Below are 143,231 nucleotides of genomic sequence, written 5' to 3'. Positions count from 1 at the left end.
ACTCACTGTGTGTTCTGCAGCAAGTGGCTTAACCTTTCTGGGCCTCAGCTTCCTCGTCTGAGAAGATGAGGATAACATTGTACCTTACCTCATAAGGTTGATCTGAAGGCAAATAGTGATAGCTACCACTTATCAAGCACTTGTTCCACGTGACGCCCCACGCCAAGGGCTTCTCAGGAATTACATGAGGTCATGCGTGAAGCACTGGCCCGCTGCCGCCAAGGAGTGAGGTTGGATAATGGGAGCCTTGGTGTTATCATTTCACAATCGCCCCAGTACTTGGCACAGGTGGGCACATTCAGTAGACAGGAGGGGACTAGCAAGCCCTCGGCATATAGTAAGCACTCAATAAAAGATAGCTTTTATTATTAAGACAGAAGGGACCCTTGTGAAGAGTTCTTGCAGCAAAGGGAAATGTAGGGGGCGTGCCGTGAGGCTGGTACACCCACTGCTCCCCAGAGGGCCAGCCCCGTGCCTAGTTAGCCAGTGCCTGGGCTGCGACGTCAGCTCTTACTCTTCCCAGAGCACAGCTAATTAGCCTCCCCTCAGCCAGGAGCTCCCCAGATGAAAGGTGTCTAATACAAATGCAAGGCGTGACCCTTATATTTGTAACCAAGGTTCCCTTGGGCGAGGAAGGCCTGGGTGGAGAGACAGGCCAGATCAGGGCCTCGCCTTCTTTATGACAGAGGTTCTCAGGAAAGGGAGCTGCGCTGGGGTGCTTGTGAGCCTGAGAAAAAGGCTTCATGGCAGTGGGCGTGGGACCCCCAGCGGGGGGTCCCTAGGCCCTAGGGGCGGGAGGAACTGGGTAGCTGAGGGGGCAGAATGCTCCAGGCCCTAGGCTGCATCTCAGACCAGGAGCTCCGGAGCCAGGAGGCAGCCTAGGGCAGGGTGGGTCCGAGCCACGGCGCTGATGCCAGGCTGCCTGATGGAGATCCCAGCTCCACAGTGGCCCTTCCGTGTCCCAGAGCCTCAGTTTCCTCATCTGCAAAGTGGGGATGGTGATAGCTCTGACCTCACAGCACTTAGTACTGGAGGACCTCGTGCATTTGTTCCTTCAACAGACATTTATTAAGCACCTACTCTGTACCAGGCCCTGGGTGCTGGAAATACCATCATGGACAAATCGGATCAAGCATCTCCCCCCTGTGAACTTGCATTCTGAGTGGAAGATAGACAATAAACACAAGCACCAAGATATTCCTAATACTCTGCCTGGCCGTGGTCTGCACTGTGAAGAAGACAGGGGTCGAGGTACAGGGATATGGCAGGGGTGACATCTCAGACACAGTGGACACATGCACTTTCCAAGGCAGGTGAGAGGCAGGTCTGGGCAGATTAAGAAACAGACCGAGGTTGAAGGCCCAGCCCAAAGCCGCCCAGCAAATCCAAGGCTAGAAGCTGGGTCTGCAGCACAGGACCCTTGACCCACAGCTGGTGGAGCAACCACAGAAGTCCCCCTTACCTCTGGCTAAAGGATGCGCCAGCCCAAGCCGCCCGCCCTCATCTCCGCCTTGGCCTGTGCACTGGACCACAGTCTGGACTGGAGGGAGGAAGGGTTGCGGCTGCCAGGGTCACGCAGCTTCCATCCCTGACATCCGCCAGGGTCTCACATCCACCTCACGTCTCTCTCACCCCTCCCAACCGCCTAGCAAGGTCAGCGGCAGCCCCGTAATTTTCACTGAGGTGAGATTCACGTAACAGAAAACGAACCGCTTTAAAGTGAACAGTTCAGTGGCATTTAGCACACACACAGTGTACACTCCCCACTCCCCCGTACATAGTTGCAAATCATTGTCACCAGCCCAGAAAGAAACTCATATCCGTGAAGCAGTTGCTCCCCTCCCCCCTCCCCCCTCCCCCCAGCCCCTGGAAACCACCAGTCTACTTTCCATCTCTATAGATTTGCATATTCTGGACGCTCCATGTATCCAGACCTTTGTGCCTGGCTTCTGTCACGTAGCCTGTATTCAAGGTTCACCCACATTATAGCATAGATCAGTATTTTGTTTCTTTTTATGGCTGAATACTGTTCCATTGTATGTAAGCATCTCCATCGTACAGACGAGGAAACAGACTCAGGGCAGACAAGCAACACCCAAAGGTCACAGCCTGTCCGTGGCAGATCCAGGACTGGATCCCAGCCTGAGTCCGCACCGTGGAAACCTGGCCACGCGGGCCCTCTCCCCAGAGGGCCCCAGCCCAGCCCTGCGTCCCAGGGTTGGGGAGGGCTGCCCCTGCAGGCGGATGCCGGCTCCCCCCGGTGTGGCCCAGCCTCTTCTCAGCACAGGTTCACAGGTGTGGGCAAGGTGGCCTCCCACTCACCCTGCTCCAGTCTGGGCCAGAGCGTAGCTGAAGAGGCCACCTCCTCAAGTGGAATTCCAGGTCCCGGCCAACCGCAGGTCAGGGCACTCCTGGGCCCCAAACCTTCCTACTCAACTGAGTCATGAGGCTGTGAGGCGCCTCAGCCCTGGGGCAACCTGGTGGGCCAGCCAGGTCAGGAGCGCTGTCCCCAGCCAGCTGATGGTCTTGGGCAGAGCTGCTGGCCCACCCAGCAAGTGGATACCTCAATGCACAAACGTTTGTTAAGCACCCATTCTATACCAGGGACCCCACCTTTAAGGTGCTCCCTCTCTGAGGAAGGCACCAACCCCAGAACAGAAAGCGGGTGCTGGGACCAAGGAATGGGACACAGGGAATCCCTGACCTCAGGGCAGGTGGGGGGCACAGGGCAGCTCGTGCACAGGCCGCTGGGATGCCCACCTGGGCTCTTCAGTGCCCAAGCCGGAAGCAGTATTCACTGTCCACGTACCCTATCCTGACCGCGTGCCCACCTAGCGTCCATTCATTCATCTCATTGAGTCGGTCAGCACCCATCACCCTACTCGGCAACAAGGATACAAAGGTTAAAAAAGACACAAATAGGGGCTTCCCTGGTGGCGCAGTGGTTGAGAGTCCGCCTGCCGATGCAGGGGACACGGGTTCGTGCCCCGGCACGGGAAGATCCCACATGCCGCGGAGCGGCTGGGCCCGTGAGCCATGGGCCGCTGAACCTGCGCGTCCGGAGCCTGTGCTCCGCAACGGGAGAGGCCGCAACGGTGAGAGGCCCGCGTACTATAAAAAACAAAGAAACAAAAAAACACAAATAGTCCCTGTCCTTCAGGAGCTTAAAACTGAGCGGGATTATGCAAAATGTGGCCCGGGGCAAGGAGACCAGAGCCAGGGCCCCAACCCAGCGGGCAGCTGCAGTTGGAGCGTGGGTCCCACACGTCCCACAGCTGGGCCCATTTCTAGACTATAACCCCTCCCCCAACCCATACACCCATTCAGTAAATCAGGCTGAAACATGGGCCTGAGGGCTTTGTGCTCCTTAGCCGCTACCCCTACCTGCACCCCCATCCAGGATGCAGAAGGATTTTCCCCAGCACGAAATGCCCCCACAAAGATCCCCTGAGGAGGGGCAGAGGGAAGGAAAGGACACCCAGAGCCCCAAAAGGGCTCCATCGCATCACTCCTAGAGGCTGCCGTGGGGTGCTGGCCTGACCTGAATGGCCAGGCTGGGCCCCGCCCACAGCAGCACCCCAGCCGCAGGGCACTCACGTGCTCAGCACATCACATGCATTTCTTAAACCAGTAAGATTTTTACCAGTGACTTGCCCAAGGTGCCAGCGCGAGTGGAGAATTTGCCTTCTGGTCTGACCCACTCCGAAGTCCACAGCCACAGTTCTACACATTTTCCCCCAGACAAGGCTGGCACCCAACGCTCCCCCAGGTACCGTGCAGCCTCCTGGCTAAACTGTCTGGGGGAGAGGGAAGAGATCCCCCAATTAACCCAGAGTCCCACCCCAACCATGTTCCTGCCCTCTCCCCTCGCCCGCCCCAGCTGACCCTCTAGCTCGACTAGCCTTTCTGAGGTCAGGAAGCACCTTCCGCCCCCAGGGAGCCCCCAGAGCAGCTGGAGGGAACAGTCCCACTGGGCCTGTGGAAGGAAGGGAATGGGGTGGGGACTGACAGGTCCTGGCCATGTATAGGCCTCCGGTGGGAGGGGAAATGATCCTTCCAGGGGTCAGATGCTCTAGGCCTGTCCCCACCCTCCACAGCTGTCATGGAGACCTTGGCTGCAAAAGGGGAGGGAGCAGGCTGGTTCTCCCAGGTGTCTTGGCTGAACTGATGTAACCCCAGAGTGCCCTGCAGGCCAGAAGCCAGAGGACCGGGTGTGTGGGAAGGTGGTGATTATTGCCCTCCGTTTCAGAGCTGGGTGTGGGGGCCACCTGCCCAGGGAGCACGGCCTGGCCAAGAGGCAGGGGTGAGCCCCTACTTGTCCCAGGTGTATCCTGAGGCAGATGGGGCCACCATGGGGAACAGGCCACGTGATGTCCCCACAGCCAGGACATGGCCACTGAGAGGCCCAGTGACTGCAACTCCCTTCCCTGGGCTCTGGTTAAAGCACTTGAATAAATCCTGAAGCCAATCTTTACACCCAGGCTGGGAGGAGGAAAGTGCACAGGGTCCCCATTTTACAGATCAGGAGACTGAGGCTCAGAGATTTGAGAAACGTGCCCATTTCCATGTGGCCTGGAAACAGTACAGTCAGGATTCACGTCCAGTCCCTCTGACCCCAAAGGCTTTGCCCTGGATCACTTAGAGCTTCCCTGCTGGCTGTGCCCAGCACCAGGACTGGCAACTGAGCTATTCAGACACTCGCTGGATGAGGGGCTGAGCAGACAAGGGAGTGGGCAAGTGGACAGAGGTAGGGATGAGTGAGGGGAGAAGTGCATCTACTTCCATGGCTACCGAGCAGTTGAGCAAGTGGACAGGTGGGCAAGTGGACTAGTACACAAACAGTAGGATGGCTAAGGGGCTCAGGAGGCAAAAGTAATTGCGGCTCCGTCACATGGTCTCTGGAAGACAGGAAGGAACCTGGCTTATGAGAAGCTGGGTGGCCCATCTGGGTGCTGCTTGACCATGAAGAATACCCCCCGGGTCTCCCTCCCTAGACAGCAAGTCTCCAGAACAAGGGGCCCCAGGGCCCCTGCCCACCACATGCACGCACACTCCATGACCAAGTAACTGGCTGGGCTGGTCAGGCATCGACAGGCCATCGAGAGCTTGATTGCTTTAGAGGACCCTGGCCAGGTCTGTGAGCCCACCCCCCGACACCTTCCATGAGGTCCCAAGGGAAAGCAACCGGACCAAGTCAAGGGCAATTCTGTGACCCGGAGGGCTCTCAGAGGAGCTCTCCCCCGCCCTCCCGCCAGCCAGCTCTCTTGGGGGGCTGGCAGGTGGAGGCCCAAGTGTCTCTGGAGAGCAAGCGCAGGTACTGCTCACCTTGGGGACAGAGGAGGCCAGGAGACCCAGGGGCATGCCTGGCCAGGCCCAGCCCTCAGCCCTGAGTTGCTATGCCTCCCCCGGCCAGGGGCAGGCGGGATGAGGGGGAAGACTTGAAGTCCTGTGAAGGGGCGGGGCCAGGGTGCACAGAAAACTGCTCCACAACTTGGCTCCCTCCCCTGCGCCCGCAGCCCTGCGTGAGCCCCCTTCCCCAAGGAAGTCTTTAAGGGGACAGAGACCAGCACTGCCCTCCCTGGCCTTTCCACGTCGGATCCTCCGGCTTGTTAGCCCCCTCTCCCCACATGGGGACCTTCTGGAAACTACACTGCATTGGAAAATGCCGAAGAGGTCAGTGTGGACGCGGGAGCAGAGTGGGGGGCAGGGAACCGCCCGGCCTCAGCACCGGCCCTGGAGAGGAGGCGAGCGCCCCCTGGTGGCCTCTTGTGGCGCAGGCACGTAGAGCCACACTCCCCCGACAGGACTCCTAGGAGGGCAGTCTGTAACGCAGCCTCCTGGAGGCTCCAAGAGCATCTTATAACTCACCCACAATTTCCTAAGGAAAAAACAAAAAAGTGATGTGACTTACATCAAAAGGTCACTGTGAGGACTGCACGTGTGCAGCCCTCTCAGCATGACATTCTGCAAATAATAATGATGACACAGTGACCCTGGGGAGGTAGGTGTTTATTATTTCCAGTTTTCATGAAATGGAGGCTTGCCCAAAAGCACTCAAATAGAACCCGGATTTGAACCGAGGTGTGATGCCAGGCTTGCACTGTGGTTTAGGCACTGTAGTCACTCAGATCTTAACAAGGGAGACTGTTTCCAGCCCAGGGGTAGCTTTTTCTCTCCTGTCTCCTGCTCTCGAGAGACTGCACTACTGGGGATAAGACAGAGAAATGGATCTTCCTCTTCGCATGGTCAAAGGGTCAGTGTTAAATCTTCGCTTATCTTGTACTTTGCAAGGGACTTTCCCCTGTGTTATCTCATTTGCGCTTCACACCAGGCCCGTGAGGGACATGCAGCGTGCAACTCCAAAGTCAGTGGTCCACATAACTTCCAGCCTTGCACCCACATAAGCCCCACCTGGTAGCAAATCCAATACCCAAGATTTCTGTAAAAATCCACTCGCAGAAAATACTTGCAAAACATATCTGACAAGGGACCAGTATCCAGGATATAACTCAGTAGTAAAAAGACAAATAACCCCATCTAAAGATAGACAAAAGATTTGAACAAACACGTCTCAAAAGAAGACATATGAATGGCCAATAAGCACAGCAAAGAAGATAAAACAACATTAGTCATCATCATTAGTCATCATTAGGAAGTATAAAATAACACCTATACACCCACCAGAACGGCGGAAATTGAAAAGCCTGACAAAACCAAATGCTAACTAGAATGTTAACGGGAACACTCATACATTGCTGGTAAATGTATAAAATGGTGCAACCACTCCGGAAAAAAGATCTAGTGGTTTCTTATAAAACCAAACGTACACCTCTTCCATGACCTAGCGATTCCACTCCTTAGGTACTTACCCAAGAGGAATGATGATATACATTCACAAAAAGACTTGTACAGGAATGTTTTTAGCAGCCTTATTCGTAATAAGCAAAAACCCAGAAACAGGCTAGTGCACATACAGACCGCGGCATACCTACACAACAGAATACTGCTCAGTAATAAACAGGGACAAATTACTGACACACACAACACAGGGGCGTATCGAAATCATTAGACTGAGTGAAAAAAGTATTACACAAGATAACCTATCGTCTGATTCTACTTATTTGGAGTTCTAAAACTGGCAAAGTAATCTGTGAAGGGAAAATAATCAGAATGGCGGTTGCCTCTAGGGGCTGGGGCAGGGATTGATTGGAAAGAGGCATGGGGGAACTTTCTAGTTGCTGGTAATGCTTTATACCTTGATTGGAGTCTGGTTTCATTATTAGATGCATTCGTCGAAAATTCAAAGGGACAGTTATTATGAACATTTCATGTTATTTATGTTTTACCTCAAAGGAAAAAAAACTATAAACAAATACTGAATCCTAGCTAGCAACTTGCATGTGGAAACATTTAGGGGGAAGTAGGTCCCAACCCGTCTCTCCAGTCCTCTATCAACTTGCCCCACCAAACTGGTTACTCCCATGAGTTGTGGCTGAGAGCTGGGCTTCTCCAAAGCCAACAAGCAAACAAATTACCAGGAGGCCTTGATAAGATGCTTCTTCTGAGTGAGTAGGCCTGGGCTGGGGCCCAAGTCTGCCTCTCTAACAAGCTCCAGGTGACGTTGAAGCTGGTCCTCGGACCACACTTTGAGTAGCAAGGGCTTTGAATGTTACGTTCTGACAAAGATAATTCATCTGTCAGGATGCACAAAATGGAGGTCGCCCCAGTGGCCTGACCCACGTCACAAATCTAAACCTAAATCAGGCCCCACTTACTGAAACACCTCACTGTCAAAGAAACCTAACACACACCAATGGCAGTCCTCCAACTGAGCTGGAGCTAGCTTACCTGGCCCTAGAAAAGAGGACACGCTGGCCTTACAAGGAAACCCCTGACCTCTTAGCCAATCATGCCCTGTTTCCTCCTCGCCGCTTCTAATGCTCTATGAAACTCTTGCCTCAAATCCCTCAGGAAGGGTGCTCCACCCTTTGTGAGGCCCTGTACTCCCCCAACCCATGGATTGTTTTCCCTTGAATAAAGGACATTAAACTCACTACTAAACTGTGTTATTTTTGTCATCCAACACTTCCTGCCTCTTCTCCTTTGCCCCACTCTTCCCCCCTCCAGCTTGCATTGCCTTGCCCACACCATGACTGGTCTTCTCAGTGCCCATCCATATCCTACCCTTCCCCGCCCCTCCTCTTCCAGCAGATGACAAATAATGATGATGGTGATGATAAATGACAGCAACATCAATCATTTGTGATACTTACTAGGTGCTGGGACTGTGCTACACGCTTTACAGGCATTGTTTTGTGTTTAATCCTTTTAACAGCCCTACAAAGTTGATACTAATATTGTTCCCATTTTACAGATGAGGAAACTGAGGTATAGAGAGGTTATGTATTTGCCCAAGGTCACATAGTCTTGGCCATCTGGATGCCTCCTCTGGTTCCAATTACTGGCAGCCTTATGGTAACAGCTGTTGTGTCTGCATGTGCGCGCACTCACACACTTGTCTTCTCTTTCCACTGACATCACCCTGTCTCTGAGAGCAGGGACAGGGTACTTCCCCATCTCTCTGCTCCCTCCCCAACCCCTCACCCCCCATCAGAGCCTTTGCCAAATCAGGGCTTCTTGTTCAAAGCAGGACATGACACAGTGCCCAAGCATGGCCCAGCCTCATCTGTAGTGGGGGCCATAATGCCCCACTCTTCCTCCTACAGGAGTCTGGTGTGGGTGCCCCCCAGCTCAGAGCTCCTGGCTCCCCCACTGACCCCTGGTAGCCAGCTCTCTCCCCTGCTGAGTGGGCCTCCCAGCCCATCCCCGCTGGTTCGGCTCATCTCTGCTCCCAGATCCTTCCAATCTTCTCTCCCATCCCAGGGTGTCCAGAGTCTAAACCGGTCAGCCTGGGCTCTCCTCCCCCTCACATCTAGAGGAGACCCCACCAAAGGCTCCTTTGCTACCAACCCAAACGCTATCCCCTGCACCGCAGGCTCTGTGAGAGCAGGGACCAGGCCCATCTAGTCACAGCTGTGTCCCCAGTGGCATTTAGTCACAGTAGGTGGATGGGGGAGGGGTCTCTCCAGCTCGCCTGAGGTCCGAGCAGAGCTCAGGTGGGAGGTCACTACCTCCCCCCACCCCCCAATTGATCTTGCACTGCTCGGTGTCTCCACCACCCTCCAGCCTATATGGGAGGCATTTCCCACGCGGAGCCCTAACCGCTGTCCGCAGTTTCCAGCCCTCCCCAGCACCACCTCCCTCCTCCCGCATGGCCTTTGCTGGTTTCCCTCTTTCCCTCGAAGACCACTTCGGGAGGAGATTTTACTTTCCCAGACAAGCTTGGCGATGCAATTTCTCCTCCTAAGAGGTTAGGCCAATCGCTCTTCCCAGAATAAAATCCTCCGAGGTTTTCCTTGCGGTGGGGTAGGAGGTTTGAGAATTATATGTTCAGGGCAACAGCAGGTTACTCTGTTCAGTTCAGTTCACAGCCGGGTGGCCAGTGGGGAGCACAAGCGCCACCTGCTGGCCCAAAGCAGAATTCACGGCAAGGTCCTGGGGAGAGGCCCGCACAGCTACTCCACCGAGAGGCAGCCCAGACCCGGCTCGGCCTTCCCTGATTGTTCTCATTTTAAAAGCCCCATCACAATAGTGATGTCTAAGTTATTGTCCCCCACATATATTAATTGTGTGATTTCCAGGGATGGAGAGATTTGAAAAGTACCAGACACAAACACATCAAGTTGTATACATTAACTATCTACAGTTTTTTATCAACCAGACCTCAATGAAGCAGTTTTTTTTTTAAAGTACCAGACACACTATATACATTAGGCGATGAAAAGACTATGTACTTCTATACACACACGTACGAATACACTGAGACATCTAACTGGTGATGATCTGTGCCACTTCTTGTACCAAATTAGACTAGGCAGCTTTTATCTTATTAGATTGTCTTAAACTCATCTTCAAACAAATAGGCTCTCTCAAAAACATTAAGGTGGGAATGTAAATTAGAAATAATTTTCAGTCTATCAAATGATCAAAGTGCATACCTCTCAGTGCATCAGAGCAGCGATCTTATTACTGGTAATGAACCCTACAGACACATCCACGATCACGGGTGCAAAGAAGAATGCACGGGGATTTCTTCTGCAGCCTCCTTAACACTGGGAACCACCAGGAGGGCACTGGTTAAATAATAAATGATGGCACAGCCATGCGATAGAAAGCTATAGAGCCATCGAAAAGAATGAGGGAGACCATACCTGCTGATACAGAACCATCTCCCAGGTCGTAATATTGAATGACAAAGCCCCAGGCTGAATATCCGGACTGTGGTGATGGTTGCACGACAACATGCATAGAAAAATTCTGGAAGAATATATAAGAAACTTAATAGTGGTTGCTTCTTGGGCAGGGGAAATTTTTATTATATACCCTTTGTACAATATATGTATTTTTACTATGAGCGTGTATGCTCTTTCAGTAAATTGTTAGTTGCATTCATCATTCCATAGTTACCACAGCAGCATCTGACCCAAGAATTTAAATAGAATAAGAAATGATTTCAATGTTTTAATAACCTAAAGAGGGACTTCCCTGGTGGTCCAGTGGTTAAGACTCCGTGCTTCCAAGGCACGGGGCTCAGATTCGATCCCTGGTCAGGGAACTAAGATCCCACATGCCGTGTGGTACGGCGGCCAAAAGATTTTAAAAAAAGATGAATAACTTAAAGAGAGATTTTTTTCCACAAGGCAGGTTTTATACACAGGCACTTACTTTCTCATAAATAGAATTGAAGAAAACTTTTTTTCCAGTGTGATAAGACCCAGATTAAGCACATATACACACACAAACACAAACTCACATAGTTGGGGGGTGGGGGGGGTTCTGAATATTCTGAATTTTCAGAATAATATCTGCCTATTATAGAAATTTTTGAATAAAGAAAAATATAAAAAGAAGGAAATTACAATCACCTATAATCCTACCCTAATATGTTGGTGTATTTTCAGCCTATTCTTAAGTATACATATTTTCTGTTTTACAATGTCATAAACATACTACAGATAATTTTGTGTCCCATTTTTTCCATCAATTCCCTTATCATGAAAAATTTCCCATGTCCTTAAAACATTCTTCAAGAACATGCTTTTTATTTTTATTTTTTATAAGTTTTGCACTTCTTTTTTGGTTCTTTTTTTTTTTTGTACATTTGTTTTGTTTTAATTTTTGGCTGCCTTGGGTCTTCGTTGCTGCACATGGGCTTTCTCTAGCTGCGGCAAGCGGGGCTACTCTTCATTGCGGTGCGTGGGCTTTTCATTGTGGTGGCTTCTCTTGTTGTGGAGCACAGGCTCTAGGCACACAGGCTTCAGTAGTTGTGGTATGCGGGCTCAGTAGTTGTGGCACACGGGCTTAGTTGCTCCGCGGCATGTGGGATCTTCCTGGACCAGGGCTCGAACCCATGTCCCCTGCATTGGCAGGCAGATTCTTAACCACTGTGCCACCACGGAAACCCAGAACATGCTTTTTAGTGAGTGTATGATGTTACATCCTATAGGGATTTTCTAATTTGTTTAACCAATCTCACTTGTTGGACACTTTGACTGCTTCCAGAGTTTGCTTTATAACTAGTACTGCAGTGACCCTCAGGCTGACATATCTTTGCGCCCCTCCTGACAACTTCCCTAGGATTGAATCTTAGAGGTGGAATGTCTAGAATATCAGAGGACACGTTCATCTCAGCACTCTGGAAACAGGTTGCCAAAGTCCCCTCCACAAAGGTCATACCACTTGGGTGAGTGGGGTGGGAGAGGCTTGGCCCCTGGCTGCTTCTCCAGAGGAAAAGCAGTGGTAGCAGCATGGATCGGATGGCTGCTATGTACAGAGCACCGCACCAGACACTTGATACAGATGATTTCACTCCATTTCACAACAAAAGAGGTGTTGTTATTGTCTCTGTTTGACCCACTAGGAAACTGAGACTAAGATTCAGACACTAACCCAAGGTCAGTCTCCCCGTTTGCACCAAAGCCAGGCCCAAACATCAGGTCCATCGAAGTCCAAAACCCACACTCCTCAATTAAAAAAAATTTTTGGTAAATTTTCAAAGAAAACCATTTTTCTAGGTATCCATGTACCTGGGGCCACAGTTAGGGTTTCAGAGCAAATTGAGTAGGCCCATGAATTGGTCAGTAGGTTTTGAAATGCAGATATAAATTCCACACAGACAAAAAACAAACCAAACAAAACCACCGACCATTTAGCCAAGATACTTGAAACGACAACAAAAACTTTTGGGAAACAAATTCGTGATTCATAACCGTCAGCCCTACCTTAAGAGTGTGGCAGGGCTTCCCTGGTGGCACAGTGGTTGACAGTCTGCCTGCCGATGCAGGGGACACGGGTTCGTGCCCCGGTCCGGGAAGATCCCACATGCCGCGGAGCGGCTGGGCCCGTGAGCCATGGCCGCTGAGCCTGCGCGTCCGGAGCCTGTGCTCCGCAACGGGAGAGGCCACAGCAGTGAGAGGCCCACGTACCGCAAAAAGCAAACAAGAGTGTGGCAAAGGGAAGTCAAGTCGTGAGTTGTGGATTGAAAAACGTTGGACAGAACAGAATGATGGTAGAGCCAAATCATGGCCTGTGTCTGGGTGAGGAACAGAGCCTCCCAAGTGCCTCAGTCAGGCCCTGGGGTGCAAGTGGTCAGGGCTGCAGCTCAAGCAGGGCTGAGCGAGCCGGTGGCCTGTTTCACTGGGTCCTAAACCCCTGCATGAAGTAGCCAGGAGAAATCAGACGGGCCTGTCAGCCTCCAAAAGATGGGAGAGCCACTTGGGCCAACATCCATGGCCCAGAGGCAGCAACAGAGCCGGGACACAATATAAGCCACTGTAGACCCTGATTTCCTGGGCCCCTTGGCACAGGGGCCTCTGGGCCGGACACCTGACCCCGAAGGGATATTAGAACCCAGTCAGCAGGCCATTGGTCCACTGTTTAGAGAAGCCCCCACAGAGCCTGGGGATGGCAGGGAAGGCAGTTATCTTTGTCTCTCAGGCCAGTGCGGTCAGGTGGAAATATAACACGAGCCACATACATGGCTTTAATATTTTCCGGGAATAGCTTAAACAAGTAAAAAGAAACAGGTGAAACTAATTTTATCAAATAATTTAATCAACATATTTTATCAAACCCTGTATATCTAAAATAGTATCATTCCAGCATGTATTCAATATAAAAATTACTAAGATATTTTAATAACTTTATTCATATACTTTACATTCTTTTCTTTTCATATTAAGTCTTTGAAATCCAGCATGTATATTACATGGACGGCACAACTCAACCTGAACTCATGACATCATTTCAAGCACTCACTGGACACGCAGGCTGGTGGCTACAAGACTGGACAGCTCAGGCCTCAGCCCTGGTCCCCTGTAGTCTCCATCCCTGATGTGAACAGGCCCACAGTACCATCCCGCGCAGCCTGACATCTCTCCACCCGCGCTCTCCTCACAGTGCTTTGCACCCGGGAGCCCCTTACAGAGCCTTTGTAACAAGGGAAAAGAAGCCACTAGGATTGGCCTGGGATCTAATCAGGCGCTTATGAGACAGTAATGCTATCAAATCACTCCCTAACTCTAGTTCCTCTTGGGGAACATGGGGAGCCCAATGGTTTCCCTGCTTCCTTCATGGGCCTGGGGTGGAGAGGATCCAGTCCCAACGCTTGCCAACCTCATGGCAAGGGCAGGGGTGGGCTCATTTGTCCTCATCCACAGCTCATTACACTTTTACCTCTCATCTTTTGAGAACCTGTGTGCTCAGCTCTGCCCCAGGAACTGCAAAGGGGACCCGAGAGATAGAAAATAGCTTCCCTGGCCTCAGGAGGGCTGCCCAGCCTCCTGGATGTCAAGATGGACATTCAAGGCAGCCAGAAACCACATGCATACCCCAGACCCCCAAGAACAAGCCCTGGAAGGGCAGCACACGTGCACAGTTTGGAACGGAGAGTGTAGAGGTCAGAAATGACCTCTCCAGTGGGGGTACTCAGGCGGGGAGAGGTTATAGCACCCTTCGAATACTCCAGAGGCAGAAAAACCTCAGATGAGAAGCAAAAAAGAACTACTACATTTCATCAATGCTAAGATGTACATTTTTTTCATATTTTATTACCTCTGATATCTGAGTGAATCTCACAATTGCTGGCAGGTCAATTTACCTGGCAGGTTTTTTCTTTCTCTCTTTCTTTCTCTCTTTTTTCTTTCTTTCTTTCCTTCTTTTATTTCTTTCTTTGATGCCTCTTAAAATTTTTTTATTGAGGTATAATTGAAAAATAAAATTATAAGATATTTAAACTGTACAATATGCACACATACATTATGAAAGGATTCCCCTCGAAAGATGCTTCTTAAAATTGATGGCATGTTAGACTCAATGAAATACATTATTTATTGAGCCCTGAATACGTTGCAGGCACCATGTTGATCAATTAGCATTCATTATCATACAACTTATTACAGATGAGGAAAGTGACTCAGAGAAGTTAAGTAACTTTCCCAAGGTCACACAGCTAGTAAGCAGCCAAAGCAGGATTCACATTCAGGTTTGCTGGTCCCCAATGCCCCTGTGGTTCCTACCACATTGTCCTAGCCTCCCTCCTTCTAGATGAAATGAGGGGGACAAGGTCAAATCCAGGCTGTTATTTTTGTCTTGGATCTGTATGTCCTGGATGATTCCCCCCGGGTAGGTTACTCCGTCAGCTCTACTTGGATCCTTACTATTCAGCTCCAAGCTCAGAAGCTTAGGAAGCCCTAGTTCATGGCTCACAGCTCACCTGGCTCTGGGGCAACAGCACAGACATCCCTGGCCTGTCTCCACCTCCCGTCCTCCCCAGCTCTAATTTTGGGTTTCCTGTTGCCTTCCCAGGCTCACTGGGTGCTTTCCTGGCCAAGCCTATCCCCTGCTTCTCCACCCACCCCAGATTCTGGGGAAAGAGGCTAAAGGAGCTCCACAAGGTGGCAGTTTGGGGAAAGACACTATTGCTAGTTGTCTCAGCAGACTGAAACTGACAGGATGACCAGGCCAGGGCTCCCACTTTCACAACAGCCCATGACAGAAGAGGCCACTGGGAAGGCCTGCCTGGGTTCCAGCCCTGGGGGAGCTAGTAGGATTGGAGGTCAAATCAGAGTGAAACGAGGGGACAAGTCCTAAAGAGTCTGCTCCTTTCTCCTCCTCTATGAGGCAGCCACCCACCCCCCAAGGACCTGACATCACCCCCCAGGCCCAGGCCCCACACCTCGGGGCTCCGGCTTTGCCTGTGTGTTCAATTTCCCCCTGCCAGGCCCTGAAGTTTACGTGGACCCGAAGTTGATGCTTTGGGTCTCAAATCTTTGCTGGAAGACTGTTGCCTCTAGGCAGCCTTCAGCCCTCCCAGGCCCACCGGTCCCCTTCCCCTCTGCCAGAACACACGTCCCTGACTAGTTCTCACCTGTACCACCATGTGGCCTTGTTACTCTCCTTGGCTTGTGGACAAAAAAGCTGCCTGCCATTTCAGTAAACAGGCTACAGGCTGCCTGCCACCAAGCCACCAGCCACTGCAGCTGCCCCCAACAGGTGCACCCTGAGGGGAATTCGGGGGTCAGAGAGAAACAGGATACCAGCCCCAGATAGCTGAGGTGCATATCAAAGGAATGATTGCCGTGAGCCCAGACTCTTGCAGCTTCCCCTACAGAGAAAATCTGTAAAATCATTAACTTGAGATATCTGCTTTTGCGATTAGCAGTAATCTTTTGATGTTTGACTACATGTTTGTTTGTTTGTTTTTCAGCAAAAACTGTATATCCCATCTCCTTCCTTACCTGTTTGGAACAGTTCCTCAGAGCGAGCTATCTGAGAGGCTGCATTCCGGGCTATAGACGTCAGTAGGGTCCCCGAATGAAACATAACTCTCAACTTTTAGTTTGTGCATTTTTTTTTAGTCAACAGATGTTTGTACCTACAATAGGTGGCCACTCTCCTAAGTGCTGAGGTGACCACAGAGGGGACGCGGAGCAGAAGCAGACACGGTGGAGGGCTGAACGCGGCAGCAGCGCTGACAGGGAGCGGGCTCACACCGCCCGAGGGCAGCAGTGGGCACCTCCGCTCTACCCTATGGTCTCAGTGCTGTCAGCTTGGTATTGGAACTCAGCCCTGCTGGGAGGATTTACTCCATGGAAATCAGCAAACCAGGACTTTTTTTCCCCCCTAAACAGCAAGTTGTTAAAGATGGACTTAGCAGGCCACTGTGGGAGGAGAATGATGAGGGCCATGGGCCTAGGGTGAGCCACTGGTTTGGGTTCCCCCTAAAAACACACTCTGAGACAAGGATTTAGGAAGAAGTGGTTTATTCCAAAAGTGATCTCAGGGGACAACAGCAGTGAGGCAGGGAAGGGAAGGAACTTATTTAAGGGGGTATTACAAGGCATTTTGCCAACATGGGCAACCAGAGCTCAATCCTGGGGACCACACAGTGAGGAGAGAACTCAGTCCCCCACCACGCCATGATGAAGCTGGGGCGTTTATTCGCCCCGGTGAGTCTTTGGTCGGCACTGACTCCCTGACTCCTTGGACCCAGCCTACTCCTGCCTTCCGGAGACTATAAATCCCCCAAGGCAGAGAATCTTCTATTCCGTCTACTGAGGTTCTTGAGACTCCTTCAAGGAATCCATGAAATCAAAACTATTTCTAGAACAACACTAAGACGTTAGTATTTTGCCTCCTCATTCTCTCATGGGTCTGCGGTAGAATTTTCCAGAGGCTACATGACATGTAATATTGCAGTAGATTGAAAGCAGAAGCAAATGTGAGTGTCCAGCTGTTCTTCTAAGCCAGACATTAAAGAGATTTGTAAAATTGTAGAAAAAAATACTGATCTTCTCACTACTAACATTTTTTGTTTGGGAAGATAAAATTATTTTTCTTAAAAAGTATTTCATAAATATGACAATATTTACATTCTTTGTTATTTTTAATCAATAAATTCTATTTTAAATTTTTCTTAGTTTTCAGTTATAATATGGTAAACACTGTTAAAAGCAACAGAACAGGCCCAAAATGGAGTCACTTATGCTAAGCCACATTTCACCAAATTAAGACTTAAATACTTGGGACTTCCCTGGTGGCACAGTGGTTAAGAATCCGCCTGCCAACGCAGGGGACACGGGTTTGAGCCCTGGCCCGGGAAGACCTCACATGCCGCAGAGCAACTAAACCCGTGCGCCACAGCTACTGAGCCTGTGCTCTAGAGCCTGAGAGCCACAACTTCTGAGCCCACGTGCTGCAACTACTGAAACCTGTGCACCTAGAGCCCGTGCTCCGCAACAAGCAAAGCCACTGCAATGAGAAGCCCACGCACCGCAACGAACAGTAGCCCCTGCTTGCCACAACTAGAGAAGGCCTGCGTGCAGCAACGAAGACCCAAAGCAGCCATAAATAAATAAATAAATTTATAAAATTTTTTTAAAAAGACTTAAATAATTACTCTCCCAGAAATGGAATCTTAAACCAGTCATTCAGGAATCACCTCCTCACCACTAGGGAGGTGAAGTGCCTGGTAGACCCCTGCCATCCCCTAGAGAAAAGTAACCTTGCTACAACCAATCCACTTTTTGCTAGTATAACTCCTTTGTCCTGCTCCCTTCTGCCTATAAAATGTTTCATCTTGTACAGCTCCTGATACGTGGTCTGTTGCCCAATTCATGAATAATAAGATCTTTAAAATTTACTCAGTTGAATTTTGTTTAAACAACATTGGTAGATATAACCCATACAAACAAAAGCATTTGCGGGTTCACAATTCTTTAAGGGTGTAAACGAGCCCTGAGACCAAAAAGCTTGAGAACTGAGGAGTTACTGTCTAATGGATAAAGTTCCAGTTGGGGGAAGATGTAAAATTTCTTGGAGATGGATGATGGTGATGGTTGTGCGATAATGCAAATGTACTTCATGCTACAGCACTTTACACTTACACTTTAGGGCTTCCCTGGTGGTGCAGTGGTTAAGAATCCTCCTGCCAATGCAGGGTACACGGGTTCAAGCCCTGGTCAGGGAAGAGCCCACATGCCGCGGAGCAACTAAGCCCGTGCGCCACAACTACTGAGCCTGTGCTCTACAGCCCGTGCTCCACAATGAGAGAAGCCACCGCAATGAGAAGCCCATGCACTGCAACGAAGAGTCGCCCCCGCTCGCCACAACTAGAGAAAGCCTGCGCACAGCAATAAAGATCCAGCACAGCCAAAAATAAATAAAAATAAATTTATAAACTTACACTTTAATGTAATTTAAATGGTAAATTTTGTTATGTGTATTGAACCGCAATTAAGAGAAAAAAGCGGGGGGAAAGTCTGAGGATCACTATAGGCTCAGCTCAAGGAACAAACTGCAGATGTGTTGCGGTGACCATGCAGAGAAGGTTCTCTGGGGAGAATGAGGCCTGAAGCTTTAAAAACTAGGAACAGGCCAGATGATCGCTTCATGTATCATTATCTCCTCTTTCATCAACCCCATTTTATAGATGAGGAAACTGAGGCTCAGAGAGGTGGAAAGATTTGCCCAGGGTTAGTACCCTCGGGATTTGAGCCCAGGCAGGATGGTCTGACCCTACTGGTTCCTCGGTCCCCCAGGTCACAGTCCACCTAGACCAGGAGCTCAGCTCCAACTGAGCAAGTCTTTGTCATGACAATATGTAATTTAACCCAAGGCAAACAGTCTCTATTTAAAAGGAAATACCCTGGGCTTCCCTGGTGGCGCAGTGGTTGAGAGTCCCCCTGCCGATGCAGGGGACACGGGTTCGGACCTTGGCAAGGTCCAGGAAGATCCCACATGCCGCGGAGCGGCTGGGCCCGTGAGCCACGGCCGCTGAGCCTGTGCGTCCGGAGCCTGTGCTCCGCAACGGGAGAGGCCACAACAGTGAGAGGCCCATGTACGCAAAAAAAAAAAAAAGTAAATACCCCATTCCCACTACAAAGCTGTTTTGCAAGATGCTTTGTCATTTTCCCAGATCTTTGAGCCTTATCTCAAGTGCTTAAGGAAGTCTCAGCAGGGGACCAGATTGGCTGCAATACAAAAACCCCATCACCAAGTTCTGGGGACAGAAGCCAAGCACACAGGTCAACAGAGACACTATGGGGGCCCCTTCTGTTATTGAGTCCAAGCTCACCCTGCTCGTTTCACAACAGACCGATAAATCGGGAGACGAGGTGCTGAGGCAAGGAAGAGCGACTTTATTCAGAAAGCCGGCAGACCGAGAAGATGGCGGACTAGTGTCCCCAGAAAAATATCTTCTTGGGGTCTGGATGCCAATGTCATAAGATAGAGAGGCAGAGGAGGTGAGGAAGTAAAGTAAAAATGGCATTAGTTTTGCCTGGCTTGACCAGCATAGGGAGGGGATATGTTAATTTTTTCTTTTCTGCAGCCATTCACAGGCAGGCAGGGTCAGATTGTCTCCCTGTGAGCTGAACAAAGGTACTTTAGTTAACATTCAGGCACAGGGGCAGGGTTCCCTGAGGCAGGCCATTATGTATGATTATAATAACAAAAGCAACAAAAAGCAAAGTTTAAAGCCAAAGAAACAGATCCAACATGGAGTCAGATTTGCTCTTCCCTGTTGCACGTGTACCTGCAGCTGTCAGCCCAGAGGAGCAAGCCAGGCTGCTGGGACTGTTAGCTGTTGATTCTACTTTAGAGGCAGCAAAAACTAAGAAATGTACACTCTCTACTGCAGCCGTGGTGTCTGTTCCATCTCCACTAGAGGAATGTGACCAGGGCCACGGGCCCAGGGAGACCACAGGGCTATGTGGCCAGGCTGAACTTGGTCCTCATCACTGTGCTTATAGACACTTTGATGAGATTTGAAAGGAAAGTTCATCACACAGTTAAAATCTGAGGCCCGTTATGAGACCATAGAACCTATGATAATTGAATTAAAATGCTAATTAATCCTGCAGCGATTTTGTGATGCATTCATTTGTTAAACGTAAACTCTTAAAATGTGGGCAATTTTGTAACCCCAGTTTCTTTGTCTCCCTCTCTCCATCTCTCTCTCCACATATGCGTGGGGATGTGTTTATAAATACACACATAAGTATACATATATATACACACACATATATGTATATATGTTACGCATTTATATATACGTCATAGCCTTCAGAATCTAGCTGACCCAAGGGGGTGGTCAGGGGAAGGGACAGTCCCAGGTGGCCCACCACCCCAGTGCCTTCTCCAGGCGGAATCCCAGCTTGCCAGCCTGGAGCCCACGGACAGCAGGCCACACAATATACAAGAGCCTGCTAGAGGCCAGTGTTTCTGGTTTCCACCTAGGATTAGTCCTCTGGGGCTGCAAAGTGGGGTGTAAGCCCCCACTCTGCAGATGGGACCACCTCCCAGCCCAGCAGACAGAAACTACCAGGGCCTCTGAGCCCCTGCCTCTGGTCTAATGGAGAAAATTGCAAATAAATAGTGAAAACAGCACCACATACAAGATTGTTTCACATAGGTTATCTCACTTCATCCCCCCAGGAACCCCACTGAAGTATTGTTGAAACTGTGCAACCCAGACTGGGACTTGAACCCACGGTCTTTTAACTGAGATCACACACCAGGTCTCAGGACTCAATGAAGCTCAGGTTCTTGATGTCTCAGCACAGAAAGAATTCAGTGAGGGACAAAGTGATAGGTAAGAAGTGGATTGATTTAGAGAGAAACACACTCGACAGACAGAGTGTAGACCATCTCAGAAGGCCAGAGTGACACCAGGGTATGGGGTTGTCAGTTTTTATAGGGTGGGTAATTTCATAGGCTAATGAGTGGGAGGAGTATTCCAGCTATTTTGGGGAAGGAGCGGGGATTTCCAGAAATTGGGCTACCACTCACTTTTGGACCTTTACATACTTGGCCTTGGAACTGTCATGGCGTCTGTAGGTGTGTCATTTAGCTTGCCGATGTGTTACAATGAAGGTATACTGAGACTCAAGGTCTAGTGGAAGTCAATGCATCCTCCATCTTGGAACTATTTGGTTCTAATGGGTTTATGTCATTCTTTTCAAGGTTGTGCCCTGCCCCCTTCCCTCCTGTTTCACTGTTACACCCACTGTAAAGAGATCAGGAAATGGGAAATTGAGAGAAAGTGTCAGAGCTGGGATTTGAGTCCAGACCGGGATCTAAAACCCTCACCCTTACCTCTGAACCCAGCTGCTGCTCCACGTGGAGAACTGTACAGGTGACCCCTATTTAGGTGGCCTGCAATATTTTCTATTTCTTTCTGTGGAAAAGGCAATTGATTTTTTTCAGTTATTATTTTATTTTATTTTTATTTTTAAAACTGAAATGAATTTTAATACAGAAAATGAAGACAGCGTTTTGCAAAATGATTGCTCACAGGGGTGTCTCTAATTGAGGAAATCAGCGTGTTACACTTTGAGAGATGAAATGTTACAGCTTGCACACCAAAATCAAAAAATGAAATGGTTACCAAGGTAATGCAGGTCAGGGGATCAAAGGTGAAGGGTCACACATTATTAAAAAGAAATCCAAAAGGACGGCTGCATCATGACCCCTCACTAGTGTTCCAACGGTTCCTCTCTTTGGGAAAACCTGAACGTTTCAGCAGACATTCAAGCAGTTTTTTCGGTAAAAAGATTTTTACATGACTACTACTGCTGTTCCCATGGCCATTTTCTATAGGTGGCACGGTGTTGAGGACACAGTAGGCGCTAGTTCCGCAGAATACACTTTGGGAAACGCTCTTCCGGCTTGTTTTCGGCAGCCGTTTCCCCTCAGCCCGCCACATCCTCCTCCTCGCGACCGGGACCCCGAGCGCCCGAGTACCGTTGCTGCCGCCAGCCGGCCAACCTTGCTGCTGCCGCACACCCGCTCAGTTATTATTTTAAAAGGAGCCTTTTCTAATGGAGAAGTTGGAAAAGTATAAATAGTTATAGTCAGCATGATACCAAAACCAAGCAGGACCCTAGGGGGCCTCCCGGATACAAAAGCCTTTCTGGGCCCCCCTTTCTCATTTGCAGAAAAAGGCTTTGGTTTCCTAGACCTTACCTGAGTTCCAAAGAGCAGAATCAACCAGTACTAATTAGGGAAGTGAGGGAATGGAGAAACCAAGGAAAAACAGGCAAGAAACAATAGTGCAGAGATAAAATAGAGTCCTAGTTCCTCCTCAAGGGATGTACATAACAATCTGATACATATCTTTGGGTTGTTCTGCAGGAACTAAGGCCCCCACCCAGGATGAGGATGGTAACTATATGCTGAGACCCCAGACTGGCTGGAACCAGAAGGCTGATGATTGAGATTCCTGGAACACTGCCCTGTTACCTCACCATCAACCAATCAGAAGAAAGTCACACACCTGCAGCCCTCGCCCCAAATGTTGCCTTTAAAAACTCTTCCCTGGGGGAGGGGGGAATGAATTGGGAGATTGGGATTGACATATATACACTATTGATACTATGCATAAAATAGATAACTAATGAGAACCTACTGTGTAGCACAGGGAACTCTACTCAGTGCTCTGTGGTGACCTAAATGAGAAGGAAATCCAAAAAAAGAGGGGATGTATGTATACGTATAGCTGATTCACTTTGCTGTACAGCAGAAACTAACACAATATTATAAAGCAACTATACTCCAATAAAACTTAAAGAAAAAAAAACTTCCCTGAAAACCTTCAGGGAGTTTAGGTCTTTTGAACACAAGCCTCCCATTCTCCTTGCTTGGCCCTTGCAGTAAACATTTCTCTGCTCTAAACTCTGAGTTTTGGTTTGTTTGGCCCCAGTGTGTGTGTTGGGCACAGAAACTTGAGTTCGACAACAATACCACCACTCAGAAATAAACACTGAACATTTGGGGTATGTTTCCTGTATATAGTCATTCACTGATGTATAAGCTCAATATTGGGATAGAATGTATTTGCTCTTGTTAAAAAATGGACTGAGCTATTACAAATTTTATGAGTTTATTTGAGGAAAAATTGATTCAAACTGGGCAGCATCTCATCTAGCAGAGAGAAAGGAGCTCTGAGGAGCTGTACAAAGTGAGAATTCTATAGGCAGAAGGGAGCAGGGACAAGGAAGTTAAACCAGACCAAAAAAGCAGGTTGGCTATTGCAAGGCCTCTTTCCTTTAGGGGATGGCAGGGGTCTACCATGCAGATCACCTCCCTACTGCTGATCAGGTGAGTCCTGATTGACTGGTTTAAAAGTCCATCTCTGGGAGAGTCCAAAACTATAATTAAGTCTCAGTTTGGTGACATGGGGCTTTGAAACAGGAGAGAAGGGGGCAGGGCACAACATTTAAAAGAATGACATAACCATAGGACATGACAAAAACTGGTTAGAACTAACTAGATCCAAGATGGTGGAAGATTTGACTTCCAGTGAACCTTGAGCCTCACTATACACTCACTGTAATGCATTAGCTAAATGACACACCCGCCAGCGCCATGACAGTTCTGAGGCCGACCATCAAAGATCAAAAAGTGGGCAGTGGCCCAATTCCTGGATATCTCTGCCCCCTTCCCCAAAATACTTGGAATAATCCTCTCCCTCATTAGCCTACAAAATTACCCAGCCCGTAAAACCTAACCACGCCATATTTCAGGGCCTCTCAACTTCTGAGATGGCCCACTCTCTGTCTGTGGAGTGTGTTTCTCTCTAAATAAATCCACTTCTTACCTATCACTTTGTCTGTCACTGAATTCTTTCTGCGATGAGACATCAAGAACCTGAGCTTCATTAAGTCCTGAGACCAGGTGTGTGATCTCAATTAAAAGACCGTGAGTTCAAGTCCCAATCTGAGTTGCACCGTTTCAGCTTTGCATAAGTGACTCCACTTTGGGCCTGTTGTCTTGCTTTTAACAAACCCCATGAGGAAACGGAGGTTAAGAGAATTAATTAAGTTGCCCAAAGTCACACAGACAGGAAGGAACAGAGCCTGGGAGTTGAACATAAGCAGCTCGGCTCTGGAGCCTGTGCTTTCAAGTGACAGCGTTCAGGACATGCTACCCTTAAATACGGCACCTGGCATATTGAACATGCCAAGCTGAAGGATTTGAGAAATTGTACGTGCAGGAAGGACTTTCTGACCTTCTCCGGAAGCACATTAAAAAAAAACCCGTGTGAGAGGTGCCCTCCCTATGCCCAGAGGAAAAGAGCACCCTTATCTTTGAAGATGAAGGGACAGAGAGAGGAATCTGAAGGAACAGGCCTTGCTAAGTTTCCCCTAGTTTACTACACTTCCCTCATACTTTCTGTCCTTTCATATATCTCCACAATTTTCCATTCATCAAACCTACTATAAAAGTGTTCAGGTTTAACCATTTCTTTAGGTCGTCATTTTGCTTACGAAGGCTCTCAGGTCACATAAAATGTATATTAAATAAATGCATATACTTTTCTCTGGTTAATCTGTCTTTTGTTACATGGCCCCCAGCTCAGAGTCCAGAATTTAGAGGGGTAGAAGGAAAGATATTTTTCCTCCCTTACATGACTCTACAATTTCCTTTATATCCTATTTTGCGCATTCCTCCATGCCATCACGCATTCTTCTCCTACGTTTGTGTAATACTTTGTATTTCTTAGTGAGCAAGGTTTAACCACACCACCCAAGAAACAAAAACAAACCAAAAAACCTCTCAGCATCAGCCTGACACCTGACTTTAGCCTTTCTCAAATCAGGGTCCTTAGACCTTCCCAAGTTCAGGAATCAAAAATCCTATGAGTATTTTTAAGTTTTGTGTTCGTTGTAATAAATAATCTTAAGATTTTTTTACAGGTTCTAAAGGTGAGGTTTTTATATCGATATTTCACAACTGAAAGACACTTAAAGTTGAATTAGCCCTTACATTTTCAAGTCAGAATTTCTCAAACTGGGTTCTGGGAGGTTTTCTTAAAAATCTGTGAGAACGTGTTCCTTTTAAATGAAATTATTGCTCCCGATGAACTAGCCTGTTTTCCTGAGGATTGCCCAATATGTGCTTTCCCCCAGATGAAAAGTATTTTAACATATGTCATTGTAAAAGTAACACTCGCTTCATGTAAAAAAAAAAAAAAATCAGATAATACACATGGTATAAAGAGGAAGTTGTAAGGGGGGCACACCCTAAAGAAAGGAGAGCTGTGGCGGGCGAGGTGGAGTGAGGGGAGCCCGAGGGGTCCTGGGGGTGGGGAGGAAGTCCTCCTGGTTATGAAAGCGAAGGCGGGGGTGGGGATCCTCTTGCAGGCAAGGCTCCTACTTAGGGACCCAGTGCCTGGGCAGGAAGAGCCGGTTTGGCCACCACCCCCAGCCTTTGGTACACCAGGGCCAGGCGGCCCCAGAATTCACCCTCGGCTCCCAGTGTTACCAAACCAAAAGCGGGTCCCACGTAAATCACATACACATTCTGGCAACTGCCAGAGCCCGGGCATCAGGTGAAGCAGAAGCCGAGAACCTACTGCTCCTGCCTCCAGCTCCGTCCTTCCACAGGCCTCCCCTCCCGGCACGCACAGCTCACAGAAACTCCCGGGCCCTCTCTGGCTGGAGGGCCTGGAGCCCTGGGGCACAGACGAGGGGTGGGCACACATTGCCCCCTCGGGCCCTCAGGGCCCAGCCACGGAGGCAGCCTCTTCCCCACGCAGCCCTGTTCACAGAACCAGGTCGGAGGACTCACAGGCTCTGTCTTCTGCCCAAATAACTGAAGGTCTAGGCAGGGACCCCAAGACCCTTGAGGTCTTGAGCCTGGATGAACATCAGGCCGGTGGCCACAGCCCCAGAGGGCTTTCCCAACTCCCCGGGGCACAAATTGAAAAGCTGGCCTCCCTCCTCCCAGCCTGCCTCAGAGTTTTCCTACTGCTCCTGTGTAAGCCCTGGGTTTACCTGGTGGGAGCTCTTCACTGCAGAGGGCAGTGAAGAGCTGATTTGACGGCACTTGTGGGCTCCCCTGAAAAGCAGCCCCACAGCGACCAGGACTTGGCTCCCAAAACGCTTGTTACAGCACCTCGTCTTCCCCTGTGAGGCCTTTCCCAGGGACTAGCTGCTCCAGATCCCAGGATTGATGCCATCCTAGTGACACCTGGGGTGGCTGCTCGGCAGGCCCACCAAACCCTCACTCAAGCCTGCTCGCGGCAGGTGGGGCGAGACAGCTCAACAACATTGAAAACCCAGTCCCCCAAAGCCGAGTTCCTCTGCTGAGTTTATGATTAACCTCTCTATGCAAAACTTTATTCCCTTTCTTGTCCCACCCCTGTACCCTCAGGATTGAGGAGTATCAGAGAAAAGGGGGATCGAAACTAAGCAGGATCCTGTGAAGCCCTCCCAGGTACAAAACCCTCCATTTCTCATTTGCAGAAAAAGGCTTTAATCTCCTAGACCTTCCCTGAGTTCCAAAGAGCAGATTCAGCCGCTTACTAATTAGGGAAGTGAGGGAATGCAGAAACCAAGGAAAAGCGGGCAAGAAACAATAGTGCAGAGATAAAAGAGTCCTAGTTTCTCCTCAAGGGATGTACATAACAATCTGATATATATCTATGAGTTGTTCTGTGGGAACTAAGGCCCCTACCCATGTGGAGGATGGTAACTACATGCTTAGACCTCACCTGCAGCCCTCACCCCAAACGTCACCTTAAAAAATGCTTCCCTGAAAACCCTCAGAGAGTTTAGGGTCTTTTGAGCATAAGCTACCCATTCACCTTGCCTGGTCCTTGCGATAAACCTTTTTCTGCTCCAAACTCTGACACTTCGGTTTGTTTGGCCTCACTGTGTATCGGGCACACAAACTTGGGTTCAACAATGATGCCATCCTGTGCTTTCTCCGTGCCTCCTGCCAGACAACACAAAGGTCCCCAACAATGCCAAGGTGCTTGATTTCCATGGGGGTGCAGGGGAGGGGAAAAAATCTTTTTTTCCTCTACCCTTCTTAGGTTCATTGTACAGGGGCCCTGTATATTATACTAACAAAGGACAGATTAACAAGAGAAAAATAAACAGAAGTTTCACATGTGCACCCCACTTGCACTTGGAAGCTCTCAGAGTTGAGTAACTCAAAAGAGTGGTTAGAACTTGGGCTTGTGTAGCATCTTAACAAAAGAACAATAAATTTTTAGAGAAGTGACATGCAGCTCGATATCAGAAAAACAACGCAATCCAAAATGGACAGAAGACCTAAACAGACATTTCTCCAAAGAAGATATACAGATGGCCAAGAAACACATGGAAAGATGCTCAACATCACTAATCATTAGAGAAATGCAAATCATAACTACAATGAGGTATCACCTCACATCAGTCAGAATGGCCATCATCAAAAACTCTACGAACAATAAATGCTGGAGAGGGTGTGGAGAAAAGGGAACCCTCTTGCACTGTTGGTGGGAATGTAAATTGATACAGCCACTATGGAGAACAGTATGGAGGTTCCTTAAAAAATTAAAAATAGACCTACCATATGATCCAGCAATCCCACTACTGGGAATATACCCTGAGAAAACCATAATTCAAAAAGAGTCATGTGCCACAATGTTCATTGCAGCACTATTTACAATAGCCAGGACATGGAAGCAACCTAAGTGTCCATCGACAGATGAATGGATAAAGAAGATGTGGCACATATGTACAATGGAATATCACTCAGCCGTAAAAAGAAACAAAACTGAGTTATTTGTAGTGAGGTGGATGGACCTAGAGTCTGTCATACAGAGTGAAGTAAGTCAGAAAGAGAAAAACAAATATCATATGCTAACACATACATATGGAATCTAAAAAAAAAAAAAAGGTTCTGATGAACCTAGGGGCAGGACAGGAATAAAGATGCAGACAAAGAGAATGTACTTGAGGACACGGGGAGGGGTAAGGGTAAGCTGGGACGAAGTGAGAGAGTTGCACTGACGTATATACACTACCAAATGTAAAATAGATAGCTAGTGGGAAGCAGCCACATAGCACAGCGAGATCAGTTCCATGCTTTGTGACCACCTAGAGGGGTGGGTTAGGGAGGGTGGGAGGGAGACGCAAGAGGGAGGGGATATGGGGATATATATATACGTATATCTGATTCACTTTGTTATACAGCAGAAACTACACAACATTTTAAAGCAATTATACTCCAATAAAGATGTTAGGGGGGCTTCCCTGGTGGCGCAGTGGTTAAGAATCCGCCTGCCAATGCAGGGGACATGGGTTTGAGCCCTGGGCTGGGAAGATCCCTCCTGCCGCAGAGCAACTAATCCCGTGCGCCACAACTACTGAGCCTGCGCTCTAGAGCCCATGAGCCACAGCTACTGAAGCCCGCGTGCCTAGAGCCCGTGCTCCGCAACAAGAGAAGCCACCGCAGAGAAGCCCACGCACCGCAACGAAGAGTAGCCCCCGCTCACCACAACTAGAGAAAGCCTGAACGCAGCAACAGAGACCCAGCGCAGCCAAAAATAAATAAATAAATAAATTTATTTTTTTAAAAAAAAGATGTTAAAAAATTTTTTTTTAGAGAAGTGATAAGACACAGGAAAAGGACTGAGTTTCTAGGGTGGAAAATTGTGGGAAGGCAAATATATGGGGAAGCCAATGGTAGCTAAGAGCTAGTTTTAGCAAGGTTTGTGTGTAGACTCCTCTGATGCTATCTCTGGGTTGCTGAGGGTCTAGGGTTGCAGCCAGTGATTAACTTCTGGACTTCCTGGTAGAGAGCAAAATTTACAAATGATACATACATTTACAAATTTATGTCCTGCTTTTAGGCACATAGGAGAAGAGAAGAGAGCTTTTCTTGTATCTTCTTCTCAATTGCCTTCAGTTCAAAATAATCCTTATGTCGAAGTGGCATATTTTGGAGTGGCATCAGGGACTACCCACCATGATGAGTGCCAATGAAAGGAGCCTCAAAATAGAAGAAAGGAGAGGAGGGATTTCTTCTCTCTTGGAGGTTCACACCTTGGCACCCTCATGTGCAAATTGGGGCCATCAACCTCCAAGAGTCACCAAGGACGGGAAAGGAGATTGCATCTGTGAGCACCTACCAAAATGCTTGGCATGTAGACATTAGTTTGAATCAGAATATATGACTATTATAAAGTTTTTTCTTATGTCCTGACAAATTATCCCTCCTATTAATGATGAGATCTTAATCTAATGCTTCCCAAAGTGTGGTCCGTGACCCTGCTCGGACTACTTACTAGATTCTACCCATAATGTCCCGGGGACAGATTCCCAGTTGTCTTTGCTCCTCTTAGACCCACTCAATCACAATCTTAGGGGACAGAGCCCTGGATTCTGCATCTTTGACAAACTCCCTAAACAATTCTTGGGCATAGCAAAGTTTGAGTACCACTGGTAAAGTGAATGAAACATTGCTTCTGGAGACTAGAGAGACCTGGGTTCAAATCTCAGCTTGGCCACTAACTTAAGGTTTCTATGCCTTGGTTTCCTGGTTTTTAAAATGGGATAATAATAGTATGTGTGACGATTAAATGCAGAGAAATCGCTTAAGACTTGGGCCAGCACAAAGTAAGTGTCAACAAGTGTTAGTCATTGTTTTTCTCCTGCTAAATGTTGCTTCTGCTGTCCCTCTGTGGCACAGACCATGGCTCCCAACATCCCAGGAACAGCCCAGCTGGGACCCGCTGGGAGCAGTGCAAAAGAAAGCAAGGAGGATGTGAGGGCGCCTGCTCGGGTCTTGCTCCCTGCTCCTCTCAAACTGGGAAACGCTGTAAGGACACATCTGGCCACTGGAGGGCAGCATCCACCTAGCTAATTTTAAGAACAGCTTTCTCAAAAAGCAGCTTTCTGGTAGCGGTGTGGGGAAGGTGGAAGGAAGCCTTAATGGGGGCTTACTGGACACTGGATTAGTTGCTTCATTCTAGAATTTAGTTTACATCCATCCTACTCTAGGCAACCCTTAGTGAATAGATGTGTTCTAAAATACAACCTATAAAGAGAAGTTTTACGTAAAGAACCCTATTTTCCCATTGCCTTGAACTATAAAATGAGAATTTTGATCCTAACTCTGGGCTCTCCCACAGGTGCCCAGTGACAGTTTTCTGAGTGCCCACATGCCTGACCACCAGGACTCCCCACACCTCCCCAAGGCATGCAGGAATCTCCCTATTTTCCAATCCTGCCAGCTGCTGGCTGCACACGAAGAAACACGTAGGCAGCCCAGAGAGAGGCAGCAGCCCCCTTCCCACACCCTTGGTGTTCCCTTCTCAACGCGGCAGCAAGGACAGTTTCTGCAGCCGGCAGGTCCAAGTGTTCTAGTACTGTGTGAGCACAAGCCATGGGGCCCCTGGGCCCCCATCTCAAGAGTCTCAGGTGAAGTCACTCTCCCAAGCAGTTCCCCAAGAATGGTCTGTGTCTTAGTTTGGGTTACTTACTCCCAAGGAAAGCTCTAGACGATGGTGTGCTGTGAACTCACTGGACTGAAGCAGGACAGCATGTTTGAGAATGAAGTCCATCCAGAGAAACTAGGTCCTGCTGGCAGCATGTAAGCCCCTGCCTCAGGCATTACCTCCGGACACTTCAGTTATCCAGGCCAGTAAATCACCCTCTGGCCTTACCAGCCTGGGTTGGGTTTTGTGGCTCTTGGTCTAGAAGGGTCCTAACCAAATACACAACCTAATATCCTCCTCAAATGACGCTGGGTTGAGTACATGCATGAGATATTACAGCTAATCATCTCAGGCTGATTGTGTATGAGACCAAAATATCTTTTTCTCTCTCTCCATCCCCCCTTTCTCCTCCCACCCACCTTGGCTCCAAGCTTGGCTGTTCTGGACAGAGCAGGAAAAGGAAAATGTGTCACGAGTGCCAGGATCCAGTTCATCTCACTCACAGGCTTGAGCTGACATGGGGCTAGGTCTCTCCCCTACTGCAGCATTGCTTCATTTTGTCTGTTAAAGACCAGCTTTCCATGCTTCTCCTGCAATTGGCAGATAATGTGGGCACAAGCACCTTCTATGTTTCCAAGCTATTGGTCCAGCCCAAGATCAAATTAGCTCTTTGGAGCTGCTTCTCCACACTGTTCACTCGTATTAAGTTTGGGGATATTCTTGGTCTCCTTTCCAGGATATCTCCCACATCCTGTTTATTTTTAGACCCACTTCCAGGGTTTTACATGCATTCCCATGAAATGTAACCTTATAAGATTACTCTCATCATTACTGCCTGTTGAGATCTTTTGAGATCCTAATTCTCTCATTTACCTTATAGGCTTCATAGCACCTGTGGGGTTGATGAGTCCAAGTCAGTAGGACTTAAAACAGAACCAACAATCGGTCCTTACAGCCTATAGCAACCTCCCAGAGGTCATCAGATTCATAAGGCAGCACACTCTGGGCACGCTTTTTGTTTACACAGCCACTTAGCACTGCAGTGGGAATCTCTATCGTCCCCACCAGGAATAGAGGAGACGCTGCTTTTCTGAATTTCAGCAAAGACTGAGACATCTTTTTTTTTTTGCAGTACGCGGGCCTCTCACTGCTGTGGCCTCTCCCGTTGCGGAGCACAGGCTCTGGACGCGCAGGCTCCGCGTCATGTGGGATCTTCCCGGACCGGGGCACGAACCCGTGTCCCCTGCATCGGCAGGCGGACTCTCAACCACTGTGCCACCAGGGAAGCCCAGGACTGAGACATCTTTATATTGCTCTTTCTGAAGGGCCCAGTACCAACCCCAAAAGAAGACAATGTTAGTCAAAAGCGCCTGCTCTTCATGGAACCGGGCTGCACCCAGGGATGACTGCATCCTTTTACAAGTGTTCACAAACCCTCTTTCAAATAGCTTGCTTTCAGAAGCCATCTTCCCAGGTATTAAGAGTTTGCAAAATCTCTCTTGCACTTTCTGTTGGAAAAGTAGGATTCAAGGAGATGTCTAAGAAAAAAAGGATAATTAGAAATGGAAGATGCTAGAGAGGGGCGATTAGAGACCATATGTTAATCTGTGATAAGAATGGAGGTTTTACATTGGCTGAGGATCTCTTAGCTTGCCAAATTACATAGAGTAGGTTTAGGATGAATCTTTCTTTTGTTCTCTCATCAAAAATAGAACCCAGAAGGTTGGGGAGTTGACAGGTAATCTGTTCCGTGGGCCATATTTCATTGAATCTAAAATACGGTCAGATTTAGAAGACGCTCCATTATTTTATAAACCATCAAGAAAGAAAACATGTAACCAACTAAACTGTAATACAATGCTTTCTTATCATTCTTTTATTTTGTACTTATGTGCATTATGTACTTATTGAAAGAGCTCTTTTAGACTTTAAACGTTTTTATCATCTGTCACTCTTGTGCAGAGATAAAAAAGAAAGTATGAGCAAAACAGAGTCCAACTCTTCTGAATCCCTTGTCACCGTCTTTAAGTGCATTTTCCACGTCATTTCGATCCATAGCATTAATAATGCAGCTTTTCATAAGAGAGAGCTCCACTATGACCTCCAGATTGTCTTTCTGTATACCCATTCTGCAGGCTTTGATCCTGGTGCCTGATCTTACTAGAAGGTGTTAATGGAAGTTTGAGACAAAAGCAGGACTCACTTTCCTACTTCAAAAGGGCAGGCAGTGACTCTAGGTCATGACTGCCACCTTGCCAACAGCAATGGTAGGATACCATTAATTCTAACGTGAGATTGGTCATAAGCTACATCCCAATCTCAGGGATGTGAAAATTGATAATGAACTGAGGTAGCTCTTATAAGGCCGCCTTTTGAGTTATCTGTCCCACCCAGCTCCTGACTGATGGCCTCAGCCTCATCCACTGGTAGGCATCACTGTGTCAGACCAGGCCAGGCTGGGCCAAGTGGGTCCTGCAATCTTGGATTTGGGACTAGCTTCTTGTGTAGAGGAAAACACTGGGGTACGTGGGTCAGCCTCTCCCACCACAGGGGTCACGACCAGAGAGAGCTGGGCCCGAGAGAGGAGCGAAGCTCCCACACAGAGAGGGGCCGAGATGAGACGGAGAAATGGCAGGCTCTTGGCTTCCAGAGGGCTTTCTGGGGGCTGTGGCCAGTCCCTACCTGAAGCTGGGCTGCCGCCTAGGCCCTGGAGCACCTTAGCTGTGCCTGCTCAGACAGGGGCTGCCCCACCACTCTTGGGGCTCTGAAAGCCTCCACGGTCAGAGTGGCTTCTAGAACTGTAGTTTAGCTGAAGGACCCTATTCCACCATGTCTGGGTGTCCTGTTATCTCTGGGCCCTCTCTGCCTCGACGTAGGCTTCCAGCTCTGAGGTCCAGGTTTGCCCGGTGCTGGGTGAGAGGGGTGTCTGTCCAGTGCCATCCTCCAGGGCACTGCATGTAGACAAGGTTCTTCAATGGTTTTAGTGGCAGTGCTGGTGCTTAGTTACCTCTCTTCTGTCCCCCTAGGTTTGGCCTGGTCTGGGGGTGAAGGAGCAGCCTATGACCTCGGGGCAGACTTGTCCGTGTGAGGTCATCTACCCCATCAGGGGTTAAGCTCACAGCCTTCAGCCCCTCAGCCAGTGCCACTAACCAGGTGAGCCATCAGCCTACCCACCTCCTGCTGGGCCTAATCGTTCTGGCCCTTTTGGCATTTCAGAGCTTTGAAGCTTCCATCTCCCTCCTCTGCAGACTGGCGATGTTAGGGTTAGGAGTTCTGGTCCAGTAGCTGTGACAGCCTCCCAGGGATGACGTTGCAAGTTCAGGCCTCTGAAGCCGGGGTGGTTTCTCCAAAGCCTCAAGCCTGTAACGTGGGTCAGTGGCGTCAGGGAGGCAGCCAGGCTTCCCAGAGGCCTGGATAATGGAGCAAGTATTAGTGTCGTATTGTTGCTGTAACAAATTACCACAAATGCAGTGGCTGAAAATATGAATTTGTTATCTTACAGTTCAGAAACCCAAAATGGGTCAGCAGGGTTACATCCCCTCTGGAGGCTCTAGGGGAGAGTTCATCTCCTTGCCTGTTCCAGCTTCTAGAGGACAGTGCCTTCCTTAGCTTGTGGCCTCATGTCATTCCAACCTCCACCTCCATCATCACGTCTTCTGACACTGCTGGCCTGGCTCCCTCTTAGTAAGAGCCCACCCAGATAATCCAGAATAACCTCCCCATTGAGTACCGTAACTCAATTACCCTCTGCGAAGTCCCATTTGCCATGTAAAGTAACACGGTCCCAGGTCCCAGGGATTAGGACATGGACATCTTGTGGGGACCATCATTCAGTCCACCACAGAGTTCAAAGACTAGAAGAGGACTCCTCTTTTGTTTAATTTTTTTTCCTTTTTTTTTTTAAGATGTTGGGGGTAGGAGTTTATTAATTATTTATTTTTGCTGTGTTGGGTCTTCGTTTCTGTGCATGGGCTTTCTCTAGTCGTGGCAAGCGGGGGCCACTCTTCATCGCGGTGCACGGGCCTCTCTTGTGGCGGAGCACAGGCTCCAGACGCGCAGGCTCAGTAGTTGTGGCTCACGGGCCTAGTTGCTCCGCGGCATGTGGGATCCTCCCAGACCAGGGCTCGAACCCGTGTCCCCTACATTAGCAGGCAGATTCTCAACCACTGCGCCACCAGGAAAGCCCCTAGAAGAGGACTCCTCTTAATGGTACTTTCCTAGATGTACATGATATGTTATCACCTGAACCTTTGACCCCAAAAGCCAGCAATGAGTAGTAAAGGGACTTGAAATCGCCTATTTAGAAATAAGTAAACAGATGAAGTAAATCAAACTCTTAGGACGAATACTTTGGAGATGTTCAGCGGTTTGTAAGCATCATGGCAACCGGTGGGTTAATTTAAGGTGACTGAACGCGGCAGAGAACCTGGCATATATTAGCTTTGTGGTTTTTCATCTGAAATGTATAATTGAAATGAGACGTGTGATTTTAATTCTGGAGGTGTAAGAGAATTGTTAGTAAACAGCTTTGAACTGCTCCAGAGAACGTGATTTACTACATTTATAATATTTCAATTGCTTTGTGCTGTGAAACTTTGCCGCTTGGATTTGAATCTTCCTGGGTTGGGAGTCTGATGTCCTGGAAAGAATTACTAAAACTTATAAATACATTTAAAATATTTAAAGGAACTGAATGAAGTTTGCAAGTGGGGTTGTTTGGGGGGATTAAATCTGTTAAATGTATGAATGATTAGGACAAGAGCGCTTTTATTTTTACAGAAAAATTACATTATCAATAAAACAAGATGTCCATGATGACCTTAAAAGGTTAAGAAATCAATTTTTAAGATTTTACTTTAACAGATTGAAAATTAATTTAATTATAGTCATTTGCACACATACAAGCACCCTTGAACACTGAGAAACTCAAACTCTTGAAGGCTGTGGAATAAGTCTGTAAACACACTTCATTCAAATGACTCACACATTTTTTTAAAAATGGATCGTATCTCTGGAAATTGAAGCTTTTTAAAAAAATATATATTTTGGCCACGCCACATGGCATGTGGGATTGAACCCACATCCCCTGCAGTGGGAGCATGGAGTCTTAACCAGGAAGTCCCTGGAATTGAAGCTTATTAAAGAACTTACACCCTGAGTTTAGGAAACTTTCTGACTGGAACAGTTTCCCTCTCCTCAACTCCTATACCACCATGCCCTTGGGTAGACTTGCATGTAAATAGCTAAAACAACGTATCCTGCTTACCGGCCTCTCCAAAGACTTTGAGAGCAGGCTCTGGCCTTTTTCCACAGTTTTCCCCTCAGAGCTGCAGTCAGAGCAGACCCACCTTGAGCATTTACTGGCTTACCAGCCAGTGGTAAAACCTATAGGAATGTTTACCAAAACAAAAGCCAACCACTCTCCCCAGGTCTTTTCTCCTGAGCAGCCTTGCCTCTTTTCCAGGGCAGGTGTGTTCCAGAAACTCATAGAACTAATTCCTGAACAAGAGGGCCTCACACTGAAGAACTTATCTTTGGCTCTAGTTCAGTAAGTTCTGATTTAGGCTTAGTCCTCTTATATGAGGGGACGTATCATGTTCAGGGTTCTCTTTTTAAGACATCCTTCAAGCGAATCCCTCGAAACTTAGATTGACAGCTAACATTTATAGGCCCTAATATTTTAGGAGCTCTGTGTATTACAGCATCAACTTTCCAACAGCACTATTATTCCCTGTTAACAAATAAGGGAACTGTAGTGCACAGTTAACCATTTTGTAAATGGCAGTCATGAATTGGAACACTGGCAGTCAGACTCCACAGACCCAACTCCCTGTAACCACTACACCAAACTGTTTTACTCCCAGACACAGCCAGAACTGGAACACAGACCTTTAGCTTCCATTGCTAAGTTACATTTCTGTAAATCACTGCACTGTTACTATTACTGGTAGCATTATTGGCAGTCTTCATTGCCTGATAACCTCGAGGAGGAAACACAGGTAAGGGGAAAAAACAGGAGAAGCTACAGAAGTGCACACAGATGTCTCGGGGACCTTGTAATAAGGCAGATTCTGATTCAAGAAGGTCTGGGGTGGGGCCTGAGAGCCTGCATTTCCAACAAGCTCCAGGTGATGCTGGACAGCGGCCGTCTGCGGAACAGTCTGAATAGCAAGGGACGAGATGCCTCTGAGAATGTGTCCCCTGCGGCAAAAATAAAAGGAAGGGGGGCATATAGATGTTACAGAGCTGTTTGATGCTGTGGGAAACAAATGAAGGTGGAGTCTACTTTTAACTCATGGGAGCCTCGTGAGGAAACGACCTTCTCCTTTTAAAAACGAAACTGAAGTGTAAGAAGATGGAACGTGCCAAGGTCGAGAGCATATTAGGGGTGGTCCAGGTGCCCCCACACCATCGACCCCACACACAATTCTGTAAAACAGTAAGCAAGGAGCAAGCAAAGAGCTGACATGGGAGTGTTGTTGCTTTAATAGGGTGTGTGCCAAGCAGCATCAAAGTGGGCCACGCTTGCCGATTTTCTCCTGACCGTTTTTTTTTTTAGTGTTGCTTTTTTAAAATAATTAATTAATTAATTTTATTTTTGGCTGCGAGGGTCTTGGGTCTTCGTTGCTGCGTGCGGGCTTTCTCTAGTTGCGGCGAGCGGGGGCTACTCTTTGCTGCGGTGCGCGGGCTTCTCATTGCAGCGGCTTCTCTTATTGCAGAGCACGGGCTCTAGGCGCGCAGGCTTCTGTAGTTGTGGCTCGGGGGCTCTAGAGTGCAGGCTCAGTAGTTGTGGCGCACGGGCTTAGCTGCTCTGCGGCCTGTGGGATCTTCCCCAACCAGGGATCGAACCGTGTCCCCTGCATTGGCAGGCGGATTCTTAACCACTGCCCCATCAGGGAAGCCCCTGTCCTGACCAATTTTTTTTTTTTTTTTTTTTGCGGTACGTGGGCCTCTCACTGTTGTGGCCTCTCCCGTTGCGGAGCACAGGCTCCAGACAGGCAGGCTCAGCGGCCATGGCTCACGGGCCTAGCCACGGATCCTCCCGGAGCAGGGCACGAACCCGTGTCCCCTGCATCGGCAGGTGGACTCTCAACCACTGCGCCACCAGGGAAGCCCCTGACCATTTTTAATGAGCAATATTTAAAAAAAAAAAAAAAGGGTGTGCTGATAAATAGGCTAATTACACCTCTGGACTTAAAAATGAGAAGGTAAGCCACATAAATTCTCTTTCTTAAAAAAACAGCCATTTCAAAAGATTTTCTTTAATATCATAAAATATTTTCACGGACAGGTGAGCTAGCAAACACACATGCACCAATGTGCCTTTGACAAGATTATCCCCTACCCTCACCCCCCCACTCCACATCAAGGTGGACATGAGATTGGAGAAATGAATACAGCAGATGGTACAGATAGAAAAAAAAAAAAATCGATAAAAAGGATGGATATAACATTGTGCTTGGTTATTTTCCTATGTCACAACAAAACAAAACATTTCGGTGCAAATAGTTAATTTTTCCTCTTTTCCATTTAAGTCTGGTGGAGAAAAAAATACTTTTTCTATAATAAAATATGTGGTTTTTTACTTTTTCTAACGTAACTTTTTTTCTTTTTTGCAGAAAATAATTTTGTAAACTGTCACTTCGCGGTCTGGGAGGCTCGATGCCACTTGGGTCCAGCTCGCCCCTTTGGAGGTGGAGCGCGAACTAAACCCGGGCGGGAGAGGGGGGACAGCTGAGGCGCAGGGCTGGGCGCGCATGGCGGACGGGGGCAAGGGCGTGGGCCGGCGGGAGGGGGTTAGAGGTCACTCTCGCCGTACAGCGCCGTGGAGAAGGACATGTAGTCCAGAGCACCTGGCACGGCGTCGGGGCCGGTGTAGGGGGCCATTCGCGCGATGCAGTACTCAGCCTGGTCTGGCGGCAGCTCACGGCGCAGCTCGTCCACAGTGATGTAGTTCTGCGGAGAGAGCGCGGTCAAGACGGCGGGTCAGGGCGGCCATAAAGCAAAGCGGCCACAAAGGCCAGAGGCCGTAAACCTCACTTCATGACATTAGGTACCCTGTTCCATCCCCGTTCTGGCCCTGTCCTCATACTTCTGGATATAGAAATACGTGTGTGTGTTGTGTACATACACACACGCACACGTATATTACACATTCATATGTACATATATATGTATGTGTATGTATATAAATATATACGATACATATACATATACACAAATATAACCATATCCACGTGTATATACGATATATATGCATATACACATATACAGCCATATACATGTGTATATAAATATGTACTATATGCATATACACATATATAACCATATACATGTGTGTATATAAATACGTATGCTATATATACATATACACATATAAACGTATACATGTGTGTATATAAATATATGATACATATACACACATACAACCATATACATGCGTGTATAAATATACATATACGACCATATACATGCGTGTATAAACATGTACGATACATACGTGTAACATGTGTGCACACACGCACATGTATATCGCACATACATATATGTATGCGTATGTATATAAATACATACGATATATATACATATACACATATATAATCATATACGTGTGTGTGTGTGTGTGTGTGTGTGTGTTTAAGTCCCCTTATAAGTTTTCCACTTCTATAACTACTTGAGGCGGTTTCCAAGCTAACTGGAAGTGCTAACTGCACCTGTAATCTTTCCACGTATCGCTCTAGCCCACCCCGGCCACAGGCAGGATCAGCAGCACCGTATCTGGTGGGACAGAGTAGGGCCCCCCACACCCACTCAGCTGGGCTCCGAGGACATCACCCAAGTCCTGCAAATTACATGAGCATCAATCATCATCAGATAGCATCATTGCCACAGACAGCTATCTGAACCGTGTTTGCGAAATTTGGACCTTACCCCACCTGGCCTGGTTCCCAGTCTGGGTCTCTACTTTCTCCCCGCCTTGGACTTGCCCATGAAAGTCTACTTGGAAGCTACTTCTTTTGGGAGCTTGAGGCTCCAAAGGAGCTCAGGGGCTCTGACCCACAAGGCGGGAACCCGTCCTATGCCCTACTTCTGCCAGAGTCCCCCAGGAGCCAGTCTGAAGGAGGGAGGCACTGGCCCTCAGGTCACTTCAAAAGTCAGAAGACCAGGTCCCTTTCTGGGCCCCGGAGACCTCCTCTACAAAATGAGTCACTTCAAGGAGGTGGCTTCTCAGGGTCCTTCCAGCTCCAAAGTGCTGACTCTAACATGCTGTCCTCGAACTTAAGTCAGACCTTTAGGAACCACTTTGTGGGTTGAGTCCTTATTTCCGTATAGATTACAACATTGCGGAAACTATACTCCCTATTGGCTAAGGAAGGATGGCATAAGGATTATCCTGTGAATTTTTCAGAAAGGGAATCTGGCCTCTAGATGTCTCTGCCCCAAAATTCCCCTGGATGCTCCCACGTTTCCACTGTCAAGCAGGGCACTGAAGGGAACTTGGGAGATTTGGAAAATTGAAGCTGACTGCTGCTCAGGGTAGAAAAATGAGACACACGCTTCCTTCCTGCTCCCCACCTATATGCCATACCTTGTGCGCAGAATGATATAGGGGCGAAGTCCAAGTTCCCAGATGGACCTTTCATCACCCACTCACACACTCCACCTGACTGGACTGCCCTCTGCCACCCATCATTTCGTCACCAGTATCTCATCACAAGTATGACATGCAGTGTCCCTGGCAGGGGACCCCCTTAAGCTAACACTGTGTCCTAATGCCTTAGCTGATCCCAAGACATTACAGAAATGGGTAGAGGTGACAGCAAAGAGGCCCGCGGGTGGGGGTGGGGGGAAAAGGAAGAGCAGTGGAGGTGCTCACGACCACCCCTCCATATCAGTCCGCCCCAGCATGGTGCCCACACCACAGCAGACCCACCTTATCCCCGGCCAGGATCTTGAAGGAAGCCATGACTTGGTCGGCTGTATCTGTGTCAGCCGTCTCACGGGACATAAAGTCGATGAAGGCCTGGAACGTCACTACCCCCAGGCGGTTGGGGTCCACAATGCTCATGATGCGGGCAAATTCTGCCTCTCCCTGGAGGGAAGAGCCAACCCCAGGCCTGTTATCCTCTCAGCCACGGTCTCCTCTCTCTATGGACCTCAAGCCCCTGCGGGCTCGGAGTAGCCTGAGGCTATTAGAGAGGGCAAAGCAGACCCCTGACCTAACCTGGGTTGTCTTGAGGGCATGATAGGAACATAATACCCAATAGTGAAGGCCCAGTTCAGGCTTCCCACCCTCTACGGATGCCTTGATTCCTCTTGGAGCAAAACTGATAATGCTGATAATAATTAACGACAGCAATGGCTAACACTCACATAGCATATACTATATACCAGGCACTATTCTAAGTGCTGTGCAGAATTCATTTAACCCTCCTCACAACCATATGAGGTAGGTATTTATTTTATTATTTCCATCAGGTTCCCAGATGAGAAACCTAAGGCCCAGACAGGCTTAGTGACTTGCCCAAGGTCACACAGCCAGTAGGGAGAAGAGCTGAGACTTGAGCTTGGGTGGTCTGCCTCCACCACACTGTACTTTCTATGTGTCAGACATGGGCACAGCACTCGCGTGAGCTCCTTCACTTAACCATTACAACAGTAGGGCAGGGCTCCCCTCACCTCATCCGGGCCCCCAAGCTGGTGACGGCAGAGCTGGGATTTATTCCTGGGCTCCCTGTTTCTAAAGCCTGTGCCCCTGCCCCTCTGCTGGGCGGCCCGTGGGCTCTGCACTCTGCACCACAGCCCAGGCGTCGCCGGGCTGCCTGGCTGAGGCCCCTGTCCCGCTCAGAGGGCCGGCACGAGGGCTGGCAGCTGAGGAGGCTGGGGAGGGGCTTGAGGAAACGGCAAAGGGGCAGCAGGCCTGGCTGGAGCCATCACACGGGCAGAGGTGGAAATCTCCACGCCTCATGCGAGATGAAGCAGAACCAAGCCCCACCCAGAGCGCCCACCACCAGTCCTTCCCGGCAGCCCTGGGGTCAGCCCCACCATCCACAGTGGGAGAGAAAAGGCCCACGTCCACCGTAAATATCAAAAGATAAACCAGCAGAGAGAGGCGAGAAGGCCAGGTCTCTGGGACACACGCAGGCCCTGCGGCTGGGCTCAGCCCTCAGGGCGCCATCTTCCCCACGGACCAGAATCTTGAGGCCCCTCTGGGGAGGGCACCCTGAGCCTGAGGGCCTCCAGCCCGCCACGGCCAGGACTCGGCCTCTCGAGTCAGCTGGCTGCCCCTGGCCAGAGAGCGGGGTTTACATTACCATGTTGTAACCCATGGAGATAAGGCAGGCGCGGAAATCATCCGTGTCCATCATGCCTGTCTTCTTCTGTGGGGCCAGTGGCACCGAGACACAAGGAGGAAGGGCCGGCCGAGGGCCAGGAAGACATGGCCCAGGTGGCCAGAGGGGAGGTCGAGGTGTACGGTTCGAGGGTCAGGAAGGGGACAGGAACGTAGGAGGAGCAGATGCAAATACACATCCGGGGGAAAAGTCCACAGGAAGGAGGAAGACAGAGCAGGGAGATGCAAAAATCCGTCCACAGGATGGAGAGCAGCGAGGAGAGAGGAAGGTGGGCACCGAGCAGGTTCCCACGAAAGACAACCGAGGGCAGAGGTCGGAGTAGTGGGGGGAGGAGCCCGACACGGGCCAGGGGGGGACAGCAGGAGAAGACGAGCCCCGCGGCCCACAGGAAAGGGGAGACAGGGAGATCCAGACAGAGAGAGAAAAGAAAAAGGAGAAACGCGTTATTTCTCGCCCCGGACGCCACCCCTGAGCATGCTCCATGCAGGAGGCGAGTACCTGGGGGTCGTTGCCAATATCATAACCCAAGCTGATGAGACAGGCTTTGAACTCCTCGGGACCCAGCGTGCCGGAGTGATCCTGGGGCCGCCGTGCGCCAGCCAGCGAGCCATGCGGTGCCAGGGAGGTGGAGGCCGTGAGGGGAGGGGTGGGCCATGCCCCGGTGGAGGGTAGCGAGTGTGGGGAGACACAGGGACAAAGGCATGCGGATGGGGAGGGCGGAGGGTGGAGGGTCGGGGGAGGAGGGGAAATAAAAGTGCACACGGTTAGACACACAGACGAGGCCCAGGGGCCCTCTCCCTGGCACACTCAGCCCTGCTCCGGAAGGCAGGCCACAGGGGAGCACGGTGAGCCACAGGGGTTAGCAGCTGCCTCACAAGTGCCCAGCCCACCTCCGGCCCTGCTGCCCAGACCGGGGTTTCCAGGAGGGTTCCACCCACCCAGGTGCCTGGAGGGCAGTGAAGCAGGCAGGGGGGGTGGGCAGCACCTAAGACCATGCTCCCACCCCCTGTGGCCACCGCAAAGCCCCAGGGCAATGGGAGGGGCAGCCCACGCAGAACTGTCCTGTCCCAGAGCTAGGAGGAGAACCCAGGACTGACAACTCTGACAGCCCCGCAGAGTGTCCCAGAGGCTACACTGGGGTGGGAGGTGGGGGCAGGGGAGGAGGGAGCCCCTGCTCTGTCCTGAGGCAGAGGCAAGGGATGGGCCCCATAGCCAGGAGACAGCAGGCCTTCCCTTGAGGCTGTGGCAGCCTGGCTCCGGGGGGTTGACTCCTGGTCGCAGGAGACCAAGGGTCGGGGTCAAAGGCTCTGCTTAACTCACAATGCGAGCACTCTCTCCAGGAAAGCGGGGAAGCTCATGGGACACCAGGACAGCTTCTAAGACTCGCGGTGCAGAGTCAGGGCAGGCTGACAGCAGTTCCTCCCGGCCACCCCCCCCCCCCCCCCACCACACTTGCCCAGGAAGCAGGCCCACGTGCTGGGCATTGCCCTCCAGGGCCCTGGGGCAGGAGGGACCGGGGCTGCCCTAAGCGAGTGCAGGGGGCGGGGCTCACCCGGTCGAAGTGGTTGAAGGAAGCCCGGAACTCGTTCATCTGCTCCTGGCTGATGCCCTTGGCATCCCTGGTCAGGATCTGGTTCTCCACCTCGTTGATGGTCCTGGCAATGGTGGTGAGCAGCTGCTCCCAGCCCACGCGGATGTGCTGCGGGTGGGCAGGGCCTGTCAGCAAAGGGGTCCCAGGCCTGGGCCACCCCTGCCTACTCCTTCCCCTGACAACCAAAATGGCCAAAGCAATCGAACCAGGCCTTCTGTCCGGATTTACAGTGTCGCCAGAGGGCAGGGGAACCAGGACAAGGACAACCCACCAGGACAGAGGACCCTGATGATGAAGGGGGAAGCACAGGAGGGTGGTGGTCCCTGCCCGGGATGGCAGAGACCAGAATGACCAGTGTGGTCAGGTCAGGAAGGAGGGCAAAGTTGGCAGCAGGAAAAACTAAAGGACAAAAAAGTGGGTAATTCCCTGAATATCCAACTCCATAACCTCACACACAGGCCTTCACGGTCAAAACAAGTAGGTCATTTAGAAAGCAGATGCCAAGCCAGTGTTCGGAGACCACCAGCCTCAGAATCACCAGGCTGTTTGTTAAACATTTAGATTACTGAGCTCCGTCCCAGACCTAGTGGATCAAATTCTGGAGACGGGGCCTGGCAATCTGCATTCTCAACAAGCTCCTCGGGAATATTCAGAAGGCACTGAGGACTGAAGACCCAGCGCTCCAGGAGTGAGGAGAAGCGAGTAGCCCCTCACTTAAAAGCCAGAGTGTATCCTACTATGGCCAGTTTTCTTGGATGATGGGTAACCCCCCACCACTGCCCCAGCCCAGGATGGTGAACCAGAAGGGGATCTGGGGCTCCCTCTCTGGAGAAGCCAGGCTGGTGCCACCCACCTCCATGGTGTAGTTGGTGTGCTTGTTGTCGAAGATGAGTGCTTCCTGGATGAGCTGGTGGTCGCCCTCCAGCTGGTCGATCTTGGGCTTGTAGTTGACGATGCTCTTCTCGTATTGCCGCAGGTGGCTGAGCTGGTCCTCCAGGGTCCCGTGCATCTCAATGGAGATCCTCCCAATCTCCTGCTCACCCGGGAAGGAGGCCCTTGTCAGACCGCCCCACTCTGGGTCCCTGGGGTGGAGATTGGGGCCCCCAGGTCATTGACCAACCCCTCAGATGATTCTTGGCACGGAAACAGCATCCTAAAGGATAATGTTATCACCGGCTGAATAGCTCCTGTCTCTCGGGCACCTCTGAGACTCAGGAAGGGGATGCAAGGTCAGCTGCTAATGTAAATGTTCACTCCTCTGCTCCAACTCCCTTCTGAAGCCTAATCCCGGCTACCATCCATCTCGGGCACTCTCCCTGAGCTGGGTCCCTCACAGGCTCAGCGCACCTCACCTACCTTCTCAGTGGCCGTGCTCCTGCTGTTCTGTTCCTAGGATGCCTGTCTTGCCCACCTCAATCCCACCTGCCTCCGTGGTCCAGAACTAGTCCCCGTTTCTGTCAGTCTTTCATCCATGTAAACACACCTTGCTTGTAAAGGCACCTTCTGTGCGCTCAGTTCAACTCAGCAAATATATCCCGAGCACCTACTATGCACAATGTGCTAATAAAGCAGGTGGGGGTGGGATGCAGGGAAGACACAAACATGAACTCGATGTGGTCTCCGCCCTCAAGGAGCTCAGAGGGACACCATGCTCTAACCCACACAGTGTCCCTTCCTTATCTACATCACCCCCATACCTGGCCCAACAATTCAGCAAAAAATTCCACGCTTGCCCAAAGCTCAGTTCTCTCTCTGGGGAGATCACCCTGTCTGACCAAGCTCACGACTCAGGAGGAAGGGAGACCTGGTCAGCCACATAAGCCAAAGGGCAAGCCGAGCCAGTCACCTAGGTACCGCTCCTTCCGTGGGAAGGACTCCTTAGTGGTGCCCCTGTGTGGGTCTTTGCTCTCAAACCAGACACCGGAATCACCCCACAGGCCTTCCTCGCATAGACTCCACCCCCACCCACAGGGCAGCAGACCAGACTCCACAGTCCCCACAGGTCCCGTCCCAGAGGAGACAGGGCAAGCCTGAATGGCTGGGATGGTGCTGGGAAGGGTGGAAACCCTCTCCCTGCTCCCCACGATGGGCCCCACCTCCATCTTGGTCTGGATCCAGGGCCCGATGACGTTGGCCTGGGCCGCAAACTGCTTGCGTAGCCTCTCGTTGTGCTGCTGGCGGGCGTGCTCCTCCATCAGAGCCTGGTCCCTCCGAGGCACCAGCTGCCGTACCTGGGGCAGGAACAATCATGGGACACTGGGATGGGCCAGCCATCTGCCCCCACTTCAGAAGAGGAAATGGAAGAGCCGTGAAGGGAAAGGGCCAGTCAGTAATAGAGTGAACACATTGACCTGTTCTAGAAATTCAGCCATTCATTCACTTGACAGATACTGAGTACTTACTATGTGACAATGAAATCAATGAAAAGTCAGTGAAAATCAACAACACACACAGACAAGAATCCCCACCCCTCTGAAACTTACAGTGGCTCCGCCAACACCCCACCCAGCCCTTGGACTCACATGGTCCCATTTGCCGTTGATCTCCTGAGGCGTGATGGTTGTGTAGGGGTTGGTGCCCGCCATGTTGACGTGGTAGGTCTGGACAATCTTGGACACCTCGTTGTGGATGCCTAGGATGGCCAGGCGCTCCTTGTCAGCATCGGGGAGGGTGGCCTTGAACTGCTCATGGGCTGTGGTCAGTCCCTGGACATAGACGGGCATGCAGGAGAAGCACAGTGACTGGGAGGGAAGTCCCTCCCACTCACTGGTGCCTCCCGTGGGCAAGAGGAGACAAGGGAAACCTGCAGGCCCCTGGGTAGAGGTGGGTGGAGGGGCCACCGGAGGCCGGCCGCACACCAGCTGGGAGGCCCAGCGGTATCAAGCCAGGGCTCTCGCGGCTGAGCCCCAAGACGGCTGGGCTGGCCACGGGAAGGTGCAGACAGCTTCACACTCAGGACTGGTGAAGTCAGCAGCAACCCCCCGGGGGGCGCTCACCACCCCACAGTCAGGTTGGGGACAAGGGGTGCTCCAGGTCTGCTCCTCAGGTGACCTCCCCCAACACACGTTCCTCAACACTTTGCAAAACCTTTTTCGTCTGACACTCCTCAGCTGTACAAAAGAACAGCTTATTGCTATGAAATGGGCTCCTAGATAATTGTTAGGTTAGAGATATAAAGCTCAGGATACAGTACATAATAAACTTTTTGCATTAAAAAAGGGGTGTGGAGAAGAACATGTTAATAAATAAATGTGCTTGCCTATGCAGAGATCATGTGGTCATACTGCTCACCTCTGGGGAGGGGCACTCAGGGCTGGGGGGCAAGGAAGGGAACTCATTGCTTTGCCTTTTTAGCTTTTAGGTTTTATACCATGTGCATATATGACTGAGTCAAAATAAATAAAATGCAAAGCTTTCGAATCTATAACATCCTGGGAATGCTAGCCTCAGTCCTCTCCTTACAGGGGCAGTCCTGCAGGAGTGTGGGCCGTGGGCAGCTGGGGAGCCAGCCTCTGGGGGCGAGGGGGGGGCGGCAGCACACCTGGATCTCCTCGATAGTGTGCACGATGAAGGTGTCCTGCAGGTCCTCCATGGCCCCCTCCATCCAGTTGTTGAAGGGTGCGGCCCGCTTGGCATATTCCAAGTACAGCTGGTCAATGGTCTCCAGCAGTTTCTCTGTCCGCTGGGAGTGCCAATGGCATGGGGGTGGGGAGGTGTTTAGCAAAGTCATGTCCGGAATCACCGTGTCCCCCCACCCGTTCCCAACAGCCTTCGAGATCCTCCCGGCCAGCCCAAAAGGGTTCAGGTCTGGAAGCCCAAGACTAACTCAGACAGAAAGAACAGGCTCTCTCTGAGGTGCCGGTTCTTAATATGGGGTGTACGGACCACCCCTCAATTGAGTCACCCAGCCTGGGCCCCAGAGAGTATGGCTTGGAGAACAAGAAAGTTCTCAAACAGCTGGGGTGGGGCTGAGTACACTAAACCGGGAGGATGGGATACGATTAGGACATCTCCATCAGGGCAAAGGTCAAGTCCAGGGTCAATGTGAGCCTTCCACAGGCAGGCCAGGCCTGGGGAAGGTCCGGGGAACCCAGTGGAGCCTCTCAGCCCAGAGCAAAGAGAGTTGCTGAAGGCAGGCCTCTGCCTCCCTCGGGGGCCCTCACCTCCAGAGCTTCCCTCCGCTTCTGGGTTAGGGCCCCCAGATTGTCCCACTGGTCACAGATCCTTTGGCACCGGGCGTTGACACTGGGTGAGTCGTAATAGTCCAGCTCACTGGGAGGGAGGAGACAGGAGGAGTCAGATGACCCAGGTGACTTCCGTGGCCTGCTCTCCCCTCCCTGGGGCTGGGGCGCTGGTGGCACTTGAAGGCCAGGTGTGCTCGCTTCATGAAGACCTTCCAGGACTCCCCTCCCACTCTCAACTCCTTGGCTTTCAGGAGACCGCTGGCAGGAGACCAGCGAAGGCCAGTTCTCCTCTGCAAGGGCCCCCACCCCAACCCTGCAAAAATGCCCAATGACAGGAAGCCACTAAGGCCAGCCGAGAGCTCAGAGCCAAGACTTGGTCGTCCTCTGGTCCCACACCAGTTACAGGTGAGGACCGAAGGCCTGGGACGGGACGGTCACAGGCTATTCCCCACCTGGGGGGAACGTCCTTAGCCTTCCGTACTGATGACTTTTCAGGCCACGCTCCCACCTCCCACAGCGCCCCTGTGCCCGCTGGGCCGGGCCTACTTGAGCTCCTGCGCAATGGCGGCGATCTGCTCCACGCGGTCCTGGTGGGCGGCCAGGTCGCTCTCGAAGGCCTCGTGCTTCTTGAGCAGGGCCTTGATCTCCGAGAGGGTGGCCGTCTCGTAATCCTTATGTCGCAGCATGGCCTCTTTGCCTGGGGTCAGAGACAGGGAACGAGGCTGGGCGGGAGCCGGGAGGCCCCACCTTCTTGACCCCAACGACCCACCCCTCAGGGCCCGGGAGCTCCACTTCCGGTACATCCCGAGGAGGCGTGCCCTATGCGATGAACACCCATCCACGATGGGGCGGGGGCGGGAAAGTCACTACTTTCCACGGAGCATGTCAGGGCCATCGGGCGTGGTGATGTACAAAGGCTATGCTGGACCAGGAGGGGAAGTTAGGGCATAACATGAACTTTATAAACAGCAGGAAACGATGATCTATGCCTGTGGTATAACCAGGGAAAAACAAGCCAAGCCCCTCAGGGATACCCCATCTTTAGAGTTTCTCCAGTTATAGTTGCTGGTCCCCAGCAGCCCGGCAGGAACCCCTCCCCTCAATTACGCTCAGTGTGGGTAGCATGTCCAGTGCACTCTGCACATAAGCCATCAGTGGCCAGAACCTTCTCCCATCATCAGGTGCACTGCCCTCCCTTTTTAGGGGCAAGGCACACTTGGATTTCTTGGATTTTTGTTTCCCAGGAGAAAAAGGGGATGAGAAATGACCTCCCAGACTGTTTTAGACAATGGTTATCAGCTACCCTGGGAAGCAGCTGCTGCAGGGCAGGGGCTGACCTGGCCTTGCCTGCACTCCCACCTCCTGTGTTCGCACCCATCAGGGATGCTCAGCCCCTCTCAGTAAACGAAGGCTGGTTTGTGAGGTGAGGGCTTCTTTCCTCCTCTTTACTCCTTTTTCTTTGTCAGAATAATAATATGACAAGTTTCGGGAAAAAATACCACAGATGAGCCTACTTATCTACTCCTTTTCAGTCTTGCCTTATATGGATGTTGTGTTGAAACCATCAGGTGTATATAAATAAGGTTCCTGCTTTTTTTTTTTTTTTTTGCGTTACGCGGGCCTCTCACTGTTGTGGCCTCTCCCGTTGGGGAGCACAGGCTCCGGACGCGCAGGCTCAGCGGCCATGGCTCACGGGCCCAGCTGCTCCGTGGCATGTGGGATCTTCCTGGACCAGGGCACGAACCCGTGTCCCCTGCATCGGCAGGCGGACTCTCAACCACTGCGCCACCAGGGAAGCCCCGGTTCCTGCTTTGAAAATACTCAGCAGCACGTCATCAGTTTCTGCTCTGGCTCCGGCGGCTTTTACATGAGCCACTCTGATGGCTGCATGACATTCTGTCGCGTGGCCGAACCGTCACTGGCGTAACCACTCATCGCCCTACCATGGGGCGTTCAGGGCCCTCAGCCGGCACCGCTGTAGATGGTCTCATCGCAAACATCCCAGACACGTGACTTCGGCCATGCTTAGGGTTAATTTTTTAGACAGTCTCAAGAAATGCAATTCCCGGGTAAGCGGGCAATAACACTGTCAAGCGTGAGTACGTGTGCCCAGCAGCCGTGCCGGCATCTACAGGCACGCCAGCACCTCTCATGACCTTGCTGGTGGCTGGCAAGCTGGCGGGGCCAATCCTTGCTCTGTACCTCTTGGCAAGCTGTTCCTTGGCTCCGGAGAGGACACGATAGGAGCATGTGGGTGAACAGGTGCAATTTCCACCATCCCCCTTCTACTCCGCACATCCACGCTTGGATAAACAGCTCCGTACATTCACAGTAAATGTGGGGCAGCAACCTCATATCACTGTATACAAAGCTCAGCAAACCCCCTCTGCTGAGCCAGGCACACACTCCTATCCCCAACCAAGCCGCGCTACCCCCAAGTGGCCGTCCCTACTCGTCTCCAGCCTAATGTCTGACGATCACAACAGAGCTGGGTGGGGGTGTCTTAGGGCACTGAGCTCCACTGGCCAGTTGGTCTGCCCCAGGGGCTCCAGCTGAAAAGGCTGCATGGCCCTAGGAGATCGGCACATGGCCCCCTCTCCAGCCCCAGCCCAGGTTCTGAGGAAAAGACCATTCCAGGTATGATCTTCTCTCTTTGGAGTTAACCTTAGCTGCCAACAAGCAGACATCAGACATGGCCCCAAGAACCTCCAGGTCAGAGTGATGGAGACACGCGGGTGCTAAGGCCAGGGCTCCAGGGTACTACAATGGGAGGCCGGAAACAGGAAAACGGCAGGCATTGGAGGGAAGATATCAAGGGCTACCATTTACTGAGAGTGTTACATGGGCCAGGCACCCGACCAAGCATGAAATGCAGTTATGGTGTATAAGCATACAACAACCCCATGAGGAGGTATGCTGAGAGGAATAGTGTCCCCCCAAAACTCATGTCCAACCCAGAACCTCAGAATCTGACCTGATTTGGAAATAGGGTCTTTGCAGATGTAATTAGTTAAGATGAGGTCATACTGGATCAGGGTGGGCCCTAAATCCAATGGCTGGTGTCTTTAGTAGAAAACTGAGAGGCAGACTGAGTCAGAGAGACCCAGAGAGAAGCGGCCACGTGAGGATGGAGGCAGAGATTGGAGTGATGCTGCTACCAGCCAAGGAACACCGAGGACTGCCAGCAACCACCAGACGTGGGGAAGAAGCATTGGACAACCTCCCCCTCAGAGCCTCCAGAAGGAGCCAGCCCTGATGACAATTCGCTTTAGGACTTCTAGTCTCCTGAACTGTGAGAGGATGCATTTCTGTTCTGTTAAACCGTCCAGTTTATGGTAATTTGCAGTCCCAGGAAACTAATCCGGGAGGGTACATCATCACCTGCATGTAATAGACAAGGAAACAAGACCACTGGTCCAAGTTGCACTGCTTCAAGGTGGCAATGTCGGGGTTTGAACCCCAACCTAATTCAGGGAAGAAGAAATCATTATAGTGACAAGAATAATTAACACATATATAGCATTGTGCTATGCCGGGAACTCTTTTCCGTGCATCTAATGTATTAAGTCATTTAACCCTCATAAACCTATGAGGTTGGTACTATTATTGTCCCCACTTTACAGATGAGAAAACTGAGGCAACCAAAAGGCTGATGCACTTGCCTAATGTCAAGGAACTAGCAAGAGACAAAACGAAACAAATAATAAACAAGAAAAAAAGGAGCTGTGGCTGGTGGTTCAGCATGAAAGCCAGACCCTTGGAGTAGGGGGCAGGGGCTAGGCTGGCCTTACCATCCGTCCAGGCCTCGTGGATGGAGGCCTTCTGCCGGAACTTCTCTGCCAGGTGGTCGAGCCGCTCCAGCCTCCGGATCTCATTCAGCAGCCACTCCTCATAGCCCTTCTCTGCCTGCTCCAGGCAACCCCAGGCGTTGTTGATGTCCTGTTAAGGATGGGAGGCACAGGGTCAGCCCGCCTGGCCTCCCGAAACCCCAGAGCTGCTCCGTGCCTTCCAGGAGGAGCCTCCTCCCCGTCGAGCCCGCACGGTGTTTCCCAGGGCTCCCGGGCACCAGGCCTCCTGGACAGAGAGTGGGGCTGCCCAGCTACGGGGTGTTGGGTGTGCCGCTCAGTGGCAGAAAGCCCAAGGCCCTCTGTGCTCCAGGACTGGCTTCTGACAGGATTTTGAGCAATCACAGAGCTCACAGGGCCAGCCAGGGAGACAGAGCAACAGACTGAACGAGGCAGACAGGTGTGGGAGCCTCCCAGCCTTCCCACATTTCTGGGTCCACTCATGGGCCCCAGCCTCTGGGCCCTGGGCAATAATAGCCTGGAGCCTGTAGGGACCCTGGCCTGGGTGAGCCAGCCAGGAGCTGCCCAGAGATAGTAACAGGTACTGAGCATAAACCCACAGGCCTTCAGACAGGGAGCCACTGACAGGGCCATCCCCTACAGTTAGCACAAGGGCACCCCTGGGCCGTGATGGCTGACCCAGCTCGAGTGCCACCCAGGTCCCTGCCATGTGCCAAGGGCCACACTGCATCCACCCAGAGGAGGGGCTTTAAAGCACAGAGCACCCTCCAGATAGCAGCAGCTCTGGCCATCTAAAAACTGCTGATTCATCCTGTAAAAGGATGCAGTTTTCCAAACTGCATGTACAACGTCACAGCCTTTTCCCTGTCCCCCAGAGTTCCCCCATGATCCTGCTTCCTTTTCCAATGCTGTCTGCATGCTTCTCCCCGTCCCTTCCATTCCTGCCTTATGTGCTCATGTCTCATCAACTCTCCATTGCAGAGGGCAAAAGCTCTACCCTGTTGAATTTTAAATTTTCTTTTACATGTTTCCCTGGCTCATAAAATTTCTCACATTCTGCAGAGAGGGTAAAGAGGGAGAAATAACATAAAGTGACATAAATGAAGAAAATTTTATGACATGGAAACCTGGTCACAATATATTGTTGTTGCTTTTAAAGCAGCTTATTAATTAAAACATGCTTTACGATTCCCTTAAAAATTACATTTACAGAGACTAAAAGAATCTCTTTCCCCCCCAACATCTTTTAAGTTGGTCCTGGGTAGTAAGATTATGAATAATTTCTATTTTCCGAATTTTGCTTATTTATACCTTTGAAATATCCTACCAAAAAATCTATTACTTAAGGTAATAAAAACAATTTTTAAGTAAGATTCCGTGAAAGTGAAAATTATCCTTATTGCTGTTATACCCTGTTTGGTTCAACATGTCAAGAGGGATTTTGTTTGCAAAGATGATTTTTCTGAGGGGTAGGGAGGAAGGTGCTGGGGGCAGATCCAAGTGGATGTTCAGGGGTCTGGAAGGGCAAGTCTGACCCGGAATGGTGAGGAGAGAAGGGGCTCTGTTCCTGGGGAGGGAGGGAACCCCACATGGCTGAGTGTGGGCTGGAGCCTGGGCGGTCACCTGGAAGGGAGAACTGGTCTCTGGAGCAGGGTGGGCAGGTAGAGAGCACACGCCCCCGCCCTGCCCCACTCACGATGCGGCATTTGATGGTGACCCGGCACAGCTCAGGGTGGGGGCAGCCCGGGTGCTCACCGAGACCATCCTGCCCTCGGAGGGCGTGAAGGCGGGCCGGTTGCTGAGGCGCAGCTTGGTCTGCAGCGTGTTGAAGTTGATCTCCAGCTGGCACTTCTCCTGCACCTTGGGCGGCTTGTGCAGGCGCCGGTAGTCTCGGAAGTCCTCCAGCTTCTGCTGCATGGCGTGCATGGTGTTCTCGGGTAGCCGGTTCTCCAGCCACGGGATGGTGCGGCGGATCCACTCCAGCAGCTGGAGGTAGCGGGGGAGGATGCTGGGATGGGGGGGCAAGGACTGGCCTCCCTCTCCTCCTGATGCTGGGGGGGGGGGGCGCATCTCTCCTGACGGCACACTCTTTCCCAACTACCACCCCAGGCCACTCGGCCAGGTTCCAGGGCATTCCCTCTGAGAATCAAAGACCTCATGAAGCCTGGCCGCGAGGGTGTGTTAACTCACAGCCAGCATCACTCAACCTCCCTGCCCTGCCAAGGCAAGACCTGGGGGCAAGATGGCTCAGCTAAGAGCAGGAGACCCGAGTTCTATTTCTAGGTCTACTACCTGGCTGGGCCTCAGTTTCCTCATCTTATCATGAAGGTGTGAACACTCATTCTCTGAGGCCCCTGCCACCCGACCTTCTAGGATTCTAGAATGTGGGTCCCTGACTCAAAAAGGAAGAGGCTGGCCTCTGGGGCACAGGCAAGGATTGTTTTCCTCGATGAGGTGATGGAGGAGGAGTGGAAGTGATGAGAGGAAAGACCTGATCCCCTGCAGGGTACCAGGCACGTGGCCCGAACTAACTCATCTGAATGATGGCGAGAGCTACGTCGTCATGGGGTTAAGTACTGTGATCCTGCCTCAGGTGGCGGAGGAGGTAACCAAGGCACCGTGAGGTTCTGTGACTTGCCAAGGTGACCAAGGTGGAATGGTAGCACAGGGATTAAACCCAGGCACCTGGGCACCAGAACTTGGGTTGTCCCTATGCTGGACGGCAGATCTGATCTACCGAGAGGCTGGGCTGAGCTGTTCAGAGGGCTGAATTCTTCTAAGGAAGAAGCAAGTGGAGCTCTAACCCAAATGCAGCCAATGGCAGAACAGCAAATCCAGTCCTGTCCCCTGGGTGGGCCCAGCTGCTAAGCTAGCCTGAGCCAGCACTGATTTCTCCCCCATTCACATCCTCTCAGAACCGCATACTTCTTTTCTAGTCCAAGCGAAACCCCCAGCACAACAGTACATTCACTGGTCTCGAAAGGCCTCCGAGGTCCCTTAGCACAGCTTTCACTTGTTAAGTGAAAAACAAAACAAGACCCAGAGAGGTGAAGGGATTTCCCAGGCTTACTCTCGGTGATAGAAAAAGCCTGGAACTCGGCTCTCCAAAGCCCAGATTGGCCCCGGACCCACCCTCTGCTCTCTGGGAGAGCAGAAGCAGAGCCGAAGCCGCTCTAGGAGGACTGCTGGGGATGAGGGATGACACCCAGCCTGGGACTGTGCCTGGGCACAGATGTGGAGGTACGGGTTCTGGGGCCCCCTCGTCTCTCAGGGCAGGGTGGCGGGGCCTTGCTGGGGCCAGGCCGGGAGAACCCAGAGGGAACCCACATCGCTGGCCAGCTTTTCGTAGTCTTCCATGAGGCGCTCATTCTCCTGGTTGACGGCCAGCACCTTGCAGATGCGATTGGCGGCTGTCTCGGCCTGGCAACAAGACAGAGAGGGACACGGTCAGCCTCACGACAGCGGGAGCGCCTGGCACACGCCTGCGGTGACGACGTCTCCCCCCGCCCCTGCAGATCACATGGTTGGAAGGCACCTCCCAAGACTCTGAATTCACAGGCTCCTCGCCATCCTCTCTGCCAGCCCGGGCCGAGTCCCACAGATCAAGTGAGCCCAGACAGAGATCTTAGCGGCTGAACTGGGGGCCCCTGAAGAAGAGCCTAAGTTTGAGATCCAACATGTATGTTGGAAAGAAACTAATCCAATGACTGGTAGAATCGAAATACTCAGCTCAGGTGGAGGGGTGAGAAAATCCATGCCCATCCTGGAATTCCAAACTGGAGACCCTGGGGCTCCCAAGGCTCAGGCTTTCAGACTGACTTTGCCAGCATCTTGGAGATGCAGGAATTCCAATCTGGGAGTCCTAGAATAAGGTGCTGATGAGAAGCGGGGCCCCTCAGGACCCCTGCAGAATCTCTCTAGGCTCCTGGCCCAAAGCCCAAAGAACTTTAAGAGAAGCTGCAGGAATTAAGGATCAACCCAGCACAGGCAGGACGTCCAGAAAGCAGGCACGGGCACCTCTGGGAAAGCTAAGCACACATTCCACACCGAGTGCTGGGCCAGCAGACACCCGATGTGGGCCTTGGTGGCAAGAGGAACTAAATAGGACTGAACGGCAATCAGATACAAAATGCCCAGGAACCCCAGGGGACACTGCTTCTCCCGCTTAGAGGGCACTGTGCACGCGACACCGGCAGGGGCCAGGCGCTCCTAAACCCACTTTGCTCGGGTGATCTTTAAATGCAGTTCTTGTGCACATCCTAACCCAACTGCAAGGGGAGGGGAACTCGAAGCCATTTGGGGGTCCTGTGATAGGAAGATGGCCTAAGGGTGGCAGCAGATAACGCCAATGAGCAAACAGATAAGCATCCTGGGGCCCTGGAGAAGGGTGACCCTGCAGATGGCAAAGGTTTACGGGGGAGAAAGACGGGACCTTGCGCCCGGTTGATGAACAAGACAAAACGGGTTTCAACTGTAGCAAGATAAACTGAGGCCAGGCATCAAGAAGTTCCTGAGAATGACGGTGCTTTGACTTGGGAAGGAACAACTGAGAAGATGCAAATGCTTTCTCATTGCAGAACTCTGCAAATAGAACACACGCCCACCAAATCATGTGATGCGTGGGTGACTGCCAGGTGTGTGTGCGAGGGGGCAGGATGAGATCACCATAAAGGTTCTTCCGAGCTCCAAGCGAAGACACTGCACCCTCCAGGGCGAGGTTTCAGGGCGGGTGGGCCTCCAGTGGGAGAGCTGTGGGTGTGGCCAGAGGGGGAGCTGAGAGTCCCAGGTCTCAAGAAACTGAGACAAGCAGTCAATCCTTAGATCCTCAGTCGCTGTGCCCCAACCTAACTGTGTCCTGGAGATGCCAAGGCCACTTCTCACAGGACCATCAGGAACTCCTGACGGATCGTCCTTCCTCTAAGGAACCAACAAGCAACCATGGGGGAATCCCAAGAGGCCACAAGGAGAGAAATTCCTTCCTGGAGCCCGTCCCAGAAGATGTGGGGCCCCGGAACGAACAGGGTCATGGGAACTGGGCTGATGTCCCCAGGAATCTGCCCGGAGTCACCGGGGCCACTTCCCTTGAAGGCTGGGGAGGGGACCCGGGGGAGGCCAGGGCTCTCCCGTGTGCTGACATGTACGTAAGACTGTGGGGTGGCTGCAAAGCCCCCAGCCCAACGTGCTGGTCAAGCAAGTAAGAATCACAGGTAGCCCCTAATCATTGGCAAGAAGCAGCTGCCACTGTGATGGCGAATGGCTCAAACCCACCTTCATCGTGTTATCCTCCTGATTCATCTTGAGATCCTGGGCTCAGAGGCCGTAAGCTTTGATTTGTATGTCAATTTGTGAACTTGGTGGACTGAGTGAGGCCTGTGCTCATGGGATTCTGGAAGATACATCCTGCGGGCCTTAAGGGCCTTGGCCGTCCCTCAGAGGCCCCAGGGTCAAAGGGGGCTCCTTTTGGATGAAGTCTAGGGGAGTTCCCGGGTGGGCCTCCTGGGGACTTTTTATAAAGATCATCAAATGGGCTGAGAAAATATTTGATAGAAACAGGCCAAAGGATGACTTCCAAGTGCCAAAGGAAAAGATGACTAGAAATTTGTGTTGACCCTTCCATGGTTTTTTGTTTTTTATGACCCACTTTAAGGTGTATTGTTATACATTGTAATACAAAACAATGTGCTTAGTTTTATATTAGTTATTTGTTTCTAAGTTATGGATTATTAGCCCCGGAGCGCTCAGCTATCCTCAAATGAAACCCTCAGCTATTCCAGGCCAAACTGCCTCTCTACAAATCACCATCAAATTAGCTGGTACAGGTACAGTCTGGAGAGGAAGCAGCCTCAATGCCGGTGACATCCAACAGCCAACTGAGGCCAAATGACGCGCCGTGGCGCTGCCACCCACCACCTACAGTCATGCGAGTGCCACGAAGATCTCATCTGTGACATTTTTCGTCAAAAATTTCCCAAATCTAGCTAGAATTGCCCATTTCCTTCCTCCCACAGCTTCCCACTGCCTAGTCTTTCTCCATGTCCCAAGTCAGCTCCCTGCCCTGGTGTCCCTGCCAGTGAGGACCCCAGACACAAGGGAGCCAACCCCGCGGCGCTCAGCCCTGACCCCAGCGACCGACTCTGGCTTTGCCCCCAGTCCTCACTCCAGGCAGCGGGACGGACGTGCTCTCCTCTGGAGGCTGCACCGTCACACCACGAAGCGTCGCACAAGCCGTGACCACCTTCCTCAACCTTCCCTGAGCCTTTCAGCTGCAGATCCCCACCACTCAACCCTTAAGACCCTCAAGCTCCAGTGTCTCCTGCTCGAGAAAGCCTCCACATCCCGCAGCCCTGCAGCGCCCCCCCGCTGCTCAGCTCTGCAGCAGAGTAGAGATTAGGCCACAGCATCACGAGCTTGTTTATTAAGAGTTTTCCCGGATGGACCGTGAATCCCTTGAGGGCAGGAACGGGGTTTCTTTCCCTTAGAAGATTCACAACCAGCTGGCGACAAATGGAAGGCTGCGAACAGCATCATCTACTCCTAAAAGCATCCAGAACCCCCTACAGCAAGTCCGGTTCGTGCCCCAAAAGGCTGTTTCTCAGAAACAGTTCCCAATAGGCCATGAATGTTAAAGCAACAAACTACACAAACAAACGCTGGTTGCTCACAAGCCGTTCTAAACCCTTCCAGGGGAAGAGGAGGGGAGAGGAAAGCTGAGAAAGAATGAGAACCAAAACCAACACGTCAGACGGGAGTTGGTCCTCATCTGACTAGGAACGTCCATCACACACACTGGCATCCGTACAAGTGCAGTATCCACACAGGCACACAAACACGTGTACACCTGCATGCACGCATGTATTAGACTCGGCTGTCTTTCTAGTTCCACCGCCCAAGGCTTGATAAGAGTAAGACAGTGAAGAGGATGCAGGGCACTGGGTGTGGGTTTCAAGGACACTTTCCCCCACTGGCTCCAGACACGGAGACAGTCAAGACAAGAAGAGTCGATGAGTCTGAAAGACTCCTCCTTCTTCCACGGGAGAGGGGCAAGATTCCCCTCCCATCGGCCTGCTGAGCTGTAAGCAGTTGCCTGACTCCTTCAAAGTGGGATGGGAGGGGCAACTCTGGGTGAGGCTCCTGACCCAGGACATGAGAGGAACACACCCCGATCCCCACCCCCCCACCCCATCCCCCCAGCTGGTGACCTTGTCCTCATGTATGGACAAAAGGAGCATGAAATGACTGCAACAGGGATGAGTGAGAGGGAAGAGGGCATGGGGGGAGGTGGCATGAGATTTGGGAGGGAGAAAAGCAGGCTGCTTCACACACACACACACACACACACACGCACGCACGCACGCGCGCACACACACACACACACGCACACACACACTCCCTTCCGAGCATCACCAGCCAGGACACAGGGAAGGCTTCAGAGACAGGGAAGGCCAGTGTCAACGGGCATGAAGCCCAGGAGAGAACCCTGCAGGAGCAGGGGAGGAGGAAGGAGAGCTGGAAAGAGGGGAAAGACCACGGCCGAGAGCTCAGCCTAGCCCTGGGTGCAGGCAAGACTCTGTGCGGTTCTCAGGGCTGGAGGCCCAGTGAGGCAAGGAGATAGATGGTGCGCACATCCTGCCCAAAAGGTGGGGTGTAAGAGGGGCCAGAAGAAGCTAACAAGAAAGAGCAGCAGCAGAGGTGGGACAAAGAGAAAGGAGAAGCAAGAGGCTGGCCAGAGAAGAGGCTGAAAAGGGCTGGGCCTCCTGGGGATGCTGGGACACCCAGGATGGGGAGCCTCCAGGCGGGGCTGTTTCCTGTCAGGCAGTACCCACGAGGCCTGGAAGGAAAGTGAGGAAGGTCTTGGGTGCCCATCCAGGCAGGGCATGGGGCACCTCTATTGCAGAACTGTCATGCTTATTCTGTTAGAAGACATTTTTACTGCCATTTGCAAGATTATTTTTGTAAAAAATATTCAAATCTTCATGGTCTATGGTGCACACAGGGCACCCTTGGGTAGTATGCAACCTGTACCACTGTCCCTGGCAGGCCTGGTTGGGAAGGATCAGGCAGGACTCTGAGCCTCTGGACTGGACACGAAGGGGAAGGCAGAAGACTTCGCCCTGCCCTGGCTGCTGGGTAATTTGAGAGGGTAGTCTTGCTTAAGTAGATGGAGAGAGAGAGAGAGACGTGAGAAGGTGCTGGATATTTAAGAGAATAGGCAGGAAGCAGAGCCAAGAACTGTGCTGCTTGGGATAAGGGCTCTCAACTCAGTCCAGGGAAGGAGCTGAGACCACAAGCTTCTTTCCCGTTTGTGGCACCTATTATGCCCAGCGTGTAGGGACAGAGATGCAGGCCATCCAGAGGCTGGCGTTCTCAGGCATCTTTAAGTGTCCTGGCCAAAGCTCAGAGAGCATCTTGCCCTCCTACAAGGGGCTGGGGTTGCGGTAAGGGGAGGGGGGCTTTTCTAATCCCGCCTTTCATTCCAGGGGCTGTAGTTCCAAGGGGCTGCGGCTGGAGTATCCAGGGCAGATGGAAGAGATGGGCAAAAGGGCGCTGGGAGAGAGGGCGAGGCAGAGGGAGAGCTCACCTTCTGCGCACCGAGAAGGCGTGGCAGTGACATGAAACATTAGGTCACATGGCCTTCCCATCCGGCCTTAGCGTGCCTACACATCTGCACAGAGAAGGAGAAGAGGTTGAGAGAAGAAAGTAGGCAGCAGCGGCGCAGAACAAACCCAAACAGCCATGGTGGACAGAGCACACAAGACAGACAGACAATGAGGGAATGGGCAGAAAGAGAAAATGAGATGATGGGAGGAGAAAGGGGCTGGGGTGGGAGAGAGATAGGGAAGAGGTGGGGAAAAAGGGGTGGGGAGGGGGGGCGCTGGGGAAGGCTGGGCTGAGGGTTGGGGAGGCGGGAGCATCGCCCCATCATGCATTTCAAAACAGGCCACTCAGACTCCATGCAGAGGGTGGGAAATTTGCCTGAGTATGGGCAGCTCCAAGGCCCAGAGCTGAGAGCGCCAAGCCTGCGGTCTGTCGTCGTAGCGACCTGGAGGTTGTGCTTCTAGGGTCCTGCCTGTGAGGGGACCTGGGGGAGGGGCGCCTGCCGCCCAAGCTAAGCCGGCTAATGAAATTATTCAAATCTTCAGTGTCTGCAGTGTGAATGATGCCTTTGTGGAGGGCAGAACCTACACAACTGGACGTTAACCTCAGGCCTCCCTGGGCAAACCTGGGTCAGGACACGTGAAGTGTTCACCGCGGCCCACCCTTTCCCTTCGTCTCCCCAAGGGGTTGTGCAGAATGACCCCGCATGGGGGCCCCAAGCAAGGTATAGAAGGCGCCAAGGCCCAACAGGGCTGTGGACAGATTTGCTAAACCACGCCTGTGAGCGGGAGAAAGGCGGGGGCTTCGTGACACCTCTGCAGAACAGGTCAGTGAAGACAGGAGGTACCTCCCCAGATCTGCCTCCGTAAGGGACGCCTGCTGCTCTGTTAAAGCTGTAGCTTCAACAGAGGTGGGCACAGAGGGGCTGCTGCCCACAGCGCTTCCAGGCCTCCAGAACCAGCCCTGGCTGATTTCACCCATGCCGCCCTTCCTGCTGAAGTCCGCCATCTGGGTCCCAGAAGGTGAGCACTTTCCCAGTGTTCTCCGAGGCAGTAGAGGAAGATGAGAGAAAGCAGAGGGGTGGGTGGGAGAGGAGTTGAGTGGAATGACATGCCACGTTGGCACCGGGGGCTGACGCTACCGAAGAGACAGACCATCGGACCCTGCCGCCAAGGAGGTGGGGAAAGGGGGGGCGGGAGGGCATGGCTTGGGGTCTGGCATGAGGTGTGCTGGGCAAGGAAGGAGCAGGGGGCCCTGGGTACCTTCTGGGCTCCAGAGAAGGCGTGGTAGAAGCTGGACACGTAAGTCATGATGGCTTTCTCATCCGGTCGGGCGGTTCCGACGATGTCTGTCAAGAAAAATCTGGAGTTAAAGCCAGCGGGTGAACACATGATACGCTTCCTGATGTGATGGGGAAAGCAGCTCTCAGAACCACCAAGTCTTCCTGCCAAGACGCTGAGCCTGCATCTAACCAGCCATCTGGTATCAGCTTCCACTTACGGGAATGTGAGAGGTAGAGGAAGGAGTGAAATGGTACCCGAGGAAGGAAACAGACAAACCAGAGTAAGGGGTACTCGGGACAGCTGGCCTGGCTTCTACAACAAGTTCAGTGCCAGGAACGAAAGGGGTCGGAGGGAAGAGAGAAGTGCGACAGATGAGAAAAGACACAAGAAATAGAACAACGAAATGCCACGTGCAGACTCTGTTTGCATCTGGATCAAAACAAAGCAACTAAAAAGAAATAATGGGGAAATTCGATTCTGAACCAGGCAGCAGATGTATCAAGGAATTATTGTCAACTTGCTTGGTGTGAAAATTATTTTATGATTGCATAAGAAAATATTGCTATTTTTAAGGTATGTAATCTGAAGTATGTAGTAGTGAGATGCTGTGATGTCTGAGACTTGCTTTAAAATATTTCAACAAAGAAAACAACAAAAGCGAAAAAGAAAGGAAGTGTGACAAAACCTCAGTAACTGTTCTATCTGGATGGTGGGTACATGGAAGCTAATCTTATTATTCTCCCTGCTTTTGCATGTTCGAAATTGGCCTTACAACTTGACAGACATTGTCACAAACTATCATATCTTCCATCTATTCTCCTAAGGGCCCATCCATCTTTCCAAAAAGTCATTTGTATTTCCACAAGTGCCCTCTCTCCCACTCCCTTTCCCCTGTGAAGTCAGGTATGTATATAGACCCCAAACCCAAATCACCCCTTTGAGTTACTCATCACGGCAAGCTCCCACGTGTGTCCATGGTGCACATGATAATAAACTTTTTTTTCCCTCCCCTACAACAACAAAGGACCACTGCACTCCGCCCCGGCACCCACTACCCCGACTCCAAGACCAAGCTGAGGACCATGCTCGGGCCGCCCTTTTCGACACCAGCTACCACTTCTCCCTCCAAACCTCAGGGAATCTGTCTGTGGAATCCCTGAGAGACAACTGACCCCCTGGCTCCCCAGATGAAGACCAAGCCTTCTCCCTTCTGGCCTCAGGTGCGGGGCCCGCCCTTCCTGGCCGCTGGCCGCAGCCGGGAGAAGAGCCGAAGGCCCAGAAGGAAAGCGCCTTTCACCTTCTGCATCCAACATCTTGGGGATGTCCAGGTATTTCTCCGCCACATCGAAGGCCGTGTTCAGGTTTGTAAGTGGGTCGTCCTAGGGGGAGAAGAAGAAGAAGGCGGGTGAGAGGCACAAGAAGTCGCTGGCTACCCCCATCTCGATGATCACCAAGACTGGGGGCGGGGGGACTGCCACATGCCGCGGAGCAACGGAGAGCGCCACAACTACTGAACCTGCGCTCTACAGCCCGCGAGCCACAACTGCTGAGCCTGAGTGCTGCAACTACTGAAGCCCGCGCACCTAGAGCCCGTGCTCCAGAGCAAGAGAAGCCACCACAGTGAGATGCCCAAGCACTGCAACGAAGAGTAGCCCCTGCTTGCCTCAACTAGAGAAGAGAAAGAAAGGAAGGAAGGAAGGAAGGGGAAGGGGAAGGGGAAGGGGAAGGGGAAGGGAAGGAAGGAAAGAAAGAAAGAAAGAAAAGAAAGAAAGAAAAAAAAGAAAGAAAGCAAGAAAGAAATGCAAGCTGAGACCAGGCACTGGCCTGGGAGCCATCAGTCTTGGCTTCTGGTTTCAGCTCCACCACCAGCCAGCTAGCTGGACTGGTAAGTAACCTAACCTCAGTCTCCCCGCCTGTTACTCAAGAGTTGGCCTAGGAGCTCTCAAGCCCCTTTGGCGCTCATATTCCGTGAAATGTGGGGCTCCTTCAAACAGCTACAGTCTTCTGACTATATTCTGGCTCTGCTATCTTCTCAAGAAAACTTATTGGGGATCGGCGAGGAGGTGGAGTAATCGGAACCCTCGTGCACTGTTGGTGGGATTGTAAAATGGTGCAGCTGCCGTGGAAAACAGTATGGAGGTTCCTCAAAAAGTTAAACAAAGAACTACTATACGACTCAGCAAATCCACTTCTGGGTCTATACCTAAAGAATTGAAAGCAGGGACTCAAATAATTTGTACACCCACATTCGTAACAGCATTATACACAATAGCCAAAAGGTGGAAATAACTCAAACGTCCACTGACAGATCAACAGATATGGAATATTATTCTGCCGAGAAAAGAAAAGAAAAAAGAAAAGAGATCCTGAGACGGGGATACTACAACATAGACAGCCTGGAAAACGTTATGCTAAGTGAAATAAGTCAGACTCAAAGGGACAAATATTATATGATGCCACTTATATAGGTACCTACAAGAGCGGTCAACTTCAGATACAGAAAGTAGAGTGCCAGGGACTGGCGGAAGGGGGAGTGGAGAATGATGGTTTAAAGGGTTCAGAATTTTAGTTTTGCAAGATGAAGAGTTCTGGAGTTGGGTGGTGGTGATGGGTGAATGTACTTAATGCCACTGAACTGTGCACTTAAAAATGGTTAAAGTGGTACTTTAAAAATTATGTATATTTTACCAAATTAAAAAAAAAAAATTTAATGTGGAAAAAAATCCATAACTTAGTCGGGGGAGTTCCTCGCTGGACCTCCCACTCGATTCTTGGTTCCCAGACTAACCCAAAGCAAATGGCTTTGTCAGCCTACCACTCAGCTTCCGCGTTTGCTAGGTGAGAGTCACAGGGTACAAAAGGATAAATCCATTCATCTGGGACGCATTCAGGAAGAAACTGCTCAAAATAGAGAAGGTGGAGTCCTTCTGGGAAAGTCTCTGACAGCTTCCAGAATAATAAAAAACCACTGTCAAGCAGCAACAGTCATTTCCGTCCAGGCCCTCGGCCATCCTCAGGCCCCGGGTGCACACCCACCTGCCCCCCTCGATTCCCAGGGACCGCCAGGCCCCCCACGCCCACCTAGAACGGGTGCCGGAAGGAAGTGCTTCCCGGTCACAGCCCTTGGCTCTCTCCTGTTCCCAAGCACCAGAGGCTCTGGCAACCTCTGTGCTTTCTGGAAAGAATCCACGGTTCAGTGGGAACAGGTCTGTGCTAGGATTTGGGCTGGATTGTACCGTTGCTACTGAATTAAAGAGAAGGGGAGACAGACACAGAGAGACAGGGAGAAATGAAAAGACACAGAGAGGGACAGAGGGTGGGGAGAGGCTGGCCAGGAATGAGACAAAGGCCCCTGGACTCTCACCTCCCAAAAGGCTGAGGCTCCTGGAGTCGGGGGGTGGGGCGGGGGCTGAGACTGAAAAGCCACAGTCAGCACGGGCCCCACTTTACATGGGGGTGGGGAACAGCTGTGCACTGGCTGGCTGCTGCCCACCCCGGCCCCCCAAGCAGGGACACAGGCACGTGCACACCTGTCACCACAGGGCATCGGCTGACCGCTAGGGCGGTACCTGCTGATGATACCTTTAAAAAAAGTCTCCGCCTCTAGGATTCCCCCACCTTGGCCCCTGTCTGGTTTGGCCACACAGCTTTCAGGTGGGTCAGGGGGGTTCTCAAATCGATTTTTTTTTCTCTTTGCAAAGTGGCTGAGTTAGAGGGCTGGGACCCCCCCCCAACCCCCAAGTGGTTAGCTGGACGCTCGTCCACATACACCTGGATACCGCCACGCACAGGGCCAGGCAGCGGGGCTCTCTCCTTCGGCAGGTGGGCTTTTCCAGGTGGGCAGAGGCCCAGCCTCAAGTTTCAGGCCCAGCTTGGGGTTTCTGGAGGGGATAGGAAACTACTCCTTTTCTCCCTCACAAATCCTTTTTGGCGGTTCACCCCACCACACACACACCCCAAAAGGAGCTTCTGATGCCACAGAGCTGCTGCCGCACCGGCAACATGAAGCCTTGCTTGGCCACTGGGGGCAGAGGCAAGGTGGGGGACTTCACTGAACACTGAGCTCTCCAAGTATCAAGGTCAAGGAGACAAATACCAGAACGGTCATTCCTAGAAGCCCTTTGCCAAGAGATTCAAGGACCAACAGGTGACGTTCCAACCCGAGCTCCAGACCATACACCGGGGGCATGAGGAGGGCTCCATGGGTGGCCTCTCCCAGGATGTCTGCACCACAGGGCCTCTCACTGCGGGGAAGGGCTGAGAGGGAGGATGCTGAGTACAGCCACAGTGTCCCAGACAGACCTCTCCCAGGTCAGGCCAGCAACTTTAACCAGCCCGGACACTAAGAACCATCACGAGGCTAGACACACAGCCCCCACCTTCCGGTCTGTTCCTCAACATCTTGTTGCTCAAGAAAAGCCCCTAGCAACTTCACACCAAAAGCATAGATGAATCAAGCAGCTCTAAAATCCCCAGCCAAACTTCAGCAATGGGGGAAAGCAAATCATGGCGGGAAGCTGCCCAGGACTGTAGAGCAAGCCTCGGACAAGGCTGGGACAGATGTCTCTAAAAATATGCAATATCTTACATTATGGAAGTAATATATGCACCTTGCACAACCCAGGAAAACAGAAGGGGAAAAGGCCACTTAGTATCCCTTCATCCTAACAGAATTGCTTTGGTGGTTCTGATATTTTTCCTGGCAGGTTGGGCATATCAGCAAGTACCTATGTGCCATGCACATACATACTCAAGCAGCCCTGAGAGAGGAGGTGTTTTTCTCTTACTTCTAGAAGGGTTGTCTCCTCAGCTCGTCTAAGGAGACTGACACCTCTTCACACTGGGCCATGGGCTCTCAGAACAGGGGGCCGAGTCCTGCCCATCCCCCACCCAACCAAGGGGGACCAGTCGGTAGGAGCTGTTGGGGTAGGGGGCAGGAGGGTCAGGTGAGCACACGAACCTTCCGCAGCTTCCCGTAGTCGATCAGCTCAGGCCGGTGTCGGTGAATCAAGGCACAGAAGCCGAGGCCGTCCTTCCAGCTACCCGGGGGAGAGGATGGGGGGCAAGCTGGTGAGTTGGGCCAAGCAGTAGGGGCATAGCACTAAGCAGGGGCCTTCTTTTTTCCAGAGATGAGTACATAACCCTTCAGAGCAGGAGCTGGGAGAAGATACCATGGGAAGGAACTTTCTTCCTGCCACGATCCCAGGCACTGCGGTATGACACTGTGGGGCTTGGTAAGTTGAGACACACCTGCCACATCCAACCCTACCCGCCCCCAAGGTCCAGGGCCCTCATCTGCTCTGTTCCAGAGCCCCAGGCTAGAACTTCCCAGACACGCTCCTTGGGGGTCTCCAAGGGCATCAACCAAAGGTGTATCAGGCAGTAGCTAGGAGGGAGAGGGCTCCTCTCCAGGAGGAAGGGGGCATCAAACGGCGACACTCCCTTCCCAGAAAAGCGACTTCTTCCCCAAGTGTCTTTGTTCTGTTCTAGAGCTAAGACTGACCCAGCCAAGGGGGTCCCCTGGGGGAAGCAGTCCAGGTTCTGCAAGGGTCCCTCAGACCCCAGCCACTCACCTTATGTGGAAGTTCTGGATGTTGACGTTTTTGTAAGGGGCTGTCTTTCTCTGACACCACAAGAGCAGCCCTTCCTTCGCTGAAGTCTCTGTGGGGAAGGGAATGACGGGCAGAGAGGTCAATGGCTGGCTTGGTGGAGGGAGGGGCGTGGGCTCATGGAGGTCCCACCGTGACCACAGGGTCCATGCTCTTTCACACAGGGGGTCCACACAAAGACCCCTAGATTTCAACCCTGCTGCTACCAGGCCAAAAATCTACTTCCTTGACAAAGTTTGAGAACTTATTTGAGAAACATAGAAGTAAGCTAGGAAGCGTTTCATAACTGGCCACCTTACACATTTAAATACTGAGAAAATGGCTTTTCAAACTTTCAGAATATCTCCCCATCACTCCCTTTTATGCAAAGAAATGGCAACAATACAAAATAAGCTGGCAACTTATGTCAGGTGGCCACTTTGGGGAGGAAGGTTTGATTAGTCTGTGAAATCTGAAATTCATGAATCTTCAGATAGGGGCCCCATGTACCCTGTGGAGGGCACACAGCCATGTGGGAAGAAAGCATTAGGACTTCCGGTTGCATTTAGTGTTCATCTGAAAAAAAAAATGGTTTCCTTATATTTAATGCATGGGTCAACACTGTTGCTGTGTGTAAAGCAGACATGTATCAGTAAGATAGGGCAGGTATCTGAGAGGACCCCAGAAGCTCGCAGCCCAGGAGGGCTGCAAACTGCACCGCCCCCATGTGTTCATGGCTGTGAATTGCAGGTTATAGTACTCAGTAAAGTGGGTTTGTGGATGATCTCATTTACTTTCGATTCACAAAATGGACTTTAAAATGATGTTAAACAATTCCTGCAAAGATAATATAATAATTCAAGCACAAGAAAACGATTAAAAAATCAGCAAAGCTAATGCTTCTGCTTTTAGTTCAAGCTCTTTGTCAGTCACATTACAAGATGAAAAACCAACGATTTAATCAGAACTGACAAATGTCTACCCAAAAGAATAAACTCATCAAGAAAGCGATTTGAAAACCAGATTTATATCTATTATCACTAACAAGCACCATGCCCTAAGTGACTCCTGAGGGTATCTTTTTAACCACTTCAGCCCTAAATACCAGGATCTATAAACCAAACTTAGAATTTCACATTGTTCTATCACCAAGTGTCAAACCAAGATTTCCATAACAAAGCAATTTAATCCACATTGTTCTCATTAAAAATTATTTTGAACAAAAATCTTTTCAAGATTTGATTTCTAGGCCATTAAAATGAATTAAAAATATTTTTAAAATATCTCCACCTCATCTTTAAAAAATTTGGTTTGGTGTGTTTTATAATATGCATAGAAATACATGCATATAATTTAGTGCAAAATAAATACACACGTATCAGACATAAAGCTCAAAAACTGCTGGAGTGTGAAATCAAAAGTTTAGAGAGATCACTGCCCCAGACCATGGTGGCCCCTTGCAGATCTACAAGGTGGCCACCAGAGGGTGCTATGGGAGCAAAGTGGAGGACCTGGTGTCCACTCACCCTCCTGTCACTCCCTCCTGACTGCTGTTCCCCTACCCTTTCAGATTTAACAACCCAAGAGCCAGGTGGGGTGTTTCCAATACACTTCCCCACAGCAACCTTGGGCTTTCTAAGTGAGGGGTTTCTCTGGGGCCAACACATCTATGGGGACCAGCACTCCAAACAGTTCTTACTTCCCTGTAGACTAGGAGAGCGCACAGATGCCAGCAATGGGTAAGAGGCCCAGGATGTGGCCCATGATCAAGGCCCTGTTGCCCCGGGGATCAGGGAGGAAGACGTGATGGTGAAGGCACGGGAGAGGTGGAAGCCTGGGGATGGCAGGGAACAGAGCAGAAGACCTACCTTCCACGGAGATGTCCTGGATGGCAAAGCGGAGGATGATGGTCCAGATCATGCCCAGGGTCATTTTCACGTTCCCATCCACGATTTCTACAGAAACAGCAGTAGGACACATTAAGAAGGGTGTCAGCAGGAACAGAGTTCACACTCCCTGAGTGCCCACGTCACTCCGTGCGCCACTTAGGAAGTCAATGACCACAAACTCCACTTCTAGAGGGAAGTCTAAAAATTAGTGCAATTACATGTCACAGGTGTCAGGAAGGAAGTCTACTTGGGGGTGTCTTGGGGGCACCAGGAGAGTGGTCAATTCGACTGGGTACAACAGGAAAGGCAACAGAGAAGGGGGTGTCTTAAACCCTGAGTGGTGCCCACCAGCCTAACAGAGAAGAGGGAGAGAATTTCTATACCATCACAAATGTCCTGGCACCTCTGTGAGCTGAGGATCTCTGGGCAAGCACAGCTCTCGGAACAGGCATCCACAGCTGGAAAGCCAGTGCAGGCAACAGAAATTAACCAACCCGACAAAGGTTTACAAACTGCCACTGGAAGGATCCACTAACTCACAAATCAAGTTCATGATGCCACAAGCTGGGTATTTTTTAATAAAAAACAAACAACAGCTTCAAGATCACAATTAAGAGGTACCCCACTATGGGTTTCCCTGGTGGCACAATGGTTAAGAATCCACCTGCCAATGCAAGGGACACGGGTTCAAGCCCTGGTCCGGGAAGATCCCACATGCCGCGGAGCAACTAAGCCCGTGCGCCACAACTACCGAGCCTGCGCTCTAGAGCCCGCGAGCCACAATTACTGAAGCCCGCGTGCCTAGAGCCCGTGCTCCGCAACAAGAGAAGCCACCTCAATGAGAAGCCCACGCACCGCAATGAAGAGTAGCCCATGCACCGCAACGAAGAGTAGCCCCCGCTCGCTGCAGCTAGAGAAAGCCCGCTCACAGCAACGAAGACACAACGCAGCTAAAAATAAATTTAAAAAAAATTTTAATGAATAAAATCTATCTTTAAAAAAAAAAGAGATACCCCACTAAATTCAGTCTAAGCAGCACTTTCTAGACTTTTTAAAAAATGTTATAAATTCTATGAAGTAATTTTTTTTTTTTCTGTACCAGACTCAAAGGCAGGGAATACAAAGATAAATAAGCCCTGCCTTCAAGGAGCCTAAGACATGGAGTCATTTATAGTCTTGGGGGTTGAGAAGGGTAACAATCAAATGCAGACTCCTTACCCTCACCTGCTTCCAGGCCAGGAGATGGTAACCTGGCCCCATGGTGAGGTACTCTCAGTTAAGACTCAGGCATCCAAAGAATATCTCGTTTTTTCCTACCTGCAACACTAGTTTTAGGGGAGACCCAACAAAACCATAAGAAGGGGCAACTTCCAGGGACTCCTAATCCCCTGAGCCCACATCCACTTGGGTTTGCTTCCCACAAAACAAACCCCTTAAACAAGAGTGGATTCCACTAAGGAAATTAAGATCTCATCCCCTTTCTCAAAAGGGAGGGCAAAATTGCATGCAGGGTAAAGGCACTGAGCAGTGATGCCTGGCCACAGCAGCTTCTGGTGGGGACAGTGGATAAGTCTGCTGAGCCTGCCTCAGGGTGCCGAGTTAAGGAAGCACAGTGTCCACTTTGGACTTGGGACAGGATGTGACTCTTCCTGTAAAGAAGGGGGTTTGAATGCCCCTCCCAGAACCCTAGGCATCCGCAGGACAATGATCCAAGTTGGAGAACCTGAGTTAGAGAGACAGAGAGATGTAGCAGCATACGACCGTCCTCCTTAATAACTAAAACAGCCGGCTGCACTTTGCAGAGCAGGCTTGCAGGGAAGAACCAGTTCCTAAGAGTTTGATATTTTTAAAATGCCCTTTCATTTGTGACTCCCAATGGTTTTGCATCTGTAATGTTCAAAGTGTTTATATAAATTGATAAAATAATTGATCATAATACATAAGTAGGCAAAAGACATGAATACACTTCACAAAACACGAAATACAAATAACCAATTTGTAAGAATGTCAATCTCACTTGGAATTAAAGTTATAAGATACCATTTCCCAGCTATTAAATTAGCAAAGTTGAAAAACAGCGAACACACACCAGGGTGGTAATAAGGCTACCATACTGTGGCTAGAAGTTTTTAAAAAAACAAAAAACACTTTTCTGGGAAATAACATGGCAATAGGGAGCAAGCATCTTGAAGTTGCTCAACTTTTTGAGAAAAAAGTTCTCTCTCTAGCCCAAGCCAGTGGAGTGAAATACAGAGTAGTTTGCTGTGAAGGCCCTGGCTGCCAGGGTATTTATCATGACCACACACTGGAAACCCTGTGAAGGTGCAAAGTACGAGGCATGACTGAGCAAATCCCCAGACTTGTCACATCTCTGCTCAAAACCTCCACTCGGAGCCAAAGGCAGTGGCTGGTGGGGCCTCTGGGACCCCTCCTCCCTCTACCCCTCCAGTCACACGGCCTCCCTGCAGTTCTCCCTGGTCCTGGGATACCCCTCACCTCCCTCCTGTTTCCACTCACCCTTCATCTTCTCACTGAGCCCTTCCTGGACCTCCCATTTTACTTTTCTACAACTGACATATATATTTTCTTTCTCCCTCTTCTAGAATGTAAGCTCCCTGAGGGTAAAGATTTTTTGTTTTGCATCACTGCTTAAGAGCCCAGCATTGTCTCTGACACAGAAAAGGCCCTCCATCAACATTTGTTGAATGAATGAACAAATGAATGAATGAATGAACAGGACACTGGAGGACACTAACCACAGGTGGGCGAGCGGGCAGAGAACATAAGAGCACTTGGGCTCCTCCAGGACCGCACCCAGGTCTGGAACAGAGCACAGCTGTGCTCACCAAATAGACAATTCGAACATAATTTAAAATGATGTTCACAAGTTTTTAATGACTTGGGGCCAGTGTCCCCACCCCCAGCTGCCCCATTTGTGAAGATCAAAATATCCCAGCCGGGCTTCCCAGGTGGCGCAGTGGTTGAGAGTTTGCCTGCCGATGCAGGGGACACGGGTTTGTGCCCTGGTCCGGGAGGATCCCACATGCCGCGGAGCGGCTGGGCCCGTGAGCCATGGCCGCTGAGCCTGCACGTCCGGAGCCTGTGCTCCGCAACGGGAGAGGCCACAACGGTGAGAGGCCCGCGTACTGCAAAAAAAAAAAAAAATCCCAGCCTCCTGCTGGCCTTGAGCTCAGTGTCCTCCCAGCACCAAGGAAGACAAGGCAGCTTCTTCTCTGGGTCTTGCCTACTTACGTCTCTCCTCCTTCCACAGAAACACCCAAGCCCTGGGGGTGTTGCTTCTGAATTCTAACTCCTACCAAAGAAGCAGTTTCACTCCAGAAAAAAGAGGGGCCAAGGACAGGCAAAGAGAGTGGTGTGTGTACAGCTAACAGCCCATGTACCACCCATCCCCAGTGCCCACCTGATTCCCCACACACCCTCAGAGTGTAACCCTCCCCAGAAGGCTCTCCTGCCCTGGTCCCGAGAACGGTAGATCCTTTCCCCAGGCATCTCTGGAGTAAGGCTGCCCATCTCATAGGCATCTATATGGCCTGAAATGCTGGGTCCAAAAGAAGGGTTCCAAGGCCACAACCGGGCCCCTGGGGGAAAAACCACGACGCTAGATTAAAAATGTCTGGGACTTCCCTGGCGGTCCAGTGGTTAAGACTTTGCCTTCCAATGCAGAGGGTGTGGGTTCGATCCCTGGTTGGGGAGCTAAGATCCCACATGGCTTGTGGCCAAAAAACCAAAACATAAAACAGAAGCAATATTATAACAAATTCAATAAGGACTTTAAAAATGGCCCACATCAAAACAATCTTTAAAAAACCAAGCCAAACCAAAAAAACAGTGTCGCTGTGGGTGTGGAAAGAAGCCATTCCTAGACCACAGCTACCTGTGAAGCTGTTCACATCCTCATTTTACTCAGAACCTGCCTGTCCCCTGGCCCCAGTCCGGGGAGGCAGTCACTGAGCAGTATTCAGATGGTGGAATGAATGATGCCGAAGGAACTCCACGTGATAGAAACTAGAACCCTTGGGGTCACCACCTCCCAAGACCATTGGGTTTAGCTACTGTACCCGCCGCCCCCTCCATCCTAAGGACAGATGCTAAATCATCGAGCCCACCCCCAAGCTCTAGCACCCAAAGCCATCAAGCTTTCCCTGCCTCAAGATTTTAAAAGGAAAAATCCTTCTCAGGTGCCCTCATCTGGTTAAATCCCACCACTCACCCACGTCAAGTCCCAACCCCGTGAAGTCTAGACATTCTAGAATCAAGTATCACACAAGAAATCCCAAGGATCTATTCTAACCCCTGTCGCGGTGTGGATGCTTCTTGCCCCTGGCCTCCATCTTTGGGGGCAGGGAACCCGTACCTTTCCCAGAGCACCCACTGCATCCCCTAAGGTTCTGTATGTTATCCACAGTCAGCCTGCCAACAGGGTCTCCCTTCCGGGCCTGGTTCTGCACGTCAGAGTCAGTCAGAGTCGAGACCTTGCCTCACGTGATAACCCTTCAAAGGTCTGGGGGCCTTTCACCTGGGCTGGGCCTGGTCCCCAGGGCACCCCAGCCAGAACTGGCAACATCTCCCCCACCCCAACCCCAGGAGGGCTCCTTCCAGGTGATCCATTCCACTGCCTTTTATAGTCTACAGCAGTAAACTTCACTTCATTAAAATAAACAAAGCCCATTCAGGGCCTCATCCAGTTTCCTGGCTCAGCAGAGCGGCCGTCCTGGCATGATCTTGGTGCTCAGCTTTTTTTTGTTTTCTTTTTTTAAATTTATTCGAATGTAGTTGATTTACAATGTTGTGTTAGTTTCAGGTGTACCCCAAAGTGATTCAGTTATACATATACATATATTCGTTCTCTTTCAGATTCTTTTCCTATATAGGTTATTATTTCAGCTTGAAACGGGAGCGAGGATCTCAGAGGGAAGGCTTGGCCTAAAGGCAGCGAGAAGGTAGGGAATGTCTCATTTTAAGGCGGCTTTAGAAATCTTTTGAGAGGCGAGGCTTGTGCCAAAGGAGCTAGAAAACTCTGGCCAGCTAGGTTAGGTGACTCCCCAGAGATTAGAGGGGGGTCGTGAGCGTTTACACCCATGTCAGTCTTTGCTCCTTACCCCTCTGTTGAGACAACACAGCCAGCTTGACCTGCCACTTCAGAGCTGAGGAAAATCAGACATGAAATTTCTGTCCTGGGCCCCTGCAGAGGGGTGATGGGAGAGCTTCAGACCTCAGCTCCAGAGCCCGAACCCCCGGGGTTTACTGGGCTCTGCCATATGGAAGCAGTCTGGCCCAGAGCCTGTACTACACACTTCCATTCCATCAACTTCTTCGAGCCTCAGTTTCCTTGACTGTAGAACGTGGCTGGTGACATGACAAGCCTGTTAAAGTATCCTGTCTAGTCAGCCACAGATCTGGAACTCAGCAAGTGCTATTCTCGCCCATCTTCTCCTTTCTTCCTCCCCTTTGGTATTCAGAGTCTTTACAAATATATATTTTTAGGTAGTTGTTAAATTTTCCTTTCTAAAAATCTGGATTTCTGGCTTCTTTTGAAAAATTGGAAGATCTAGCAATGCTTGAAGAGTATTCCCACACAGCAACGACTGACCAGATCTACATGGCAGCTGCCCTGCTTAGAAGGACATGTTCTCCCCTCTTCTCCCCACTCATCCCTACCGCTCACCCCAGCCCACATCATACGTCTTCTACTTCCCTGTTCCAGTGAGCATCTGAGCTTGCACCAGACGACCTGAGTGGCAATTTCTTTGGCTTCCCATACCTGCTTGGTTGAAACTTTTTCTGCCAAGTCTTTTTTTTTTTTTTGCGGTACGTCAACCGCTGTGGCCTCTCCCGCTGCGGAGCACAGGCTCCGGACACGCAGGCTCAGCGGCCATGGCTCACGGGCCCAGCCGCTCCGCGGCATGTGGGATCCTCCCGGACCAGGGCACGAATCCGCGTCCCCTGCATCGGCAGGCAGACTCTCAACCACTGCGCCACCAGGGAAGCCCATTCTGCCAAGTCTTGGTTCCTCCCTAAGAGAACAAACTATTCTTTTCTTCTTAACAGGCAGTGATTACTTTCCCACTCACAAAGCGATGTATCCTGCTACGCACAAGCCCTTCGAACGTTTACTGAGCACTGACTGTGCATCGTGCTGCTAGGAGCTGGGGCCACAAGGATGTAGAAGACGTGATCTCTGCCTCACAGCTGAGGGGATGGGATGCATAAGGCACCACCCGTGCTGGCCTCAAGTACTAGCCTGAGTCCCTGGTAAGGCAGGGGTCAGCAAGCTTTTCCTGTAAAGGGCCTGATAGGAAATATTCTCGGCTTTGCAGGCCATATGGTCTCTGTCGCAACTATTCAATTCCGCCTGTAGCAGGAAAGCAGCCAATGATATGTAAACAAATGGGTATGGCCGTGTTCCACTAGTTACAAAAACCCAGGTCAGCCAGGTTGGACCCCATGGACCGTAGTCCGCCAACCGCCGTGCTCAAATTTCTCAGTTTGATGTTGATATATCAAATCCCTCAATTTCTAGAAAAAAAGGAGGAGGACTTTAAAGTCATCAACCGGAGAAGAGATCGGCTCCCATGGATTTACTGAAGCAAGACCCTCCAGCCTCTGCGAGGAAAGGCCACCCTCTGGGGTATTTCTCTGGAGTCACTCAGACCTGAATTTGAGTTCTGGCTTTACCCCTTGCTGATGACGGGACTTGGGACAAGTTAATCTCGTCGGGCATGTATTTTCCTTTTGCAAAATGGGGATAATAATTAGAGCCACCTCATAGGGCTGGTGAGGGTGAAATGCGATCACTGGCGCAAAAGGGCTTCAGCACAGTACCTTCTGCAGAGCAAGGGATCAGTCAGCACAGCCAGGGTTGTATCTACAGCGAAGGAATGAATGGATGGAGGTGGTGTCTTCCTCACCTTTTGATCTCTGGCACCACACAGCGGATACCCAGTCCATTGCGGAATCCATGGGACCCAGTCCTGACGGGGCCTAGTTACGGTGTTTTATTCTCATCACTCACGACCCTCCCTAAATCCTTCAGAACCATTACAGTGCACAAGAAACTGTGCAACCTCCTTTTAACCATTAAGAACACGCCAATAATGGTTCAGACTGAGCTTTAAACAATTTTTTTAAATTGAAGTAAAGTTGATTTACAATCTTGTGTTAGTTTCAGGTGTATAAACAATTTTTTGGTAAGTAAAGGGCAAAGAGTCAAGAAGCTGCTCTGCAGGGAAATGATATTAAAAATGTTCCTAAAGGCGTGTAGACAGCCATCCTGCAGGGGGCTGCCTCCACCCAGCCAGTGTCTGCACACTCTCCCCAGACCACAGAACTCTCTGCTTGGGACAGCGCAGTGCAGCCAGGCCCGTGGAAGAGGGAGGTGGCATTCCACACAGGTATATCCCACAGCGCTAGGATTCAGCGGAGGGGTTGCCAAGGTGCTGAGATTGGATGGAAAGTGCTGTTTTTACACGAAGGATCCACGGGGTCGACCAGATGGAGGTGCTGGGAGCCCTACTTCCAAATGCCCCCAGGGATGTCTAGAAGTGGGTGGGACCTAAGAGTGGGTCTAGGAGTCAGGCTGGAAAAGGCCAAAAGAACCAGGAAGTTGTGGGGTGGGGAGAATCCAACTCCGGGGGGGCAGCCAGGGGCAGGCCTTACTCACCTTCAGCTCCTATGGACACCAGCTTGACCCCCTTGCTGGCTATGAAGTCCAGGGCCTTGTTGACATTGGAGATCTTGTGCACCCTCATTTTGCCTCTCTCCGGCTTGGCCAAGCGTTCACCTGAACACAGACCGAGAGGGAGGGACAGGAAGTGAGATGCTGTTCTCCGACTTCTGAGGTCTAAACTGCTTGCAGCCACTCAACAAGTCGGTATCAAGCCCCTAACATATGCCAAAGACTTGGCTGTGTGCTGGGAATGTGGGGGTGCACAGAACAGTTTGCTGCCTTCATATACTTATGGTCCAGGAGGAGAGACAGATCTTCATCAGAGAAACACACAAATGAACAAGCAGCCAGAGGGTAAATGCTTAAAATAAATGCTTTAAAAGAGACACAGCAGAGGAGGGCAGGCAGGAGGGCGAAAGAGTTGTGAGGTGGTCAGGGGAGGCCTCTGAGTGGGAGGCAGCCTGGCCCAGACTGCATGGAATGGTGACCAAGGCAGAAGGAACAGCATATGCAAAGGCCCCGAACTCCTAGCCTAGATTGTTTTGGCCTGGGGGAGTGTTTGGGTCGCTCTAGAGTATTCTGGAAGAGTTCCCTGTGCTCTGCCAGAGTCCTCTCTCATTTGAGCACCGCTGCTCTTGTCCAGTTACTGCCTCCCAGGGGTACCCTCGGCTCAGCTCTGAGTCAATCCCCCACCGTCACTCCACAGCCACTCCCCCACCCCACCCCACCCCTCCAGCTTCCGCAGGGGAGCCCCTGCTGCTCAGGCTTTTCGTTCAGAAGCTGCCGGGAAACAGGTGTTGAGGAGCAGGTTCTCCAAACACCCTGTTAAGAGCATAGACCAGGGGTGTCCAGGGACCCCCTGAAACCATCTGAAAAATGCGTATGTACAACATGTGTGCCCATATGTGGGGAAGGGGCACACAGCATTCAGAGTCTCTAAGAGGTCAGGGACCCTAAAAGGCTGAGAACCACCATCCTAGGACCTGAAATTCAGGACCCTTGCACCTGCCACGGTCTCCAGCCCAGCCCAGCAGTGCCCTCCCCGCTCCATTCCGAGCACATCGACAGTCTGGCTGAGAGATCTCGAGGGGCAGGGTGGCCCTGATGCTGGGCCATGCCCACCCTGTCAGAGCGGCATTTCTCTGGGGGGCCTCCCAACTCCCCAGGGGGCCCCCCAGCTTCTAGAGAACAGAATTCCTGCCACAGATGTCATTTGGCCGAGCAGCTCCCAGGGAAGCACAGCTGGGTTTTTATTATTAAATCAAGACTTTCCGCTCACGGCTTTCCCAAGGCTGTGGCCATTGCCCCCATCTCTGGCAAGGAACCCTACCGCCCTCCTGAGCAGATGAGATGCCGCAGGGCTCCCCTCCGATAGGATGGATGGAGGCAACACCTCGTGCCCCCAGAAGGCTGCTCCCGCTAGAGCCCCAGCCCTTAGGTCCTGCTAAGCCTGAGTTCGCCAGCCAGCCCACCAGCCACGTACACTGGCTGGAACGGGGCTTCTCCAAGACAGTGGAGGCAGCAAGGATAGTGGTTCTGGGACTTCAATCAGTACAGAACCACCAGGAGGACCTGCTAACTGCAGACGTCCAGTCCCCTTCCCCTGCTTCCTGAGTTTCTGATTTAGGAGGTCTGGGGTGTGGGCTGGGAACCTGCATGTGGCCAAGCAGTCCTGCTGATTCTGCTGGGTGGTCCAGGGACCACACTCAGAGGACCTCTGCAGGGAGCACCCTCTTCCTTTCTCCTGTTATCCTACCCATCTCCAGAAACGCTCAAGGAGGAAAAGGCAACATCTCGGTGACTCAATCTCTCCCCGCCCCACAGATGTGCACAGGCCGGCCCGTTCAGTGAGAGTATCTGGTGGGTATGCGGAAAAGTCCAGCGGGCAGTCAGTCACTCTAATATTTGTTGAGCATCACCTACATGCCAAGTACAGGTCTAAGCACTTGGGATACAGATGAGACTGTCCCCACCCCAAGGGGCTCAGTGAGCAGTGGGGAGAAAACACATGAGCCAAAAATGATCCTGCTGCATGGCAAATGACACACTAGAGGAATCAACAGCCTGTTCTAGGAGCCCAGAGGAGGGCAGCCACTCACAGCACGAGTGGGGGTGGGGGGTGGGGGGCGGTGGTAGTCAGGGAAGCCTTCCTGGAGGAAACGCCTAAGCTGAGTTTTGAAGAATGAAAAAGAACAATGCCTGGTTTGTTTAAACTAAGAAATGTTGGAAGAGAGGTCGGGAAAGACACTCTAAAAAGCAGAGGAAAACATATGGCAGTTCCTAAAAAAATTAAATATAGAATTACTCTAGGACCCAGCAATTCCACTTCTGGGTACATACGCAAGAGAACTGAAAGCACAGACTTGAACAGATATCTGTACACCATGTTCTTAGCGGCATTATTCACAATAGCCAAAAGGTGGAAACGACTCAAGTGTGAATTGACAGATGACTTAATAAACAAAATGTGGGATATATATACACGACGGAATATTATTTGGCCTTAAAAAGGAAGGAAATTCTCATACATGCTACTTCATGGAGGAACTATGAGGACATTATGCTAAATGAAATAAGCCAGTCACAAAAGGACAAATACTATGATTCCACTAATACGAGGAACCTAGAACAGAATCTGTGAATCAAGTTCACAGAGACAGAAAGCAGAATGGTGGTGGGCAGGGGCTGCGGCAGGGAGAAGGGAATGGGGAGTTGGCATTGAATGGTATGGAGCCACAGTGCTGAAAAAGTCTGGAGACGGATGGTGGTGATGGTTGCACAGCAATGTGAATGTACTTAATGCCTCTGTGTACATTTTAAAACGATCAAAATGGTAAATTTTATGTTACGTATATCTTACCACACACACACACGCCCCACCCCACCCCACAGATTTCACCTGCAATGAAAATATTTTCAAGTATGGGGAGTCGGGGAAGGCAGTCGGAACTTGTGCAAAAGCACAGAAAACAGAGAGCGTGCCATCTGGGGAGGACTGCGTGTGCCCCCAATGTGGCAGAGGGTCTGAAGTCTGACACATTTTTGGGAATAGTTAGTTGAAAACAAAGCAGGTGCCAGCTCATGAAGGATCCTGCTAGCTATGCTAAGGAATGTGGGCTGCAGGCGCAAAGCCCCAGAGAGGCAATGAAAAGTTTCAAGCAGGGAACAGCGTGACCATATTTGGGCCGTTGGATGGACCCTCTGGATGCGTGTGGGTAACGGAGGGCGGTGGGAAGGGAGAAGCTGGGAGGAGGGGTCAAAGGCCTCTGGACATTATCTAGGTGACAGCTGACGCAGGTGCACTGACACCGTGAGGTAGCAGAGGTAAAAGAAGGATAATAGAAGGAAACAGAATGAATGAAACTTGAATGCCAAACAGCAAAGGCATTGAACCCTGGGGCACATGTGGGGGAAGATGCCCAGTGCGATTCAGTATTTAAAAGGAGGCTCCAGGGAGAAGGCTGGACTGAGACTAGCCTAGGACTGGCGGCAAAGTGGAAGGTAAAATGAAGAAAGCAGCCAAGATCCTCCAGTGCATAAGCCAAGGCTAGAATCTCGGAACCTCCAACCTTTAAGGGATGATGGAGGAAAGGTATTCATAAGAAAGAGGAGATATGCATTGGAGAGGAGCTGTCCCTCCAGATATCTGGACACCCAAATTCCAAGCTGGGGGCTGGATAAGGGACTGGAATCACCTGGATATAGGTAGCAGTGGAGCCAGTGTTTGGAGATGGTCAGCCATGGTTGCTTTCTTGACCAGAGTCCTAGCATTTGGAGAAGAGACCTCAGAGACCATCCTTCAAACCCCTCTTTATGCAAATGAGGATGCGGAGGCAGAAAGGCGGTGACTTGTCCGAGGGCACACAGGTAGTTGGCAGCAGGGCCAGGACCAAACTCAGTCTCCTGGTCTGAATTCACACGTCACCCCCAACTTTTTTCAAGACACCCAAAGCTAGCCATAACCAAGGACAGAGCAGACGCAGAGGTGTCAGGGCAGCATCCCCAAAGTGGCAGAACCCAGTGGGCAGTGCCTGATCCTGGGCCACGGAGGCCCCGCCCATCTGGCATCACCGCACCTCTGCTCTGGCTCTCCCAAGGCCAGTGGTCCAGCTCACCTGAGATGACCTCCAGCAGTAGCATTAGCTTCAGGCCATCCCGGAAGTCCTCCTCGATGTTCTCGATCTGCGTCCCTGCCTTCCGGAGGTGGGAGTTGCACCATGCTGTAAACGTCTGCGCAAAGGAAAGAAGAGCAAGTGGTCAGTCTCTCCCACAGGCCACATGGTCTCTGAGGCCCTTAGGACCCGTCTGTCTCACGCCCTTTTTCCAGTTGTTCTGTGTAAGATGTTGGGCAGGCTGGTGTTGTCATCCTTGTTGGTCAAGACATCTAACCATAAAGGGTGAGAAACCCACACAGCAGAGCCCCTAAAACCTCTCAGCGTGGCTGTTCTGCAGTCTCCTTCACCTTATCGCAGGGCAACAGCTGAGGGGCCACCCTGCAGGGCCAGTGGCATGGGTGGGCACCTTCCTTTAACAGCTCCCCTCCCAACCTTCTTCCCAAAACATCATCCCCACCCACACTGAGAAGTGGCACAATTCCATTCTTAGCAGTTCACCTCTTAGATTATAAGGCTTAGTTTCGATCTTCACAGTTACAAGGTCGAGTACCCCAGGGGTAAAGTATTAAGCCTCATTAACACCTTACGGTAAATAAGTTTATTAAATCCTTGTCCATTTGGCAGCTAGCTAAAGGAAAATTATTCAGTTTTGTTGAGGACAGAGTTCAGAGGGGCAGTGTCAGAATAAAGAGAGAGAAGTAAGTACCCCCATGGTGTATGTGTGTGTATTTGGGGTGGGAGGTGAAGGCATCTTAGTGCAAAAGTAAGAGCAAGAATTTCAAAAAGGGACTGTCAGAAGACTAAATGAAAGACCATCGGCGCTGTAATTTTCTGATCTGTGGGGAGAGAGCAGCAACCTTGAAGCTTCTGTATTAAGCCGACCATCAAGCGGGCCAAGCTATCCTGCGCCAACAGCACCCTCTGGTGGCTCCCACAAGGAACAGGGTGACTCAACAAACATGAGAAATAAACAGCATGCACTTCCATTTCGCTCGCCCATCCAAACAGAACTTGGGCAAGTGTCTCTCCCCAGCTGTCACAAACAGAGAGAAGAGCTCTCTTACTTTAGATCCAATCTATTCCTTGGCAACTCAAGACTCCTCTGCACCAAATGGTACTCTCAACTACATGGGGGCTCAAAAGCCAACCTTCAGTCCCCCACAGCAGGGCCAGCCAGCTCTCTCCCCACCTGTCCTGCAAAGTGGCAATGGTGACAGTGTTATTTCTCGTAACAGCAGCAACCACCCTGGAAATACTCCCCCTCTTCGGAAAGGTCACCAGACTCATGACCCGACCACCACGTCCTCTTGCCCTGGGGAACTCCAAAGTGAAGTGGCAATAAATGGGCAGGAGAAGGGGGCAGTGCCACAGCAGTGAGTACTGGGGAGAAGAAATGGCCATGTAGGCTTATAAACCAACAGTTGACGAGCCTGTGGGCAAGAAGGCGAGACAGCATCCCACACGAGGTGGGGACAGGGGGCCGCACTATGACACCCCTCCAACACTGGGCTTCATTCTTAAATCGTATCTCACTAGAAACTCAGCAACACAGGGTACTTCTCTCTCCCTGCAAACACAGCTCCACTCTGTAGGCCAGCCCACACCCACGACAGACAAGAGGGATGTGCGTGTGCTGTCCCAAAGCTTTCGTAAGCCTGGCACACAGCTTGGGGGTGGGCAGGGGACATACACTGATTCCTCAGCCTGGAGTGTCCTTTATGTCATGCTTGGCTAACTCACACTCTTCTTCTAAGACTGGGCTAAGAAATCACCTCCTCCAGAAAGCTTTCCTGATAGCCACCCGCCACACTGGGCTGATGTGTGAGCCCACGGCACCCTGCAACCCCTCTTTATCATTGCCCGTATCCCACTGCATGGTGGCCACCGGTCAGCTTCACACCTGGACTCACCCTAAAGTCTCGGGGCACAGAGTCATAGATGCAGCAGTGAACAAAATAACACAATTCCTTGCCCTGTGCAATGGACATTCTAGTGGATGTAAAAGTGAGAACGGATGCAAAGTGGGAGGGTCCTGGAAGATCCAACCACACCCGGATGGTATCAGTGCAGGGGGGTGATGGGCCAAACAGCGCTCTCAGAGACCCTCTGGAAGAGGAAGACAGCTCAGAGGAAAGGGGATGAAGCAGGGCAAGAAAGAGTATCTACCAGGTCCCCTTCCTCTCGTGTTGGCATTGCAAACCTAGCAGGGGATGAGAGGCTACTTAGTTTTTATTTTCACTGTGCTGTCAATTTTTTGATGTAAAATTTTTTGATTAAAGAATGTTTAAATCTTTAAAATAAATATGAATTTGTTTGTAGTTCCTTATTCTCTCCCAGCTGTCACGTGCCTGTATATGCACTTCTGCCCGGGTGTCATCACACTGTGCGTTGATGGAGGGGGGTGGTCATTTATCACCATCTTGCATTTCCACAGCACGTTACTCTCATCTCCCTCCCAGGCCCACACTCAGCTTCTGCCTGGGGTTTTCTGCTGACTTGGCAGGAAGTGGGTCACCCCAGCAGCTCAAAGGGATAGTTTTCAGGTCCAGTGGGGCCGGGGTCCTGGTGGGAATCCCCAGACCCCCGCAGCTGGAGGGGCTGTGAAATCTCACTGTTTACCACCCAGTCATGGAGAGGGGATGGGGTGAGAGAAAGGAGGAAGAGGCCACGTGGGTAAAAAGGTACCACTTTTGCAAGAGGAAAAGTGCTGTTGAAAGCAGCCAGCCCCATTTCCTGGAGAAGCCAGTCCCAGAGCCCTGGAGGCTGACACGCACCTGTATTCGCTCAGACTCCCCACACAAAGCCCTGCCTCTGAGGCCTCAGGGGCTGCACTTGGTTAAAACCCCAAGCCCCCTTCCCGGCCCCTACAGGTGGCTGCTATGAAGGGGCCTCTGCCACCTCCCCAGCAAGCAGCTCAAAGCTCAGGTCATGGAGGAAAGGGTAACTCAGTGATTAAGAACATGCACTTGGGGGGACACCAGATCCGGTTCAGCGCTCAGACCCACTCTTTACCAGTCTGCAGGTGAGACCTGCCGACTCACCTCCCTAAACCTCGGGTCCCTTAGCAGCAAAACAGGGATAGTAACAGCACGCTATAAAAGTCAGGCGGATTAACTAGAAAATATTTATAAAGTGCCTACCACGTAACACGAGCTCCATAAATGGTAGAAGGGAGGAGAAAAGCTAGCTCCCCTGGAAGCTCCGGGGGAAGGAGCTCAGAGGACTCGGTCCCCCAGGCTCCCAGCCCACACCCTTCCCCCAGCCTCCAGCCACTAAGCTCCATCCTGGGTTCCACCCCGGCACATGCTGCGCTGTGTTCCCAAGATGACAGCTTGTGTCTGGGGACTCTTTTTCTTTGAACAGGTGCTGATGTGTTACGCGGAGGGGGCTCAAGTTGCGGTATGGGGGCAGAAAGCCTGTGACTTTGACCATGGCCTTGTGGATCCCCAGCAGAGGAGGCTGACGGGGCCTGACAGGGGAGGCAGCAGGGTCAGGAGCGAGGTCCTCCACGTACACCGCACAGCCACGCTCTCTCCTCCGGCACAGGCAGGCCCTAGACTTGAAGCCTGAGCTCCCACATTATGACAGAGGGGGATACCTGCCCCTTAGCAGGAGGAAAAGCGAACCGCCACAAGGGATGCCCATGGCTAGAGACCCTGGCCCCATGGCCTCCAGCCCAGATGCCCCAGCATGGTGGGCAGTGCTACCCCAGCAGGGTTACGGTCCAGCCTCATTCAAATAAAGGGCAGGTAGCATCTTGTTGCCTCACTCCCAACCAGGCCCTGCCCTATCCGACCTTCCGCTTGCCCCAAGAGCCCCGTCAGGGGATCCTTGCTGTGGCTCACTGCCTAAGGAGATAGGAGGAACTGATGGTCCTTCCGTAGACCCACTCTTGCAGAATGAGCTCGGGTGTGCAGACAGGTCTCAGGAAAAAGGGCCTGGGCACCATGCTGGAAATGCTCCCAGAGCTACACTGAGGGCTAGCTTAGCTCTCTTCTCAGCAGCCTCTCTCCGCACTTCACCTACCTCCAGCCCCACTGCACAGCCTCGGAAGGCCCTGGACAGAGAGGGAGGGGCTGGCAGAGAACCCAGACTCCTGTTCAACTTCTCACTGACCTTGAAGCATCTACCCATGTTTAATCTGGCATAAAGGTGATTTTAAGGAGACACAGTTTAACTATCCAGTACTGTAGCCCAAGGTTACAAATGGGCCAGGCCAGGCTCCAACCCAACAGGGGGTGAGGGAGTACAGGACACTTGAGCTGGGCCAAGGTCCATGGAGTTGATGGAGAGAGAAGCATCTTTGTCTACCTTCTCTGTGGGTCTCACAGTCCCGCTTTCACACAGAATCCTCTAAGGGCTTTCTATTATATCTTTAACAAGTATCATATCCATATATTTCCTTTTTTTTTGGCTGCCGCAAGTGGCTTACAGGATCTTAGTTCCCCAACCAGGGATCAAACCCAGGCCCCAGGCACTGGAAGCGCCGAATCCTAACCACTGGACCACCGGGGAATTCCCTATATTTCCTTTAAAATGTGCTGAGAAGGCAAGTGTCTTTTGAGAACACGTTCTCCCTGCTCCCCAGCTCATATGCACTAGAATGCGACTCCAGCCACACAGGCCTCTTTGAGCCTCAGTTCTCACACTGTCAACTAGAGACAACAGCACCTTCCAGGCAGGACTGCAATGAAGATTAAATAATAATATAGTGTATTTTACCACAACCGAAAAAACTAGGAAAAATGATAATGTTAACATATTAATATTGTTAATTTATATTAATAATGATAATATAATATTAATGTGTTTGAAATACATTAAGTGTGTAAGAAGTAGTCACTACCGTCATCATTATTATCTAAATTTTAGATTCTAAAAGGTGTCTGAATAATCACTCAGCTGGGATCTGGGGTACAGAGGATTACCCCATAAGCATGACACAGGTGCTGAGTTTTTGAAGTCAAGTGGCATTCAGAGTCTTGACCTTGGTGGGAGGAGGGAGTGGTTAAAACACAATATGCTGAGCACAGGAAGATCACAGGACTGGCTTAAGATCACTCCACAGAGGGAATTCCCTGGCAGTCCAGTGGTTAGGACTCCGTGCTTTCACTGCTAAGGGCACGAGTTCAACCCCTGGTTGGGGAACTAAGATCCCACAAGCCGCAAGGTGTGGCCAAAATCTTTTTTTTTATTTCTTTAATTTAAAAATAAAAATCACTCCACAGAGCAAGAATCCAAAAGCCTGGAAGGATTCAATCACTCTGAAGAAGACAAGGCAAACCCCAGTCCATCAGCTTCTAGCCAGGTGGTAGGTAACCTTGGGCAAGTGAGTCAACATGGCTCTGCCTTAGTCTGTAAAGTGGGGTAATGACAGCATGGGGTTGGTGGAGAATTCAATAAGATAACCCACTTAAAACACGGAAAAGGGGCTTCCCTGGTGGCGCAGTGGTTGAAAGTCCGCCTGCCGATGCAGGGGACACGGGTTCGTGCCCCCGTCTGGGAAGATCCCACATGCCGCGGAGCGGCTGGGCCCGTGGGCCATGGCTACTGAGCCTGTGCGTCTGGAGCCTGTGCTCCGCAACGGGAGGGGCCACAACAGTGAGAGGCCCGTGTACCGCAAAAAAAAAAAAAAAAAAAACAAACACGGAAAAGAAGGTCTGGAACACAGTGCCTGCTCCATAATTACCTATCATTACTGGTACCACAATAATTAGAGATAACTATTACAAGTTCATGCTGTCCAACACATGTCATCAAAGAATGTTAGAGCTGGAAGAGATGCTTGGCACACCTGAGCCAAAACCCTCCCTTTACAACTGAGGACACATGGACCAGAGAGGGTGAGTGACTTGTCCCAGGCCACAGAGCTGGGTATGTTCACAACCTGGCCTCCTTCCTTACTCCCAGTCCCGTATACTTTTCTGCTCCACCAGGATGACGTGGATTTCAGGTGCAGGTGTGCGTGGGGTGCTAGAAGGGAACAGCAGAACCAAGGGTAGACAGGTGGGCTGAATCTTGTGGCATGTCACTGAAAAACAGGTCACTGTGAAGTGAAAACACCACCCAGAGGGAACCTGGGTGACTCCGGTCAGCACTGGCACAGACAGTCTTGAGTTGATGGACCATCAACTGGCATGGGATGGGCAGCTTCTCTGGAGGCAGCATGATGGAGAGAGGCAAAGGGAGCATAGCCCCGAGGCAGGTAGCTGGTTGTCCAGAGGTGGGAGATCGTTCTGGATGGTAAGCAGATCAGAAACATGTCTTTGAGGAGAATTCTGGGAACTGGGGCTCTTTGACCAGGAAGAGAGAAGAGTGGACTCAGGGACTCATCCTAAATATCTGAAAGACCCTCCCATGGACAAGCGAATAAACTTGTTGAGTGCAGCCCCGGGCAGAACAAGGCAGGCAGTAATGGTGAGGAACGTGGATTCTAGAGCAAGACTCACCTGGATCTAATCCCATCTCTGGCCCTGAGTAAACTTGGGCAAGTGATGTCACTTCTCCAACCCTCAATCTCCACATCTGTAAAATGGGTATAATAATAGAACCTGCCTCGAAGGGTGGTGTGGATCAGTGCAGCAACACATGGCAAGTGCTAAGTACAATCACCCACACATAAGGCTCAATAAATGGTAGCTACTATTATTAGGATCAAGGATAGGAAGCTGCAGGGAAGACTAGAGTTCAATGTAATAAAGAACAGACCAAACACTGGGTATACACTGCATTACCCACCAAAGGCACGTGTTTGGTGAGGGTGCTGGGAGAGGATTCAAGCTCCCCCTGGGGGCTGAGCTAAGTAGGTCCCTTATAATGCTGATTCTTCGAGAGCCCAAGGTAGCCCTTGAAAAGTTGGGTTAGAGATGTGTTTGAAGAGTTCAGTTAGACCAAGAGTCACACACTCAAATGTCTGAGCAGGGTTTCTCAACCTCAATACCATTGATATTTTGGGTTAGTTACTTCTTTGTTAAGGGTTTGGGGCCCGTCTTATGCATCATAGATAGGATGGTTAGCAGCATTCCTGGACCCTACCCACTAAATGCAGGTAACATCCTCCACCTCAAGTTGTGACAACCAAAAATCACCCCTGGTTGAGACTCTAGTCTGGAGAAGACAAGCATATACGCCATTAATAATAATCATAATAATAACGGCAGTACCTAACATCTGTTGAGTACTTGCTCTTGCTAGACCCTCTTCTGAGGGCTTTACCCCCTGTAACTCAGTCTTCAAAACTACATTACAAGGCAGGTGCTATTATTTTCCCCGTTTTACAGATGAGAAAACTAAGCCACAAGAGGTTTAATAAAAGGCCAAAGGGGAAAGTGTACGGAAAGTGGGACTGGCGAGCGCCCTTGCCTCCATGTGCGCTCATGGATTTCTCTTGAAACAGTGGCCTTCTCGGGCTATCCTTTGGGGTTCCACTCAGGAGAGCAACATGGGCACAGAGAACTGGTCCCGAGCATACACGGTGATAATGGCAGTTAGAACACAATCTCGGTATCAGGGCAGGTGTGGTGAGGGGACGGGAGGCGTCTCTCCTTGGCTCATATGGGAACGTGCGTCCTCAGGTGCCAGACCTCCAATGAAAAGGAGCCAGAAATCTGGACTTTGATGTGAGTCTTCTCATTTTTAAATGCTGGTCCAACTTAAAAATAAGACAGCCCCTCAAAAGATAGGGGCAGGCTAAATCTGAATTAAGACTGACGGGGTCTCTGGTTCCACAGTGGGAAAACGTGAAAACTTTCTAAGTCTCCTAACAAAAGAGTCACCACACAGGAACGAATGGTGTGTTAACGCGAGCAGACAGCTGTGCCCAGCACGGTTCACATTCCTCGCAGACGGCCACCGGCATCTGCCATCGGGGAATCTGCAGGCAAAAACTGAGAGAACTTTCCGCGAGGGGCCACAGGAGCTCTCCTCGTTTGGGCTGATCAAGGACCCACCCCTGTCACCAGGGACGACAACCAGATGTGCGTCCCCCCATACACACACACACGTGCACACACACCACCATGTTTTGTGAGTTCAAACGAAGGTACCAATTTTCATTTATTACATCTGCAAAAATAAGTTTCTGCTAATTCCCATCAGAGGGTGGGTACGGTGGCCAAGCCGCAACACGTCACAGCAGGTTGGCTGATTCAGTACAACTCCGGTGGAAGGCAACCCGCCGAGGGGAGCTAAAACGGGCGTAACCTTTAGCCTAATGCTGGGACACTATCCTGGGTAAATATCGCTCAAGAAAGAGAAGGTTCATGGGCACAAAGACATCCTCGCCAGCATTACCGGAGAGGAAACAATTAGAAATAGCCCCAAATTCTATTAATAAAGTATTAGTTAAATAAATTATGGTTCATCCACTTAATGGAACACTAGATGGCCAAAATGATGGGTTCTGAAACTATACATTATTATGGGAAAAGGCTGATATGTAATTACCAAGAACGCAGGATACAAAACTGTATGTACCACAGGCTTAAAACCATGTGAGCGATCACAGGAACGAGAGAAAACGATGGAAACAAAACCCATCCTGACGCAAGCAGTGCCTGTGCTCCTGTAACTGAATTGCAATGACTTTCTTTCCTTGCCCAGCCGGCTGCAAATGTGATTGGCAATCCCCATCTCCTCCCTGCCCTTCTCCCTGCTAGCACTCCTCTGTGACGCATACTCCCCTCAGCGCACAAGCCAGGCCATCCGCACCTGGCTGACCTCTCCATTGGTCCTGAGTAAACAAGACAACCCACCAGCAGCCAAAATGAGGCCGGCTCAGCGGGTGGGGGAAACAGCACTGCCACCTCACTGGCCACCAGGCCCCAGGCTCGCAGGCTGACCACACCTCTCCCAGGCACACACATCCTCCTGCTCCCCTGGGATCCTGACACTCGACACCAGCCCCGGTTCACTCCAGGGGAGTTACTGTTCAGAGCACAGGGGTCAGGAAACCTGGGCTCTGCCCTGGCTCAGCCAGGCATGCGTGTGACCGCATATGTATCACCTCAACCCCTTCCAGCTGTGTAACCCCAAATGAGTCCCGGACCCTGCAGGTCAGAGCCCAGCAACTCGTCCCATCGTAAACGTGCAAAGGTAAAAGACACAGCCAAGTAGCGCACCCAGGGTCAATCTTCAGCTCCCACGTAGGGCTGATTGCAATGGATGGGCTCTGCTCCTTGTCAGAGGCCAATAAATCCCACAGGGGCGGTTTCACCTCAGTGGCTCAACGCATGATCCGGGTTTCGGTCTCAAGACTGCCTACCCCTCACCAAAAGACACCTGTTATTAGTTTGCTGGACAGTCCATAAAAGCTTTGTGCCAGAATATCCCTGGAAGGACACACAGGACTTGGCACGGTGGCTGCCTCCAGGGAGGGGAGCTAGGAGGCTCCTGACAGGGGAGGGTGGGGCGTTTTCTTGTCACAGAATACCCTTTTGTTTCCTTTGAATTTTATACCGTGTGCAGTCATTATCTGTTAAAACAAACAAACAAAAAGGCATGCAAATCTAAGAAAAGTCTGTGTATATGTTTATCTGCTGAGTCAGACCTCTGGATGGGATAGAGGGAACTTCCCATTTCTCTGGGATTACTTGGGATGGAGGGGGTCAGGGCCCATGAATTCTCGGGGGGAAAAAACAAATGTTTTCAAATTTTAAAAGAATAGGAAAAGATGAAAAAGGAAAAATTCTTCCATCTGTTTAAAAGAATTAGTAATAGAAGAAAATATCATACTGAGAAAGGGTTGTGAAAAACTTTGAAGTGCCTTGTCAGTGTAAACTATTATAAGTAAAGTCATAATTAGGGACCAGGACATGAAGATAAAGCAGCAGTTACACCCACGTGTCCACCCCAACAGACAGCAAACTGCTAACTGCGGGCGGAGATGAAGGGCAGTACCCCCTGGCCCAGTGGCCCAGAAAAACCCAAGCAAGTTTCTAAGCCTCTTGAAGGTGGTACAGGGCTTCCTGTACAAGCTGGCTTCTCATCGGATGACTTCCCCTCCCTGGAGTACAGCAACCAGGACCCTGGTCCTGGTCTAGGCTCATCAACTGAGAAATCAGTTCAGTGGCCCTGCGATCTCCACACCCTTCTGGGCGGGCGCCCTGCCATGGCTGTCAGTCACAGCCCACCCTCCTCTCCCACTCTTGGCCACCACGCGCAAGCGTCAGGCCAGGGCCCCTTGAGAGCTCAGGGCCAAGGTCTCTGCAGCATTTGCTGGCCCGGGGGAGGTCACTGTGGACCAGCCAGGGAGCACTCTCTCTCCCTCAGGCCACCGTGGAGTCCCTCTGATCCCCGCACGTGGCCAGCCTGGCCAGGGCGTAGGCACTGGGTGGTTTGTCTAAGCAAAGGCCTGCCAGCAGTGATCTCAGATGCCCAGTGTTCCGGTAACATAAATAGAAGTATCTGGTTAACTTATCAAGGGCTGGCTGCCAGCCTTTCAAAGCAAGCAGTCAGCTGGTTCACTCACAGATGAAAAGCAGAGTCCTCAAGAATATCTCCACCCAGATCTGTTTACTTTCCACCCCTGGGAGTGGTGCTGAACCACCAGGCGGTTTCCTCTGCTCTGAAAGGGCACCTCTCTAACCGCTGGCCCCCAAAACCATGCGAATGTTGGGGCCCTGGAAACTCAGAGGCAGGTGGCTGGAGGCTCCCAAAAGAGCTGGACTTTGTAACTGTTAAGAGCTGGGCCCCCGGCCTACACCTCTCATTAGCTCTGTCTCTTTGTACAGGGTTCTGAATCTCGGCCTCAGGATACCCATCTGTAAAATGGGGATAACAAGACCTATGACGGCACAGCATTAAAGAGGACCAAATTAGATCTCATGTACTTAGAGGCGGTCTGGTGCTCTGTTCACAACAGATGCTTAAAAAACGTTAATCCTGTCGGCCTTTGTCACTCAGTGGCTGTGTGGCTTTCATGAACCTGTCTAGGCCTCAATTACTTCATCTGACAAATGGGGCTACATAATATCACAAGTTCGTGGGGTTGTTGTCAGAATGAGGGCAACGGAAGCAAAATAGCCAGCCGTCAGAAAAGGGCAGGAGCCTCATAACTGTCCTCTGTCCTACTGCTCTCACTTCCTATTCCCTTTCTATTCAATCGAAGTTAATCATTCACAGAGCTCTACAAGTGGGAAGAAAGAGGTCTGTTATTTCTCTCCCACTGACTGGTGAGGAAACCCTGAGACCAGCCCCTGGCCAGGGTGAGAACAGGAGTGGGAGGAACAGGGGCCTGTGCTTTCGGTTCATGTCCACCTGCAGCCCGTTTCGGGAGACACAGCACCAGATGCCCGGAGGGTCGCCAAGGCCACAAGGCCAAAGCACAGGTGGCCAAATGGCTCATTCTAGGAGGTGATTTGACCTAATGACCACACCCTGGTGGGAGAGAGGAGAGCTGCCAGCCCCTCCGCGAGGCCCAGGCACCCCTTCTCACCAAGGCCCTTGGAAAGCACCCCAGTGCCTTCCCGCAGGTGCAGGCAGAACCTGGAGCTCCTGAGAGAATTCAGGGCCGTTTTAAAAGTCAGGTGGCACCAGATTCCAGTGAAGAAACAAGGACTGTCCTCTCGGCTCCTGGCCAAGGAGCATGTGCTGCCCCCACCGGTCTGCCACCATCCACAGCCTGGCCTCTCCTGGGGACCAAAGAGCCACAGCAATGGTCCAGCCCTCGGCAGGCTCTGTCACTATGGCCTTTGGGATCCTGGACTTGCTGAGACTCAGTCTCCACATCAGTAAGACAAAGACAAAAAACAGTGTCTACCCCGTGCGGCTATCCTGAGGGAGGGTTGTGTGAGCTAAAACAGAAGGCTTAGCCCGGTGCCAGATGCAGACTAAGTGCTCACTGGATGTTAAAAACCCAAAAATGTATCTACAGAGGCAGAAATAGAGTAGTGGTAGCTTAGGGCTGGCGGGGGTGTGATAGCTAAGGGGGATGGGGTTTCTTTTAGAAGTGATGAAAATGATCTAAAATTGACTGCAGTAATGGCCGCACATATCTGTGACTATGCTAAAAACTTTACATTGTACACTTTAAATGGGTGAATTGTACAGTACGTGAATTATATCTCAATAAAGCTATTATTAAAAAAAAAAAACTAAAATATTCCAGAACCCCACTAAGTCTTTTATCAAGGGGTTTTTGTTTTGTTTTGTTTACCCATTTGGCCCACTGGCAAGAAACCAGGCTCAAAGGCAGGCCCCAGACCCTCGCTCTCTCCAGGTACTGAGGTAACTGAGACCAAGATTCCAAGGTGGGAGGTCTGGTCTCATCTTTGGGCATATGTAGCACTCGAGCCAGGCCTGAACTGTGTGGGCTTTAGGTGCCACTGGCCTTGTCGATGCTTCCCTAGGGAGTGGTTACTCTGAAGAGCAGGTCCGGCCCCAGGACATCTGCTTAACCATCAAAGGCCTGTTGGCTCCTCCTAGGCACACTTGACACTACTTACGGAGGCCAGTGTGAGAACAGCCTGCTCCCCACTGCCGACCCCAAGGTTGGTCCTGCCTATGACACCTCCCCCATGTCTGGAGTCAGATCCTGGCCCTTGTGGGTCTGACAGCACACAGGTCTTGTGGGCTGCAGCTCACAGGAACGGCCCACACATTCCTTCCCCAAAGAAGGAAAAGTCATTCACATGTGAGGTCATCTGGTTTTTCTGGCACAATGCTGAGAGCCACGGGCCACTCAACCCCACAGAGAACTTCCCCGCATGACAAGAATCTGGCCCAGCCTGGTATTCATAAAGTATGGGGAGCTGTGGTCTGGCTGCCTTGAGCATCTAACCTGACTTCTCTGTATGGTTGAGCTGTGACCCTCAACTTCACAGCCTGAAGCCTCGATGGTCTCATCTGCGAAATGGGAATAATCAATCTGCCCCCTCCTGGGGTTATGAGAAGAATCAAATAGCACAATACCTGACTTATAGTGGGGGCTCAAAAAGTAAAATCAAGTACAGCTAGCTCCCCTCCTCTCGCCAGGGTCATTTCTACTGAGCATGATTTGCTGACTGGGAACAAGGGTCCTGCCTAGGCTCCAAGCCCCCCATGTGGCCTCTCCAGAGGCCAAACCATTATTACAAATTTGCAAGAAGGAAAGAGACACTGCTTGGATAAAGAAAATTTCCAGGTCTCTTCTCTGTGTCCCCGAATAACCTGCTGGACTGGAGCTTCTGTTCTGGCCTGTCCCACAGTCCACTGCTGGGACCCCTGCCCTCTCGAGGCATCTCCTCTGGCACAGTGCTGGGAACTCTGACCCCCGTGGTGGCCACTGTCACCAGGCTTGCAGCTGGAGGCAGCGGAGATATCAGCTCTATCAAATGCTTTCAGGGACTTGGGAGGGGTTCCTGGAGGCCCCAGACCCAGTAGGGACATACACTGTACCTCTTAGAGTGGGCATGAAACCCATGAAGAGAAGCCAAGGCCCAAAGTCTGTGATTACACTGACTGGCCCAATGACACAAGCGCAGGGCAGAAAAAATAAAGGAGAAAAAGGAGAGCAGAATAGCTCCATGTGGTGGTTCTCAGACTTGAAGGTGCATCAAAATCACCTGGAGGGCTCGTTAAAACAGATCTATGAATCCCCCCAGATTTCTGATTCCATAGTTCTGGACAGGCAGAGAAATTGCATTTCCCACAAGAATCCAGGTGGTACAGATGCTGCTGGTCCAGAGATCCCACTGAGGACCACGGTTACAAGGATGGGTTTAGGCGCAGACGACTGACTTGGATGTGATCTGTGTCTGCCACTTAGTAACACTGGGACCTGAGCAAGTTCTTGACCTTTCTGAACCTCTGTCTTCTCACCTATAAAAGGGGTTAATACCTATCTCACTGGGGTATTAAGGGGTTTCAATGAGCTAACATTTGCAAAAAGCCAAGCACATGGTAAGTTGTTAATGATATCTAGAGTTCATTATTAAAATACAAGAAAGAAACGAAAAAGGATGCTCACGGAAAGGAGTGAGAGAGAAATACTTGGGGCCCATGGAATTGCCCATGTGTACTAAGTGGTCACCTGGCACCATCCTGGGGTTATAGAGGTCGCCTTCATCCCCAGTGTGTGCTTGAGTCTGGGTCAGCATGCACCAGCTGGCACTGTGCTCCAGCGTTCCCTGGCCCTAGGCTCCTTGACCCAATCAAGGACATAAGCTCAATAGGACGACCTCAGCCCAGACCCCATGCCAGTGCTATGATGTCATCCACCTCCCTCCTGAGGGACCGCCACATGACCTCACACCGGAATGCAGGAAGACTCGCAGCCTCCCAAAGGAAAGGTCAAAGCTCCAGGGAACCCAGAGCCTTCAGGATGCCAGAGCGGAAGCAGAAAGCAGGCAGCAGGGGGCACAACCTCAGAATCCAGCAGCTGTGTAAGCATCGCCAGCCACAAGGAATCCCACGAGTGATGTGCACTCTGGGTGGGGGTGGGGAGGTTGGGGCATTAACAGACTCCCTATAAACCGCCACTCCCTGGGGAGTGGGGGGCTTTCTGCAGAGAACCTCCATGACTCTCAGTCATGACAGCAATCACCCCATGCCTAAGAGGAAGTTTCTGGTTCCAGGAACTCTGAATGGAGGAAGGGAACAGAGAGGCCTGGCATTTAAGAGTTCCTCCTTAGTTGCATATAAAACAATAATTTGGGGCTTCCCTGGTGGCGCAGTGGTTGAGAGTCCACCTGCCGATGCAGGGGACACGGGTTCATGCCCCGGTCCGGGAAGATCCCACATGCCGCGGAGCGGCTGGGCCCGTGAACCATGGCCGCTGGGCCTGCGCGTCCTGAGCCTGTGCTCCGCAACGGGAGAGGCCACAACAGTGAGAGGCCTGCGTACCACAAAAAACAAAAACAAAACAATAATTTGTCCTTTACGCCTAAGAGACTGGTAAACAATTAGAGAGGTGATTACCCCAAATGTCGCTGTGGTAGAGGAATCCAGCAGCCCTCATGCCTGGCTGGAAGGGTGGGCTGTGCAGCCATGCTGGAGAGCAAGCCAGCACGACATCATGAAATTCATCACGTACCTGCCCAACAAGCCACCCGGGAAATCTCCTCTCAAAGAAATCCTCACATGGTGAACCCGGGGGTCCATGGGAGAATGTTCATCGTTCCGTTATCTGTGTTGGCAGGGAAGGGGTTGGGGACCCCCTACGTGCCCATTGTAGCGAGACTGTGGGGTGAAACGTGATGGACGCACAGTGGCCTCACGTGGGTGGACCCACAAGTGGGCCATGAGCTGAGGGGCCTCATTAAGCCAATTCTCTTCACCTGAGGTCCAGGAAAATAAAGTTTCTTCTCCCAAAATACAGACACAGATCAGCACATTATAGAGCGGCACAGAAACCCCAAAACCCTTTTCTGAAGGAATCACAGGCAACCTGTGGGCCATGAAAATCCCCACCCAGGCCCAGGCGGACGTGGCCCAACACCGTCCCTGCACCCCCAGCCTCCAGTAAGACCCATCAGCGACCTGGGGCGTCGGCAGCCCAGCGCAGCGGGCCTGCTGGCCAGGTGGCTGACCAACACCTCAGCACGGCCAGCCCGGCTCAAGGGACAGGGCACCAGGGGAATCAGGAGCAGGGAGCAGAGGCTAAGGAATAGAAACATGTCTGTGGAAACTTCCTCATTTCCAGAAGGATGGGAAGAAGTGCAGCTGTAGGCAGATCTGGCCAACTAACTGCTGGGATGGGGTGGGACACGGGGCTCCTGTCTGTGGGTGAGTGTGTTCACAGCCTCCTGGGAGCTTGGAGATCCACACCCGTTCTGTCTCCCAGCACCGGGCTTAAGCTCAGAAAGTGTGCGGTGAGTGGGAGAGGGGGCCGCAGAGAACACGGGCTGCCCAAGGGCACCGCAGCCTCCCCCTAACCTTGTTCCAGAGGAAGGTACTGTGTTAAGCCCTCAACTCCAAGATGGGGACACGGAAGGCAAAGTGGACCTCTGGGAGCCCCAAGGGGAGGGGAAGAGAGAAGGAATAAGATCTTGGAGTTGCTCAAAGACGTGGGCTGTTATCACCACTGGGTGAGGCATGCACCATCTCAGCAAATCCACTCAACAATCCTGCGTTAGGGGAGGAAAGCGAGGGTGAGTGGGAGCAACCTTCCTAGCCACACAGCTAGTGAGAGGCAGAGCTGAGATCTGAACTGGGGTCCACAGGATGCCAATGTATGGGCCCTTTCCACTATGCTGGGGGCTGCGGCTCTTCCAGGTAAGCCTTCCACCTTTGCTCAGGCTGGAGAGTAATGAGGAATCGGCCAGCACCAGTCCCAGGTCTGCCGAGAACCACACGGGGACGTGTGCAGCTACCTGTCCCCAAGCAGTCCCTGGGCCTGGACTGGGGAGGGCCGCCCAGGACACTGGGTGAGAATCACGCCAGCACTCATATCCAGCCATGCGAGAAGGTCCTGGACCTTGTGGCTCCCTAGAGATTCAGAATGGGCCAGGCAACTCTTTCTCCTAAGTCTCAGTTTTGGGGAGGTGGAAAGAGGGTTTGAACTCTTGTCTCTTTTGGCTTTCCAAACACAAGGCCCGTTGAGAGAGGTCATGAATAATTATAGGGGCAGCCAAGTCAGGGGGTGTGTATGCCAGGGCGTGGGCAACCGGCTTGTTTGGGCTTGGATTGGCTCGATGGCAGCAGCTTCCCTCCAGGCAGGCCGCTGCCCATGCTCCTGACCCACGCAGGCTCCAGGCTCCTGCCAGTAAGCAGGAGAAGGTAAATCCATTCATTCGTTCATTCACTCACTCATTCAGTAAATTCTTACTAGGCACTCACTGTGTCAGGAACTGGGGTCACATTTTGGGCAAGTAAAGACACAGTCCCTTATTTATTAACTTTTTTAAAATTTATTTTATTTATTCTTTTTTTTGGCTGTGTTGGGTCTTCGTTGCTGGGTGCGGGCTTTCTCTAGTTGAGGCGAGCGGGGGCTACTCTTCATTGTGGTGCGCAGGCTTCTCACTGCCGTGGCTTCTCTTGCTGTGGGGCACGGGTTCCGGGCACACAGGCTTCAGTAGTTGTAGCACATGGGCTCAGTAGTTGTGGCTCACGGGCTCTAGAGCACAGGCTCAGCAGTTGTGGCGCACGGGCTTAGTTGCTCCGCGGCATGTGGGATCTTCCCGGACCAGGGCTCGAACCCATGTCCCCTGCATTGGCAGGTGGATTCTTAACCACTGCGCCACCAGGGAAGCCCAAGACATCGTCCCTTAAATCAAGGACCCTGTGGTCTAACAAGGATGACAAATGTTAATCAAAAACTCATATCAGTAAGTATATATTTGCAAGCCGAGCTTCACTGCATACAGGAAAAGTTCTGAAGGCATGAGGCTAAAACGGGTCCCTAACCTGGTCCAGGGTGTATGTCTGACCACTACTTTGAGGAAGTCAGTGAATTTTTAAAGCTGAGGAATTTTAATTAGATGAAGAGATTGTAAATGTGAAAGGGGGACCACAAAGTTTATCATCCAAACTGGGGCACTTGTAAACAAAGGTAGGCGCTGTTAATAAATACATCAGAACAACAGGTGCAAACCGAGATGGACGGTACCCAACGCACGTGTGTGGGGTCCGGGATGGTCGGGAGGGTGGTGCCGCCCAAGCAGAGGAAAGAAAATATCAGAGGCCCCAGGGGTCAGGGACGAAGGCCTGCTCAAGCCACTGGAAAATGGCCACTGGGGCTGGTGCAGGAGGAGAAGAGAGGGGTGCCAGAGGTCAGCATTACCGCAGGGGCATGGGGTCCCATAGGATGTTAGGACGGTGTCTCCTGAGAACAATGGGAGAGGTTTTATTTGATTTCAGCTGAGGGTTGAGGGGTGGGGGTAGGGTGGATGCAGGAATCAGGTACTAGTTTACACATAATTACACCTGCATCTTGGAAAGAGACTCCTAATTGCACCACGACGAGCAGATCAGAGGTGGGCCAAAATGGCAGCGGAGACCAGTCAGAGGGCCGCACAAAGGTCCAGGCAAGAGACAAAGGTGGCTTAGACCAGGGAGGTGGTGGCGGGGACAGAGAAGTGGGTGGACCCAAGAGATACTCAGGGAGGGAGGGAGGGAGGGATCAGAGGTCACACCCAGGTTTTGGACCCGAGCCAACCGAGGAAGGGGGTATGGGTGAAGGTGCCATCCACTGAAACGCGGCTCCCTGCCCGCCAGACACCTACAGCACTCACCACAGTTACAGAAGAAGGCCCCCAGTCCTCAGCCTGACAATCTAATTTGAAGGTCTGCGCAGAAGGACTTAGGCCAGGGATGCCCTCCCCAGCTCACTGTCCCAAGTGCTCTGTCAGTATTAACACAATTAATCCCCCCAGCCACCTTATGAGGTAGGTGCTATCATTAATCCCATTCTACAGAGGAGAAAACTGAGACGGAGAGACGCTCACAAGGTCACATCACACAGTAGCCAGAGGAGCCAGAGAACCGGGCGCAGAGCCCAGGCTCCTAGCCCCGGGCTCGGTCAGCCTGGCTCTCCTCCCTCGGGCCCCTCCCAAGGGCCCAGCAGCAAGTCACATCACGTGCACCGGCCCGGGGCGGGGCTCTTCCTCTCACCCTGCGCACCAGCCCGCCTCACCCCAGCCCAGTCGGATCACCCTCCGGGGGTGCACCCAGGCAGAAGCAGCTCCCGAAGCCCCCAGGTAGAAGTGACGTCGCTGTGCAGTCAGGGCAGCCCACCTCGGCCTGGAACGCCCTAACGGAGCAATTCCAGTGCCTCCCACCCACCCTCCCCAAGTCTCTCCACCAATACTGGGAGAAAATCAGCCTGAAAGCATCATTAAGAGCCACTTAAGGGGAAACTGGAAAGGGGGTGGTATACAGAGGACCTAAACTAGTTTTCCTTTAATGGACCAGGCCAACCTTGGGAATAAGGAAGCAGGGAGACAGTGGGCCCCTGTACCTGGCACGGCCAGCTGGCCTTGGCCACGCCCGTTCCTCTCTCCCTGCACACGCCGCCTTCCACCATCTGAGCAGGGGAGCCAGCCCTGCCTGTGCTTCTAGAAGGCTTCCCAGACCTAATCATAAAAGGAGGGGAAAGGAGGGAGAAGTAGACCTACCTGCACAAAGGACTTCCAGGACTCCGCCAACAGCCCCGGGAAGGTGCTCGGGCACCTGACCCAGGCCACCCCCTAACCTCCTTATACCTGCTGACTCCCAGTGGCTCTGGGACAAAGCCCATGCTTATCATGCTCACCTGGGCCCTGATTTTCAGAAGGCACACCTGGGGAAGTATCTTAGTGGGGGAAGGGCTCCAGCCCAACACCCTACATCACTGTCCCTGTGGCTGGTCTCTGCAGGCCTCTCACAACGGGCAGCAGAAGGGCACCACTGGTGCCCCTCTGCCACCACTGCAGCCTTGTTACTCACCTCTTTCCTGTCACCCCATTTCTCTCCATCCCCCACCCTTTCCATGCTTTGCTAGAATGTCTGCAGGCACAACGGACACACAGCACTGGGAGATCTGAGTTCTAATTCTGTTTCCACCATGAGGGAACCAGTGGCTCAGACCACCACCACCTCGGGTCTGTCCCTTAAACTTCACCATCTCACCTATAAAATCTCCCATTTTGCGTGCAGCCACACCTGCCTCAGACCTGCCTCAGTGGCCTCTTGTGAAGATCAGATGATACAGCCACCGGAGGGCAATCTGAGGGAGGCGAGTTTTCCCGAGTTGGCCTACTGATAAAACATGATGAAAATACAGACCCCAAACCGACAAGCGCCATTCTGGTTCAGAAGTTCTGGGTTGACGGCCGAGAATCGGTATTTAACAAGTAACAGGTACTCGGGTGAATCCTAGAATCAGGCGAGTTTGGGCAACTCTGGGCTGTGGAAACGAACAGGAAGTCTTTACCACCTTGCCTTCTGGGTAGAGAAGGGAAAGAAGAGCTTGTGAAAGGGCTCCTTGGCTTTGGGCTCGCTTCCAAAATAACAAGCCCTGCCCCTGCTTAGGGAGCCCACCAGGCGCAGGACACCATCATCTCCTTTAGTCCTGGCAGTGATCCCGCAAGACAGACTGCCTTCTTTTTTTTTTTTTTTTGCGGTACGCAGGCCTCTCACTGTTGTGGTCTCTCCCATTGCAGAGCATGGGCTCCGGACGCGCAGGCTCAGCGGTCATGGCTCACGGGCCCAGGCGCTCCGCGGCATGTGGGGTCTTTCCAGAGCGGGGCACGAACCCGTGTCCCCTGCATCGGCAGGCGGACTCTCAACCACTGCGCCACCAGGGAAGCCCTGCCTTCTTTTTATAGATGAGGAAACTGAGGCTCAGAAGGAGGACCTGTTCAAGGACACAGCTAGTAAGATGGCAGAGCTTCCCTCACCCCAGAACTGGCAGCTCCGAGGCCGGGTTTTTCCCAACACCCCGAAGCCTCTGCAGGATGAACTCCCCTGCAGGGAGGGGCAGAAAGGAGCCAGTAGCTCCAAGCAGAATTCGCAATCCTGTTCCTTCCCCAGAGCCTAGACAGGACCCATGCGTGGGTGGTCCCAACCACCCTATCCTGCAGGAGAAAGGAAAGCTCTACTGCATGGCGGTGGAGGCTGCTATTTCCTGTCCTCAAATACGAGGGAGACAGGGGTCCTGGAACCTGCAATCTACAAAGGTAGGTAGGACCCCCCCCCAAGAAACAGTCATACAGCAACCACGGCAGGGGCAGTTCCGAGCCAGACCTCCTGGTGCTGGGGAGCGGGGCTCCAAGAAGGCCTGGCAGGGAAGGGTGCTGAGATCAGAAGACATGTCGCATCTGGAATGAAGCCCAAGGCACCCCGGACCCCTTCTTCCCCCCAACACACAATCCCTGCTCAGCGAGCAGCAGCCAGCCCCACGAGGGCTCTGAGCAACTGCGGACTCCCTGGAGAGGAAGCAGTTTCCTCCTGCAGACAGCATCCCACGGCCCCTTCCTCCTCTCACCCAGTCTCTCCAGGGACCAGACAACCGAGAAGCAGAGGGAGAGCACCATATCCTAAAACCTCGCCTTCCTGCAGAGTCCTCACCCAGGCCTGGCAGCTGATGACGTTTCTCCCACTTAGAGGGCACAACAATGACACAGCTGACATTTAGTGACACTTACCAAGCACTTTGTACTGATTATCACATTTACTCTTCACAACAAGAGGTAGATTTTTTTTTTTTTTTTTTGGCTGTGTTGGGTCGTCGTTGCTGCACGCCGGCTTTCTCTAGTTGCAGGGAGCGGGGGCTACTCTTCATCGAGGTGCACAGGCTTCTCATTGCGGTGGCTTCTCGTTGTGGAGCACAGGCTCTGGGCGCGCGGGCTTCAGTAGTTGTGGAGCACAGGCTTAGCTGCTCCACGGCATGTGGGATCTTCCCGGAGCAGGGCTCAAACCTGTGTCCCTCGCATTGGCAGGTGGATTCTTAACCACTGCGCCGTCAGGGAAGCCCTAAGAGGTAGATTTTGATCCCCGTTTTTAGAGATGGAAAAACTGAGGCTCCGGAAGGTTAAGTAACTCAGTTGGCAAAGAGCAGGCCTCAAACCCCAAACCAGGAGTTCCCTAACCAAATGCCAAATTCTTTCCACTTTCTCTCACTGAGCATCCACTAAGTATAGGGCACTAGACCAGTGACTACTAGAACAAGAGAGGGCCCAGCTCTCAGGAAGCCATGGCCAAGCTGACAAGATAACTACACACCCCATCAGTGAGACACAGACTGAGCACCCAGGGGAACGATACACAGATCCCTGCAGGGGGCAGGTAGGCGGCACGTGGTGGAGGTCCATTCCAGACAGCAAGCAGCAACCAGTTTGCTCTGCGGTGTGAAATAGTGGTCGACTGTGGGTAGAGCAGGGAGCAGGAGAGGAGAACCTGCTCTGTTAGCAAGAAATAGACCTTTTCTCCAAAGGCAGCTAGGAAGTGTTGCATTAGTCTCTGGAAGTCCCCGGCCAGCAATCGTTCACAGGCTAACCCTCTGGGAGAGAAACGGCCTGGGGCAGGAAGAACTGGGGGGGGAAAAACAAAAAAGCGAATGGGGAGAGTGGGGCCAGTTGGCTCTGGGGTCCCCGTTCCACCCCAGGGCACCCAGAAGACTACAGCCCCCTTCTCCAGATCTGCAGCAGGAGAAGGGATAGGAACCTGGCCCAAAAAGGCCCTTCTTCACCGGGAGATGCAGGAGCTTCACACTAGCTCAGCAGCTCCAAACCTCCCTAGAGCTGTGCTGCAGCCAGCCCCGGACACGGTACACAAAGGAGACCCAGATGGCCAGCCCGCCCACCTGCCCACCTCTGCCGACAGCTACCACAGCAGACCAGCGGGCCAGGGACCCAGCCCTGGGGGAAAAGGAAGGAGGGCGGGTGCCCAGGGTGCTGTGCTGACCTATCAACCCTGCCACAGGTGCTCAAAGAGCCTGAGAGTCGCAAACAGTAAATACATAAAATTTAGCAATTCCATTTCTGGGTATATACAGAAAAAGAAATGAAAGCAAGGACTTGAACAGGTATTTGCACACCCCTGTTCACAGCAGCGTGATTCACGATAGCCAAAAGGTGGAAGCAACCCAAATGCTCATCAGGAGATGCACGGGTAAACAAAATACGGCATGTACATGCAATGGAATATTAGTCAGCCTTAAAGAGGAAGGAAATGTTGACACACACCACAGCGGGGATGAACATTACAAACTCTATGCTGAGTGAAAGTAAGCCAGACATGAAAGGACAAATGCTCTCTGACTTCACTTTAATGAGGTCTCTAAAGCAGTCAAGTTCACAGAGAAGAAAGTAGAATGGTGGGGGGCCAGGGGCTGGGGGAGGAACAATGGGAAGCTACCATTTGATGGGTACAGAGTTTCAGTTTTGCAAAATGAAAAAGTTCTGGAGATGGATGGTGGTGATGGTTACACAACAACATGAATGTAACTATTGCCACTGAACTGTCCACTTAAAGGTGGTCAGAATGGTAAATGTTATGTTATGTATATTTTACCACAATTAAATAATATATAAATTAAATACAAAATCTCATGTGTGGCATAGAAGAATAACCATGTCACCTGTGGGGAATTGTTTTTTTTTTGTTTGTTTTTTGGGGTTTTTTTTTAACATGAGCATGTCTTACTTTCATAATAAAACCAAAAAAGAGATTGAGACTTATAAGGCAAAAACATTTCAAATCACGACGCATGAGGGGGTTTAACAAATCCCAGTTCTTAGAATGGGACAATGCTGTCACCGGACTCCTCCCCTTGCTGCCACCACCAGCCTGCCCTGCAGAGGACCACAAGAAACGCCCTCCCAAAGGCAGTAAGGCAGACTTGGGGTGGGGGACAGCGGTACTGTCGCCCGGCCCTCCTCCATCCTTCATGAGACCAGCAGGAGGGAAGTGCCGCTGACCCAGGGCCAGAGGCGGTAAGAGGGCTGGGGGCCCCTCCCTGGGCTCTGACTCCAGGGTGACTCCAGCTCTGGTTTCCCCGCAAGGAAATGAGCCCGCCCGCCCTGGCCCATCCCTGCATGCCCCGGCCTCTCCCCAGTCGGCTCTGGTGAAACCACCCTCCGCAGTGGGGAGCAAGCTAGAGCGAAGAGGGTGGCAGACAAAATGGCTCGTCCGCACGACTGAGGAAGACAGGGGATGGGGAGGCCAGCGGACCCTCAACTCCCTCCACGAACACACCGGGCTCGGGCTCCAGTCCTGTGTTCCCACTGACCAGCCGTGTGGCCTTGCCTCAGTTTCCTTACCTGTAACTTGCAGGGGATGGACCCTTTGCTATCGAAGGCTCCTTTCGGCTCTGAAACTCTAGACTTCCCTGAAAGCTGGGTGATGTGCCGGAACTGAGCTAGGGCTGGAGAAGACAAGACCCAGCCCTGGAACAGGACAGCTTCAGAACAGATGCTCGGAAGGAAGCACAATGATTCTAACTGGAACACCAGCACCTCCACCCTCGGGCCAAGCCACCCACTCATCCATTCATTTAATTTTTTCTGAGCTCTTCTTCCCCTGAGCCAGGGACCATGCCAGGGCTGGAAAACGGCGGTGAGTCAGCCAGCCTTCGAGGCACTCACAGCCTTGTGAATGTTGCCACCAAATTTCAAGACTGGCCATCACGAGCTCTGTCCCCAAAGCCGGCCCTTTGAGGAAGCAGAGCCTGGAAGAGTAACAGCAGGCAGAAGGGGAAGCCATACGGGGCCCTGAAAAGAGCACTGAACCAAACTGGGAGTCGGGAAAGTCTGGTTCGAATCCCGAGTCTACTGCCGACTCTCTGACCTTGGACAAGCTTCTTCAGCCCTCTGGGCCTCCAGTTCCTTATCTGTCAAGAAGGGACTGGATCTGGTCTTTGCAGGACCTTCCAGCTCTGACAACCTGGGCCTCCTGGACGCAAGCCCTCAATCCCGGAATCACGGCCGGGAGGCCTGCGGGAGCCAGCAGCACTGCTGACCCATCCGGGACCCTCAGACGCCAGACAAGCCAAGCTGACAGCTGGCCAACTCTGCGAACTCTGCAGCTCCGCCTGCAAAGCCCAGCTGCTGGAAGCAAATGCCTGCGTTAACCTCAGGGGTAAAATGGATGCGGAAGTTTTCTCAAAGTTGGAACCATTTATCTTAGGATGGGGTCGGAGGACCCGAAGGAAGCTCTGTGCATCCCCTGTGCCCCACTGCCTAGTACGGGAAAGTGGAGCCCCTCTCGCCCCATGTCTGCCGGATTTGAACCATAAACACAGCCCTCTTCTGAAGGGAAGGACTTAACACAAACCAGATGCAGTAGGGACTTTCCCCCACCCTCTCCTGGCCCTAAAATTAAACATTCAGTGTCCCTTCTGCCAAAATTCACTTGAAGGCCAAGCCTTAAGGAGCCAGCACCTCCGGTTCTCACCCTCACACGCTCTCAATCACACCCCCTCTTAAACAAAATGTCAAGGTCTCCAAATGGAAAATGGGGATGGGCGGCCTCCCAGCAGTGCCCAGCACCCCTGCAGGCCAGGGAAAGATCTAAAAGGAGAGATCACTGGGGAAGGAACACTGATCCCCCACTGCCAACCCAAAAGGGACCAAAGGGCAGCCTCCCAGGAGTGGATCCTGAGCAGGGGATTTGCCCCTGGGGAGGGCACGGGTGGGGCTTGCAGACGGGGCACAGCCAACATGCCGGGAGCGGGCCTGTGCAACAGCCCTGTCCCAGCGGACTCCTGAGATTACTGGAAGAGTTCGCTTCCTGGACTTCAGTTCCCATTCTCTAGAAATGGGGTGAATCACAGGCATTTATTTAAATAACTCTGATCTCAGTCAAAGCGGTGAGGACCTGGATAGAACCCATCTTAGGAGAACTGGACTCTTCTTGCTGGGTTTTGCAGGCTTCCCAGCTGCCAGGCTGGTTGCTCCCTGGTCCTACAGATCCTTCCAACTCCGGGCTGAAGGCCCAGACCATCCACCCACCTGCCCCCTCCCCTCCCCACGGTCCCTGGCCATGCTAGGGCCAAGCCTCAGCACCCAGCACTAATCAGCTTGCCCAGCACATCCTGTCTCCCCAGGGAGAAGAAACCTCCCCCTGAGCTCTCAGGCTCAGGGGACCATGTCTTACCCCCTCTGTGTGCTCCACGGGGCTCAGCAGTGCACAGCACACACCAAAGTGCTCAGAACGGACAGTCAGATCTCACTGAGCTGCCATTCCTCAAGAAAAAGGACAGGTGATAGCAGAAAAACATTTAAAGCAGGATGTTGCCTCAGATAGCAATTCTCTGACTTGCTATAAAATTTGAGTACTATTTTTTTTTAAGTATTTAATCCTACAACCTCAACACAGCCATTTTCACTTTTGTACGTTATCTTCCTGTTTACGTGGGTTTTACAGTTGCAACCGATTATAATGTACATGCTCCATAAAGTTCTACTTTCAACAGCCTGTTGAACATTTCATTCCTGTGTAATCTTCGTAAATGTCATTTAAAGGCTGAAAATATGTTCCACCACTATCACGTGTCAGGACGGTTTGTAAAATGCCTCCCCTGACGTTAGTGAGACACAGAAGCCTTCCTTCTGCTCCTATGGAGAGCACAGAGAATATTCTGAAGCATTACTTTGTTTTAGTTGGACAGTTTCCTCAGGACACTATCCTGGGGGTAGAATTACCCAGCCCAAGGGTAAGAACATTTCCATAGTTTTTGCTACATAAACGAACCAGATACTAACCCAGGCTGCACCAATCCTCAAGGCCTTCAGAAAAGAGCACAAGCATTTATTCGACTAGAAACTTGCCCTGATCGGATTTTATTTTTACCTTTTTAAAGTTAAGTTGTACTGACTGGAAGAGTTCATCTTCTCTGGGCCTCCAGGTTCAGCGCTCTGGAGATCCTTTTTCTAAAATCTTAGCCCCTCTATACCCATCCTTCTCGTAACCCCAGTCCACTCTGACAACAGCAGACCTGTTGTGGCTCCCTTGACGCCCTCCCTACCAGACTCAATGCCCCCCCATTTCTGAGGCCCCTGATCCACTTCTACGCCATGACCTCCACAGCGCCACATCTCCCCTGCAGAACTCCCACTAGGCAGAGAGGCTGCCAGAGGGTTTCTGGACCTAGAACCCCCGAGAGGACCCCTAGTGGTGTGGAGTCATTGGGGAATTGCCCATTGAGCTCAGTCCTACAGGCCTTCTAGCTTCCTGCTGCTGGGACCCCTGTCTCAAGGGGGCAGTTTGAGTCCGTGCCAGCAGAACACACTGCTGCTGGCAGACCCTCAGGCTGAAACAATCCAGGGCCATAACTGAGGAGGCGTTCACACAGTCTAGGGCCAACCCAAACTCCTCTTGTCACGCTGTCTGGATGAAAGCTAGAACCCAGACAACAGCCCACAGTCAGGATTTGGTTCAACTGAGTGTAGAGGACCAGAGGTCACTAAGGTGGGACAGGGAGAGGAGCCAGGCGAGCCAGGATACACAACACTGAAAAAGCACTCCCTCCACAGGAAACCAAACAACAGAGCTGGCAGGTCACTGCAGGACACAGATGTTTGTGCTCAGTGGCGAGGCGGGCCCTCAGCAGGCCCGGAGGGACTGGAGGGCAGGATGGGCCGCCTGTCTGATACAGACACCCCTCCGCATGCCCGGGATGAGAAAAGTGGCTTCCACCATTATCACTGCAATACTGCTTCAACACAGCCTTGCAGACAGTCGACTGGCCCACCTGCTCCAAAACCAAAAATAATCACAGTCAGAGAAGCAAGAGGAGATTTGCTTTCCTTTCTTTCCTTTCCTCTATTCATATTCCCCCTCTGGGTCTGGGGTCTAAAAGAGATGCTTGGCTCACATCTTGGAGAGCTAGCGAATTTGTGGTCTAAGCCTAACAGAGGAGACGAAGCATCACCAGGACGTCCCAGAGGAGGAGTGAATGGGAATGAAGGAGTTGAGTTTGTCTAGCTGAACTCCTGCCGTTCAGACTGAAGCAACAATATTCCCAGGTAATCCTTCGCAGAGGTCTCTAGTGTTACCTAAAAATTTAGGCGGGAGCTTGCTAGAAATGCAGATTCCTGGGCTCTGAGCCCAGTGTACTTGGTTCAGCCGGTCTAGGCAAGGCCCAGGAAGCTACAATTTTTACATGAGCTCTAGGTGGTCCGTGGACCACCCTTTAAGGATTACAGCCTTGGAGTGAAACTCTCCACTTGGGTGGCAGAGGGTGGACGTGCCCTCGGGAACCAGAATGCCTACAGGGAAGCCGTGGTCACCTGGAGTCGGTGGTCATTTAATAAGGTGTAAGGAGGAGGCCCTTAATTGCTACTTGCCTCCACTCCTCACAGCAAAGAAACCTCTCCTTCACAGAGCAAAAGCACAGGTCACTGCCTCCTCAGGAGTCCCTCTCTCCCTCCAATCACCATGAATTGTAATTGGACCCGCCTTGACAGTTCATGTGGTTTCCTGGGTGGGGAGAGGCAAAGAGGGTAGAGTGTCTAACAAACCAGACAGAATTAATCAATCCCAGCCTTTCCACATGGCCGCAAGCTGGAGAGCCTTACAAGGCTCCAACAGGGAGCTCTTTACCCAAACAACTAGAACAGTAGCTGAGACATTCTGATGGCTTCCCCCTTCAGGGCCCCCAAGGAAATGTCCCAACACGCAAATTCTCTGTGGCGAATCCCATGGTTCCAAAGTTCTGATCATCCACAGCCCCTGGACCTTGGAAAATTGTCCCCAACTGTGTCAGATGGGCTGGCCATAGGACAAACAGCACTAGGGACATCAAGCCTCCTCTAGGTGCACCTCCTAGAGGCCTGCGAGTCCCACACGTGAGTAACTCTAAGATGCCATCATTTAAGCATCACTTCCTCCTCCCCCAAGAGACATCTATGAGCCTCCAGCTACGGTCCCTGCCCAAATCCCACCCCACTCAAGGGGACGGCCAGAGGTTGTAGGGAAAAGGAAGCTTCTCTGCACCACCTCCTCCATACTGAAAATAACACAACCATCCAGGTGTGTCCTACTGTGTGCACTGCACCAGGCACCCCCAGTATAATCACCCATTTTGGCATTTGAAGCCACCTAAGAAATCATTAGTCAGCTCTTAAGAGTTCTTAGGGACTGAGGCCTCCGTCCCTACTTGAAGTCAAGTCATATCATGAACAGACCTTCTTCGTCCTCTCACTCCAGCATCTGGGAAATTCAGAGCAGATGCTTAACTGCTCGGGTGACAGAAGTATCACTGTGGGTTGGAGGTGTCAGCAAGCCTCAGCCCAGCACCAGCACCCTAACCAAGAGTTCAGCAAGGGCCCGTCCAGATCAGGAAGTGGTCTCCCCTGCCTGGAGGCTTCCTCTTGAAGACAAGCGGTAGAGGAGAGGGTCACCTGGACCACGGGATGCTCGGTTCAGAGAAGTGAGAACCAGCACAGAGATGACAGGCGTAGGTTCTCACTTACGACTCGTCCTACTTCCCTTCAATTTCACCGAACACCCTGGCTCTTCTGACAAACCTCACAGACAGACAGGAACTTGGGGAATGCGGTCAGGAGCCAGGGCTGGGCAGAATTTTCTCAGACACAGATTCTTCTTTTTTTTTTTTTTTTTTGCCTGCGCTGGGTCTTCATTGCTGCAGGCGGGCTTTCTCTAGTTATGGTGATCGGGGGCTACTCTTGCTGTGGAGCACGGGCTTTAGGTGTACTGGCTTCAGTAGTTGTGGCTCGCAGACTCCAGAGCCCAGGCTCAGTAGTTGTGGCACAGGGGCTTAGATGCTCCACGGCACGTGGGGTCTTCCCGGACCAGGACCAGAAGCCATGTCCCTTGCATTGGCAGGCAGATTCTTAACCACTACGCCACCAGGGAAGCCCTCAGATTCTACTTCTTGACCGCCTGTCCCACCAGCACTCATCAGCTGCACCCCCGGCCCTTAGATCTCACCTGGTGTGTGGTAGCTACTGAGGAATCTGCTAAGTTGCCACTAGGTGATAATAGTTCACACTTTCCAGCCAAATATCTAAACCCTGAGTTTCCAAGCCAACTTCTTATGTATCTAGCACTAGACGAAAATGTTATGAAGGTCTTTAGAACCTTAGAAATGTAAGTCCACAGCCAGACAGGCCAATGGCTGAAAAGATATTTTGGGTCAGAGGAAAATCAGGCACCCCCCTGCCAGGTAGGCGCACCTAGGGACAGCCATTAAAGGAGGGACTGTCCCAGCTCAAACTCCTGCCTGACGAGAGGCAACAGGTTCACCACAGCAGACCATCAAAAGACACACCTCCATGCTCTCAGGTGGTAGAACTTCAGGCAATCCTTATTTTCTTCTTTGTATTTTGCTGTATTTTCCAAATCTGCCACAATAAAAATTACTTTCCTTTTTAATTCGTTTTAAAAAAATAGGTTGAGTGTGCAATCTATAAAAATTTTAAATCGCTATGTTGTACACCTGAAACCTGAAAATATAATATTGTAAATCAACTATACTTCAATAAAAAATAGGTTGTGTGTTGCTGGTGGCACACTATGCCAGTCTGCCTTTTATTTTTTTTTAATTTTTATTAGTCTGCCTTGTAAAGGCAACTGATTAATATGTAAAAGGACATATAGAAACGATCATCTCCTTTGATTAACTCAGCTCGTAGATATTATCCTAAAATGCAGGAAAATGTCCACATGAAAGGAATATTTATAGAGGAATTATCTATGAGAGCTCAAAACTGGAAACCACGGGGCTTCCCTGGTGGTGCAGTGATTAAGAATCCTCCTGCCAATGCAGGGGACATGGGTTTGAGCCCTGGACCGGGAAGATCCCACATGCCATGGCACAACTAAGCCCGTGCGCCACAACTACTGAGCCTGCGCTCTGGAGCCCGCAAGCCACAACTACTGAAGCCCGCGCGCCTAGAGCCCGTGCTCTGCAACAAGAGAAGCCACTGCAATGAGAAGCCCATGCACAGCAATGAAGACCCAACACAGCCAAAAATAAATAAATTAATTTAAAAAAAAAAAACAAAAACTGGAAACCATGAAAATGTCCAATAATGGGAGAATTAAGAGGAGACGTATGGCTGAGGAGTGGGGCAGCCAGTAGAGGTCCACGCCCAGGCCCAGCCCCAACTGGACGGCCTCGTCCCTCCTCTGTGGCAAAGAGCCTGGGGCCAGGAGCACCTTGTTGAGATGTACAGCAGACCCCCAAGTGCTTCCAGAGGACAGCTCTGGCCTTGACAGTTTTCCTATGAAGAGGTGATATAGGCCAAACTCTCATTTTCCTAAGGAAATAGCTTTGGCCCTCATGTGCCCAGCACTGAAAGCAAAAGTTCTCATCTCAGTAAAGGCCTCAGAAAACCTCTGAACACAGGAGTCCACACAGACCGCCCTCCGGCTCCTGTCAGACAACTGCATGTAAGTCTGCAGGAAACGCTGACAAGCATCTCCAAGGACTGAGGCCTCGCTCAGGCTGCACCTCCAGAAACAGTAGAATAAGATTTCATTCTTCAGCTCCCCACAGAAATGCCTTCACACCAGTGTGATTTAACATCATGCCTTTGGCTCTACTGGGGTTGATTTAAGAACCAATATACAAAAAAGGTCTCTATGTTCCATGAAACTAACACTGATGGCATCATCCACCACACCGCTCTCCTAAAATGGAAGAGCCCTGGGTGTTCAGTGCTTACACAGAGAGGCAAAGCATCTCTTTCCAATGAACTGGTACACTTCCCTTTACTAGGAAATAACAGATGTGAATTCTAATTTACTGTTTTGTTTTGGCTGCCGGGAAGCTCAAAACTAGGGTCAGTGCTGACTTACAAAAACAAACCTTTTCTTTTTTTTAATATTTATTTATTTAGCCGCATCGGGTCTTAGCTGCGGCGCGCAGGCTCTAGAGCGCGTAGGCTTGGTTGCCCCATGGCATGTGGGATCTTAGTTCCCCGACCAGGGATCAAACCTGCGTCCCCTGCATTGGAAGGCGGATTCTTAACCACTGGACCACCGGGGAAGTCCCAAGGCAAACCTCTTTTAACACTATTTTCTCAATTACCTCACCCCACCACCATCACCCTGACAAAGCTCTGGGTCATCTAACTTTAATTTAAAACTCTGTTTTACATGAGCCTTTTAACATGTCTCCTCAAACGTTTTTTGGAAAGAGGAAGGAAAATACAAATAAATATTTATTCATGAAAAAATCCCTACACTTTCTCCAGGGAAGGAACATAAAGGCTATGAGGCTATATAAGAAAAAACATCTTTGATAAAATGCCAAGTGGGGAAATATAAAAGCAAACTAAATTTCAGAGCCACTGTGATTACCACTATCAAAATAATACAAGCATGAGGATAAAAAAAAATAGGTTTTTGAAAATATAAGTAGTTGTGTTTAGGTGAAAGGGTTAAAACGGTCATTTCCTCAAATCTCCAAAGTTGTTTATCTTCTCAAAAGGAAACAGAGGCCCATGCTGGTGAAACAAGTAGCCAAGCCAGAAACTAGAAAAGCAGAGTTCCCCTGGCCTGTCCGATGTCATCCCCAGTCTGCCACACCAGGAGGGACAGAACAGGTTGGGGCACTCATGTGGCTCCTTAGGGACTGGAACCCAGTGGATGATGGTCTACATTTCATAGGGTCTCGAGGAAGATGCTTGGTGCCCTGAAATCACAGTTGTTTGAGATTCTGGCCATCCCCTGGCAGTCAGTGGACATGCTCTGCGCACTCCCTCACAAGAACAACAAATCGCACACATGGTGGGTGGGGAAGAAGGAGATGAGCCACAACCCCGGACTTCCAAATACCTAGGACTTGATTGGCAAACTAGTGACCCCTCAGCCTTCCAGTGTCAGATCAAATGCCACTCCCTCCCGGAAGTTTTTCTCATCCACCCTCAGAAACCAGCCCACACCTGACCAATACACATTCATGAACAGTCTGAACTTCAAAACCCTCAGTACACCTGAAATCACAGCATCTGTCCAGCCTACGGGACTGCAGGCCTCAGGCCCAGCACAGGTGTAGTTGTTGCCCCATCGATGTGAGCTGAGCGGCCTGCGGATAGCATAGTTCAGCCCTGCTGAGCGCCATGGTTTGGCCAACTGGACTAGAGGCTTCCTCCTGCCTCTACCGGAGGCTCCCCAGGGCCACCAGAATGGTGGGTGGCTTCCTCTACTGCCCCCATCTCGTCTCTAATGACAACAGCCCACATCAGGCAGAGAAGTATCAGTGGTCCGACGAGGGGCAGAGGCAGGGTCTGCCACTCAACTTCTTGCCCAGCCCTGGATAGCAAGCAGGACTTCGGAACAGGCTGACTCATCACCTTGCAGGTGGAGTGAGCTCATTCCCTTCCAGGGCATCCTTGGAACTGGAAACCCACAGCAGAGATGGTTCCCGTGGCAACAGGCCAGCACCTCCTCCATGGCTGCCTTCCTTGGAGCACCATTCGCCTGTGCCCACGGGTCACTTAACCTGCTCTCCCCCAGCTTATATTCTTAGAACCCAGAATGAGGAGGGTCCTTGAAGGCCCAGTGCCCCCCCTCCCTCCAAGTCCCTCCCATCTCGTTTCTTTTTGGGTTAGTTGAATACCTCAACTACAAGGTTTTTTACATTCTGTTTTGTCTTTTTGTTTTTTGGCTGTACCGCACGGCTTGCAGGATCTTAGCTCCCTGACCAGGGACTGAACCCAGGCCCTTGGCAGTGAAAACGCAGAGTCCTAATCACTGGACCACCAGGGAATTCCCCCATTGCCGTTTCAACATCTCAGGTCTACCTAAACACATTTAAGACCAGGAAACTCCCAACCGAACAGTTCATTCCTTCTTTGGAAAGTCTGACTATTAGAAATTCTGAGCTAGACTCCATTTCCACTCAACCTCCCCCAAGGCCTGCTTCTCCGAGCCCTTGGGGCCCCTGAACATAGCAAGTCCAGCACAGCCACTCTTCCAGCCTGGAGCTTCTCTCAACAGCCAGGTTCCTTCAAATATTCCTCTGCCGCAGTTCCCACCCTTCCCCAGACTCCACAGGGGATTACGTTGGTCTCTAATCCTCTCAGTGTGCAGTGTACAGTTCAGACAGGCCCAGAGCCTGCTACTGCCCCACAGTCCAACTCCCCCTGTACTCACTGTCACCCACCCTCGGGCCTCTTCCTCCCCGCCCCTCCCCTCACCTCCTTCACACTCATCCCCGGCCCCTCCCTTCCCAGAACTTGACACTCACTGTCTCAAGCCTTTGGTCACACACGGCCTGGCCCGCCTGGCCCACTCTTCGCCACCACCCCCTTGCCTGACTCACTCTTACATACTCTAGATTTAAATTTTAGCTCACATTATCACCTCCTCCAGGAGGTCTTACACCAGTCTCCTCCAAGGTGGCCTGGGGCCTTCCTTGGGCTCCCTTCACTATATGGGCTGTGACATCGTTGAACATGACAGGGAAATGCTAGTTCATGGGTCTCTCCCCCACTGGCCTCTTCAGAGGCAGACATCCTGCATCATCTGGCCCTAATCTGAAAAGAGTGAGTGCTTAGTATTTCTTAAATCTGGGTGGCAAGCGCCTGGGTATTTGTTTTACTATTCTGTACTTTTTAAACATTTGAATGTTTAAGAGAGATCCTCAATAAATGTGAACTGAGTGGATGAACTATCGTTGGCTGCAGTGCCTTTAGCCCCAGCGTACATGTTTGAGCATCTCATGGATCTGCTGAACTCATCCTTCAGAAACTTTCCTCCCACCCTGGGGCTGGAGCCCAAGGCCACCTGGTCCAGTTATCAAGTGCAGTCAGGTCAAACCTTCAAATAAGCACCTGCAGCGTACCTGGCACAGCGGCGTCACAAGGGCACCATTTCATCTCCATTTGTCCCTTCCCACTCGAGAAGGTCTCAGCAGTTCATCCTAGCATGCTAATCTCACTGTAAAGTATCCCAGATGGCTACATACGACAGGTTCCGCTGCTAATTGTTGAAGCCGGGTAATGGGTATATGGGGATTCATTATACTACTCTCTACTCCTGTGCTCGAATTTTCCATAATAAGGGTTTTTTTTTAATTCATTCATTCATGCAACTAACATTCCTTAAGTGCCTACCACATGCCAGGCATCATGGATAAAGAGAAATAAGAAACAACCCCTGCCCCCCACTTGTATGAATCGATAACTTTATTAAATTCTAAATTATTTGCTATCTTATCCCTCCCTGGGAGTTAAACACCTAATGTCACTTATGACAGGAAGACAGGGGAGACCTCCCTAAAGGAACAAATAGCTAATGAGGGGCTTCTAGGCCCCGTGTCTCCTGGGCTTTTCTTCCCAGGCTTGCCGACTCCATCTGCACTTGAAGTCTCCCCATACACAGCGCTCCCCCCATTCAGTACGTGGCTGCAGGAGCCCCAGGGTGGGCCTCAGGGCTGCTGCCCATCTTACACCCCCATAGGAGCCCATGCCAAGATCCCTGCAACTTGGGCTTCCTGGTGGCGCAGTGGTTGAGAGTCCGCCTGCCGATGCAGCGGACGCAGGTTCGTGCCCCGGTCCGGGAAGATCCCGCATGCCGTGGAGCGGCTGGGCCCGTGAGCCATGGCCGCTGAGCCTGCGCGTCCGGAGCCTGTGCTCCGCAACGGGAGAGGCCACAACAGTGAGAGGCCCACGTACTGTAAAAAAGAAAAAAAAAAAAAAAGATCCCTGCAACTTAAAGGCAACTTCCTCTCAAAGGGCAGGATGCAAATGCCCTACATTCTATCATTGCAACTTTTCCTAGAGCCCACTCAGTATCCGGTGCTAGGCCAGCTTTGGGGATAGAAATAAAAGCCATAAGGAGGTCCCTGACCTCCAAGGAATCATGCATGGTCTTACTGACTGGAAATCCTTGGATTCAAATCCTAGTTCTGCCACTGGCTAGCCGTAGGGCCTTGGGTGAATAACTAAACCTCTCTGGGCCTCAGTTTTCCAATCTGTAAAATTGGGATACTAATGCCCACCTCACAGGGTTGTTGTGAGGATTATATGGGTTAGTACATGGAAAGTCCTTGTCCCAGTGCTTACATGTAAAAAGTTAAGGACAGTGCCAGGCACACAGCATTAGAAGAGTCAGTGCATACAGCTCTTACAGTAGTATTATTATTTATTATTATTATTCACCAGGCTCCCATAACCCCTATTAACAGGTCCCGACGACAATGGGCACTGAAACTCTCTGAAAAGAAGGAATCACAGAACAAGGCCAGACACAAAGGACAGGCTCTGACTGGCTTCTGGCTGCCCATGCATCATGTATTCTCTTGAATGAGCTTTTCTGAGCAATGCCCCAGCCGCAGCTTAGTGAGTAAGAGGTGCCCACAAGCCTGTAAATGCTTTCCATCTGCCCTCTTCTCTCAGAGGAGGCCAGCAAGGCACCTTCGTCAGGGAGATACCCCAGCCCACCTGGGCCCAGGATGCTATAGCCGGGCTGGGAAGTGTCTTGCTGTTGTTTGGGGGGGATTCTGTCCAGCTGCCACTTTCTGCGCACACTGGGCTATAGCAGATGTGGGCACTTTGGCCCACAGACCTGGGCATTAACCTCAATCTGCCGTATACTAGCCTCAGCGCATTCTCTGAGTTGGCGGGGTTTTGATTCCCTCACCTGCAAATAGGGCTGATACCTCCTACCTTGTTGTGGGGAGGAAATATGATCGAGGATGAGAAACAGCCAGCACAGGAGCTGCAACAAAGACGGGGAAACACAAGCGCGGCTATTTCAGAGGGTGGTTGCCTGGAGCACCTCTACGGACACAGAAGCAGCCCAACGTTGACACAGCCAAGAAGGTGCCCCGCTCTGGGGCAGCCAGTGAAGGCAACCAGCACCCTGCCCCCCACAGGAAGGCAAAGAAAGCCGCCCCCACCCCCCCAGCGGTGAGGCCTGGCCAAGCCTCACCTCCCAAGGCCATCCTCAGGGGTGGCCAGTGTCTGGGGTGCCACGGTGGGGCAGGAGGGAAAGAGAACAGACAAGGAGAAGAAAGGAGGAGGGCAAAGGAGTATGGAGGGGACATAAAAAGCCCCCATCTGGCCCTGAGCGCCCCCCAGCCACCTGCACTGCTTGACACAGTGCTGGGACCTGCAGCATCGGGGACCAGAGACGGCCACTTCCTGGTTCCTCAGGAATGCGCAGGAATGTGTGTGTCAGGAGAGAGGTATTTGGGGCCCAGGGAGAGTGGAGACCCAGCTCCTTCTCTGGCGAGGGGCTTCCCTTCTCCAGTCAGGGCTGACTTGCCATCAGGCAGCTTGTCCTGGCAGAGAGGAGACAGCCAGGGCGCTGGGTAGGAGTGCAGGCTCTGGCCCAGCAGCCCTGGGTTCACAGGCCAGAGCCCGGGAGTTGGTGGCTTGGGGCAAATTATTTAATCGCGATAATGCTCAAGCGCTCTGTAAAGTGAAGCTGAAAATGTATGAGGACCTAGATTTTATGGGGTGGTTATGATGATTCATTGATATAATACGTGTAACGGGCTTAGCACAGGGCTGGGCATGCGATACTAAGTGTTAATATCAGGACCAGGACCACTAGTGCCACCAGCACCACCAGCACCTGTCCCTCTGACTCCTTTCTTGCTCCCCTCCTTAACGGCAAAATCAGAAGCCAGTGCCAGGAACATCTGAGTGTAAGGGCAGCCATGCACAGGGCCCACCCGTCTGTCCATCACCCCCTCCAGCCTGGCAGAGCACAGCTGCCAAGCATGTGTGAAATTCACCTGAACTTGACCACCCACACACCAGCCAGAACTCCAGCAGCTCCATCTGCCTTCAGAGCACAGAGGCTCACCCCGCCTATCTGTCAGCAGGTGTTCTGGAGCCCACCGGCAAGGATGACTTCGGATGATTTATATGTACCCAGAATAAATTCTTTACTAAAACCAGCCCCACAAGGAATGAACTCCTGGCAGTGTGTCCTTGGACAAGTCAGATCACCACTATGGACCTCAGTCTCTTCATCTAATGGGGGGAAGGTCAAGTAACAGTATAGGTCCCTTCTGGTCAGGCATTCCATGAATTGATTTCTTCAAACTGCTACAAGGGAAAGGATAGAGCCAGGTTCTGGGAGTAAACAAAGTGAAAAACAAGGCCGCCCATTGACACCAGTCCCTTGGGCAGATACCCTTGCTCCGGCAGGAGTTTCTCCTACCCACTGAACCCACAGGCAGGCCCCCTCCCTCACACCAGGCAGTGGGTCAGCCAAGCCTACACAAAGGACTGATTATGAACCATCTACCTTGCAGTGGGCAGAGATGCTCTCCCCATCCCTCCAGAGCCACCCGCAGTATCCCCACCCCCAGACCACACCTGGAGCATCCAGGCTACAAGGCAAAGCTAAGGGGCCCATCGCCAACCCAAACAGGGCTCCCCACTCTCCCCTCCCCAGGCACCTGGCTTTCCACTCGGCCACACCCCAAGCAGGCATTTCCAGAGTAAGAGAGTCCACGCAGGGCCCAAGACACAGAGCACTGTGGGTCCATAAGGGAAGCTCATTCACCTGGCCCCGCCCATGCCCTCCCTAGAGGGTGGGAACAAATTACTGAAAGCTGAGAACATATAAGACTCCGAAAGATAAGAGACTGTGTATTACCAGGTTATCTTCAGGGCCAGATTGGGAAGCCCAGGGATCAACCTCAAGGTCACCTCAAGAAGTGCTAGACTCTGCTGAGTAATCCCCCCAAAGAGGACGAGAACACAGCATAGTGGCACTGACCCAGACCCTGGAGACCATCTCCATGTGATAATCCAAGCAAGACATTTACAGCAGAGCATCACCGTCATCCTATAACCCAGCCCCCTCATTTTGTAGGTAATGATCAGGTGTGACTTACCAGCATCATACAGTAGCCACAGGAAGCCCTAAGAGGAGACCTCAGGTCTCCCGAGGCCTCGGTACATCATGTACAACCGTGCTCCCTGTTCTGAGGAGAGGGGGCAGGGTCCTCCCAAGCAGCTCTCTGGCCTAATGGTGCAAAAAAAGGGACAGTCTCTCCATACCTATTCCTCTCCTAAATGCCACCTGCCAAGGTCCCAACTGAGAGGAAGCACAAGGCAGGTGGACCAAGGTCTTGCTGAACCCCATATCCTGGTGAGCTGGAGAGCCCAGGGTTCTGTCTGCTTCCACACCCCCAGGAGGTCGAGCCCAAAGACAGCAGGCTGCTGATGTCCAATAATTGAGAGAACCCTTGGCTCTGGGCCTGGAAGGAGAAGGAAAACTGAGGCCCAGATTTTACTTCCTTTGAGGCCCACAAACCCACACAACAGGACCGGAAACTCCCTAAGAATTTCTGAAGTAGAGGCCTCGGCCAAATGCAATAGGGCAGGGAGTGGAGGGATGTGTCAGCAAGGCCAGCTCCTCGGGAGGGGAATCCGAAGGGGGCCGCTGGCCAAAAGAGGAAGAAAGGCAGCTGGACCACCTAACAGGGAGCTGGAGCCCTGCGCTGGTTCCCGCCTCCCCGCAATAGGACACCCGGGGAGGGGGTGCCAAGCAGCAGCGTGGCAGTCTCAGACCCCATCCCGAGCAAAAGGCCGCTTCCCCAGCTCGGGCCTCCTCTTGACCCCAGGCCACACTTCTGAGTCCTGGGAGCCAGCCCTGCTCTGCGCCCTGCTTCAGCCCCATCACTGGAGTGACCCTTGGTGACTTGGGAGGTCATCACACCCAGCACCTCGGCATCTGCAGACGCCTCCTGCTGGACTGTGGCTACCGCACCCCCTTGAAATGTACCCACTGTCACCGTCCATCCAATATTTGGTGAGTACCTACTATGTGCCGGCAGGAGGCTCCTGAAGAGTCACCCTTTCTTGGGGTGCAGAAGCACATCTCCCTCCCCAAGCCTGGGCCTCTCAGAGAAAGACACGGTTTTTATTTTGGGGGAAGGGAGAGGAGACGCTAGGTAGACGCTTTGTGTTCAAGACCTCTACAGTAGATTGCAAAAACAGCCCCAGTTCTTCACCCCTGCCTACATCTACCCCCTCTGCCAGTAACTTTAGAGTGTCATCTCACTTGTTAAAAATGCAAATTCTCAGGCCCCACCCCAGACCCACTGAATGACCAACACTGAGGATGGGCCCCGCGACCTGTGTTTTAACAAGCCTTCCAGGTGATTCTGGTGCACATTCAAGTTTGAGAACCACTGCTCTACTCCACAAACCATCCCTATCCTTCTAGGCTTCAAGGCTCTGGGATGAGGTGGCATGAGTGTCTGGATCCCAGTGGCACAGCCTTCAGGAGCCCCAAGTAATGGACCCCTTACTAGGAGGCCCCAGGAGACCCCACAAACCCACCTTCACTCATCCAAGGAGTCCCAAGTCAGTCACAGATGAATGACATCCCCTGAGAACCCTCCAAATGTCCTCAGAGCCAAGAGTTTCACAACAGGGCCCTACGCAAGTGCGGTGAGGGCTGCCAACACGGCTGTCCTTTCCAGCTCTCTCCAGCCCATCCTCTACCTAGGCGCTAAGTGAGCAATGCAAGGGCTGAGTGGCTGAGAGCCACGGGATTAGGAAGAAAGGGCCGGAGCCAGGAAACCAAGCGGGGATAGGGAGACATAACTGGAATCCCACTGGCTGCCCCTGGGATCCAAGCAAGACACGCTCAGCCACAGCTTCCCACCTCCCGCCTCTTCCAAAACTCTATGTGCAGAGAACAACTAACTTCCAAATGTTGCAAGAAGCCACTGTGAGACATACAACACACATTCATCTAGAAGCATTCCCAAATTCACAGTAGCTTTCTGTCATTGCATATTTGCTTCATCAAGGAACAATAAAAGCAGAAGGGCTCTCTCCTGGGAGGAGAAAAGAATGGCAATGTGGTGGGAGTCCCTAGGAACCTGACTCTCGAGCCCTAGGAGGAGGGCAGCAGACAAGGGTACAAGTGCCCCAGGGGACGGGAACCAGGTGTCAAAAGCACATGTGGGAGGAAAGAAAATAAGAAACAGACTGACTGCTCCTGCCCTCCCTCACCAAATACCAGTGAGGCTTTGAACTCTGATGGGGCAGGGAGCTGCAGGTGAGCACAAAGAGCCACCCGCAGAGGCAAGAAGCCCAGCTTCCGGTCCCACCTGCCAGCTGTAAGCGGCCGTGTGACCCGCGCAAATCCCCCAAGTCCTCCAGCCCCTCCAGGCGTCAGCCGTCTCATCCACGCCAGAGGGGTCGGAGCTCCTGCCATGTGGGGTGCGGGACGAATGAGAGCAGAAAGGGAGGTGTGCATGGCAACACGTTGTGTGTGACACCATCTGTCACACAGACAACTACACAGGCAAGAAGTGTACAAACAGATGTTTAGGAATGAAAACACCAAACTGGATAGCGGTCAATTCCACTGGGGGACAGGAATGGGACTGGGGAGAAAAGCACCGTGACCTCAAATCTGGAATGTTCATCGTCTCTGTGAACTGGCCTCAGAGCAGAAAATGGAGAAATCACGGCTGTAACCACCTGAGCCTTTGCAGTCCTTTCTAAATTTCCTTACCCCCAGCCAAATCATCTCACAGGTGTTGTGAGGATTAAACGAATTAATATCTGTGAAACACTCAGAAACGTGCCTGGCCCATAGCACAGCACCAGCTTGCCTCATGCTTGGGGGAGGGGGTAGATGGTCCGCTGTATATAATTCCAGACATACTCCCTGGGCCACAAGGTGGGCCTAAGCTGGCTTTGTCCTGAACCAGAAGCTTCCATGGAAAGGGACTGGGGGCAGGTCCCCTAGCCGGGCACCCCTGGGCCCCAATGTGGCCTCACTGCCTGCACCAAGCAGCCCATTAAGGGGGTTCCAGACAGGCCCAGAGAAGTGAAACCCCAATGTGGAATTCCTTAATTTTTAAAAAGCTGATTATATACAATGAAACTCAATTTACCACTGCATAACTTAGCAAAAAAAAAAAATAAATATATATAGGTAGCTTTCTTTGGGGCTAGAGTTTGGGGCGTCCTCAGGACTTCATGCATGCAAAGATACCTCCAAACAGCCCCGGCCAGCACAGCATCCAGGAGGAAGGGCAGGAAACCAGGGGTCTGGCCCCCACTTCCCTCACCTCCTCCATCTCCCAGCTCCCGGGGCCAAGTCTGGAAAAGCACTTTGGGTTCCTGGAAAGAAAGGCCTTTCCGAAGTATCGGGAACTCTACTGGAAAGTGCCATTATATATTATCTGGAGGATGTCTGTGGTGTTTGAAAGGGGGCCACTCCCCTGCCAAAGTCAAGGCAGTGGCCAAAAACAACAGCGGAGCTTCTCAGAGCCAGACACACACACACACACACACACACACACACACACACACACACACACACGTGTGCCTGCATTCACGCTGCCACACACATCCTCGCTCACTCACTCACAGTACTAGAGGTCAAAACAGACACGGGACCTCAAAGCCACTGGCCCTGTCCCCACCAGACCCTCCCACTGGGGGAGGAGGTAGTGATCCCATTTCCTGGTCTTGGGACTTAGAAGAATTAAAAGCCCCACTTCTCTCTCCATCCTCAAACCACAGGCTGTGACATGTGCACATTTCCACATGGGACATGAGGAGAAAGAGTCTGACAGTAACAAGTCCCTTCCCACCCACGTGCAGGACCTGCCACCACCCCTCTTCCACGATGGAAAGCCAAGTTCCATTAGGAGACCTGCCTGAAGGGGGCCACCCACCTCACCGCTCCCTCCCCTTGTGTCATTTCACCTACAGATGATTTGAAAACAGAGCCCAGCACTGCTCCGTCGGTTATAATCAGCTTTGCCGATGGCTTTTAAAAAAAAAATTTCAGGGCTTCCCTGGTGGCGCAGTGGTTGAGAGTCCGCCTGCAAATGCAGGGGACACGGGTTCGTGCCCCGGTCCGGGGAGATCCCACGTGCTGCGGAGTAGCTAGGCCCGTGAGCCATGGCCGCTGAGCCTACGCGTCCGGAGCCTGTGCTCCGCAACGGGAGAGGCCACAACAGTGAGAGGCCCGCGTACCTCAAAAAAAATAAAAAAATAAAACTTCAGGCCCCCAAAAAACGCTCCCCTGTAAGCCCTGGCCTCAAATCACAGGCCCGCGACCACGCTCCACAGCACCAACCACCACGGAACAGTAAACACAAGGTAGGGGAGGCTCCCTTCCCTTCCCCACCCCCATCACTTTTCTGCCCTCAGCTGAACCATTCAGGGCCTTTGATTTAGACCCTTAGCTGCAAGGTTCAGAGGGAAGAGGGGGCAGGAAGGGCACTGTCCTCCCCCCAGGGCTGTCCTCTGGCCTGGCCCGCGGCGCTGAAAGCCAAAAAACGGCTTACCCCAGCCTAAGCCCCCCAGACTTTCCCTCATCAGCTTTCTGAAGAGCCTCAAAGCTCAAACCAGAACCTCCACCTTTGTGTTTCACAAGCACAGGCTTCTCAAACCAAAATAAACACTGAGCCTCAGCTACCTGGTTCAAAGGGTGCTAGGTTCCCCTGGCGACCAAACAAAGGGGCCGGCAGGAGCAGGTGAACCTGAAGGAACCCAAGCAGCAGAGGAGGGGACGTGGTTGAATTTCATAGCCGGGGAGCCAGTCCCCAAAGCTGGGAGCAGCTCCAGGAGAGGCCACCGGGGACCTGAGTCCATTCCTGACACCTACTCCTACTGAAAAGTGGGGAGAAATACAACTAGAATCCTCCACTACCTTTCCAACCAAGAAAGGGAATTTCGGAAAGGCCCACACCCACCCCTTTAGCCTCACAGACCCTCAAAGACCTGGATTCAGAACCAACTCTACCCCATTCAGGTTGTGAGAGGTAAAAGCACTCCCCCTTTCTGAGCCTCACTTGCTCTGTCTATAAAATGGGGATAAGGCCTCCCAAGTCTATTCATCATGATGGAGAGAAAAACCATATGTGAAAGCGTAAATGTTAAAAATCATGAACCATATGATGAGTACTTGGTTATATTCCATCTTGACTTGTTCCTTATTTCATTTATATCAGCCATGTATCAATTAAAACGTAACCTCCAAAATAACAAAGGGTGAGTCTGTACTTATGGTTAAGGGTGGAGTTCCAAGGTCAACCTGCCTGGGTTCATTCATAACCTGGCTTATTACCTGGTCAATCTTGGGCAAGTTACTTAACCTCTCTGAGCCTCAATCTCCCTATCTGTAGTAACAAGGGAAATAAAAGTACCTTTCTCAAAGGGGTTTTTGACAGATTGAGATAATCCAAACCATGCAACCTTCAATCCATGTGAAATATCAGTCTTTTTACTTATTTGGGGAACCAAGACTTTCTTAATAAATACTACTGGCTGGTTGTTGGATATAAAACAGACAACTCTCCTTTCCAGCCTTCCTTCTCTCATCTTCTCTTCCCTTCCCTGAAGGTGGATAGTGTTTACATTACCTCCCACATCCTGGGCGTGTGAAATGCTTTAAACCAAAATGAAAGGTTTGTTTTAAGCACCAAGGGTACCGCCACCTTCATTCCCAGCCCCTCTCACTGTGAGCCTTCTGGTGTGAGCCTGTTATTTTATATCTCTAAGCTCAAGATCTTCATCTATCAAGTGTGATCATCCCACATGCCTTACAAGGCTGTGGTGACTGTTAAATGAGACCGCAGAGAACACATCCACCACAGAGGCCACGCGCAAGCGGGGTTTCTCGACATCCCCCTCCCCGACACTGTGGGTGACAAGCCTGGAGAGGACCCCACAACCTCTCAGTGAAGAGTGGATCCCAGCCCAGAAGTTGCCCGCTGTAGCCAAGGACCAAGCAGGCGGTTTCCAGGGTAACAGCATCTCTGCAACTACTCCCGCTTTCTATCCTCGGCTGCCTTTTATTCTCCTCCCGCCTCTGTAGTGGGCTAAGTCACCTGTTCCCATGATTGCTAGGCAACCTCTGAGAATGGGCAGATGCCTCCTGGGGTAGGACCCTGGCCCTGCCCTCCCCTCTTCATGCCTCAGGCCCTGGGGCAAGCTGCCCTACTTGGACCCCCCCTGTTAACCCTGGGGATGGCACAAGGTGAGAAGCAATCCCAGGCCAACAAGGCAGGTGCCATGGGACTCGGCCTTGGAGAAATGAGGAAGGTCACCCGTCCTCCCCCCAGCCCAGCCTTCTGTCCGCCTGTTCTTATCGGTGATCTATTCTTAAGCAGTTATTTTACTCTTCTCTTCTCCCACTCACTCACCATGAGCCTGTATCCCTGACCTTAGCGTGGGCTCCCAAGTGAGAGGAGGAGGAGTAAGGATGGAGAGAGCTCACCTCTAGGAGGTGGGATGACAGGCAACTGTCATTCTCTTCTTATATTAGCATTTTCTGAGGGTTTTTAAAAATTGAGATATAATTCTTATACCATCAAAGTCACCCATTTAAAGCCGACAGTTCAGCGGGTTTTAGTATATTCGCAAGGCTGTGCAACCCCCACTGCTATCTAATTCCAGAACGTTTTCATCACTGGGTTTTGTCTTGTGTATGTTTGGCTTTGGTTAAATTGTTCCTAGATTCGCAAGCATTTGGTTTACAAGCAGGAGAGCACAGTTTGAGCAGGCAAGTCGGGAACCACACTGCCCGGCCACGGACCCCTGCTCCACCTCTCGCTCACTGTAGGATCTTGGAAAAGTCATGCGGCTGTTCCAAGGCAGTTCTGTCATCTGTCAAACGGGGCAACGGTATCCCCCTCGCAGGATTAGATGTGTTAATGCACGTAGACTCCTTAGCACAGGGCCGGATACTTAGCCCATGCTCCGGAAGGGTGAGCCGCTGTGGTCATTATGAGAAAAAGAATTTCTCCAACTTAAAAAAAAAAAGAAAAAAATCCAGTCCTGTTCCTGGCTCAGCTCTCGGGCTGCCGGGATGGCCACTTTCTGCTCACTTGTCTGGGAGGGGCTGGAGCTGGACGAAGGCCTTGCACCATTTGGGGTGGCTGAACAGGGCACGAGGCAGGGGCAGGTGGGGGTTGTGAGTGTTGCCCGCGTGGCTTTGAGGCCAAAGGGTCACTACCCGGGACTCACTGCCTTGCACGGCAAGATCCTGCAGGTAATCCCCAGCCAGGACGTGATGGGGGGTGAAGGAAGAACTGGAAAGACAATCAGGAGAGTGCCTGACCAGCCCTCTCCACGCCGTTACCCTCCACCCGCTGAGGTGGGAGGATTCTCGGGCCCGATGCTCGGCCTCAGAACCAGCGAGCAATCTTGGCCATGTGTTAAGAGGAAGGTGGGCTCCCAGCGTGGCTCTGAGGGTCTCCTGTCCCCGCCACTCCCCAGGTGCCTGGCGTCAGCCACTTTGGGCAATTAGAACTTAGCAGGACCCTGCCTTGGCCGATGGAGACAGCACCCGGGGCTGAATCCCGAGTCCCAGCAGGGTGACCCCGTCTGACCAGGACTAAGGAACCAGGCTACGGGGGCTCCTCTGCCTGCTGCCTCTTAGCCGAGACTCCTCTGGGGAGCTCCAGACTGGACTGGGCTTCCAGCATCCCAGGTGAGTAACTCAGCCCAGCTCCTGCGGCCCTTCCTACAGTGATGTGGGCCCACTGACCACACTCCGAGGGGATAAAAGCAAGGCCCTGGGAAGGCTCCCTGACACCACGGCCCTGGGCCGCACGCACACCAGGTCCCAGGAGAACCTTGGGCGGGTCGCACATGGGGGCAGCTCAGGTGGCGTTGGTCCCAACTAACACCACACCTGCGCAGAGGTGTGAGGCTCCAGAGCCCAACCTGTGAGCCGTACAAACAGCCTGGCCTCTCGGGAAGGTGACAGGTAGGCTCTGGGAGGGGCACAGAGAATGGGGGGAGGAGGACAAGGACGGAAAACAACGGCAGGGTGTTCCCGGCCTGCAGGAAGCCCCACAGGACGACTCACTGCTGCCTGGGCTCCTTCCAGCCGTCTCCCTCTCCCCTAGTACACACACACACACACACACACACACACACACACACACAGACACACACAGACACACACACACAGACACACACAGACACACACACACAGACACACACAGACACACAAACACAGACACACACACAGACACACACACACAGAGACACACAGACACACAGACACACACAGACACACACACACACAGACACACACACAGACACACACACACACAACCTAACTGCCAGGGAAAGGGGAGGCTTCCCAGCAAGACCTTTCCTGTCACCTCAGGCAGCAGTGGCAGCTCCTGCTCTACAGTGGCCAATGCCACGCCCCCGGCCGTGACTGGCGTGGCCTGGTGGGATTTTCTGTCTTTCTGGTTCCCTCTGCACCTAAACTGTCATTTCCACAACCCCACATGGGTGGAGCATCTGATACCTAACAGGGGTTCGATCAGCGCTCACTGATTGACTCCACAGGAGAAATGGTCCATGTTCTCACACTGTGAAGGGGCTAGAAGGTAAGGAGCAGAGACACGGCTCTTCCCTAGAGACACACAGTAGCAGGCCTGTGGCTGGGTCCTGTCTCAGGCCGCCCTACCCTGGCAGGGCAGGAGGCACCAGGTCTCATGTGACAAGTCCTCCAGCCAGGTTTGTGGTTTGTGGCCACTGGCCAGGCGCCCAGCCCCAGGCCTTCCTCGAGAAGCTGGAAAAAGGAGGCCCAAATCCCAACCACAAATCCCAAACGACAGGACGCCCATTTAGTTTGACCTCCTCACACAGAACCGCCCCACAAGGAAGGTCCCGTCCCACAGAGCACAGCCTTGGCAGCCTTCCTCAAGAAGTCAGACTTCAGGAAATGAGTTTCCTCCTTTTCCCTTTGAAAAGGCTGTATCCTACAAGCCCATCTCGAGTGACCAGCAGGCCCTCAACGTCTCATCATTCCTCAGAACTGGAAAGTCTGGTTTCCCCTGTGCTCCGGGCACTCTCACATCTATCTGTCCAGGGCAGGGAAGGTGGCAGCCTCCACCCACAGCCCTGATGCTCTAGGCCTCGTCCATCTCTTCTATCTCTCTTTCGGGCTCTGCCAATCACTTCACCAACCAGTGGGGCACCTGTGCTCAGCGCACCCATGTGGGACAGGTTTCAGAGAGGAAGCAGCTGTAACCGGTCCTAGAGCAAAGCAGGGCTGGGTAAGCAGCTGGGGTTGTGGGCCGGACCCAAAGAACGGCCTCAGCTAATTATCAGAGGGGGCTGAAGACATTCTAGAATTGTCTCTTTTAGAGGAAATCCATTCTCTGAGGTCATTTTACCTGTATTACAACCAGCTGACAAAGTTTTTAAGCACTTCAGCATTCATCTCTTAATCCTGGATACCCAGGGAAGTAGGGAAAGGGTAGGCAAGGGATTCTATACCATTCTATAGGTAAAGGTACTGAGCAACCAGAGAGGTCACGTGACACTGAATGAGCCAGAGCTGACTTCGGGGCCAAAGGTCAAGGACAACACAACTCCCACACCCTTCTAGTCAACCTGGTCTCCTTCTGAAATGGGTTTATATACTACATCTTATCCCAGAGCATCATGGGTAAAGGCCATAGCAAATCTGCTTCCTCAAAATAGTTGAGCACTCACTATATGCTAGGTGCTAGGTAAGTGATTCACCCAGGATCACACCACTAGTCAGTGGAGGGGCCAAGACTTGAACCCAGTGTGCCCAAGAGCATGTCCACCTGCAGAGGTTGGAGCTGGGGTCCAGCCCCAGGATGGGGTGTTTTATCTGGAATGTAAAGCATTTCATCCCAATCTCCACCCCCCTGGCCCGGAGTTGGGAGCCAGGCATGATGCCATTTATCCAATTGTTCGCATCATTTCTGGACCATGTACAACAGGCCTGACTCTCTGACAGGCAGAGCACAGGACAGGCTGGGTCCCTGCTCCCATGGACGCTGGCACGGGAGTGAAGCAGGAAGGAGTGGAGAACACTGGGGCTATGAGGATGGAGTCGATGGCCAATTCTCTCCTCTTATCTCCACCAGGCATCACTCTGGCTTTAGAAGTCCTAACCTCCTGCCTTCAGGGTAAGCAGACGTCCCACTCCTCCCCAGGTAAACCCACCCACTTTGCAGTCCTCCATCTTGATCGGTGGCCTTGGTAGCTCCTGGGATGATGGTCTCACAGTCCAGAAGCAAGTGTAAACGAAGTGGCCTCTCTTCCTGCCACATCCCCTGACAACCTGGCTTGACGTGGGTACAGAATCAGCATCTGGGCCTATTTACAACCACCTTCTTTCACCTGCCAGGGCCGCCTCTCTGTTTGAACTTCCATCAGCTCAACAAATATTATTTAAGGTCCTACATGTTAAAAAAAAAAAAACAAAAAAACAGGGGTTGGCTCCTGTGGGAATACACATTAAATCAGAGCCTCTAGGATTTAAGAGGGAAGAGAGAGAATAAAACTGAACAGCAGGGGGACTTCCCTGGTGACGCAGTGGTTAAGAATCCGCCTGCCAACGCAGGGGACCACGGGTTCGAGCCCTGGTCTGGGAAGATCCCACATGCCACAGAGCAACTAAGCCCGTACGCCACAACTACTGAGCCTGCGCTCTAGAGCCCGCGAGCCACAACTACTGAAGCCCACGCACCTAGAGCCTGTGCTCCGCAACAAGAGAAGCCACTGCAATGAGAAGCCCACGCACAGCGACAAAGAGTAGCCCCCGCTCGCCACAACTAGAGAAAGCCCGCGCACAGCAACAAAGACCCAACACAGCCAAAAATTAAAGTTAATTAATTAATTTAAAAAAATTGAACAGCAGAAGCTGCCATTTTACATATTCTCTGCTGTCAGCCCAGCAGGGGGGTATTGGAGGCTGAGAGAGGTTAAGTTAACCTGCCCAGGGCCACAAGCCTGAAAGTGTAAAGCCAGGATGCTACTCAAATCCTATGCCCTCTCCAGCCCACCTGACCCTGGGCATGCATGTGAGTGCACACACAAGGACGTGGGTGAGATCCACGTGAGGGAATAAAGTGGGGACTATGGTCATCCCCCCAAAATGGGCATTCAAACCTGGGGCCCCTAGAAAAGGTGACTTTGGCGCTCAGCCTCCAAGATCAGAAAGACTGTGAACGCCGGTAAACTTCCCCAATCCACTGCATTTTGTGTCTGGAGGCAGGGAGTCCAGCATGATAAACTCTGCACTGAAACATTCTTTGAAGGGACAAGCCATGGCCAACCTGAGGCAGGTTCTTGAGTCATGCCTGCTGCCTGCACGAACTTCTACCTACATCTGCATCAGCCTTACCGTTTGCCCATGAAGTCATTTAATCTGATGCCTGTTAAGAGCCCCGAGGGGTGGGCAGGGCAGGCGCACGGCCAGAGGAGGAAATAGAATGGAAGGGCCACAAGGACAGGGACCTCACCTGTCTAGTTCACTGCTCTACCCTCAGCACCTGGAACTGGGCCTGGCCCAGAGTAGGTGCTCCAAAAGTATGTGCTGAAGTTTCTAATAACATCTCAGAGAAGTGAAAATGACTTGCCCGAAGTCTCATACATAGCACTGATTGTACCAGGGCTAAAAACAGGGTCTTCAGCCTCCCACCCAGTGGCCTTTGTATCCCATGGCACTGTGTCTTCTTCCTCCCCGCCCTCACCCCCAGACTCACTCTCCGGCCTGCATCTGGAATGGTCGGCCTCTGTCCACTCGTTAACTCTGGTCCCACTCAACCCTCACCTCCCATGGTCAGCAGGGAGGGTGTCAAAAGCACCAAGTTACTTTAAGTCTGATCCTCCACTTGTTGTATAACTTTATATCCCCACCAGCCCTCTGAGAACTAGGGGAAATGTGCAGAAACTGAGAGGTAATAATTAATGGCAGGAAAAAAACAAACCCACCAAAGCAGGCGTTGGCTCCTCTTGGTCCGAGATCTTTGCAGGGTTGGATGCCAGACCCAGCTTTCCGGCCTCTCTCACCCACAAGGAACAAGTGAGGGGAAGCTGCCTGCCCAGAACGCGGCCGCATCCCAGCCCCACCATGCACCCGTCAGGACGCTGGGCTGGTTACTTCCCCCTCTGCCCCTTGTTTCTTCATGCTCACGTGTGCCCAGCTCACAGAGCTGTTGGCAGCAACAACTGAAACAACATATATGATTAGAAGACTGCCTGGCACACATCAGCCAATGCCAGCTCTTGGAACTGTTGAGTTTGTCCCTAGATAACCAACTTTCCCAGGTGACCCTGTTCCCACCTGGCTGCCCAAAAGCCTGGTGCACACCCACTACCACCCAGGTCAGGGTTTTTGAGTGTGAGTGCATGTGTGTGTGTGTGTGTGTGTGGAGAGAAAGAGACTTCTATAATTTTTCTCCCCAACTACTTTTAATATATTCATTCATTCATTTGATAATAATGAGTACTGTGTGCAGGTCCAGTGCCCGGTGCTTAGTCCCACAGTCCTTAAAAGGACCTAATTCCTAATTCTTGGGCAGTCCTGTCACTCCTGCCCCACCAGGCGCACAGTAGGTGTTAGGCAAACAGGAATTTTTCCTCTTCTACTACCCATGGAAGATCCCAAGATATCCACCACTTCCTAATCCCTAATTCCACTCCTCACGCCCAATTTAAAATCTATTCTCAAGAAAGCTGCACCTTGCGGGGGGGGGGGGGGGGGGGACGACACGAGCCCCACCCTTTCCCGCATAGGAATCTCCAAATCACTCCCTTCTCGATTTCACCAACAGCCCAACTGACCCAGGAGATAAACCGGGTGAGGGAGGACTCACCTCTCCCCCAGCTCTCCCAGAGGGGCCGACAGGAAGAGGGGGAGGGGTGTTTAAGCAACTGCCACATGGCAAAGAAGTCAGCTCGAAGCCGGGAACCCTCGGATGCGGCCACAGAGGGCTGAGTCCAGGAGAAGCCAAGACCCTGGAGCTCAGGTCGCCCGGCTTCGGGAAGCCCTTTGTGCGCGTGTTTTAAATTACCTCTTCTTGTCTGATGAAGTGAGTAAAAGGGCGCCGTTTCAGGGCTTAGGATTCCTGAGTGAGCTAATACAGGATGCCTTTGGCTGAAAAAAAACTTCAGTCGGCTCCCTAAACTCCCCCCCTTTTAAGTTTAAAAAAGGGAATGAATGTTACCATTTTTGGACATGAGCTTTCTCCCTCAAGCCCAGCCCTAACCGCACTATCCAGAGGGACGCGCCATCCTGTCCCCCCCCCATTCCCAGATCAGCAGAGGGGTGGAGGTGGGGGGTTGGGGGGTAAGGAGGGACCGGATGGGAGCGGGGGAGGGGGAGGGGGTGTTCAGGGTACGTGGCCGCCTGGGGCAAGAGCTCACCGCTCAGGCAGGAAACAGGGACAGGGCTGGGGCGCCCTCTCCCCCACAACAAGAGTGGGTTGTGAACTCTTCCTGCCACCGGCCACTGTGCCCGGGTCCCATCGCCAGCTCCGAGCCCAGCGCCAGTGGCGGAGCGCGCCCTCGCACGCGGCGCTTGGGACGCGCCTCGCTGGCTAAGCATGGAGCCCCAGTGACTGACCCCAAATATCCCCGGAGACAATGCCTTGCCCTAGAGCCCCTCGACTCAGATCAAGTTGCCCAAATTCGCGATCTCCCGGGAATGAGCGGGGGTCGGAGAGGCAGGACGCAGACGCAAGTCCATCTCCGCTCGCAGCTACCAACCACTGAGTTAAGCAATAAAACGGTTTGCCGTCCTGACCCCGCCCCCCCCAGGGCCCGCTGGGGAGCTCGCGTTTGCCCCCGGGTTCTCTCGGCCCCAACCCCATTCTGGCAGGTCCACCTCCAGGCAGACCCAGAAGAGGCTGCCAATCCCGCCGGCGCCCGCTTCCCCCTCGGCCTGCGGGCAGGGGCTGGGAGGACCCGTGCAGCATGTCCCCTCCAGGTACCAAGGCGACCCAGGAAGCGCGCTGCCACCGCACGCCATACGGAAAGGCGGTCAAGGGGCGGGGAAGGGAAGGGAAAATCGATCCGGAGCTAACAGCCACCAAGCCGGGGACTCAGCCCCAGCCTCCCGAGCACCGCCCCTGCGTCTTGCCCTCCCGGGGCTGGTGCGATTGTATAGCCGGGTGGCCTGGATAGCCCGCCCCAATGCGACCGGCCCGCCGGCGGCCCCACCTCCCCGCGCTTGGCCTCGGCGTTCGCGGGCTCTGGGACCCGGGCGCTCCCCCTTCCGCCCCGCGCCTGTAACCCAACACCCCTCCTCGCTGCGGCCGCGCATCCCCCGCCCCCGCTCGTGCGCGCCTGGAACCGGTTCGCAGCCGGGCGCCCAGAGCCCTGCGGGCGGAGTGGCCCGGGGCTGGGGGCTGCGGTGGGCTGGGGCGGTTGCTGACCTTTCTCTGCTGCTTCTCCCAGGCTGGGTCCAGGAGCAGGTCTCGATCCCAGTCCTCCTCGGGCTGCATGTAGTCATTGGTTTGCTGGGAATCATAATGGTCCATGATGGTGAGCGCGTGCTAGGGGCTGGATTTCTTCCTCCACCTTCTCTCCCGGCGGCGGCTGCTGCGGCTTGCTGCCCCGGCGTGGGGAGGGAGTCGGGGATGGGCTGAGCTGGGCTGGGCTGGCGGGGCCGGGATAGCTCCCCTGCGCCCGGTTCCGCCGCGGCGCTGCTCGCGAAGGCGGCTGCTAGGGGCGGCGGCGGCGGCGGCGGCGGCGGCAGCGGGTCGAGCTCGCTGACTGCCTGCCTCAGGCGGCCGCTCAGACCTAATCTCCACGCACACTGAGCGAGGCGGACACACTGGCGCTGCGGGAGCAGAGGCGGGCGGGGGCGAAGGGAAGGGGCAGAGCCCTCCCGAGGTTCTCCATTGGCCAGGTCGAGTTGCCCAAACTTCCCCCCATCGCCTCTCATTGGGAATTCCTGGCATCCGTCAGCCGGGCCGCGGCGCATATAGGTGGACTGGGCGGCCCCCTCCGGGCGCGCACGCCCCCGCCCACTCCCCGGGTTCCCACTCCCCCGCGGCTCATGTGACACCAGCTTAAGCTGAACGGGACCGAAGCCGGGGGACGCCTCCCCGAGCTCGGGGACCGAGCGGGCGCGCGCTCGGGAGCCCCAGGAGCCGCCGGGGGATTGGACACTGTCCCCGCCGACACGAAGGCCCCGAACTCCGGCGCGCCGGCGTCCTGTGATCCCGCGCGCGCTCCAAACCCCAGAGTGCCAGGAGCTGGAGAACAGATCCTAGGAAACCCGAAAAGCATTCCATTTTCTCCTTCCCAGGGTCCGGAGAGGTCGGCACCCAAGGAAGGGGGGCGGGAAGTGCCGGAATGGAAAGGAATTTCCTGGGAATTTCCTGATTCTGCCGCCCCGCCCCGCCCTGCGCGACCCCGCAGACCCCTGCCCTCCCGGAGCCAGGTTTCTTGCCAGCCAACTGCGCTCAGAGGCCACACAGCTTTCCCGCCTCGCCGCGGGGTCCTTTGCCGCCCGCCCTTGGGCTCAGGGGGTATGTCGCTCAGCTTTCCGGGATCCCCTGCGAGTCCCCGCGGGCTGGCAGGGCTCGAGCTACCCTCATATACACCTCGGCAGCATCCCGATAATTCCGAGTGATCTACCTACGCCACGTCCCTCCAACACACACCCCTGACTGATGGAGAAACTGAGGTTCAAAGAGCTGAGTTTAAAAAGGGTTTTATCAGGTTCTCTGGACTCCACAGGCCAACCCTGTAATCTTACGCCTGACAAAGCCATATTGTTATCGGAGAAGGAGGGAGGGCAAGATTGACGAAACACCTTTAACTTCTTGGTGCCTGCCTGGGCTTCCTTCCTCAGGCCTGGTAAGAGGGAGGTCTACCCAGTGGGCTGCAGCAGTGACAGACACCAAGAAAAGGCAGGCCTCACACCCTGGTGGGCTCCTCTGAGGGGCGGCAAGAAGGCCTCCAATAGCTTACGCACAGAGTAGCGCTTAATCTCTATTTGTTCCCCTGAGGGGTGACTGGGTCGACTGCAGAAACGCAAATGTGTCAGTCCAGAGGCGAGTGAAGAAGTTAGGAAGGGCCGTGAATTAGGATACCTGAAAGGCCACAGATGGAAAAGGTGAAGAAACTGCCTGTGACTCCCAGGAGGGCCAGCTGATGCTGTTGTAAGCAGATATGGGTAGTGCAGATATGGGTGGTGCAGATATGGGTAGTGCAGATATGGGTGGTGCGGTCCGCTCCTGGCATCATCAGTCAATCTCTCACGTTTATGCAAGTGTCACTGGTCAGCACTGTGCCTGCCACAAGTCCCTGGCTGAGGAAGCAGTGCTTCAGAACCACGGAGACAGCAGATTTGTGGACTATTTTATATCCACTTCTAAACTGTGGCTCTAAACCTGACATAGAGGGTAATGATGCCGCCGTATCCATTCATTCACTCAAATATTTGCTGAGTACCATCCGTGTGTCAGGGGATGTGCTGGATGTTATGTATCTAGAGATGAAAAAGACACACTCCCTGCCCCCATGCAGCCCTGCAGAGACAGACACAGAAACAAAAATATACTGCAAGGAGATAGATAGTTCCCCGGCCAGGGGGTACAGAGTGGGGCACAGAGGACAAGCTTTGAGCCCAGCATAGGAAAGGAGGCTCCAGGTATCACCTTTTGGAGGAGGTGAAATTCAAATGAGCCTTAAAGAACAAGAGTCAGCCAGACAAAGAAGAGAGTGGGAGGTTATTCCAGGCAGAAGTAACAGTGTGAGCTAATACATGGGGGCAGGAAACCATGGTATAAAAGGCATGCCTAGCATTTCAGCTTGGCTAGACTAGAAACTCAAGGCAAGGAGGGGCAAGAGGTGGGGCTGGAGAGGTGGGCAGCAGCCAGAACATGAAGGCCTCCTGTGCCTTGTGAAGTGTGGCCCTGAGGGGGACAAGGCTGGCTGGAAGCTGTGACAACCAGTTGCAAAGGAATTGCAATAATCCAGATAGGAATGGTGTCTTAGCGCATTGGGGCTACTATAACAGAACACTGTAGATCACATGATTTAAACAAGAACATTTATCTCTCCCAGTTTTGGAGGCTGGAGAAAGTCCATGATCAGATTTGGTGTCTGGGGAGAGCATGCTTCCTGGTTTAAAACCAGCCATCTTCTCACTGTGCCTCACATGGTGGAAGGGGCAGGGAGCTCCCTATGGTCTCGTTTATAAGGGCACTAATCCCACTCATGAGGGCTCTGCCCTCGTGACCAAATCATCCTCCTCATACCATAATATTGGGGGTTAGGATTTCAACATATGAATTTGGTTGGGAGGGACATAAACACTGAGTATTTAGCGAACGGAGAAGAGTGGATAGACGAGAAATACTTGATAAAACTGAGAGGCCTAGGAGTTTGGATGTGAGCAGGAGAGAGAAGCAGGAGAGAGAGAGGAGTCTTTGCTGCTCTCAACAAATGTTTTTGTTTGTTTGTTTTTGTTATGTTTTGTTTGGCCACACGGCTTGCAGGATCTTAGTTCCCCGACCAGGGATTGAACCTGCACCCTCAGCAGTGAAAACGCAGAGTCCTGACCCCTTGACTGCCAGGGAATTCCCTCAACAAATGTTTGATATGGGACAGACCATGCACTTTACCTATATTATTTAAGCTCCACCTGTGATGTGAGAATGTCTCCATCTTACAGAGAAAACCGACTAATGCTCTGAGAGGTAGCTAACTAGTCCAAAGTTACGTGTGACTCCTAAAACCATGCCTTTAACCCTGGGATAGTTACACACACACACACACACACACGCGTGCGCATGCGCACGGTATTTGGCAATGTCTGGAGACATTTTTGGTTGTCACAATTGGTGGATTACTATTAGCATCCAGTAGATAAAGGCCAGGGATACTGCTAAACATCCCACAGTGGACAGGACAGTCTCCCTGCAACAAAGAATGATCCAGCCCAAGATATCAGCCATACCTAGGTTAAGAACCAGTGTTTCAGCCATAGATTTCTAGTTTAGAGGATCTGGTGAATGGTGGAAGTACAATCGAGATAAAGAATTTTAGGTTTGGGAGCAGAATCATGGATGGTGTTTGAACCCACTGAACTGGAAGTGCTCTGAGAATGTCCAGAGTCAGCTGTCCAGCAAGCAGGTGATGGCACAGCCCTGACCTGAGGAGAAACAGTGTCTGAAAGTCATCTGACTACGGATAGTATGGACACCATGAGAACTCTTCTGCTGAGAAGAGCGCCCAGCAGAACCCAGAGGATCAGGACTTAGAAAGGAAGTGTAAAGAACAAGGACCCCTGGAAAGAGAGGAAGTGGTCGGCAGGAGCACAGGACAACATGGTGTCATAAAAATCCAGAGTGAAGCTTCAAAGTGAGGGGCATCGGCAACGTCAGATATGGCAGAGAAGCCGGGAAAGTAAGGCCTGAAAAGTTGTTTTTAGACTCATACAGGATGCACACTTTGGTTTCTGGATTTTTCACTCAGTTTAATGTCTGTGAGATTTGTTTATGTTGTGGTTTGTATCAGTAGTTGATTTTTTTCTTTGTTTTTTATTTTCTATTTTTTCCTCCTGTGTAATATTCCATTGTATAAGCATATGCTAAGTAACTTATCTACTCTCCTGTCAATGCATTTGCATTATTTCCAATTCGAAACTATGAATAAAGCTGCTATGAACAGTTTTATATTTTTATGTGTGTTTTTGATGAACATATGCATTAATTTCTCTTGGGTGTGTATCTACCTAGGAAGGGAGTTGTTGCATCATAGAGTAGATACATGTTTCATTTTAGTGGGTATTGCCAGTTTTTCAAACTGGCTGTAACAATTTACTCTCCAAGCAGCAGGATGTGAGAAGTTCAGTTGCTCCACATTCTCCCACCACTTGGTGTTATCAAAAAAAAAAAAAAACAAAAAACTTTTTTTTAATTTTAGCCATGAAGATGGGTGAGTAGTGGTCTCTTCTTATGGGTTTTATCTGTTCATATGTTTATTGACCATTTGAATCAATAACTGTCATTCCCACTGCCATTGATAACAGCAATTGATTTTTTTAGCTGCTTGAGATAGATGATGACATACATATTTTATTAATTTCCCCAAATTTAATTCACTCATTCATTCATTCAACAAATATTTATCAAGCAACTGCTCTATGCACAGCACTGGACTGGAGAGTAAAGATACAAGAGCAAACAAGAAAGATGTGGTCCTGTCTCTCTTAAAATAGGTAATAGATGCTTAGTAAATATTCCATGAATGCTTGTCTGGGGAGGCTGTTTGGCCCCTGATGGGAGCTGTTTTGGTTTCCATTGGAGCAGGTCCATTATGACTTTTCAATAAAAGAAGGTTAAGAAAAACAGCTCCAAAAAAAAAAAAAAAACCCCAGGGTCACATGGGCAGCCCAAGTAAGATAAGATCATAAAGGAAAATGAGAGGGTTCATCTGGGGAACCACCCTGACTCCTTTCTTCCCAGAGGCTCAGCCTTTGTTGCCCCTTTTCCATCCATCCTTTGGATTTCTCTGGATGCGATGACAAAGGAACCAAGATTGTGGGCAGAGGTCTTGCTATTCTACAGGCCAATGGGTGTGAATCAAGACTGAAGGTGTCTGCTCAAGTCAGTGGCCGGGAAGCGAATACTCAGGTCCTTTCCACCAGCTGGGGCTTTCTCTGGAGCTGCTCAAAGAATGGAACTCCCGGCTCAACAGCAGCAGGTTCTGGGACGCTAGCCCAGTCCATTACCAGCACTCCAGGCAGCCCCAATCCAGCCGGTGATGAATCACCCAGAAAGCCAGAAGTGCTTTGCTGCTGAAAGAACCTACCTCTGGAATAGATGACCCAGCTTCCCTTAGAAAGAGGGAGGAATTATGATGTCTTTGAGTTCTGGGAGTACTTACCAAGCACCTGCTTTGTGCCAGGCAGAATACTAGGAGACTCAAAGAAGAGCCCTGATCCTCCCAAACCTCCAGGTCTAGCTGGGACCAAACCATGGGCTTCCTCCCCTAGAATTCATCCATCCAACGGATAGCTACCGACGGCACAGTCTGAGGGTAAAAATGAACTGGATTGACATATGCAGGGACATAAAAAATGCAGAGTGCCCCAGCCACTCCAATGCTCCTCAGGTCCTTCTTCTTACCCCGCCATGAGTAATTGACCACACAAGGTCCTGTGGGGACACACAGACATGTAGGATCTGCAGGATTCTGGAAACTAAAAGCCCAGAGATCTGGGGGTTTCCTTCATTGTGTCCTGAACATCTGACCTTACAGCCTAAGGCTCCTTATGGGCTCTTCCTAAGAGCTAAGGACATGGTTGTATTTGTAGAAGGCTAGAAGAAGAGGGGAAATCACTATGGTTTCTTGGGTTTCTAGCTCAGAAGGTGAGAGGCCTCAGTTTTTTCCAGTCCCAGTAGCAATCTAATTCATTAACTCACTTTCCCCTGAGCTCCCACAGGACACCATTTGTAACTGAGATAGCATTTGTTGCTTTATTGTAGTCCTTTGCCCACATTTCATCTCCTACTGTTCCTATGCAGTCTTACCCCTCTACTGGCCCCCGCATAGCCTACTACAGGGCCTAGCACACAAAAGGTGCTCCAGTTCAATCTTTGCTGAAAGAAAAATGGCCCGAGTCAAATGCCATCTCTGTGCCTCCTTTTCCCCCATCAACCTGTGGGAGGCTCTGGGAAGCCAGTCTTCTGCCATAGTCCATGTAAGCATTTCACCAGTCCCCTGACCTCCCAAGAAACCAGTGCTGGAGAAAGTGACTAGGCCATCATCCTCCCGCTCCCCAGCCAGCAGCTCTCAGACCTCAGGCCTAAGTCCTCAGCCACCGGTACCGGTTCCTGCCCCTCCCACCACAGGCCCATCAGGGGAGGAAAGAAGACAATCAACAGTGTCCCTCCTGCAGAATCTTTACTGAAAGACTGGCCTGGAGCAGGCAGAAAACTTTCTTTGATTCTCATGCTCTGCCCAGCTCCCAGGTCTTAGACCTCAGGTGACGGAACATCTGGCCTGTCTGGTACCCTCTTTTCCATCTTTTCTGCATATATCTCTCCCCCAAAGTCCAGGGGTCAATCCAAGCAGAAGCCTCAGAAACCTCCCCCTCAGATAGCCACCCTGAGGTCAACTCTGTGAGCAGGAGGTAGTCGTGCCTGGTGGCTGCCCAACCTGAACCCTCCAAGGAGAGGGGGGAGCTCTCCCCCAGCTATCTCTAGTTCCCAGCAAATACTGGAGCAAAACACCCAAATCACAGCTGGGAAGTTCCTGGTGAGTAGTATACCCCAACCTCCACCCCCTTGGGAGGTGGCAAGGGAGCGAGTTCCATGGGTCTGATCAACCCCAGCTTCCCCCTCTTAGCAACTGGGTCCCACTGGTCTTCTACAGAAGCTCAACCCTAGAGACCTTCTAAGGTCACTCCATGGAAATAAAGGGATAGCTTTTTGGAAGCAGGTGTCCTTAACTGGGCGCAGGAGGGGGTGAGGGTATCGGAAGACATGAGCTCCTCAGTTTACTCACCTGCAAATTGAGAGAGCTGGACTCACCGCCTGGTCTTTAAGCTCTGAGCTCTGTTCTAAGAGTAACCTCCTTAGGCTCCTCCTTCAGATCTCCAATGACAAGAGGGCTTGAGTCTTTGGAAACAGTGTTTCTCAATCTGGAGTACTCAATTCCTTTATAAAGGATACAAATTTTCACAAAGTTACTTAATTTTTGTTTTAATGTTCCTTAAACGTGCACAAACATAAAACTAGGCACAAGCTCTTTTCTTTTTGGCCACATCACACCACATGCAGAACTTCCCCAACCAGGGATGGAACTCGTGCCCCTGCAGTGGAAGCGCAGAGTCTTAACCACTGGACCACCAGGGAAGTCCTAGGCACAAACTTCGTAAGGTTGACAATTGAGATAAAATCAAAAAAGCTTACAAATTGTATTTAACAGAAACTATAAAACCAGTAAGACTCAAACAAGCCATATTAATTTAAATGTGACTGTTGCCATTTGCTGAAATTAAACTACAGCTCCCAGCATGATGTAAGTTCTGACTGTGGTAGAGCAGGAGCTTCTTTCGCATTCAGGATACCTGTATCACCACGCGCCAGGCGATGACTCAATTCTCCTATTACTTTCTCTATTTGAACCACCACATCAGGGCATCATTTAACCTTCATTTGGTAGGAACACACTGTCATGCACTAAGTTCTCCTCTGCTGTTTGTTTTCTCATTAGCACTCCACAATTAAAGTTTTAAAAATTCTTTATAATCTTTTGCCAACGGGAGCCTTCTCTCAGGTTTCAATGTCCTTACCTCTAACAGAAGGAGAATCACCTTCATCCCACCTACTTCCCAGGATGGCTGTGAAATATCATTCATTTATCCAACCATTATGTACTGAGTACCTACTCTGGGCCAGATACAGTTCTAGACGCAGAGGGTATAGCAGAGACCAGAAGAGACAAAAATCCCTGCCCTACGGAATCACGTTCCAATGAGAGAGACCGAGAGTAAGATAAATGAGGAAAATAATATGATAGTATTCAGGAAAAAATTAAGCAGGGAAGGGGAATAGAGGGTGTGGGTTTTCCAACAATACCATGCAATTCTTCACCACCAGCTGGGTGTCCTACACATAATTTAACTCAGTTCTGACACCATCTACCTGGAGACAGTGTCAGATCTCACAGGTCAAGCCTCAGTCCTATGGAACTTCAAATGCCAATCAACAGGCAGGGTTGCCACCTGTGCTTCTGGCCCACCAAATATAGAGTCTGAGGTTCTCAAGTCCACCTCCCTGGGTTTGATTAATTTGCTAGACTGGCTCAGAGAACTCAGAGAAACATTTTACTTACTAGATTACCTGTTTATTATAAAAGGATATAATTCAGGAAGAACCAGATGGAGGAAGGGTATAGGGCAAGATGTGGTGCTTTGCTTTTGGTTTTGTTTTTTTGGCTGTGCTGTGTGGCATGTGAGATCTTAGTTTCCTGACCAGGGATTGAACGTGCACTCCCTGTATTGGAAGGCAGATTCTTAACCACTGGACCACCAGGGAAGTCCCGGGGTGGAGTTTTTATGTCCTCTCTGGGCACACCATCTCCCCAAATCACCGTGTGTTCACCAACCCAGAAACTCTCTGGAAACACCCTCCAACCCCAACCCTGTCTTGTTGGGTTTTTATGGAGGCTTCATTATATAGGCATGATTGATTAAATCATTAGCCACTGGTGACTGATTCAACCTCCAACTGCTCTCATTTCCCTGGAGGTCTCAGGAGTGGGGCTGAAAGTTCCAACCCGCCAATAACACAGTCGGTTCCCCTGGCAACCAGCCCCCATCCTTAGGTGCTTTCCAAAAGTCATCTCATTAACATAAACTCTGATGTGGTTGAAAGAGGTTTGTCATGAATTTCAAGACATCTTTATTGCTCTTACCACTTAGGAAATTTTGAGGGTTTTAGGAGCTCTGTGCCATAAACAGGACAAAGAGAAAATATATGTTTCTTATTATAAATCACAATATCACAGAAGAGTAAAGGGAGATTACTTTTTTTAATGGGGTATTCGGGGAAGGTTTCATTGAGTAGGGAACATTTAAGACCTAAGTGACATGAAGAAGGAAAGGCATTTGAGGAACGACCAGGAGGCTAGTGTGGAATAATGCACATAAGACACATATGGAAAAGTACAGAGCAAATGTGGGTATAATAGATATTCATTGTTTCACTGTCCAGAAACCATTTCCTCTTCTGGCAACTGTACCTTGATTTTCCTCTAGGGAAGCACTTCCCCTACCCAAGTGTCTGCGCTGCAGGTAGAGTTGACCCCACCCCTAAACACCAGGGCTGGGCAATGATGGGCCTGGCCAATCAATCACAACGATTGGTTTAGGGCTGCGCACAGGGACCCAGTCAGAATGAATGACACGCGATGAGACTCTTGCTGGCACTCCTGGGAGAGAGGCTCACAGTCTCTTCCCCTGGAGATCCCAGCAGTAAGGATGATAGGAGCCTGGAGTTTTCAGGAGCTACCACATGGAATCTAAGGGAAAAAGCCAGGGCAGAGGAAGACAGTTCTAAGAGGTGAAGAAAAACTGAGTCCTGGTGACATCTTTTGAGTCCCTGCATGAAGTTGTACCACTTCTGGAATTCTCAGTTATGTGCATCAAATTATTAAGTTTTTAAAGTTGGTGTGTTATTCATTTTAATATTTGAGAATAAAACCAGAACACTATAGGATACGGCAGATAAATTCAGTAAGATTCTCTTAAAGACCTTATACACTTTTTGTTGCATCTATAGTCACATGTTTTCATTTATTTCTTAATATGTTTCATTTTTAAAGGATTCTTGTTAATCTAACTCTGGTGACGTGTTCTCTTTCTCTCCTATCTTTTTTAATTTTTAAAATTTATTTTATTTTTATTTGCTTAAGCTGGTATATCAGATTAGTTATTTATTGATGCATGATAAAGTACTGCAAAACTTAGTGGCTGAAAAGAGCAAACATTAATTATCTCACTATTTCTGTAGGTCAAGGTTTGGGAGTGATGTAAGCTGAATGATCCTGGCTCAGTGTCTCTCACTGGATCTCAGTCTGGATGATCGCAAGGACCCTGAAGGCCTGACTGGGCTTTCATGATGGTTCACCCATGTGGCTGTTGGCAGGAGGCCTCATTTCCTGGTCATTGAGCTCTCTGTAGGCTGATTGAGTGTCCTTACAACATGGCAGCTGACTTCCTCTGGAATGAGTC

At 51.4% G+C, this 143,231-nt stretch overlaps 1 protein-coding gene and 1 pseudogene across 11 annotated transcripts; both read right to left on the bottom strand.

Annotated features, from left to right (window-relative positions):
• Positions 1-21,583: 21,583 nt before the first annotated feature.
• On the bottom strand, positions 21,584-21,826 carry LOC136119382 (calmodulin-binding transcription activator 1 pseudogene; annotated as a pseudogene).
• A 15,754-nt stretch (positions 21,827-37,580) lies between these two features.
• ACTN1 (actinin alpha 1) lies at positions 37,581-133,309 on the bottom strand. Of its 11 annotated transcripts, none has more exons than XM_065900233.1 (22): positions 132,907-133,011; positions 80,427-80,541; positions 76,306-76,425; positions 68,604-68,690; positions 66,721-66,808; positions 66,108-66,186; positions 62,445-62,526; positions 61,127-61,212; positions 54,597-54,689; positions 53,025-53,255; positions 51,255-51,402; positions 49,766-49,779; positions 48,010-48,185; positions 47,443-47,551; positions 46,821-46,961; positions 45,802-45,984; positions 45,376-45,510; positions 44,133-44,312; positions 43,241-43,387; positions 42,187-42,267; positions 40,269-40,427; positions 38,132-38,290 (listed from the first exon to the last, which is right to left on the bottom strand). In XM_065900233.1, the coding sequence occupies exons 1-22, from the start codon at positions 133,009-133,011 to the stop codon at positions 38,132-38,134; spliced, it is 2,718 nt and encodes a 905-aa protein (XP_065756305.1). The 11 variants fall into 11 exon arrangements, with proteins under 11 accessions (XP_065756323.1, XP_065756318.1, XP_065756305.1 ...); XM_065900239.1 differs by lacking the exon at positions 42,187-42,267 and adding an exon at positions 41,650-41,715; XM_065900228.1 differs by lacking the exon at positions 49,766-49,779 and adding an exon at positions 41,650-41,715 and having other exon boundaries at positions 48,010-48,160.
• Positions 133,310-143,231: the final 9,922 nt, after the last annotated feature.

Source organism: Phocoena phocoena, chromosome 2 (genome assembly GCF_963924675.1).
Source record: "Phocoena phocoena chromosome 2, mPhoPho1.1, whole genome shotgun sequence".
Taxonomy (NCBI): Eukaryota; Metazoa; Chordata; class Mammalia; order Artiodactyla; family Phocoenidae; genus Phocoena; species Phocoena phocoena.
This window is presented reverse-complemented; position numbering and strand designations above follow the sequence as displayed.

Bases quoted from the DNA above. Each gene is read 5' to 3' on its own strand.
- ACTN1 (XM_065900228.1), bottom strand. From the start codon at position 133,011: ATGGACCATTATGATTCCCAGCAAACCAATGACTACATGCAGCCCGAG. The intron at 48,161-51,254 runs GTAAGGCCAGCC...CTCTGACCCCAG, and splicing joins CCACGAGGCCTGGACGGATG to GCAAAGAGGCCATGCTGCGA. The intron at 45,511-45,801 runs GTGAGTCCAAGG...TTCCTGCCCCAG, and splicing joins TCAACGGCAAATGGGACCAT to GTACGGCAGCTGGTGCCTCG.